We start from the raw sequence: 122769 nt of genomic DNA, 5'->3' as shown, positions 1-122769 counted from the left end.
ATGCGGCAGAGGAAACGAGGACTGGAGTTGAACTCGGGACGTCCACGTTGAGATTCGTGTACGGACCGCTAACGCTAACCGCGGTGGGGTTTTTTTTTTTAACATTTATTTCGTTTTTATAATTATTTATTTTTAAAAGATAATTTTGCTGCTTTTCCATTCATCAGTTTGACTCTCCTGGCTCATCTTTTGACTCGTTTTTGCGGTCCTGCATTGTTGAACGTAGTACAACCGCGTAACGCGCTGCTGTGAACTAAAAAAAAGTAACCCTCCGCCGGAGAGAGTCTTGGGTCAAAATAGGTAGTGCGATTGATGTGCATTGTGTGATATTAACGTAGCATTTTGTAGATGAATGGCATGCGTCAACGTTGGCAGCCCTAATTTCTAGAAAACATTCTTCACATGAAATCAAATAATCAAAATGGATAGATTAATTCTAACCTTCCTGACCTGAATATAGCTCCACTTGTTAAAGTTGGAACTGTTGGGTCTTGACCTCTGTTAATGACGCAGGATGTGCGGTATGTCTTGAGGAAAATATGCTCAGCAGTTCTCCTGAGAGTGGGTTTGAACCCGGTGTCAGACTGAAAAGCTGCATGTCAGACTTTACACGCCTCGGCACGTTAAAGGTCATAACCGCAGAGGTGAGGCGTGGTGGGGGAATTTGTCCAGAGAAAGTCGAGCTTAAGTCTACAAAATTGCATCTGAACAAGGCATGAACTCTAAAACACAAGATGCAATGCAACTTCTTCTTTTTTCTATATATAAAGAAGATTGTTACTTTGAAAACAAACATGTCAGCACAAGCATCTTTTAGCAACATGGTAGTGGAGGAGTGATGATTTGGGCACGTCGGGGTTTAATCATCACTCCCTCTGTAAACCAGGACTCCTCTGTACATCACGTTGCATCTGAATGTCCAAACATGGACCGAGTTGTGATAACTCACCGAAAGTTTTGACCTCAGCCTGACTGAAATGCTTGGGGGGGAAAAAACAGAAGTTGTTTTTGAAAGAATGCCATCAACGTCAAACTAATAAAGACGAGTGGGTCGAAATTCCTTCCCCGTGATCTCACAGGTGAGTTCACACCAGAGACTATTTGTGCTTTTAAGTTTCACAAGTAAATAAATCCCGTGGTGCGTTTAGCTTTTGACAATACAACAAGATGTATTGTTTTGTTTTGATAAAACTGAAATTCCTCATATTTTTTATTAAACTGAAACAGAATTTACCCTTTCAGGTGTAAAAGGTTTGAGTTGAACTGAGGTGCCTTGCCAAAGCATTGATGGTTTCTTTAAAACGGAACAAAACTTATTTTATTTACGGTGTCTTCAGCGCCTTTAAGTTATGATATTCCGATGTGAAACCCAATTCATCCGATTGACTTCAATCGGATGAATTGAAGTGAAATAGTAGACAGACTGCACCTGTTTGTAATTTAATGTGAGTAAATCTGTAAACTGCTGAATGTAGAATTTGACTTCCATGATTTCCAGTGCAGGAAAAGTATGGAAAATATTCTGATATCCAGACTTTGTTCCCCATCCCATCATTTGGAGTGTAGTCCTCTTTATTTCCCCCTCCTTTCATTTTCATTCTTGGTTTAGCTTCTTCTGTTGATAGGTATTTTTTCAAACCTACATAAGACGACGTTTATGAGTTTTCAACCAAGCTTCGGCAGAAGGAGAAGACACAGCAAACCACTTCTCCAAGGTGTTTGCCATGCTTTCTGACTCTCTGCAGCAGAGCCTGTCTTTTTATTAAGCAGGAGAAAAGAAGGGAGTCGAGAGTGAAATGTGGGAGAGTGATAAATCAAAGAACGGCTATTCTGAAACAAGGAAGAACTACATTCTACACACAAGCAGTTTAAGGAGTAACCCAAGATAAGCAGCTGCAGCTTCCAGGTTTAGGGAAAAAGCAAGTTTTGTCTTTCACATGGTTGAACAAATTCCTTCTCTCTGGGGTGTGAATACTAAACCTATGAATGAAAAGCAAACTGGTAACTACTTATGTAAGAATGATAAAACATAATTATTCTAACATCTGTCTTTGTCTTAATTATGTCCTTGCTTCTTTCTCCCTCCTTCCTGCTATCCTACCTGTCTTTCTTCACCTCTTTCCTCTCCCTCCGTTCATAGTTTTTTCTTTTTTGCAGGTTTCATACAATAAGATAGCATGCCTGCTGTTAAGTTATTAACATATCTGCCATCGAACTCATTAACTTTTGTATTTTACATTTTTCAGTAGATCCAAAGATCCAAGGGACTAAAAAAAAAAAATCACAACTGTAAACCTGCCGAGACCTGACCAACTGAACGGACAGGCTGGACAGGAAGTGCAACGGTCGGCAAAAAGCTCTAAAGGACCAGCAGACGCTCAGTCTGTTGAAAGAAGGAACTTTGGTCCGGTTGGACCAAAACTGAATGTTTTAGCCTAGTTTTGTACGTAGGTTGAGACTACATACACAGTTTTAGCCTCCCCACACACACACACGCCCACACACACACACACACACACAGCATTACAAAACTTTGTGTAACTGGAAACTATTAGTTTGGGGTTAACCTCAATGTTCACTACAGTGGAACATGGAGGCGGCAGCATCATGTCGTGGGGATACACCACACCAACTGCAACCAGGGAAGCTGGTTATAGTCGATGAATTGAACTAAATAATAAACTTTAGAATAAAATGGGCGAAAAATGCATAAGACTTGAGATTCCCAGAGCTACAATGCAATGGTTCAGATCAAAATAATTTTTTTGTTGTAACATTACTCATATTTTAATTAGTAATATTTATCATAACCTACAGGAAACCAGCTAGATTATCGGTATTTGGGTCTACTAAATATATTATTTCAATAACTAAGGTTGAAAATGTCAAATTTGCCCATTTGCTTTATTGAAAGAGCGCATTGACAGCTGCCGCTCTTAGTTATATAGGAATTCATAACCGCCAGGGGGCAGTACAGAGCTGCCCGCAGAGGAAAAAGGGAATTTCTCTGTCTGATTTCTCAGCACCTGATTGGTTTCATCACCAGTAAGCCTACAGTTACCACAGCAGCTCTGCAGAAACTGGTAAATCCCCTCACCTCAGGCAAACTGGTCTTATTGGGAGGGATTTCACACTTCCTACAAACATCCTCCTGAGCGAGGCAGTCGTGAGCTCAAAGATGACTCTGCTCATCTACAATAAACAAATCAAAATGAGCTCTACAGACCTTCACATGCTGCTCTAAGTCTTACTGAATCCCAACATTCTTAAGGAGCCATTCAGACCGATTACGTGCCGGCGGCAGAACCGGCGCCTCCGTGAGTGTCATCCGGGGGCAGAGATAATCACAATAACACTGAACTGTTTGTGCGTTTTCAGATTTCTGCCTCCAACTCTTCATCATGTCCTCCCCTCGTCTCTCTCTGCCTCTGTCGCAGCGACGTCCCTGGATGTGTCATCGCAGAACTGATGTTTTTGTTTGTGTCATGTAAGTGGATAATGCTTGGTTTCTTGGAGGTCACACAAGCAGCAGCACAGATTCACGTCGGAAGTGTGTGTGTGTGTGTGTGTGTGTTTCGTGTAGAAAGGCATGAGCGGCCTGGTATTTTTAGCTCATTCATCCTCTTTTCACCCAGCTTACTGTTCAGTTTGCTGAATGTCTCATATGATCTCACTCATGAAAACATCTTCTAACTTAATAAACTGGAGGTTTTGGGCCACTTAGATTCCTACAGGTTTGCACTTGAAAGTCTTTTAATTGCCAATTTTTAACAGTTTTGTGGTGTGAATCTGTATGACGGTTCTTGCCTAATAAGACATTCCAAAAAGTGAGGTTTATCAGTGAAACGTAAGTGTGTTTAATTGGATTGTATTTTGTGATTCAACGACACAAAGTAGCAGCCATTCATTGTATTCAAACAGCTTCTTTCAGTTTAATTTCAGTATAAATACAGCTGCTCTATGAATAGCTTCAGATGGACAACTCTCATGCACTCCAAAAGTTTATTCTTTCGGAAAGAGCGACAGAAAACTGGTTCGCCCTGATCACAGCGTACTCCTGGCAGCGGCAGCATCAGGCTGTGGGGATCTTATTGTTCACCGGGGTTGATGGAAAGGTGGGTGGAGCCGAATACATTGCAAGGAAGAAGGAAAGAAGGCTCGCCTTCGAGTGGATGATGACCGTAACGGTTGAGCTAAGATGGAGGGAAATAGCTTAAATCAGCGCATGTCCTAGAGTGGCTTAGTTAAAGTCCAGATCTAAATCCAACTGAGAATTGGTTGCGAGACTTGAAAACTGATGCTTACTTAGCTTGAGCTAAAGAGTAATGGACAAGCATTTTAATTTCTAGAAGTAACAAACATATAGAGATACTTCAAAAGACTCGCAGCCCTAATTTAGGCAAATCCTGGTTCAACAAAGTGAATCGTTATCCTTTGTCTTTAGAACTGTACGCTACTTTGTGCTATCTTCTCTTGGTGTTTGAGGTTTTAGCAAAATTCAGTGGCTAAGTTCTTTTTTTTTTTTTGCATTTATGTTGCATTAGGAGAACATAATATTGCTGGCAAATGAATTCGACAGCACAACGTCGCTTTTAGAACCGCAGGACGAAGGGATCGATGACGGGGGGGAAAATATGAGATGATGGCTAAAGAAATGGCATCCTTTGGAAATCCAAGACGGTTGGGAGATAAACTGAAGCATTCCATTGAAACAGCAGAATTAGATTCACCCCATGAGTTTATTTTTAACGTGGCCAGGATTTATCTGAGGTCAGCAGATGCTGGAACGAAGCAAGTGATTCTCAGCTTCCAGAAATATGAAAATGGATGCATCTTTCTGAGACGAACTTATTCTCAAACCACTCTCTGGTGCTGTTTTGGAGGCGTGTTCCTTCTTAACATGACTGCTTAAAGTTGACAGGGTCACTAATATAACACGACAAATCGTAGCTTGGTTTTCCATGTACCTGTAAACAAACAATCCACCACAGAACACATTGAGTGAAAAATGTTGCAACATCCACTTTTAGGTCTTAAAGTGGATAATATTCGTCTTTCTCGCCACACTTGAGCAAGTTTAGTTTCTACGGTCACTGTTAGGAAAAACACAGACGGAAAGTTGCCTCACAACTGCTAATCCTTTTCAGGAGCTGACATTTTTTTCTCTCTGGTAGTCAGTTGTAGCCCAACCAGAATGTGATTTAGGGATTTTCCTCTTTAGGGGTTGTTGACAAAGTAAAAGGAGCAAACAAACAGGCTCTTAAGTGTAGATAAAACTGGAACCGCTGATTGCAAGAATAATCCCATCTCAGGTTGGAATGCAGTTGTTTGCACTGCAGTCTTGGGTTTCATTTTATTTTTTAGTTTGCATTTTCTCCCTGTGCAAGTATGGATTCTCTCCATGTACTCCAGCTTCCTCCCACAGACCACAGATATGTATGTTTAGTTATTTGGACTCTAATTTGCTCTTAGGTATGTGTGCATTTTTCTTCAGATTGATGTCAGAGATTGTTAGACGCCTACAAGCATTGTCTTAGACGTTCAGGGTCTGAGACAATGCTTTCAGGGTTTGTTAGTTTGGTTAGTGTCCAGCCAAACAGTTTGCTTAGCAATAGAAACAGATTTTTTACTATAATGTACTTAATGGGTGAAGCGAGTGAAATTGTTAATTAATTTAACTCAATACTCCAGACTACGACTCCAATCCGTGAACGTCAACAAAGCGGTCATTTTAATTCAATTATTCGTAGATTGAAATAAAAATTAAGACATTTGAGTCCGCACCGTGTTTGTTTTGTCTAACTCACATTAATATTAATAATAATAATAAAAATAACAACATGAACTAAATCGAATCAATTCGCTCGTTGTTTTTTTTTTTCCACGGTAAAAAATAGACAGGCAAAGCGGGACCACACAGAGGACCATTGTCCTTCACCATTTCCTCCAACTTTATCAACAAAACCGTGCACGTACGCACGTCTTCCAACGTGACCCAAGCTCGCTCGCACCCCCGCCCCCCTCCCCCTGGCCGTCGGGAGCGAGCATGCGGCACACCCCCCTCTGACCGTCGGGAGCGAGCTTGTGGCACACACCCCTCTGCTGTGTCCTCTCTCAGGACGGAAGTGAGTCCATTTTTTCCCCTCAGTGAGATAAAAGCGGCCGGAGGAGCTGCAGCCGTGCAACACGCGCCCATGTGAGGGCATACGCTATGTTTTCCGAGTGTGTTTTCGCCTCGTTGCAAACAACAACAACAAGCGAGAAAACGAGGTAACTAGAGGGCCGTCGGAGCTAGCTACTCCGTTTCTCTCTCTCTCTCTCTCTCTGCTGTCTTGTTGAGGGGGGCGAAACCCTGCGCATTCCTCCACGCACAGTGCCAGACGGGGGGATACTCGCCGACGGACTGGACGGGAACGGAGAGCCGCATTCACGCAGCGGGGGCTCCGGGGGCTAGACGGCGCGACCTGCCTCATGCTTTTGGCCGTTCGGCAGAGCCGCCGTGGCTGTTCTTTGATATGACGGTGACCCGGTGCACGCTGCGACCTCCCTCCTTTGATGAATAATTCACGTGCTCCGTCTCCGAGGCTCGCGCTGAGAATAGCGAACGACGGTCGGCCGCGCGTGACGCCTTCTGGACGGACCTCTAATGGTGGAGGCCGGGCCAAGCTGGTTTAACTGGTTTTCCGTGCAGTGGGCAGCATGAAACACGGGAGCGGCGTGGGCTCTGTGGCTGTAGTCTAGGAGCTGCTGAGTGGCCCTGAAGTCATGTTGCCTGGTCGGTGGGGGAGGAGAGATTTAGCTTCCTGGACTTCAACACCCATCCAGTTTTAGGGTTAATTCAACAACGGGGACACTTTTCATGCACCAACATTGTCCTCGGCGTCGTGTCATCTTATTTTCATTGGAAAACTGGACTCTTAAAAATTTTGCTCATTCATATTTTTTTTTTCTGAGAGATGAGCTGAAGTTTTTTTTTTTTTAATAAATATTATCTAAAGAACTGTCTAATTGTGAAAGTTGATTGCCCCCCCTCCCCCTTTTTTTTTGCATCTAATTGAACTATTTAAAGCAAATTCAAAACTTGTTAATCAGCACAGTGGAACTGACTAAGTACCTCAAGAATCTACCTCAAATGCCACAGTTTCTTCAGTTTAACTGGCTGACTCGTCCTCTGATGAATACCTCAAACTCATTTTTCCCTGCATGTGTTGTGAGCTGAGCTGTGTTTCTGCTGCAGATGGCTTCTTTCCCCGATTCTGACCTGCAGACCTGTCCGCTCTGCAAGGAGCTGTGCGGCTCCTCCGCTCCCATCTCCTCCAGCTCTTCTACCTCGTCCTCCTCTTCGCACACCTCTGGCTCCTCTAACCACGCCACCAAGAGGCTCCACGTCCTACCCTGCCTGCACACCTTCTGCAGGCAGTGTTTGGAGGGACAGCGCAGCCCCAGCGACCCGCTGAAGCTGCGTTGCCCCACCTGCGACCACAAGGTCTCCATCTCTGAGGCCGGAGTGGACTCCCTGCCTTCCTCCAACTTCCTCTTCAGCAACCTGTTGGACGTGGTGGTGAGCTCGGAAGATCAGATCCAGAATAAGAACGGTCACCATCACCTCGGGGGCCTGATCGGGGGCTCGTCCGGGTTCCACCCGTCACACGGGGGCCTGCTGCACGCGCAGCACATGGGGGAGCCTCAGTGCAGCTCCTGCGACGAGGAGAACCCGGCCACGTCCCACTGCCTCGACTGCCAGGAGTACCTCTGTGACAACTGCGTGCGAGCTCACCAGCGGGTGCGGCTCACCAAAGACCACTTCATCGAGCGCCTGGGGGAGAGCCTCCACCTGAGTCGGGTCAACTCCAACAGCAGCGGCACGGGCCAGCCGGGGGTGTCCGTGTCCCTCGCCCAGTCCTTGCAGAACAACTTCGCGCTGCTGTCCCTGTTCCAGGACCGGATGAGCTTCTGCCAGCACCATGACGGCGAGGTGAGTGGTACCGGTTACTTCAGATGTGTAACAAGATGTGTATTATTGACATAAACGGACCTGTTGCAAACTTACTCGCCTTAGTCCCTTCTACGGTTCTGAGCGTGAGCAGCAAAGAACCCATACTGTGGGCCATATGGCCTTAGGTTCAACGGGAGCTGAGAGGCTCTTCACCTAGTCCCCTGGAGAGGAGCATGCACGTTTGTTGAGCTGGATATTGACACACGCACGCACACACACCCACACGCACACACACACTGCATCCATACAAACACTTCTAGGCGTAGACGCATCTAGAGTCTGGTTAATCTTTACCACACCATCCATTCTGGGCAGAGAGACGGAGAGAGAGAGGCTTCAGCAGTAGCTGCACAACACATATTTCTGAGATGTTTAAAGGTCCTGTCTTGGGTAAGGATATATATTTTTCTTATAATGAAAATAAGGACAAGTTGGGGGGGAAATCAAGGAGGGTTTTTTTTTGCGTCGTGTGTTCTGGGGTGAAGCAAACTACCATGTGTTTATGGGAGGAGGAAACCAGCTTGTTTTTATTTCTGTCATATGAAGAATAGCAAAACATTGCTAGAAGGGTTTGGGATTCTTGGCAATATGATGATCCTTTTATGCTAAGTGGCTCCTTTGCAGAATAAGAAAGTAGGTCATTTGATTCCTATTTTTTAAGGTCTATTTCTACTTAAAAATCTTGAGTTTCTGACTTCCTGATTGAAATAACTGCAACATTGTGTTGTGGTTTCTGAATTCCAACTTTGAGCTCTCCAAACAACCTGACGTTAAATGTCCAACATGGCTGCCAACAACAGGAGAGGCAGCCACAGTTGCAACTACGAACTATTAGCAGCATTGATAGTTTGCATCTGATTACGTTAGTGGCAGAAATACTGTTGTACAACTTGGACTTTTAGAGTGAGATTTTGGTGTTTGATATCATAAAATGGGGATCTGTATACAATGCTAACACACGTTGTGTTAGCATCACAACAATCTGAAAATTCCAACTGTTTTTCTACATCGTTATCCGACTCTCGTGGTACATTATATGCAGCTTAATTATAGAGAACGGTGCACAAAAACAGTATTTTCATACTTTTATCCTTATTTCATTGTCTAAATGTTATATCCATTCGTATCCACTGGTAAATCTTTCTTTTATTTATTCATCTATCCATCTGTGAGAGGGGATATGGATGTGCGTGGTTAATAAACTTTGTCGCTACGTTTAGCAACTTTTTAGACAAAAAAAATTCAATATCGCTCAAAATTGGAACCAGCAGGGTTCTTAAAAATCCGTGAACGGCCAGAATACTGCAATCGGTGCACCACTAGTTGTATCTCTCCTGATCAGTGATGGCATAGTTACTTTGAAAAAGTAACTTTAATCGGATTTATTTTGAAAAAATAACTTAGATTAACAATTACTTGATTTGGAAAGTAACTAAGTTACATTTAAAGTAACTTTTTAGTTACTTTGAGCAGCTGCTAACAACAACGCTGTGAAAATTACATTGATCTTTGCCAAAACTGTTGTTATTTTATAACAACAGTGTGTCTCCACTTATAAGGTTGAACTGAAGGGGAGATTGTTTAATGGCTACAACAGTACAAAACAACTTTAGTAATGCGTGTTTTTGTATGTTCCACTATTCTCCACTAAACTCTAAGAAGAATTTTAGAGTCTCCCCCCCCCCCCCCCCCCCCCGTGCCCCAGCCTCCAGGTTCTGCGTTACGGCCCTGCGTTTGCTGTCACAGCGCCGCTCCTGCGGCTCCACAACTCAGATGGCTCCTGCACAGATTTGTGACATTTATCTTAATATTAATAATTAATGGCGTTTAGTTGCACAACTTTACAGACTCGTTCAGTCATGGCTGTTTTCACGTTTATTGTGCTGTTCATCTTAGTCTCCATGTTTGCAGTTTGTTGTAGCGCAACGCGAAGCTCGACGTAATTCACAGGTAATATATTAACTTGACATTAACAAAGACGCAGCGGGACGGATCATCCGGGAAATGATGGACTAAAACTAACTGGATGTCTGACAAATTCTGGGGTTTATGTCTGTTTATTTCAAAATAAGCAACTTCACGTTCAAAAACAAGCCCAAAAGCGCAACCCGCGGCTCATTAAATCTGCTAGCGACTTTAGAAAAAAACAAACCCAAAGCTACTTATAATAATGGGGCTTGGCGACAGAAACTCAATAGTTCCTGTTTTTCCAGCAACAAAATGCGCATCTCCCTCCATTGTTTATGTTTCTGTCGCTGCTGATACTGTCGCATAGAAACGCCGATCGCTCCCCAAGACGCACGGAGGAAATGAAGTTAAATTGCAAAAGAAAACAGTAACGCACAGCAACGCAAAGTGGTTTCGATAAGTAACTGTAGTCTGACTACTGGATATGAAATGGCAACGCGTTACATTACTCGTTACTGAAAAAAGTGGTCTGACATCAGTAACGCGTTACTGACATCACTGCTCCTGATAGAACACCCATCCATACTTGTGTCCATCTTTCTTACAGTCTTTGCATTTTGCAGATTTTGCATTTATTTGCAGAAAAATCTTTTTGAAACTTCTAATTAAGTTTTTTTTGAATTTTCTTTATTCCATCTCGTTAAAAGACATCTGGTTGGGAAAAGTGGATGATCTTCACGTGAAAAATGTGTAGGACCCCTGATTTGATGGCATAGATTTATGATGTATGTGCACCCAATTAAGTCAGTCAATCTGATGGAAAAAGTCAACGCTGTGTTAACATTTTTTACATTGCCAATAACAGACTGTGGTTACAATCTATTAAGTTACGGAGGCATGTGTCTCTCACTGCCTGGGTCTGCAATTAAACACTGCCGACCCAGCAGGATGCCATTCATTGTTAACAGGAACTCACAAAATCTACTGGTGCAGCCCACCATGAAGTTACATGTGCTGTATGACTTGAGTAGGTTCAGGAAGGTTTGGCATCATGAAAACTTGCTCTATTGCCCCTTTCTCTTCCCCCCAGAAGCCTCATAAGAGCCCTAATAGGGAGGCAGCACTTTAGAGATTACATTGAACCATTGGGTCAGGGGAGGGCTAAAGCAGTTCTGATTGATGAAGTGTTTCCAACGTTTTCTGTCGAACTTTCTCTTTCATCTCTGGGTTGTCCTCTACTAGAGCTTGTAAATTTTGTCAATTTGAAACTGTATGGCAAAAATGATTGTTGTTTTTGTGACCTTCCCAAGCCCTATTAAAAGGAAGGACTCGACTTGTGGCAAAAAGGAGAAATAATTGAAACCGGACCAAGAAACTGTTTGATTTCATCAACGCACCGTGGAAGGTTTGGGTCACCTCCCGGGGTAGACATGAAAACGATGTCCGATCCAGAGTAATCTTAACATTGTTGGATCACACGGCTTTTGAAGTGCAGAAATGGTGCCTGTGTGAAGCCTGGGGTTCATTGTTGTATGCGCAATGACGAAACCTCCTTCTTAAACTGTAGCAGCAGAAAATAACGGCAAGTATCATTTGCATTTTAATTTTGTTTTGCTTTCTTTTAAATAGACAATATACAGTAGTTCATAATGGCCACCTATAATAATGAAGTTAGTTGCACTCTGTGGTGCAAATAACCCAAAATGGGTTTATTACATGCAAATGGAAGCCATGCCAATGTCTTATCAAGAACCTTTTTGCTAGACAGTTTATTCATTAATCAACCACTTAAGCTGACCATGTCACATGAATCCAGTGTCGAGGTACAGTCGGGTGACCCATTGCACCCGATGGCCAGTGCAGTTAGCTTCAATTGCACTGCCCACCTAATCTACTTGCCGTTTTGGCTCTGAATACATTCCTTTGCGGCTCAAAGTGAGTAACGGCGATGGGTTGGCGTCGTCCCTCTACATTCTGTCCTGAATCAGGCCAGGAACAGGTTTGAACAAATTCTGTGTTTATTTTGTCAGTATGAGGATTAATGATTCTGTTAAAACCTGCTGTTGTTTAGCGCTTCACGCTTGTGCAGTCCCAGCTGTGTCCTGTCGTCATTAAGTTTTCCTACATTTTGATTCTCAGGAAAATGTAAATGTTTGAAAAATAGTTTTGAATACCTCTTAGATGGTAAGAGGTTCCAGATCCATTCACACTTTGCCATTTTTTTGTCTCTTCTTAATTCTCACACCTCCGAATCAACGAGTTGTTAATGATCTATTTACCATTGCGTATCAGTTTTTCTCTGGTTCTCTGATCAAATTCTTCTGCCTGTTGATTGATAGCCTCATATCTTTACATCATAAGTGATAATTGGCTTTCAAAATGGATATGGATAATTCCCACAGTGGCTATGAATTTAAACGTGGTAGGTCCAGAATGTCCCATTGCAATCAACTCTGCCGTTTAGAAATGGTAAAGGGGTAAAGTGACCTGGTCTGAAAGTTATTTTGGATTTTCAGTTTGATGTTTTGGCTGTTGCCCCCTACTGGTAGGCATCCTGGGTCTACAGAATTTTTTTATTTTACACATTGTAAGAAATATTCCCAGTTAACTCGCCAATACGCACCAAATTTACACAGCTCCTACGTTTAATTTCTTTTGGGTGGATTCTATCAAGCCATATAAATACGGTGTAATATTTGACTAGTCTCCAAACTGTATTGAAAACGCAGCTTGGAAAAAAATACTAGTGTTTTTACAGATTTTTTTTTTTCTGCATCTTATTGACGTTTTCTAATACGCAGTTCATTGAGGTTAAAAATCTTTTAAAAGAGTTAGTGGATAAACTTGGAACTTCTTTTTGTACAACGATGAGTCAACTTGCAACAACAAAGAACAGTTTGGATTACCAGTTTACTAATTTGTTTTTGTTTTTTTTCCCTTACTGGCCTCTTTTTCTGTTCTTCCCCTCCCATTTACACCACCAGTCCATTGCCAGTAAATAGGTAGGTTCAGTTTTCCAGTAAGGGCCTCATTTCCCACTCACTCACTCACTCACTGTTCCTAGCCCTGGGGGAGGGAGTGACACAGGAGAGGGCTTGTCTTTCTCTACCTGTGCGCACTGAGAAAACAAGGCCATTGTCCGTCAACCATCTCCATGTCCATCATCGTCACATTCTCCAATTTATTTTGACCCTCTGATGGAAAGATCAGTTTTATGTTTGCACATTTCAGTTCTTCTTTAGGTGCTGATTAGAGGCAAGTTTGCCCTCTTTCTCATCAGTGTGCAGATGGGTTACTATTCTTTTTGTGAGGTTTCTCATTTTATTGAAGGCGTTGACTTGAAAAGGCATTTTAACCCCTGGTTTCAGGACAAGGATAAAACACAAACGCCTCTCTAATCTACCTCATGTTGCTCCTGAAATGATCAAATCGAGCCGACAGTTTGCTCATCTGTTTGATTTTTCTTAATGTGCTAAGTCTTGACAGATCCATACATTGATGGGCGCTACTCTGTTGAAAACTACTTTTAAGTTTTCACTCCAAGAATCACTGTGACATGTTAAATGGAACATTATTCAAATAACTTGTTTAAGTGAATAAATGTAATGTGCAGCTCTGTTGTTCTGGTTATTATCAAAACACTTGAACGTTGCAAGAAAGTTCTATAAGAACAAAAAGCGTTCTTCCGTTTATACTTACCAAATGTTATTTGGCAACATGTACTCTTACAAATGAGAATTTATTTTGTGAAATTTTTTTATTTATCATGACCATAATAAATTTCCATGAATGTAATCTGAAAACTCCCATAATGGAAAGTGCTGTCAGAATTGTTAATTTGACAAATTTCTCTCGGAAAACTAATAAAGGTAAATAAATTATTAAATATAATAAAATGCATTTAAAATGTGCAAAAAAAAGGCTTTTTCAAGATGCCGGTTTCCTAAAGAAAATTTATTTCTAAATGGGAGTACTTAATTAAATTTTTTGTAATCATCACCTTTATCGTTATCACAAAATATCACAATGAAATGTTATGTTTCTATCGGCCACACCTACCACCTACAAACAAGCAGGGGTCATACTTTACCTGGGGAAAAATAATGGGGCAAACTTCCAAATGAAAAATGGTAGCTAAAAGTTGATTGCATTATTGCAAAATAAGTGTTGTAGTAAACACCTACTACGACAACATAATATCCAACACACAGGCGGCTAATGTCACTACCATGCTATGTTTATGACAACATTGCACAATTTCATTAAAAGGCATAATTTGGCTCAATCTGAGATAATTTGAAGGATAGTTTGAAAAAAGATGCTTACAAGCAACAGAAACATGACGCAATGTTGTTTTCTTCATGCACTGCATCACAAGGCTGCCTAGACTGGAGGGTATTTTGACTGCATCGTGACATAAATGGTGAGACGCCTGCTTCATTTATCCGTGGCCCTAACCACTTCACACCTACACACCATCTCGGCTACAAACCTTCCATTCCATCTTGATGATTTCACACCTTAATCCAGAGTCTTTGTGTGAAGAAGGGAGGTGGACATGCTCAGCTGCTTTTATTTGGCGCGTGTGAATTACCAGATGAGAAGAGTGGAAGTTTCACAAGTTTTTGTTTCTATTTTTGATGAAGTAAATTGAATCAAGCCCAAGCCTTGTACTTTTCAACTTATTTCCCTCTGCTTTTGGAACAGTTTCAGTTCCAGTCATTGTCTGTGGAGGGAAATATAGTTCTGTTTTAGTCGCTTTTTAGCCATCTGTAGTCTCTTTAGTTCAAGTTTACTTAGTTTGTTCACAGAGGAAGGATTCTTAGGGTTTCTTGTGTCTCTTTTAAGGAAAATGCTTCTACACACAAATATGAATCCTAGGACAGAATTAAGTTAGTCTTTTGAAATACTCAAATTAAATGTTATTTGAAGCATGCATATGAACCTTGAGTTTTTAAAGTTAGCTAATCACAGACCAACACAAAGTAGTGCGTCATTGTGAAGAGGAAATAAATAAATAAAAGTTGGAGATATGTAGCGTGTGTCTCGACTCTGAAAGTAAAATCCAAGTAAAAGTAAAATCTGAAAGTAAACCAATACCCTCCATTGAGTAGTCCAGTTTCAGTAGCTGTTCTCTGAGGGCCTCAAGGGTTTGTTGGAGAACATTAAGCCCCTTCTCCACCAGTTCTTCCCTAGTCACCCCCGACCAGATTCGTCTTCATTTGCAGATCCTGTGCAATTCTTCCCTGTTTTTTGGATCCACTTTGGGGATGATACAAGCCGGACCTAGCTGGGTACTGCCGCAGACGGCATTCGTTGATTGGCCTGTAGCTTTACGGCACCAGGCGGTACTTGCAAACTCATTGAACAACAACATCTCAACCCCCATTTTCAAGCCACGACAAGACTCTGCTAGTTGGCGAGATGATGAGCTGCAAACTAACAACTCCATGATCAAACCTTGAGGTCCAAACCTTATCAACTGCGGCAGAAAAGCGCATGCAGCATCAACTGGACGGATCAAACCGCAATGAACAAATATACTGAGAAATATTGGAGAAAAAGTCCGCCCAAGGGTATATGCGCAAGTGAAATCATTTGTGTTGACCACAGCTCCGTGTACTCATGTTCCTACATTTCTGCCCATAGCCGTGTCCACATTATGAAAAACACAGTGCTACTGGAGATGCACCCAACTTGGCTAGTACCACACCAGACATTAACTGGCAAGAGAGACTTGATAATGGAGAAGGAGCTTTAGAGAACAAGAAACATAATGAAGACCAAAGAAGACAGCAGACATGTCTGGACTAAAGCTGTGAAACAGTTTTAAACTGGGCAAGGTTATAGAACAATATCCCAATCTGCCATCCAACATTAGAGTGTGGCACAATCACTTTAGACATTCTTGTTTGTAAAGGATGGTATTAAGCTCTTGTACAATGCACTGTTTGGAGTGTGAGGTGTATTATTGTCCAGTCATAGGCAAGAAATCTCCATTAGAGGATATTGCTTCATGTTGAAGATGGAACTTATTGGGCCCTTTTCCAGCGTAATAAAAAGCAAGGTATGTGGACACACAAGCTAATATAGCGGTCCACCAAAGCGACATAAATGCCACCTTTCGACCACCAGCCCTTTCCTCATATGGACTGCAAACAGGCAGAGCATCCCACGCTGGGTGAGAAGTTGAAATGGAAAATTGGATTACATCAAAGAGCGCCCTCTGCTTGCTGTGATGTCACGCTCCAGCATACAAAGCACACACTGGCTCCATCTGAGAGACACCTAATGATATGTTAATCCCACAAAATGTCACTCCGCGCTTTAGATTAAATCGTTCTCATCGTACTTGCGTGCATGGCTTCACACGTGCGCGGCTTCACAACCCGTCTTTATGGGATGGGGAGCCTGTTGCTGGGCAATGGCTGCCGAAAATGTGTAGCGCTTTTAAGGATTAGGTGAAGTTGAACTAATCAGTTTGATGGCCTTCTAATGCCTTTGTGTCTCATGAAGGGCCCAGTTTATGTAGCTTCAACTTAAGATGTCGGACTCTCCGGGGGAGGACCGAGAATGTTGACGTACGTTGCTCCACACTTCTGCTATTCTACTTTTTATTTGCGTGTTTTTTACTGCTCCAGTTATCTAGTTCTTTTGTCAAAGGGTATCGCTTGAAACATTTGCTTGCTCGGCCTCACTCCCCTTCTGCGGAGGTCACCGGTGGAGAATGTTTGTAAGGAAACCTAACCCAACACCGACGCTGATACAAGTCTAGAGGAATTCCTGTAACCTGAGTTTATACCTCCTGGGTTCTCTTTTCCCTTCTCCCTTTTTCTTTCTCTCACACACATGCTGGGTATTTCCTCTGTCCACTCCTGCCTTTCTCATCAGCCCGGCCTGTCTGTTTTCTGTCAAAGACAAAGGACATTATAGATACAGAAAACCTCCTCAACATGATTTAGCAGCTGTTGCAGTTAAAGGGGCTCGCTGTTGCACTTTGTCACTGCTGGAAGTATCTCGGGGAGTGTGTGGCGGCAGTTGCATCTCCCATCTGTAGGTAGTTATCCTCTGAAGAGGATTTTTTTTTTTTTTTTGCGTGTGTGGCAGCAGATTTCGATTATATGAAGTTGGACTTCCAGGGTTTTAATGTGCACCATGTGCCCAGTAATTAGAGAGCGTTCCTTGTTTCCTGTGTGTTTCATTTGGGCCCAATGGAAGCGTGCACAAGCGCGTCGAAGTCTTTGATGTCTATTCGAGGCCTTTTTTTTTTTGCCCATATAAATTTTATGGATACAAAGGAAGGCATTTATCACATTCTCTTTGACAACGAGATTTAGAAGTTGTTCAGAAGCCGGAACCTGCGCCACTTCCTACTCAGCGGTTGGGCCCAAATGGGATTTTAATTGGCCATTATTTGACCTCACTCAACAGAATTGTGCTGTTAACACTTTAAAACTTTTGACCCTGCATTGTGGTCACGGCACAGCTTCCAGGTACAGTCTACCTAACGCACATCTAGACCAGTTTCATCCATTTGTGTCAATGATGAAAAGCTAAAATGGGACTAGACTGAGAAGATCATTTTCATCATTCCAGGTGTGAAAAATGTTTCAGTTTGACAAGTATTTCCTTTCATTGCTGGTTTTGCTTTCAAATCAAATGTCTTTTGATTTTCACTCCCAACAATCACAAGATAAGACAATCAACAACACAGTTGGTTAAAAAATTATTTTGCCACATTTCATCTTCCCACCTCCCAGAAATATTGTAATAAATGCTTCGTTATAATCCTAACAATGACAAAGACCATATTGGTTGGGGAGACCAGAGCAGAGAGCAGCTGAAATGCTTTGTTAAAAAAAAAGCGCAAATCTCTAAATCTTAACAACATGAACATCTTTCTATACATTTAATCCACACTTTAACTGGAAACCCTCTGAAAACTTGTTGTTTTTCATCCGAGTAAATAAAGCGTAAAAGGATAAATGATTGATCTTCACCTTCAATTTGAAAAAAAAATCAACGGCAACAAAAAATACAACTGAAAACAATGAAATTCAGATTAACTTATAAACTGTCAAAAGTAGCTTTAATGGCGCTGATTACCATTTCATTTATTCAGAATGATTAAATATAGTGTATTTTGCTTTTGAAGGCTTAAAAATAAATTAAAATCTGGAATTTAGGGTGAAAAGTTAACAGAATTTTTTTTTTTTTATAAGGCTGTGGTTTAGTTTAGTCGTACTATTATAGTGATGATGGTGTGTGGTAATCCTATCAACACTGACGGGTTTGCTGGGCCTTCTGGAGCGGGTCGGGTTGTTTACGGTGTCAGGGAAATGCTCTGCGACTAAGAATAGCTTCATTGTGTTTGCACACGTGGGCATTTGTTACCTCTCAGCGCCTCCACTTTTCATTCACACAGCTCCTCCAATTTATCGATTCTTTCATGAATCAGGCTATTACCTTCCCAGGCTCCTCTCCCCTCACCACCTCCTCCTCCTTGTTGCTGAGGCCCCTTCCTTTTCCTTCATCCTCCCCCACCCCGCCCCGGTCCCCTCCACCCGGCCAGTAGCATGCTCTCTGCATGAGGAGGCCAGCTGACTCTGGTTTGTTTTCTTTCCCCGCTGCCGTCCGGCCCAATCAGAGCATCGGCTTACAGCCACCGCCCTTCTCACCCCACCCATCCCTGCCCCGGCCCCTCTCTCCCTCCCCCCGCGCCGTGGCTGGCCGAGTTTCAAAACATCGACAGGAGGAGGCCCGAGTGTTGTATTCGTGGCAATGGGCCAGCGGGGTTTGCCTCGGCAGGGGCGGAGCCACAAGGCCAAGACGGAGAAACGGCCCCAGAGAGAAGGGGAGTTAAATTGTGTCTGAAGAAGATATTTAAGTGGCTTTGTCCTGGTTCCAGTTCTGCTTGTGTTAAATAATTGACCCTTATTCTTTAGTAGGACTGCTTAGTTGGATTTTTAGTTAAAGTCTGTCCTAAAAATCTACAACTAGTTCATGTCTGAATGTGTCTGAAAGTAAGTAAGTATTTTATCCCAAATTAAATGTCCCATAATATCTGGAAAAAGGTTCCAGCTCATGACTGACTTTTGTTGTTGATGTTTTTCCTGCTTTTCACGTTGTTGGAATTTTACTTCTGCTTGCTTAAAGCAAAGTTTCTCTTTTTGTCAACTTGTTTGAGTGCAGCTGCCTGACATGCTCACAGCTGACATCGGCCCCCAGGAATGTCCTCTTTAGGTTTATTTAACTTTTCACATGTTTCTTGTTTCAGATGTTTCTGAGACCAAAGAAGCTGATTTCAAAGGGGCAACATTTCAAGATTCTGGCTTTATTTTTACTTAAATTGGTCTTGCACATTTAGAAGTGTGCTTATTTTTTAGGTTTTACTATTATTCTCGTGGTATTTAATTGTTTAATTCAAACTACGATATGGACGATATGTTGTGGTACTATTGTGATAATGATAAGTGACTGTTCACTACATCTTTTTTGAGGTAAAAATGAATACTGCTCTTGAATAGCATTCTCATTTTTAATACGTTTCTTTAGCGCACACGTCATTTACAACGGTATGTAAACGGTAACCGTATCTTCAAATGTATTATTTATTGATGCTTTTATTGAACAAACGCTGGCGACAATAGTAAAACTGAAAGTCCCGACAACAAGGAGAGTTTTAAGGGGTTCTTAAACATTACTAATTGGAATTTATTGTTACGACGACGACAAGTCAAAATTCCTATAAGAAAATTATCACAATTAACGATATGATAAAAGTAAAAATTTCTCCAAGGAAATTAAGCATGCATAAAAAAAAAAAATTGAGCGTATTGCAATTCTTGAAGAATTTTACAAGATAAATACGCCAGAGCATTATTACGGACAAAACGTTTAAAATGTTTGAAACCTGCTGCAGTCGCTGCAGCATTTGAAGTCGCTCGTGAACAGCAGGTTAAACCCTGCACACCCCCCTATGTTAAAGGGGCCGGTTTTACAGCAGCCATAAACATGTTTACAGTCTGGTAGGAATAATGGCTTTGGTCTCTCAGCGCTGCGTCCGCTGATAAGTGGATGCAGAGGTTGCTAGCCAAAGGAAAGGCTGACGTGTTTCTCGGTCACATCCCCGTCACTTGCACAGAGCCGAGACGGTGGGATGCAGCTGGAGATGAGGATACAAGCCGCTGGGGGATAGATTTTGGGGTTTTAGAGCTTAGATTTAAAAAAAATGTTGTGACTTATAGTCATTTTTATTGAATTTTTTTGCACTTTGTATTGCTTTTTATTTAAGCACGTTAAGACTCAGTGCAGACAGCCTAAAATAAGGCAGGAGGTGCAGTAAATGTTCAGATGACTTCATCAGACCTCGTCAGACTTGTTTTTTCTATTTATTGAAGGGCAAATTCACACTTTTTGCAGAGCCATTCTGGTTTTTCTGGCGCTGCAGTGTGACATTACACAGCCCCCCAGGCCTCGGAGCCCCTCCCCCGCCGCCGCTGCCGCCTGTGTCGGCTGTTCACGCAGCCAGCGCATGCAGCACGGGGCCGTTCTAATGGCTAGTGGAGCCGGTGCCCTCTCCCCCAGTTCTCAGTGCAGCTGAAGGGGAGGATGGGAATTAGAAACGGAGCTGATGCAACTGCTGTGCGAACACAAAGCCCGGCCGCTCGCAACCATCAAGATTTTACTCTCCAAATTCCACGTTTCAGTGCTGCAGCAGGTGGTGAAGGAACCACTTTTACTTAAAAAAATAAATAAATAAGGATAAAATAAATTGCAATTATAGGTGTAGTTTAATGATTAGTTTAAATCATTTCATTTGGGGCATAACTTAAAGCTCAAAACAAACAAAAAAGATTCAAACCATGCAGATTCAGCCCTACGTTAAGTTTTTAAAAATGTAAACATTTAACTATAAAAACACAAAAACAAAAACTTGTAAAAATGTTTCGCAGTGTTTATGCGAAACATTTCTAAAATGAGGGTGGACATTTATTGCATCATTTATTGTAATAAATTTCTCACAAGAATCCTGATTTATTGTTGCCACGATAAATCCCAATTATGGATGTTTAAACCCTCCCAAAACTGTCTGCGTTGTTAGATTTACTATTTCTTTACACTGTTGGTTCACATCAATGAACACCAATCAATGTAAGTTATCGTGTGCCATTTCGTGATATAAATCAAACAACCTTTTGCTACTTTCTCCTAAATAAGCGCTTTACGGATGGGAATGTATTTTAAGAGCAGTATTAGTTTGTAGGGTTATAATAGCCAGTCATACAATTGCGTAAAAAACATTAAATAAATGGTTCCTATTGTAACTTTTGTCGTTACGATTATCACAAGATATTGTGATAAAACAGAGTCCATATCGCCAACACCCCATATAAAATATCATTTCGGACAGTAGAAGAAGAACAGACACTCAAGAAGTTTACATTAATTAATTAATTAATTAATTCTGCTTACATGGAAACCGTGCATAAAGTTTAAGAAAAATGATTAAAATGTTTTTCAGAAATAAGTCTGGCATCATGACTTGATGAGGAAATTGTTTTTAAACACACCATTTGTTTCCAGTAATGAGTTGGTGAGAAAACACCAGAGTTTAACTCGCTGCAGTTCTGCCCCTCCCCACCTGTTGCTGCACATGGCCACTTAGAGAAAGCCACTACACTTTTCCCCACCCTTCCAAATAAAACATTTCATGTTGTGAGAACCGAATGAAATCGACTTTTTAAAGATGCCACCCAAATGAATCGAGGGAAGACGGAAGAAGCCTCCGGCACGCTAACCAAACGCTACAACCCGCTTCCCGTCTCCCAGCACTAAAAACGTCTGCGCAGGATTTGCGACTTCAGCTCCACATTGTTGATTGCTTCCCTGCTGCAATTGCTCTAAATGACTGGAGGAGCCATTTCTGCCTCAAAGCCTCGTTCGCAGGGTGGTTCCTGAGGAATTTACAGCTCGGCACCACGCCCACCTTGACTCTGGGTTTTTCTTTTCTTTTTTTTTTTTTGAAGGAGGGTGTGGGGGTGTTTTTCCATTTCTGAGTCACGTGCGCACTGTGACTTTCTGTGACACTTCCATCTCATCATTCAATAGCAAAGAAAAAGACATTTTTTTTTACTATTTTTTTAGATGCGAAGAGAAGAGGAAAAGGGGGGAAAAAAACAAAACCTTTCCATGAAGCCCTGCGAGAAGAGCCTGTATTCTGTGTGGATCGATAATATTGAGCTGTTTTCCAAGATGCCCGTGTATTATGTAATCTCCGGCGCCAAGACGGGAGCGCGTTTCACCTGGAGGAGGCTGCTGATGACACCCAGGCTGGACGCTGCATTGACGAGGGCCTGCAGCTGTTTGTAAAAGCAGAACTCCACTTCTCTCCATGGTCCTTCTGGTCTTTGTTGGGAAATTACTGTCATTAAGCCTGGTAGCAATATTTGGAGCTATAAAATAGGGTCGAAAATTTCAGATTTGTCTGTTTTCTAAATGTAAAAGTAGAAAAAATACTGAGGAAATGAGCAGAATAAATAAAAAGTAAAAATAGGGTTGGAATTTTCAGATTTGTCTAGTTTTCTAGATGTAAAACTGAAAAAACAAAAATAAATACTAATCAGGTAATGAATAGAGTAAATGCTTAATCCTGTCACAAAGAGCAATAAATCAATAAGCATTATAAAGCGCAATAATTTTCATTTGGGCAACAGCTGTTAAGGAGATGATCCCGTTTTAATATTGGCCTTTTTAATCCGGCGTTTTGAGGAACGCTGCACACATTTGACACCCAGTAGGAAATGGTTTGGATTTCTGCCTGTTTTCCCCAATGCAAGATTTTATAACCATATTAATATTGTTTTATTTTGGCCATATGAAATGTTTCCGGTTTCAGTGTTAAAACGTTCTTTAGAGAATGGCTTTTGTTCATCTTTGATTGGGCGTTAATAAACCATCGTTATTGGTGCAATACGGTCTCAAAACAACAATATTATTGATTATCACAATAATTTCTGGGACGATTTATCATCGTCGTTGCTGGTTGATCGTTTAATAACTGATTCGATCAGCATTTGTCCCCCTCATCCTCCATCCATCACCCTCTTCCTCCACCCCGACCCAGCAGCATTCCAACCTTTTGTGTGTGTGTGTGTGTGCGCGCGCGCCTCGTCTCCCTCTGGAATTCAGGAGATGTCAGCGGGGGAGGGACGGGACGAACCGGGCCGGGCCGGGCCGGGCCGGTCCTGGTCGGGAAAGCAGGAAGGCCGAGCCGAGTGACGGGGCGGCGCAGAAACTGTGGCGGAGGCCGGGGAGGCGGCAAGAAAAGGATCCAAAGAAGAGGTTAAGCTGAAGTCAGAGAGGAGGAGGAGGAGGAAGTGAAATAAAGGGGGAGGTGTGTCTCTGTGTGTGTGACTCATTAGATTAGACCGCTCCCCAAGGGAACCGCCAATATTGATGGATTGATTGCAGGCCCCTCTCCGTCCTCTCCGCTCTGCTGCTATTGGAGGCCATTGATGCCGAGTCTCTTTGGGACGTGACGCACGGTGCATATTTAATTAACTTCCTATTACAACCAATCGGCGTTCAGGCAGTGGGGGGTTTACAGCAAGGCTTAGTTTTTAACAGCAAAGGTTAAATCACGTTTGTTTCCTCTGGGAAATTTTGGTCAGCCTTTTGAAAGTGCTTTTTAAAAAATTTTTTTTATTTAGCTTACTCTGTAAAAACCCTGCATGGATTCTGACTTTTTGTTTTGTTTTTAAGCTGGGACCAATTAATTATAAAAGCTTTTCCGACTCTGAAATAGAATCTCTTCACAACATGGTTCTTAAAATGAATCGAATCGGCTTTTTTTCCTTGTAGAAAATTAAAAAGTAGAAAAAAAATTAGTTTTCTCCAGAATTTATTGGAATAATTTCTAAATACAAATCATAGTCGTTCATTTTGGTTTGATTTTCATCTAAATTCCAAAAAGTGAAACTTATTATGACAAAAAGCATTTAGTAACGTAATAAAAATAATGTAAATTATGACGTAAAAAATCTGCTGACGGTTTTTATTTTTATCGAAAGATGACGACTCAATGAAATTGTCACAAAAAATAAGCTTGGATCAAATTATGTCTGACTTGACATGAAGTAGGGCAGTGATTTTTATCAATCTACAAATTTTTAGATAAATTGAATATAGTTAAACGTTTTCTCTGAAAAGCTTTTTTAAATGACATTTGTTTAAAATAAATGTTCATGTTTTGCACGGTACGACACTATAACATCGGATTTCTGCTTTGAAGTGAAAAGTACGTAAATAGCGCCCACTCCAGATAAACAAAACAAACATGTTGTGCATGAATTTATAAATGGAAAAAACCTAATGAGAAATAAAAATTCAATTCTGAGTGTATCCCCCAGTGTAAACAATCTGCTCCTGCGAAACACTTTACTTGAGAGAGGAAAGCCAGAAATGTTTGTCTGATTGAAATCTGCTGCGTTTAGATGATTGCAACCAGCTGACGTAGAATTGATCCGGTCGGCTGCATAAACTCTGCCCATTAACACGCGCAGCCACAGAGATAATCAATCACTCATCCGTCCAAATGTTTCCACAAATACGCATTTAGCTGAAAATGAAGCAGACAATGTGTCTAATTTCAGAGTTCCTCCGCCATGTTTGCTTTGAAACGGTAGCTCTGACGATGTCAACAAGTGATTAGAGGCAGACATGGTTGATGTGTGTAGTTCTCACACACACACACACACACGCACACACACGCGCCTACACACACACACACACACAGGTACTGCTGGAGGGAATCGGTTGTAAGACGGTTTGTTGTTGGCTCAAGGCATAATGAATGATAAACCTCAGTCACCATTAAAAAGTTAATTGGAATATATTCAACATTTGTAAATTTCACATGGAAATGGTTTCAATATCAAACATGTACATTTATATATATTTTTATTATTTGGACTTGCCTGTAAAATTCAAATGGAGTCTCTTACGCCCTCATATGTTGGATATTGATCTGGCTTTGCCTGCCTTTGGCTCCCGTTTTCCTCCTCCGACTGTGTTTTGAATGAGAAACGATCTCCGGGGCGGCGGAGGACGCGAGGCTCCCTGGCAACGCATGCATATGGATGCCTTGTGTTAGCATTCATGGCCCTTCTCTTTTTAATTAGCTTTGTGTTTGTGGGGGGAAGTGGAAGGGGAGAGGACGACGCGTCACCAGGGTGTTTAGTTTGTCGTGGTGCCGGGTTCGTTTTGTGTCATTTAAACACCTGAGTTTTAAATAGAAGAGCATCTGTGTGGAAAACAAAAAAAAAAAAAAAAACGGCGTCAATTTAAACATTTTCACTGAGGAGTTCTCATAAAATTACTTCTGCATTCTAGTATTACAACTTTATTCTGGTTTTATCTTGACTTTATTGTTTTGCGACTTCTCATATTATGACACAAAGTAATACCTGATTGATGTCATAAAGTACGGCAGCTACTTTTATCGAGTGGATGCCCTAATAATATATTTTCATCTTTATTCTGTTAATAAATACCTTATTCCTGCATCATAGCCTTTCTGGTATTGGTTTGTCTTTGTCATACGACTTTATTCTCATAATTACTTTATTATGACTTCATCCTATTATTTTGACTTTATCATACATTATTCTTGTATTTTTACTTTATTATTTTACAAAGTGTTTTGATGCATTGCAACATTTTGTTGAGTATTATGATGCCTCAAATATTACGACTTCTTGTATGGACTTCATTCTCATATTACTTTCTCAGATTACAACCTTTTATTTTTCTGATGACTCTTTTTTTTCTTTTTTCCTTGTGTTCTTAATTTTTGTATCAAAACTAGTTCTTAGTCTGTCTTAATACTCTGTCACTTTAAATGTAGTTTCTCAGTACCTTTAGTTAGTTTTTTCTGTTAATCATAAAGGCAACTTGAGTGTAAAGAGTTCAACCAGACTCGACGGTAGCACGTAGTCTTTAAAATAAAACTAGCAGGTTCTTCCGCTGCATTAACATTTCCGATTGGGGCCCAAACGTTTCCCCACAGACCCGCGTTCGGCTCGCGCTTTCCCAAATGTGGAAACTAATTCCCCCTGCGACCGTTTTTTTGTGCAGGTGTTCCTGTTCTTCTGCGAAACCTGCTCGGTGCCGATCTGCAGGGAGTGCAGCGTGGGCCGTCACATGGGCCACACCTTCGTCTACCTGCAGGACGCCGTGCAGGACTGCAGGGCCATCACCATCCAGCTGCTGGCGGACGCTCAGCAGGGTCGACAGGCTGTCCAGGTGAGGGCGTGTTGGGTCGTCTCTCAACATGTTGCGGTTTCCTGACTGTCGGTGTTTAACGTTTATTGCTAGAATAGTTTGTATTTATTCATGTAAAACTGAAAACGAACGACATTTCCTCACCACTGTGGCTTGCCGTTTGGTCGCCCCAGAGGAAACTCCAAGACGACGTATCGGGTATTATTTCTCATGGTAAATTCCTCATCATGATAGGAATTTTGATTTATCGTTGTTTGATAAATTCTAAGTCATGATGTTTAAAAAAGAAACCAAACTGTTACGTTTTCTATTTTCCTCACTTTTTTTTTCCATCAGAAGTATAAAAAAACAAAACAATAGATTTTAAACTGTGATTAAATGCAGTTACTGTGTCCAGGTTAGTGATTTAAAAAATCCCACTTCTTTATGACATATTTTTATGAAGTGTGATTGTTGTCCTAAAGATACTTGGTACATGTTTTTTCAAGAGCAATATTTGTGTTTGTGGGGCTATGAATGCTGTGCCATTAAGTCATGTTACCTAAGAAAGAAGAAATAAATGGTGCTTATCACAACATCACATCACAACAAAATATTGTGATAAAACTTTTAGTCTATATAACCCAGACTTGTCAGGAAAGGTGAAATATTTTCTGTGAAAATTTTGATTTACATGGCTAGTTTAAAATGAACTAAAAATCCAAAAAACATGAACAGGGTGCAACACCAGACAGGAACGGCAGAGTTGCGCGCATTTATTTAGAACATAGTCAAATTAATAGCAGTAATGGCTTCACTAAAATCACTCCACTGTAATAAAATAGGCCAAACAGATTGCTAACAAAGGAGAGGTCTCCCATACAAGAGTAAAGCTCCCAGAGCTGCCCTCATCCATCTCCTCCAAGCACTAAGTAGGACCTGAGGGGAGCAGCTGTGCCTTTAAAAATCGCAGCAGCAGCTAGCAGCTAGCGCGCCCGGACATCAGAGCCGCTCAGCTTAGATATCTGAGAGAGTGACCAGTACCGGGCGGCCGGGGAGCCCCGGGGTTAGAGGTGTCCAGCTGGCCCTTAAATAGGGGGTGGGGTCGCATGAGTTGAATTCCGGCGGGGGCAGGGCTCGGGGTCAGAGGGGGAGGACGGGGAGGAGTCTCACAGGGGGAGCTGGGGGAGGGTAGGTGAGGTATTTAAAGGATTTCAGAGAAAGGAAAATACCCACTTCTTTTAAAGAAGTGGAACACTTGCCCTTCCCCTTTTCACTCCTTCACCCACCCACATCTCACTCCACCCAACTCTCTCACACATACGCGCATACTAATTAGGCCTCTTCATTTACATGATTATAGTTTAGGTTGCACCTTCTTGAACTTTCTTTACATTCCGGTTTTATCTGAACGTATGAGAAGGGGGTGGAGGGCGGTCATGTTTTTCCTTTTCACCCAAAAGCTGCAAATGGGTCGAGTCTGGTGCCAGCAGGCTAAACGTTTAGCATTTCATCATTAGTTGAAACAGAAGCATGAAATGTATATATGTGAAGCAGCTCTATTTAGAAGGGGAGCAGCATTTTCTTGTGTTTTTGTTCCTGAATATTTTTGGAACAGTTTCCAGTTTTAGGTGTTGAACTAAAACAGAAGGAGTCTCTATTGTCTCACTGCTCTTCACGCTGCTGACGGCTGCTGCAGTTTAAAGGCACCAGCCGTTTATCTCCAAGGGTTTGACTTCAACGTGATAACATGCTTTTTTTGTGTTTTTTTTTATCTGCGTCTGCTGACATTTACGTCATGACTTCAACTAGGAAATCAAAAAACTGTTGACGTCTGACATTTTTTAAAGACTATTAGAAAGTCAGGGAAAAGCATTGAAACCACAATCAATTATTTAAAGTGAACAGAAAATATTCCTTGGCATGTTTTTTTTTTTTTAGATTTCTGAATACAAATGTTTTTTTTTAATAATAATAAAATGCCTGTTTGTGAACATGTACATAAAATCTGTTTAGTAATCGCGCTTCACATTTAAAACATACAGCTAAAGTAATTGCAGTACCATCCTTTCTTCCACATATTTTAACAGCGTGCCTCATTGCTTAAACTAGGAATCAGTTTGACGTTTTTTGGAAATGCACAGTTAGACCAGGATGTGGCACCAAAGAAATTACGATTGTTTTCAACTATTGGCTGAATTCAAATAATATCTGAAACTTCCCCCGTTAGAGCACAACCTTTGGAAAGGTCCGTTCATTTTGTGCTCCCTTTGTCACAACAGCATTTTTAAAATATTGCAATAGAAATAATGTATATTAACTTAATTTGATCATTTGTATAAAAAAACTTTACAAATTCCTAAAATGTAACTTTTTTAAAATTCCAGTCTTGGTGTATAGCAGTTTTTTTTATGTACCAATATGTGAAAATAATAATAATATTTTCAGGGAGGAGTGCTCAGATCTGCCACTGACACGGATTCTTATCAAAGCTTTGTGCAAAATTGCTACATAGTGATAAAAAAACATTTTCTTAATATATCTCCCAAATTTAGAAATGTTCATATTTACAGTACATGTTAATATCTTTACCTAGAGGAAGAAAATGAAACATTGAATTTTTAAGTAATCCCAACACACGGGAATAGGAAAAAAGTGAGAATTTAAAATGAGATTACAATGGTAGGGTAGTCAGATTCTGTTTTCCCTGGAGACTAATCGATGTTTGTAACAACGCTTTTGAACATGCCTGGTAAGCCCTTCGATTTCCTGCATGGCTGTGATGGCGAGGTGTAGCATCTCCTTCACTGGAAAAACAAGTATTAATGGAGGCCATCTTAATGCAGACAGATGTTAAGATAAGACTTTGACGACCTTGACCGACCGCTTTTTGAGTTTCATCAGAGATTACCTCCAGAATTTGCACGGGGAGAGGAACGGTCTTCCTACATCACCCTTTCAAACTCTAACTATGACAAATTTGTCTCCATTTGTGGTTTCTGTCCTGTTCTTCCCTGTTCTTTGGAGCCTCCTCTGGAACCGGTCCTAGCAATTTAATTGGGAACAGACTGGATTTGTTGATTGGTCCATGAACAAGCTAAGCGAAGGCAGTACTTGTTCAAGTAAGAGCGCATACAGCGTCAACTGGAAGGTTCAACTGCCAACGAACAAATATACCGAGAGATTTCTAAGAGACTTGACGCCAAAGTCGGCTTGAGCTAATTGACTTTGGAGCGTCGATTACAGCTGCTGTACCCTCATGTTCCCGCCCACACGGTTAGCAACGCACTGCCAATGGAGACCCGCCCAACTTGGCCAGAGCCGAACCAAACACGAACCGGCTAGAGTGAGACTTGACAATGGAGAGTTGGCTTTAGCCTCAGCTTGAATGTGCTGCTGGAGCCAGATTGACCAGCACAACGAAATTAGAATTGTTACCTGAAAAATCGGAAGAGTTTCCATTCCCCCTTAAACAAAGGTTTGTTAAAAGAATAAAACGTAATGTTTGTTTTTGTTTCCTAAAACATTAACCGAGTAAGCTGGCTGACATGGACAGAAAGGATTTGTAAGGTTTCCAATGGGCAGAATCCACACATAAACAGAACATTGTCTGGTTCCTGTCACCAGTTTCTCTGGTTTTAAAAAAAATTCTTGATATAAATTTTCTGCATAACTTATCATTCAACTCTAAATAATTTTGATAGTGTACTCTTTGCAGATAGTGTTATTTATAGCATAATCTTTGTCCATAATGTAAAGTTTAAATCAACAATTTCTGCCAAGAGAGGCAAAGGAACGACTCAGAAAAGCAGCTTTGAAACCTGCAGAGTTATCAGGGGCAGGTCAGAAACGCGGCGGTTATCTAATTTGCCTGGAAGGTGGGGCAGAGTTGTGACCTTGGCAAATACTCGCCCCAAAACATGAAACACGAGCTTTTCCACTGAGGTCATATGACATTCAGACATGCATTATCTCCAGCACACGGAGCATGTGCCCCACCTATCCATTTTCTCAGCCTGACCCCTCGTCTGGTCGGGTCAAACTTCGTATCTTTCTGCCGGAGTGCTTATGTCACTGCGGGTGTTTGTTGGATTCTTTTGAAATGCCCAGATATCACAAAATGGCTGTTTCAGGCCACGTTGTAGGAAAATTCGCTTAACATTGAGGCTCCATTTGTAAAGAAAAATAAATGGTGACCACATCAGTGAGGTTGTGTTTGATAAAGCTACAGGATGTGAGCCAGGAGACGCACCACCCACCGTCCAGCAGCACCTTGAGCCGTTCGGCGTGTTTGTCCACTTCTATCCAGGTCACTGCAGGACTAAACGCTGACGCCAGATAATATGTAAACACAGGCATACGCTTCTGTCCCCTGAGGTAGGAAATTTCCGTCCACTCTACACCCATTATCTCCCCTGACCTCTGACCCGGGACTTGTGACCTCCTAGTTGGTCAAAACTCTCTGCTTCTGCTGTGTTTTTTTTTTTTTTTATTGGTTAGTTCGGCTGTCTTTGTACGCCAAGCTGTGCTCCTTTGGGAGCGTTGATGGCGACACAAAGGCTGGAAGGAGTATCGGATAAATGGAAGAGAGAAAAGGATGAAAATGCTGCAGGAAACGATGCGCGTCACACTTTTCAAATTTTATTCGTAAACAATTTTGAAAGCTTTCGTTGAACAGCTACGCTCTGTTTTACATACATTAAATCCTAATAACATACGCTAAGACGTATGTTTGTAGCGTTATAAAATGTGAAAAATAATGCTTTTGTAAAGGTTCTAGAATGACCGTTGGTGGAAAGACCTAGAGAAACAAACGGCGAGTTGCAGAGAGTTAAAAACTTTTCCTAAGGACTCCTGTCTCAAGCGATATTAGCTCCCCGTTAATTCCTTCCCTTCCTGCCTGATTTAGTTGTTCCTTTTGCCGGCCACATCGCGCGACACGGCCAGAGAAAAGAAAGCGCCCGCCGGGCCGCCTTTGTTCCTGCCGGGGTGCGATGGGGGTGGGCCGTATGCGTCTTAAGACAGGGATTGCGGATCACGACCTGTAGAGGTTTAGGTGACCTTTGATCTCAGTGGCAGATATGACAAAGGAAGCCTTATCCCACCTCCCCTTGGAGCCTGTGAGGTCCAGCTCACCTCGTGACCTCCCAGGAGATGCCAGAGGAAAAAGGCCCTGATAAAACACAGTGGGCAGAAGGAGACAAAGAGAATACTCCTCATTTAGGCCAAATTGTGTGTTGTAAAAGCTACGGCCCGGCTTTTTTCTTTTTCTTTTATTGCATCAGGTAGTAATAAAAGGGGCGCCTCTCTTTTAAAGTTTGATTATTTAATATTGGCCTGTAAAATAGGACCAAACAGTATCCAGGTTGGTGCAACAAAATCATTTCCTTTTTAAATTCCTGCCTCATTAAAAATATTCTGTAAGGTTTAAAATTATGTGTTCATTTTTGCAGTTGGAACAAAACAAACAATAGGTTTTTATTTCTAAAAGCTGCTGATTTTTAAATGACCTCTTTAAAAATCTGGTGAAATAGTATTTAATCACAGTAGAGAAAATCACATTTTCAGCTACTTTCTTTATTTGCTTTTCTCAGGCTTTCTAACGTCTCATCCTCTTCAAAAGTTCCTGAAACTTGTGAAAAATATTCCGCAGTCAGGATGTTGCCGTCTGGCGTTTTTAGGCAACTTTGTGGGCCTTTCGACTTATTCTTTCAGCTGCTTCTTTACCTCGACTCTTCTCCAACATGTCATTGAAATAGACTTGCAAATGAAAAGCACAGAAAAAAATGTCCATTTATAGAAAGATGAATTATTTACTTTGGAAAGAAAATCATCTTCAGTTCTTTTAAGAGAAGCAAAGAAATGTTTATTTTCCTTCTTAACACTTTGATAAAGTTTTAAACAAAGATTTGTTTTGTCTTTATAATTTTTGACATTTGCACTCATGTTCAGGATTTTTGTTTTGAACAGTTCATTTCTTACATGGAGGATAAATTCTCTGCGGTTCTCATTTAGTCTAATCCAGATTAGTTTGTCGCAGAGGCTAAAGCTAACAGCTAGCTTAAAGACAATTCTTTTTCTTGGCATCAAAAACTCATTTGGATTTTTAAAGCAGTGAATGTCTTTTATTATTTTTATTATTAATTCCTATTTTTCTGCTATTTGTTTTTGCTCTTTTCAATCTTGCGTGTTGGAACATTTGTATTTCTCGTTTGGATGTGTCCGTTAAGGTTTCGACATCATGTGGTGCGGCTCACGTTAAACAACACTGCCTCTATTAATTACGTTTTCTTGCGTTTCCATAATAAAATTCCTACTCTAGAAAGAGTGAAAATTTTCCCAAACAGCAGGATGTTAATCATTTTATGCATGAGTGAAGGACCTCCCCATTCCTAACCCATGCTTCCTTTTTCTCTGCCTCCAACCAGCGATTGTTATAAAGGAATGAAGCTAAAACAAAGAGCAGGTGTTCATCCATTCACTTGCCAGGAAAACGTTTTCTTTTTTTTTTTTTCCATTAATGTTTCCTGATGCTTTGTTTCCTGTTTGTGGGGGTCATCTATACTTTGTGTAAAATAACAGATAAGCCAATAAGCATTTCCTGTGTCTCGGTTTCAATTTATTGATTGTCTTTTTCATTTTCACGCACCTTCAAGTCTCTACCTTGTAATGGCATTTTTTTTTGTTTGTTTGTTTCATGGCTTTTTTTCAATTGTTTTTTTTTTTTTTTTTTAATTTCCAATTTTTCAGCTAAGCATGGAAAAAGTCCAAGCCATGGCGGAGCAGGTGGAGATCAAGGCCAAGGTGGTGCAGACCGAAGTGAAGGCTCTCGTTCTGAGACACAGGAAAGCCCTGGAGGAGAGGGAGTGTGAGCTCCTGTGGAAGGTGAGCCGCCGTTTGACTCTGGATCTGGGAATAAAACCTCGCCCACCTTAATCCTGTCCCAGTTTGACTTGGTAAAACCAGTGATTTAATCATTGTTTATGCCCAGTGAGCATTCTGAGCAGCTTAAGATAGAAAAAGACGCATTACTCGTTACTTTATATACATCTAAATGATGATAGAGGGCGGATACTACTAGTGAAACTCAAATACACAATGCTAACCATGCTGATCGTTCATCCACCTCAGGGTTAGAATAGCTTAGAGTTTTTTATTATAGTTTAGTTTGATTTTGCTGTGACTTTTTGTTTAATTCAGTTAGCTTTAATTAGATTTTAAATTCTGATTCCTGGTTTTTATTAGTTGAATATTGTTTTTAGTTTTTAATAGTTTTAGTAGTAGTTTTAGTTTTTTTTTAAATACTTTGGTTAATTGTTAGGTTCAGAATTCAAAAAGTGTCAAAATATTGTGTTGTGATTATGTCCGTTTTCATTTATTTCAGTAAAATGTTTTTGTTTTTTTTTCAGATTTTGTCAGTTTTTTACTAACTGAAAACCAGCTATCTGTCTGTTTCAGTAATAACTGTAGAAAAATATTTACTTTTACATTAACAGTGAAAATCATTTACCTTTAAAAAAAAAGAAGAAAGACTGAAAACCACAGAAACATTAAATCTTAAAGCGTGGAAAACTCCTGCATGAAATGTGTCGACACTAAAAGCTGTGAGGAAAAAGATTAAGCGATATAAATCTTTAATATTACAGGTTTAACATTTATTTATTGGCTCCATGTTTTTAAGAGGACCTCCTTTGTATCACCTCCTGAGTGAAAGTTGCATCGACTCCTCCTCACCTTAAATCTTCAGGATTTCTCGGCCTTTTCTCCAAATGGGCTGACGGAGAGCATGTGTGGTGGCGAAACAGGAAATGATCTCATTAAATGTATAAATTTCTTCCTGTTGGGGGGGGTGGTAGTTGGCTAAATGAGTCAGCTTTGTGTGTGAAATTTCATTGTTAGGGATGACCATATGGGTAGCTTCAGGAGGGGCTGCAGCTAATCGAATGTGACGGTGATGGAGACGGGGAGGGGGAGGTCTGGTCCGAGCTGCAGCGTCGGGAGGCTTCTTCCACACGGCAGGAGGGGATCTTATTGAAACAGTTCATAGCCTTCTGCCTCATGTCAGGAATAAGCCATATGTTCTCTGTTTTTCCTCTTTTGAAGTGGCTTTCTGGCTCCTTAGATTCCCCCAATCTGTCCAGTTTGCACAAAGAGGTGAACGTTCTTCTTCACGCTCCAAGTTAAATGCTTGTAGGCTTTTACAAACACACAAGATTGCTCCAAGTTTTTATTGAAGAGCTAAAAAACCGGGAGGGAGACTCCAGCTCGATTTTGCAATTTCGCACGTTAATGGTGGTTTAAAAAAAAAACAATGCGTGAGGCGTTCAGCTGAGCAGCGACCAGCCGGTCAGCAGGTCTGCTGAAAATTACAGATGTTTTTTTGTGGGTTGAATGATGCCATTGTTCAGGTTCGATTTGTCCAGAGTGACATTTGCTTAATTTTTAAAAAAAAATTTCAATTATTATTTGTGCATTTTTTATTTTTTATTCACTACGTTGCTGTGGTTCAAATGCAACATGCGATAAGATCAGTGTCGTTTTCACAGGTTGGAACTAAAAATGCATTCAACCTAACCTTCCTTATGTAACTTTTGCTTTTTCTCTCCCTCTGCTTCAGACTGTCGTTAGTTTTTCTTCTCTCCTGAGAGCAGCGCAGTGCACAGTAGTCAGCTTTTTAAAATAAATAAAAATTTAAAGTTATTTCAAGCTCTGATTTGCTTTACATTGTTTTAACATGTATATATAAAAAAAACTTCATTCTGAAGTCGTGGAAGCTCTTATTTTGCTGTAGCAGTGCGTCACGATCAGTTATATGTAGGGGAAGCTGTATTTTGTAAATTCACAATGTCAGCCATTACCAGGTTTTAACGAACGCTGTTTCAGTGTGAGAGTAGATCCTGATGAAGACGACTAGTGGTGGGAGGAAGGTGTCAAACTCTCAAGTCAACTTTAAAACTTGTAAGGAGCTTCTAGGAAGGACACAGTTTTCATTGGCTGTTACCAGGAGAAGTTACTCATAAGCACATAACCGGAACCAGAACATATACAGAAGTTTCTTTTTTATCATTTTTAGCTCCAGATTTGTTATGGAATATGTCGGCATTAGGGGGGAAAAAAAAAAACAAGAAATGTTGGCCGGTTTTAGGAAATGTCATTTGGGAAATGCACTATGCTAAGCATAGCATGCTAACTGCTAATATATGATGCTAAGACTGTATACAAGTAATTCTGTAATCACTTTTTTAGTTTTGAGATGATACATGACTTCTCTAACCCACACAGTGAGACGTCGCCTCTTGTTTTTTGTGTAGCTATCATGAAAGAACGAGGATCCAACAGTGCATTTTGATTTAGTTTAGAAGAGAAACTTTGTGATGTAGAACTTTTCTATAAAAATAAAAAAAAGTCAATGAGACTTTTTTCTTACACTGTTTTATATGGGCTGGATTTTCTTACATGCATTTTGCCTTTAACATGCAGGATTTTACTGGTAATTTTTGACCACCGCAGTAAAATAACATCAGATGATGTAACAAAAATTTATTTACTAAATTGTGATTGTGTCCATTTTTTATTTTTAAATGTAAGAAGTCATTCAAAAAAACCACATAAAAAATGGAATGATCACACTTTATTTTACATTACAAACCAGTATCGGCACATTTCCCATTTCTAAAGAAATTCATCTGAAGCTTTTAAATATATTGTTTAGGATGTAATTTGACTTAACAAGGCAGATTGTGTCATGATGACACAGACGGGATGCCCCCTCATGTTGTCAGCCTCTCCTTTTAGCGCTGTGTGATGACACAGAAGCCGTAGAGTCCAACGCTGCAGCGGCGGCGGCCATGTTTCCTCTGGGTTTCACACGGCCGCTTGTTCAGCTCTGACCGCTGCTCCTCCTGCTGGATCAGATGAAAAACGGGATCATATCCTCGTTCAGGCTCTGCCCCTCACAACAGCCCGCTGCAACAAAGATGCAACAGTTCCAAGTTAAACAAAAGGCCTAAAGGGAGCAGGCAGAATATGGGCCTGACCAACCCAGTAGTGTTGATCATGTTCATTGTTCAGAAGGATTGTTTTCTGCTCTTTCAATCACGAGTCTAATAAGCTGTTAATTCACCTTATTTTTCACATATGGACTACATGTTGTGACTGGAATTGTTTCTCTGAGTCGAAGTGTAATGGCACTCTTTCATCTACTGTAGCTGACTGGCAGTGCTCAGCAACTTGCAGGGGAGGTTTAGTATTCTTGCCTCATGCAGCTGGAAAAATCTGGTTATTCTGGGACTTTATTTGGTTTATGATTAGAACTACAAGCCTTAATGTCATAAAGGGAAATGTTGATCAGTTGTTCTTTGATTGTTTTAGGATGTTTGTAAATCTCTTCCTGTTGTGAATTTCAAATTTCCTCCACTGTGTCCAGCCAACTGTTTCAAGTGGGTTGGTATGACTACTAAAGAGATCTCACTGTAACGTTTAAGTTATGATAGAAAAAAATTATATTTCTTTAGTTTTTTTGTTACTTTTACAACCTCATGAAATATCAGTTCATAAAAACGCTCTGCCAACATGCATTTTTAAAATGATTTTTGTTAATATTAAAGGAACCAGAGTCATTTAGTTCTGAACTGTGACGTTGCATCGTCCATCAGAGAGAGCTGTGGGGGTGTCTCAGGGATAATTTTAAATGACCATGTTTCCTCTTTAATCCCACTTACCACACTATAAGATCAACCCACTCATCCATGACCAGGTAAAATCCTTACAATCCATTTTCCTACCAATATCACAATCTCCCATAGATTTCTGTCAGGCGTTTAATGGAACCAACAGTGGATTGATTTGGTGTTTAAACAGCCTTTGTGACAGAATTCAGCTGCAACTGAATGGACTTTTAACCATTATTTATTCACTGAGATTCTTGCAGAAGTAAAATCAAGTTTGCAGTATTATGGTTTAAACAAAAGCATATTTAATCTAGAAGGCTAACATTTATTTCTACTGTTTTAAAAATGAAAAAATCTCAACAGTTCTTGTGGTGTTGACATATTTTGGATTTTGTAACTGCTGAGAATAGCATCGTAATTGTACACTTAACTTATTTAGCAGCAGTTTTTTAAACATGTGGTGTAACATTTCTTTTATTTTTTTCTATTCTGCTCTTTCTGTGGTATATGCACAGTAACAAGCTCATATTAGTGATTGGTTGGAAGCGCGATGGGTGTTTTTCATGCCGGAAATATTTCCAAACGGCCAATTTCTGTTTTCTAGTAAGAATAGGCAAAGTGTTTCAGCCAGATGATAGGAAGTACGTAGCAGCAGGTTAGGGAGGGGCAATACATTTACTCAGAGTAGCTTGCAGCTTGAGAAAACCCTGGTGCTCTGGGTAACCTCTCAGTAAAGAGACCGTATACTGTACTCTTCCACCAGGGGTTTCCAAAGCGGACCTTTGGTTCTCCCCACAGGCGCGACTTTATCCACTTCTTTCCCCGTCATTTCCAGCCACGTTGGACTTTATTTGCAGATCCTGTGTGGTTCCTTTTTTGGAATCACCTCAACAACTGAACAACCTGAGTCGTACAAAACCTCGCAAATATGGTTGCTAATTTTAGCAGTTTCTGTGATTGTCATGCTTGGTGTCAAATTGACTGATATTTCTCTCTGTGGATGAGCATCAACACTAACTTGACATAAATTCATGGCTGTGAGGCTGCGAGCAGCAACTTTCCTATAGACAGAACTTAACATACTTTATGTGGCTGTGTTTTCATCTGGAAGTGTGTAGAAGAGTTGTTTGCTGACCTGGGAAGTTGTAACATTTAAGTGGTGCTTTAAAACATGGCAGAATATCAAGAGCTGCGTCTGGCTTTTCCGTCTGTGCTTTGTTTCTCTGAAACCAACACCAGCTCACTCTGCTCCTCCGTCTGCTCTTCAGCCCAGGAACTAAAACTAGCTGCGTATCTGTCACAAAGCCCAACTCCAGGCTTTGTCCTCACTATCTATAAAATGTAACTCTAGTCTCACAGATGCAAATTGATGTTTCAGATCTTTTGGCCTCCTTGGAAAGGGAGGGGACAGAAAGAAACAAAGAGCCAGTCAGTCTATTGTGTTGAACTTTTTTTTTTTTTTTTTGTCAGTTGCTGTTAAGTGAGAGGCCGGTCCGTGAGGCTCAGGTTCTACCAGCCTCCACCCTTTTTAAGGCCTTTATGCTCTGGCTTCCTAAAGAATCAGAAATGCAGCTTTTTTTCTTCCTTTCAATGAGGTGCTATGTAACATGTAAAAGTTTGTTTCCTGTTTTATTTTCTCACACAAATAATGCATAACAAAAAATCCCTATGAGAGCTTTTTAATAAAAAGTAGATTTTTATCTCAAAGGGCTTGTAAAATTGATCTGTAAGAATCACAAAAAGAAAGGATTTTAGTCTTGTGAATTGACAATATTTAAAAAGAAAACCTTTTTTCACTTAAAGTTCAACTGTAAGAAAAAAAAAGTCTAAAAATGTCTGATACTGGCACACAGTTGCACAATAACTGTGGGGACCAATATTTGCTTTTGCAAAAGCTTTGGGTTTTCTTCTTTACAAATGAAGTAAGATCTGCTCATTGCTGCCCCCTAGAGGCCAGCGCTGCTGGAAGCAGCTTGTAATGACAAAGCCATGTTTGTATTACTCTGCAGTTAATTTTACTTTTTAAAAGTTTATAGTAAAATGTATTGTTCACATGTTTAACAAGTTATTGGTGATTTCCTGTGGTGCAGCACAGATAGACCTTTAAATATAGCTGCTGTTTGATAAAATCTATGAAACTGCATTTCCTTTGTTATTGTTTCTCTTCATTCTGGGTTTGAATGTTACAACTGCATGTTTGGATTTTCATTGGGGCATTTTTATTTTGTCCAGGGAGTTGGTTGAATAAAAATAAGAGTGATAAATAAACTTCAATGTCATATTTGGCCTCTGAGTAATTTTTGTCTGTATATAAGCTTGTATATGAAGCTTTTCTTTTATGCTCCTTTAATCTGAAACAAAATTCCAGAAAACTGCAAAACAGCCGAAACAGAGTTCCTTTAAATCAGTGCCAAAAACCTAGCTGTTTAGAGTTAGCTTGATGATTTTGGTGGAATTTGACAAAATGTAACATTTACTTTTGCTTTATAATTGTTTACTTCTTTGTTTTTCATAGAAAGTACTTTGAACTGGTTTGTTGCTAAAATATGCTATGTAAATTAAGCTGATTTAATTTTCAATTTAAAAGTCTTAAACGTGCAGAAACAATTAATAAGGCAAAGCATCCTGTTTGATTCATAGGAAGCATCTAAAAGTCTCTTTAGTTTCTTGTGCTTCAAAGCTGCAATTCAAACTGGCTGCTTAGAGGGCGCTGTGGAGCAAAATGAAACTTTGCTCCATTTTGAAAAGGAAGATTTGTAGGAATCTGGTCTAAGAATGTCTTTGTTTACCACTTTGAGTCTCGAAATACCTTTACGCTGTATTGACTCTGACAGCACTCAGTGACAGCAGACGCTGAAATGTTCCTCCTGTTCTCTCATCTCTAACGCTGCCCTCTGTTCCCAGGTGGAGAAGATCCGTCAGGTGAAGGCCAAGTCTCTATACCTGCAGGTGGAGAAACTCCACCAGAGTCTGACCAAGCTGGATAGTACCATTGCTGCTGTGAGCCAGATACTGGATGAGGGCCACCACCTGGACGTGCTGCTGGCCAGGGAGAGAATGCTGACCCAGATCCATGAACTCAAGACTCTCAGGGGGCTGCTGCAGCCGCAAGAGGACGACCGCTTCATGTTCACGCCTCCAGACCAGGTTGGGACTGACACTAGATCTCTCACTCTGCAGCAATCACAAGCTTTATTAGTCTAGTTGAACACATGGCACTGTTTGCTTGCTTTTCATGTGTGAATTTGCTCAAACAGGCTCTGTACATCGCCATCCAGTCCATGGGCCTGATCAGCAGCAGCGCCTTTGCCCCCGTCACCAAAGCCCACGGCGAAGGTCTGAAAAACGTATTGCGCGGGAAGCCCGCGTCCTTCACCGTCATCGGATACGATCACGACGGCGAGCCGCGCTTGTCCGGCGGCGACCCGGTGTCGGCGATGGTGATGTCTGTCGCAGACGGCTCTCCGTCCGCGGTGGAGGTGACGGATCACCAGAACGGATCCTACACCGTCAGCTACCTGCCGAAAACGGAGGGGGAGCACCTGGTGTCTGTGTTGGTGTGCAACCAGCACATCCAGGGCAGCCCCTTCAAGGTGATAGTCAAGTCCGGACGGAGCTACGGGTCCCTCGGCTCCCAGGTGTCGTCTTTCGGATGTGAGGGGGAGGGAGACGGCCAGCTGTGTCGCCCCTGGGGCATCAGCGTGGACAAGGAAGGATATGTCGTGGTGGCGGATCGCAGCAACAACCGCATACAGGTAGAGCCGTCTGTTGGAATGTTCTCTTTATAGTTGCACTAAACATGTCAGGGCTACATTGACGTTTTTAAGCTTAGCAGCTTTGGTGTAGTGTTTAGATTTATGACCTGAGCCGGCTCGGGTTTCTGTAATGCGTTTTGTACACCTGCAATACTTACAGCACAAAGAAAGCCAAACGAGGATCCAAGATGTAAAGTTGTGTTAATCTACTTAGTCTAAATAGAGATCTACTGGGGAAAGACAAGTAAGGTGCAGAAGTTCTTCTGACCGTAACAAGCGCAGCGGCTTCGTCATCTCCAGTCAAACAGCAGCTGAGATCGGATCCCATCAATCACACATCCCAGAAGACTTGCCCTTCACTCACCCTGCGGTTACAACAAGATGGAGCTGAAAGACGTTAAACAAAAGCTAAAAACGGAAGAAGTAACACTGCTTACTTAAAAAAAAAAACGAAAGCAGTGAAGTCTCATTATGTCTGGTTTACTTTGGGCTCAGGCCTATAATTAAAGTCAATTAGTTGAGTTGGGTCAGGCTCAGACACAATACCTGCGCTCTGGAGTCAGGTTGGATTTTTAGGTCAGATCTAAACTCTAGTTCAGCATTGTTAAACATGAGATGCATTTTGTTGAGAAAGCTTCTATTTACTTTGGCTCTCCAGGGTCCAGCCAGGACGTAACTCTTGAACTTTCGAACTGTAACTTTCAGGTCAACTGGTTGTCTTTTAAAAATCCTAATTTCAGACTGTTGAAATCCAATCGGTAAAAAAAGAGTTTCTGTCAACAGATCTTCAAGCCTTGCGGTGCCTTCCACCATAAATTCGGCTCCTTGGGTTCTCGGCCTGGTCAGTTTGATCGTCCAGCCGGGGTTGCCTGTGACAGTCAGAGACGGATCATTGTGGCTGATAAGGACAATCACCGTGTGCAGGTATGTTGGCCGGGTTCGGCAAAATTGGCTTGAAAAACTTCTGTAACATTTTCTATTTCCATGCAGGACCAGAAATATTTGGACAGCCATTTTGTATCCCCTGAACCTTCTCATCTTTTCACTTTGTGTTGGTCTTTCACATCCCATCAAGTTTATGGCTGTACAGGGAACTGTAGTGTTTCCTCCTCTCTACATGTAAACCCACATAGATTTAATTCATGATCTCTGCCTGACAGGTGTTTACGTTTGAGGGCCAGTTCCTGCTGAAGTTTGGGGAAAAGGGCACCAAGAACGGGCAGTTCAACTATCCCTGGGATGTGGCCGTCAACTCTGAGGGTAAAATCTTGGTCTCGGACACCAGAAACCACCGCGTGCAGCTCTTTGCCCCCGACGGTTCCTTCCTCAACAAGTACGGCTTCGAAGGGGCTCTGTGGAAACACTTTGACTCCCCCAGAGGGGTCGCCTTTAACCACGAAGACCACCTCGTCGTGACCGACTTCAACAACCACCGGCTCCTGGTCATCCGGCCGGACTGCCAGTCGGCTCGCTTCTTGGGCTCGGAGGGCACGGGGAACGGGCAGTTTCTGCGCCCCCAGGGCGTCGCCGTGGACCAAGAGAACCGCATCATCGTGGCCGACTCCCGCAACCACAGGATCCAAGTGTTCGAGCCCAACGGAAACTTTTTATGCAAATTTGGCACTCAGGGGAGTGGCTACGGACAGATGGACCGCCCCTCCGGGGTGGCCGTGATGCCCGACGGAGTCATCGTGGTCGTTGACTTTGGAAACAACCGCATACTCAAGTTCTAAAAGAAAAAAAATCTTTTTTTTTTTTTTTTTGCATTCTCTCCCTCTGTTTGCTCTTTTTGCAGTAACTTTCCACAATGAAGGAAATGGAGAGGAGAGAATCAATCAACAGAAAGGCAGGGCTGTTCAGAGAGGACTGAGATTAGGCTAAAAGGACTTTTTTCACATTCACTACTACTCACCCAAACATACGTCTACTTTATACAATGGGGACCTATCCAAATGGACTCGTAGTTGCTCAGTCCTCTCTGTGCGCCCTCCTTTAAGATCCATCTCAGGGAATTCTTTCACTTCTTGAAATCTCGTACCTTCTGCTCCATACCTACCTCATTTAGCTCTTTATGAATGTACTCATACTCACTGAGCAGAGGTTTTAGTCCGTGAAGTTTTACAAAGAAGAAACGTCTACCTCTATACTTTATTTAAGAGACATAAAAGTAGATTCTTGGGTTGATATTTGCACAGGATTCATTGAATTCTCTCTGTGCATTTTCAGTATGAGTAAGCGTGAACCTCCTGAATGTTGTTGCTGAGACAATACTCAGACCGCTGTAGAGGTTGATTCTGGTTGATTCTCATCAGTAGGCTCGGCTCAGAGAAGAAGACGAGGGTCAAGTAGTGTCCTTCCCTGTTTTTAGACTATTTAGGTGTTTTTTTCCCCCTCCCCTCTTAGAGAAGTAGATTGACCCTTTTCTCTATTTAGCTCAGTGGAGTTTGTAATTTCACAAATGCCGAGCAAGACTGTGAGAAGCAATGCCAAACTCAATGGAATCAAAATTAGCTCAGGTCATCGTAAAAACTGGTCCGAACGATTGGTTCTTTTTTCAGGCTTTCCTAGCTTTACTGACTAATGCTGATTTAATAAATTTCCTTATGAGTAGAAGTAGGAAATAAATGTATGAAAATCAGCTCTAAAATGATCCCTGAAATGAGATATCTTTCGATCATGATCCCTAAACTTTTATCGCAAGACTGGGACGATGTCGCGTTTCCGGCGAAGAAAGAAAAACGAATATGCAAAGAAAGCATGGTCTTCTCCGAACGGGAAGACCCACAGAATGATTTAAGAGTTGAATCCGCAGAGATCTCAACGTGTTCCTTCGCATTATCGTAGAAATGTAATTATAGAAGTGAAAGCTACTTTTTAAATGAGGCATGCTGTTTGACAAAAAGCCTTCAGAAGTAGACGCCTGTTATGGCCGTCCTGAGGACATTAATGACAACAGATTACAGGCCTAATATAATATATCAATGTCTTGGATTTAGATTGTGGTTTAAAGCCACGGCCTTTGGCTCCGAGGGCCAAAGATCCAGAGCAGCCCAATGAGAGGGCATCATCACAAAGCCCTACCCTATTTATTTATCCTTAGATCTAAGTCAAACAAAAAGAACGCCTTCAGATTGAGCGTTAGTAGACGGATTCCTCTAAAGATGGAGGTCTACAGACCAACTACTAGAATCAACCAAAGTTAGAATCTCTGCACAAAGGCCAGCTATAGATGTGGCGTTTAACGGATCTTGAAATCCCCCTTAAAACTTTTCTTTAAATAACTCTTGTTTGAAAAGTCTAACGTTCTTACAACTCGTGGAGTTTAGTTCATCGCACTGTCTTACATTAGGCTTTGGAGAAACGGAATGCTTAGGTCCCAAGTTACCAAGTACTTCCTCTCCTGTAAGGCTCTGGCTGTGGGAGCAAATGTAGAAAGTTTCTGTCTTGCAGAGGTGCTCAAAACGGAGAATACCCCGCACCAAAGAAAAACCCTTACATTTATTGCCTAAGCTCATTCAGCAATGCCATAGTTTTATCACGATTAGACTCAGAGTACCATCTCAGATTAGTCTTTTTATTATCTAACCCCCGTCCCTACTGACTGATACAGTTTCTTTAAGGTGCAACCAATCCCTTCGCCTCTTGGTTTTTGCTTCCCTGGAAGCGCTCGACAATATCAGGTTCTGTAAGCTAGTTTCTCGTTGAAACAAACAAACAAAAAAACCCCACCTCAGACTGACTCTCGCTTCTGAATTGACGATTTGTTGATACAACTTGGGAGATTTAGTGTCGGATAACATTTACCTCAATGTTCTCACTTCGTTTCTCATATACCTCAACTTTCCAAATACCTCAAGTTTCGTTCCTCATGGTTACGGTGCATTTAAAGCTTTTGAATACCTCAATTTATTATTCCTTCTGAATACCTCAGTTTTTACTCTTTCTTGAAGGATTTTGTTTTACCTCACCAATACCTCCTTGTTTGACCGTTCAGCACAAGGACCAAAGATCATTGTACTGTTTAGCGTTGAAACAGAGTTTGTATAAAAACAGCTTTCGTGTCTGCCTGATCTACTGTAACCTGCCTGGTTAAATTATTGCCTTTTTTTCTTTTGTTTTTTTTATCAGCAACAAAACGAATCGTTCCGATGCGAGCATTGTGCCAAAAACGACCTGTGAGAGTTCTGTGCCAAAACAGGATTGGCATTTGGACTGCGATGTTGTAGAGGAAGTGTCACTGGACCATTATATCAAAAGGTTTAAAATCAGAACAACTGAGGATAAATCCTCCTCCTCTGGTTTGGATGCACTGGGTTAACCCTAACCCTAACCCGACCCCTTAGCCCCATTTACCTTTACCTCACACTGACGTTGAACATACAGGTTTCCATGTGGAAGATGTCTCTGTGCTGCCGAGGGACGCGGGGTTAGAGGAAAAAACTGGTCTTTCGTAAAGAATTAGCAGCTCAAAAGTGTCGGCCATTAAACGCACATGAATTACCTCAGATTTCAGCACAATTTACCAATCTTATCAGTGTGGATTTTTAGGATGCTTGATGTTGGTTGAAATGAGTCTGTAATCTCCAATTCATCTCGTCGGATTACGCCTAATGTGTGACAGCAGGCTGGCTCATCATTTAAAGGGATATTTCTGGTTTTATTCCAAAGATTACTAGTAGGCTAACTCCTTGAAGCTAACTGGGCGTTGAGGGAGTTGTGATGACTACTTACTAGTCATCACTAGGCATACTATGATTGTCTTCAGTACAAATGCCATGGTATTAAAATATTTACCCAAAATGAGAAGGAACATGTGCATAGCGTTAATTGTTTTTGTTGTTGTTTAAGCAGCAAAACACATTTATACATTTAAAAATCACTTTTATGTTACATTAACTTGGTAACACGACAAATGGCAGTGAGCAGTTTTAACTGGTGAGGCTATCCGCTCCGTTAGCTAGCCCACAGTCTGCTGCTTGACAGAAGTGCTGATCATGGTATAACAGAAAATATGAACCTCTATGTATTAACCTCAACAAGCCCACGCCTCGTCGCTACATTTTCACAGACATGTTGACGCTGAAGCGAAATATCCCTTTAAACCAGGCAGGAGGATGAGCCAGCTTGAGTCTGCAAAAGTATTGCTGCTTTGAACACAACGCCCATCATTAACCAATGAGATTTTTTTTTTCTTCTTTTTTTTTTTTTTTTGCTTTTCAGTATTACTCCGAGATGTTCACTCAATGGTGCATCAGGTTTTGTTTTCTTTTACACTTTTTTTTTTTTTTTTTAAATTAAGATTGCAGAATTCTATCTTTAAGATCCTTAGGTCTTCACTCTTAAAGAGGAAAAATGTATTTTAAACCTTTATTTGTATTTCGTTTCATTGCATGCTTTAAAAGTTCTTGTATTATACTGATGTCTCCCAGATAGGTGTTGAAAGGCTCAGATAGGGTGGGTAGCTGATTGTTGGGATGTTTTTTTTTTTTGTTTGTTTTTGTTTTTCCAAACAAAATGTATACCCAAAGATGTGTATATGTGTGTTTAAAAAGCTTGTTGGTTGGAATTAACTTTTGACCTTTGCGATTGTATTTCTTGTTGGTTTGAGGCTCTGCAGTGCGCAACCTGTTCAGCTAGCGACGCTTCTGTTCCCGAGAGGCTTGAGAGTTTTGATCCTTACATTATTTACATTAATTTGTGGTCAAACAGCCTAGAATTAATTTAAAAAGGCAGTAAACATTTGCGAAATGAATAAACATATCTCCCCTTTTTAATTCCAGCTGTGTCCCCAACAGAAACCAGCATTCATCTCCCCTTCGGAAACAAACGTGGTCAGTTGATTATTACATTACAGCTCCCTGCTGGAGCTGTAATGAATTGCGCTCAGTTTTGAATGTAAGGGCTGCAAATTTATGATTTAAAAATTTTTTTTTATTTCTCTCTGGCCTCTTAAAACTTCTCCAGGGAAAGAAGAATCGCAAAGCTGCACCAGACGAAACATGCAAGGTCATAGACCTCCCTTTTTGTTTTAAATGATTGTATAATCTAAAAAAAAAAAAAAAAAAAAAAAAAGAATGGGGGGAATAAATGGCTTAGGAAAAATTTAGACAGGAAAAAAAAAATTAAAACAAAACTCAGGTTGTTCCCAGCAGCCTCGTGCTGCAGGTGTCTCATTTAAAAAAAAAAAAAAAGTCCCGTAGTGATAATGTAGTGACTTCTTCCCTCTTATGAACTAATCTTGATTTTTTTTTTTTCTTTTTGCGTGTCCATTTAAATATTATGAAAGAAATTATTTCTCAATCTGCTCCAAAAAAAAAATTATTAGTTTGATTAGTTTCCTCTGATTATTGTGTTGTTTTTTTTTTCCTTGTCACCTTTCTTTTCTCTGACAAAAAGTACAAATGCTTCACACCACTCGACTCGTAGGCCCTTTTAGAATGTATCTTGTGAAGAAAAGGGATAAATGGGTTCTTGTTGACGCTCTCTGCCTGCGCCGGGCCCCTGGGAGAGCAACAGGACGCAGTGGAAGGGGCCGTCTGGTGTTGCGAAACAAATAAGTCGCGTTTGTTTCCAACACGACTATTTGTCGTCGTTCGACATCAGCCAAAATGCGCTGCCCAGACAGTTTGTTTTTCTTTTTATAATATTTTTTTTTCCCCCCCTTCATGTCCTGCTCTCCCAGAGCCTGCTTTGGTTGCGTAGTGAGCTCCGTGTTTGTGCGCTGCATCTGCAATATCTAAGCAGAAATCCACTGAATGTATCCTCTCTCAGTCCAAGAGGCAGGGCGAGCCGGCGTGGCCAGCTGAATTTAGACGACCAAGGCTGATGTTTGCTGACCCAAAGCCTGCTCTGTGTGTGTGTGTGTGTGTGTTCCAGTTTAACCTCTCACCACACACACACTCACACACACAGATTGGGACAGAAGCGCAAAAGCCAGGCCTTGAGTCTAGGTAACGCACAGGAGACTATATTATAATGGCCGCCTTACCGCTCTCTCTGTGGACTTTAAACATTTCCTATGCAGTTCTTTTGGTTATTTTCTCTTGTTTTTTTTTGTTTACGCCTAAATAAAGTTGCATTTCTTTGACTTTAAATCCGGTTTCTGTCTTTTCTCCTAAGCGGCTCGAGTTACGTTCGCCTGAGTTTCTCCTTTTCTCCCGTTTTCTTGAGTGGACAAAACAAAAACACAATGACTGACTGAACCTGCTTGAGGCAGGAAAAACACCGCCTGTGTTTGCTCAAACTGGTTTGGACAGTCCCTGGTTTCAGTGAGGGGGCGGAGGGAGGGTATAGTGCACACCTCCATCCTAATTTAGGGTAATAACATTGTTTGCTTTCCCCCCGACCTCCAGAAAAGTCGAAACTCACCACAAAGGTTAGTGGAGCAGTTAAAATGGGCTAACGCCCTGACCTTTGCTGAAGGTCGAAGGTTGACGATACGGAAATATCACAATCTACATTCAGTGCCTCCCAACAGTATTCACAACACTACAACTTCTTCATGTTATTTTTCAACCACAATACACAATGACTTACTATGTTTTGTCATGTGAAGTAAGAAAAAAAAAAAAATCCTATCTCCAAATACAAACTTGTGCCTCTGTATTAGATGGTGATGCCCTTAAATAGACCTTTAAATGTCCCTTAACTGGTAATTAGACCAAATGTATCATTTAAATCAAGTCAGTTTATTTGTATAGTGCCAATTCACAACATCATCTTGAGGCACTTAACAAATACTTCAATTCAATCACACATACATTCCACTTGGTGTTAGTTATCAGACAATATATAAACGTAATTATCCAAATTAAAAACTTTAAACCCATTAGATGTTATTGACATTGACTTCCAGCATTCAACTTGTATCAACAACTGCTTGAGTTGCGTCTTTAATTTCATGCCGAGCATGCGTGTAGGCGAGAGGCCGAAGTTAAATCTGGAGGAGCTGCAGAGATCCACGGGCTCGAGTGGAAAATCTGTGAATTTTTTTAGTGGAAACAAAGATCTAGCTTTCGCCTTCACCCTGAACACTCTGCTTTGTGCTGGTCTTCCAGATGAAATATCACACAGCTTGAGGTTTGTGGCTGTAGCGTGACTAAATGTGGAAAAGCTAAAGGTGCATCAAATCACTATATTGTCTAAAACAAAACCAGGCATCATTTCTCAAGAACTGCGTTTAGAAAAAATAAAACAGCTACAGCAGCAGGACAATCATCACAATGACATGTAAATACTGACGTGTTAGAGAAAACATCGTTTAATCTAAGTTTCCTTGCACTTCGGATCCCACTTCACATGTTAAAACCCCACGAGTGAATCTTGTGTCGTGCTGCTGTCTCCCCCTAGTGGAAGAAGCAAAATAAAGCATTTAGTGATTCTAATGTTGATCTACTTCATGGAGCTGCGATTGAATCAGGTGTTGGGATTTTAAAGAAATTAAAAACAACTAAGACAGTCTTCCAGAATTATTCTATACAATCATTTCGTCCTACAAGCGTGCTATTTATTAAAGTGTACACAAATACAAAACAGTACTTGTTTGATACACGTCAACCATATGAAAAATACTTTTCCTTAGCAGGCGTGAAATAGACATTTGCATTGCTACATTTCACCTTTATTAAAGAAATCATTATTTAAAGATATTCTGCCGTAGACAAACACTTGATGCTACAATATTAGTGGCACCTTGATTAAAATTCTTAAGTTAATGACAGGGTCTGTAATTAATCATATTTTAAGTATGTCAACAAACTAAGCCATATTTTTATTTCATAAACCTGTTGCACTGCTGAATTATTGAATAAATAGACAAGAATTCAACAACAGAGATTGTTTTTAAAGTTATTTAACCATCAAATTCAGACAAAGTGCTTCTTATTCTTCTATAGAATGTATTGGCAGTTTATAATCTTTGTGTATGGACTGAGGTGTAACCACACGTTTTACTCGCCCTATCTTCAATACCCTTATTTAATAAACATAAATAAATATATAAAATTCTCTCCTCTGTCCTTTAAATACTTTATAAACGCTTCAATTCCACGTTGTGATCGAGTCTTCCCTGAAACATTAACCATTGTAACTGAAATGCCCGTTGCCTTTCTTTCTCTTGCGTACTTTCAGCATTTTGATGCAAAGTGCTATTTACACAAATCGTGTCACAGGACGAACGAGGCCTGCTCCGACTGAGCACACCTGCTGCGTCCACTTATGTGTTGCTGTGGGTATAAAATGGAGGCTCTTCCTGCCTCTCCGTTGACCTCTGACACGGTCACGTTTTCAGCATCAGTTGTTGTTTGGTTGGTAATTACTGCTTCTCCTGCACAAAACCTGCACTTTGCTTTTTTTTTTTTTTTGCTTAATCCACGTTACTTGTGAATTGAGCAACATCTGCGTTGTGGAGTCTCCTGCTTTTGCTGGTGTGGAACGCCCATCGAAAATGCATTCTGGTTCAGATTTATAATTCTAACCAACAATGCACATGGAATATTTTCCAACAACTATTTGAAATCACTCCAAATAAAACAATTTTGTAGTTAGGACCGTCAGTTGCCAGACCCCCTACTTCAGTTGGTTGTACTTTTGCCACTTCACAACTTGATGTCAGCAGCGCTACACTTTGAACTCCGTCTGCAGCCTCCCGTCTGTGCTAACCTTTTTTTTTTATTTTCGTCATGGATTTGCTACTACAAAAAAAATAAAAAAATACAGTATGCATGTGGCGCGGTGATTTTAATCAGAGTGAACGACCCATGCTGTGAAATGTGCTGCATTTATAAATGTGATGGAGATCACCCGCTGTGGAAAAGCACTCCTTCAATCTTCATGCAGGAAGAACTTATCAGCGAGTTGGGGGCAATTAAAGAAGTGGATGTTCACACGGGGATGAACTGTGGGCTTTCGGGATCACAGCGACACCGACCGAACACAGCAGCACGTCGGTCCAACTTTAACCTCTAGGGTTTAGAGATGGGACAGCGGGAGCAGGAACGCCGGCACGTACGAGTCCCCGACAGATGGATGGGACGTCCTTTGTGTGAAGGTTTATGCAAAGATATCCTCATCCCGTACGTGTGTGCGTGACTGTAGGTGGATCTCGGAGGAACTAATTAGCTGTAGCCGGCTCAGAAGGAGCCGCGGAGATGCAGACGGTTTCACTTTGCTCTGCCAAAATCAACTGAGAGCACAGTTCCATTCACCCTGAGTCACCGTTTATTAAAAAAAAAACCATTTACTTCACTTATTTTTACTGTAAAGCTCTAAAAACTGCTGTATATAAGACGTAACACAAATGAACACGTTCAAATACCGAGAACATGAAGTGTCGCGATAGTTTTATAGCTAAAACCGCTGTGACTTTAAGCTAGCATTCGATTATCTGCGAAAAGCTTTCAAAAAGCTAAACACACAAATGTCAAAGTCATATCATTTAAAACTCGTTTTACAGTGAAAAAACTTTTTTTCTTTTAAAAACTACACATGATGGCTTTAAGCCATCTTTCAGGTAGGCAGCTAACTTGTGTTCGCAGCTTTCTGAAACGTTTTAAAACCGTCGATAATGACAGGCGGGTTCAGGTGGTGCGTTGTGTAGTGAAGCGCGCGCACGTCGGACATTAACCGTGTTTTTAAAGGTTATCCAACATGGCGTCCAAAGATTCCCGTGGGCAAGTCCAAACAAACACCGATTTAGGTGGCATTTTAAACCAACCATTTTGAGACGCCACCTACCTTATGAGTAGCTTACAATGACAGCAAGAGCTTAGACATAACAAAATGTTCAGGTTAAGGTTAATTTATAATCCCCATGGTATGAATTGAATACTTTCATGAATGCACTGTTGAAATAGTCATTTTAACCTGTTTTCTTTGTTTTGATGGTGACAGTTTGGGTCAAAGCTAAAAACTTCCTGACAGGGCAGCATTGAACAGGCTACATTATTCTTCCTGAAAAGCCTAATCTACAGTCCTGACCTCAGTCAAGTTGAAAATTCACTGATTTTGCCTCAGATCCTGACAGATTACAGAAAACAAACCAATTTATTTGAGTCGGACTATTTCTAATCAGCAGATTGGTCAAATATTAACATGGAAATAAACCACTGAACTCTGTGATTTTTTTGCAACTTAAAGAGAAATTTTTACATCTAAGCCTTGACTTTCAAACATAACTCTTTCCCGTATAATCATCTAACCCTTAAGAAAGCCTCAAATTTATCATTTAAAACCCAAGATGTGGATATGTAAATTGTGGCTAATTTCACTCAAGTCTTATGTCAGTTTTTCTTTTATAAACTGAAAATAAGAAGCTTGAGAAATAAAGATGCTGGTTACTACATGCTCATCCTGGTCTATTTATATAATGAAAAAAGATTTCCTCCCTTTTTAGTGTCCTGATTCAAAGTTTCTGGTGTTTTTTTTACAATTTAAGTTTATGCCGTTTTTCACCCAAATGTACTTCAACTACCTAAATTTAAAAAAAACGTACAAGAGCGTTAGGGATTATGATCCGATTCATCTTTATTTATGGCGTGTGCTGCTGTTTACATTTGGGAACTCAATATTTCCCCATCTGCACACGGATGAAAAACATCTAAAACTGTTTCTCTAACTTTTAACCTCGGATTTTGATGCGTGGGTAGATTTCAGCAACCCCGGATGCACGGATCAGAGCTGGCAGCTGATGTCAGCCTGGCTTGACGTCGACGTGATGGCGGTCATGACGTCAGCGGATGAAAATGAGCTCCAATAACAGCCGCCGTTGTGAAGATGCCTTCATGTCCAATTTAGCCCGGATGGTGGCGATGGGTCATTTCTCAAGAAGGTGTTGCGGAGGGGGGGGGAGAGAGAGAAAAGAGCAACTGGGGCAGAGGTTCAGAGGTTTTGGCAACAACATGTGAGGAGAGAGATAGAGGAGTTAAGGGAGGGGTTGCTTCAGAAACGGAGACAGATATTGATTTTGTCTTGTTTTTCAGTCTTTTCAAAGACTTTGCAAGCGAACCGTCTCCAACACAAAGCCTGGACTTTTTTTTTGAATGCTTCTCCCTCAACCAGAAAGCCCCTTTGCTTATTGGATAACAAATTTGTCAAAAGACGAACGTACCGAGATCCCCACAACTTTTTAACTTGATTTGAACAAAAACATTTAACGTCTAGATAGTCATTTTTATTCTGATTTCTCGCCCAGCTGCGCCGCTGGAAGAGAAACGCTGTTAATGCCCTCTGTTCATTTTCTGTTCTGTTCATGGCTGTTTTCACACCACAAACATATAAAGTGGTACTTCTGTATCAAGTTGGAATTCAAGTTCAAGTTGAATTAGCATACAATTTTTTGCTTAAAAAATTGTCATTAGAAACATGTAAAGTGAATTTGTTCCCACATCACGCCCTCATCCTTTCATGTCACACAAGTCGATCCGCTGAGATCATTGGTCACTTGCTGTACAACATGATGTAAAAGGTAAGGAGTCCAAAATACAAAAGATACATTTTTTTAAATTAATGTTATTCATTTTTATGTATTTCTCTGGTTGCAAACAGTTTATCATGTTCTGTTTTCAGGACAGGTTTCACACAGGAAGATTGTTGATGTGACACGGTCTTCTATCTGTTTCCTGTGTAAATGCTAATCACTTTCTGAGCTAACAACAACCCAATTCAACTGTGATTATTGTTTAAAGCATCTTAAAATAGAGATAAGAAATTGTCACTTGGGTCATTGTAATTTTCTTTTGGTCCTAAGCTGGTCGTAGCTTTAGCATCCAGGACAAGCTAACCTTGACGTATGCTACATGAAAATGCTGAGATTTATCCAATGGAGGTTGCTTATTACCTTATAACAGAACTTCCTTTTAAAAATATAATTTAAAAATATTGATCTATCCCTTTAATTTACCACAAACTACTGAAGTAGCAAAAATAATTTCTAATGGAGGCTAAACTTGGAGAACGATGTCTGCTTTTCAAGCGAAGCAGATTGAGCCGACATGTTTAGTCATTGTTTGTCTCATGTTCGCCAAGGTGACACTGATGAGTTATTTTGTTTTTTTTTTTCAGTGAAACCTTCTGATAAAGTTGGGCGAGATGAGCGTGGATGACACTGTGTCGACGTAGCAGCTGTGGGACACGTGGCCATCGTATCATAGGATGTCCTTGGATTCATTTCTTCCACAGAGAAATTGGATCATGACATCTTTGTCTCCGTCCCGTTCTGTCAGGGAGTCATGGCAACCTCGCTGTAGCGCAGCATCGTGGGAAAGATTGTGATTGAATGTGAATAATGTGAGGAGGGGAAAAGATACACACACACAAAAAAAAAATCAACCGATGACAGAAACAATACGGCCTTTTAACCTCAAGTTTTGTCTTGGCTGTCAGCTAACTCTGCCTAATCATAACGCATCAGAGAAGTTTTGGAGACACACACACATACAAATCTGAGCCAACTGTTACAGCAGACAGTGGACTGATAAGCATGCAAAGTGACAGATGTAAGATGGAACCATGGAGGAGCTCGTTGACCTCTGCTCTGTTCGGGGCACTGTGCTCACCAGCACAAATTACCCATCCGTCCATCCCGCGTTTCCTCCCAGCAAAACAGGACTGACTGCGGATCCTGGAAATCTCTGCACAAATGTAGTCTGCCGATGTTTAGAAATAGTTTTTCTTTCCCCGTTTACTGGGGGGGGGAAGAAAAGATCCAACTGGGTAAATTTGGAAAAAAATCTGAATGAAATAGCACAGAACAATAAATTGTAGATTTTAGATATGAAATTATACGCTCCAGCCAGAAAAAAAGTATTTACACCCTGCTTTCATAGTCCAGTGAAACTTTTAGGTTTTGCCTACCATCTTTGCACTTTAAAAATGTATCCCTCCCCTCCCCCCATCTATCTTTATAAAATAGCTAAGGTTACTTTGGATGGAGACCCTTTATGAATATCAATTTTCAACTCTGGCTTCATTTTCTGGACTTATTTCCAGACTTATACTAGGCCAGAGAAACACATGGATAGATTTTGCACTTACCCAATTTATTCTGGGGCATTTCTTAATTCCTGAAAGTACTGAGATAAGTATGGCAGATTGTCCATGCTTCAATCAATCAATCAAATTTTATTTGTATAGCACATTTCAGCAGCAAGACATTTCAAAGTGCTTTACATCATTACAAACACAGAATCACAATACACAATCAATCATTAAGTCAAGTTACATCAATAAATTTGTAATTGATTACATTTCAAATACAATTCTAAACAGGTGGGTTTTTAGTTGAGATTTAAAAGAAGTCAGTGTTTCAGCTGTTTAATAATAATGTTCAAGTATGAACATTATTATTGTTTTTATTTAATGCAGGGTCTGGTGTAGTTCTGGAGACATTTTGTATAGTAGCATTGATGATTTCCCACATAATGTGACTGAGATAACAAGAAAACTGACAGACTTTTCCAGAAAAAGGCATTGATGTGAAGTTTGATATGTTTTTAAAGGGACAGTATTGTGTAAAATCAACTTGTGTTAGCTTGACGTCATGTTATAATTTTATTCCCTCATAAAACATTCCTGGATTGTTGCTTTGACCCGTTCATGCATGTTTGAATGATCCTTTAATCTCCTCTTGCAGCCATTCATCTGTGCCTGGATTGACCTAATGCTGCCTCCCTCACAACTCCCCTTCTCAGCTCCTTTCGACTAGCCAGCAGCAATTAGCAAACATCTTTGCTGAGCTCATTATACAAGCATCTTCTCAGTACAACTCTAGTAAAAACTCCGTCAAAGGGTTAATAGAGGAGCGATGTTGTGATGACTTCCCAAAGGCCGAGTTTCAGAAAGAGCTGGAGTTTCTTAAAGAGATAGAGACCCAATTTCAAGGCGTTAAATCAGGAAGTGAAATTTCCTTTAAGTCATATTTGATAAATACAGCATTTTTATAACAACTGAAGGTAACATAGTTACTTGGTTGTGCTATAAAGTGGCACCATGTGCATTTTATAGTACTGGCCCTTTAAGATCTCTGTATTGTTTAATTTTATATTAGTGTTATTTTTCATTCACTCAGACGATTTGTTACATTCATCTGGATCATCAGCCTCGGTAGATTCATGAATCAACAGGTGTCCCACTCTCAAGACGAAAGTCTTATTACTTATTCATTCAGTTTGTCTCCTCATCTCCTCGTTCTGGTTTCCTCTCAGTGTGTTAGAAATGACCAGCCTGAGGGCGCCCGGCTTTATTAACCTTAAATTCACATTCCCTTTGTTGGTCAACAAATTGGTAAATGTAACTCATTTTGTAAGCCACAAATTTTATTTATGCAAGGCCTTCAAAATTGATGCAGACAAATAAAAATCTTAAACTGGACTTCAGCTCGGCCTTCAACGCCATCAGCTCAGACATTCTGCAACTAGCTCACAATGTCAACCTTCTTTGTCCCCACAAGCACCAATCACCGCCGGCATCCCCCAGGGTCATGTTCCCGCCACACTCATTTTCTCTCTATACAAATCAATCAATCAAATTTTATTTGTATAACACATTTCAGCAGCAAGGCATTTCAAAGTGCTTTACATCATATCAAACACAGAAACACAATGCAACATAGAATCAACAATCAAAACGCGACATTAAGTCAAGTTCCATCAATAAATTTGTAATTGATTACGTTTCAAATACAATCCTAACTCGCCGTTTTTCTTCCAAACAAATGACTGTTCACACATGGCAGCACTGTCGTTGGATGAGTCCGTACAAAGACAGGAAGTTTGATTGGCCGGTCCCTTGGTGAGGTCAGAACCATCTGGAGCATAACCCACTGTGGAGATGACAGTGGACTTCAGGAGAACACCCCAACTCTATCTCCCCTCACCATTCTCAACAACACTATGTCTACTGTGGATCACGTCTGTCCCGGTTCCTTTAGACCACCATTTTTTCAGAACTGAGATTATCCTCACACATATCCTCCTGTTCGGAAGGAGGCCCAGCAGAGACTGCACTTCCTGTGACACCTTACTTCACCTGGTCATTTTATACACTGCCAACGTTTAGTCACTCCTTTGTTCATCCATCCCTCTGTGATTTAGCTAAACCATAAAACAGACAGAGCCACTCTAACATAACACTAACTAGACAGGGTAGATTATGAGGATTGACTTTTTCTCCATCCAGGACTTGGTAAATGTCTAGGGTCACTGCTATCTCTGCATGCCCCCCACATTCTGGACACAAACTACTACTACAAACTAAGTGGCGTTGGTTGTAGGAGTTCGTCCTGCAATCACTGGGTCGCCTCCTGGTTCGATTCCCGTCTGCCCGCCACTGTTGTCTCCTTCACCCGTCTTGCTGCCTTGTGTGATGCCAGCTTTCTTATGTCAGCCTGCCCCAGGACAGCTGTGGCTACAGTCCAGTAGCTTGCCATCATCAGGTAAGAGTGTCTGAGCAAATGAGAATGCCTGATTTCATCGTAAAGCTTCTCTGAGAGTCCTGAAAAGCATCATTTCATTTTATTACTTAGACTTTTACCTTTGGGTCAGCCCTGCAAAGTGCTATTAGCAAAATGATCCACCACAGAGATAGTTTCTTCTACCAGACTGTCTCTCTGATGAACACTCACCAGTCAAAATTACTATTAGTCACCGATTATTCTGCTGGGTATCAGCAGTACGCATTTTGCACTAATTAAACCTTATCTTCTTTAATAACACTGTAAGTACCAAATTTACATTTAAAAAAATCCCCTTCTCCCCACCAAATGTATATATCTATTTTTAAAATATCTCTACATTGAGAGCAAAGTAAAACTGAAACAAATTTCTTGTTTGTGTGCACAAACTTGGCCAATAAAGAAGAAGAGGGCAGGAAAAACAAATCAATGAGGTCCAATACAGGAACCTACTGCAAGGCCTAAATATCATAGAAATAAAACAAACCGGCAAAAACACAATGAAGCCCTTCACAGCAGTCTATTATACAGTTTGCAACAAATACTTTTATGAGTTTTCCCCCTTTCTCTTCTGGCTTTCTGCTTGAAAGAGGAGATTTCTTTTCTCATCTTTGCCGAGAGCAAAAACCCAGTGGAGGTCCATCAAAGTTCGTTTCATGTTCAGACACAAACGCCCGGCTTTTCACTCTGAAGTTGGATTCTGACTGGATTCAGGGGAATTCATCTGGCGTTTATTAACAGATGGGGTTAATTTACATTAAAATGACTTCTATATATTAAAATATAGATACACATGATGAAAAAAATTCTCACATTTGCTTTTGGTTTTATTACTGTTGGTTTAAGTTGGGGCTTTCATACCGAGGTGAAGTGAAGCTATTTCTATTACCCAAACTGGAAAGTTTTGAAAAAGAATTGGCACCCCCCCAGATTTCACCAACCCCATGGCAAAACACGGCGGTGAGAGCATCATGCTGTGGGGATGTTTTTCATTAAGCATCCCCACACCTGAAAGCTGGTCAGACATGGAAGTGGATGGAACTAAATGCAGGGAACGTAAGGAAGGAAACAGGACGATGAGGCGAAATAAAATATTTTAGAAACAGGTTGGCTTCAAAGTGCCAGCCAACGTGCGTCTATGAGATGTCTGTGCCAAAAATTGAAATTGAATGTTCTTTATCCAATCTGACTGAGCTTGAGGTGTTTTTCAGTGTCTACACGTGTAAAGCTAGTAGAAAAAAAAAAGACTTGTTTTTAGAAAGGGATTTTGTGTTGAACAGTCACAAGATTTCAATGACGTGCGATCAAGTTTGTTGTTGTTATAAGACAAAATGTGGAAAAGATGATTTTTAAAAGGTCCTATATAGAAAAAATAATCTGAACAGGACTCATTAATGTATGACCAAATACAGCCAACCTGATTCTGAATCATTACAAATCATTACAAAAATAAAAAAAACTGTGACCAAATTCAATCCAATCTCAAATTGGAAATTTTAGATTTTATCAGAGCAACATTTGTAAATATGCGTAACTGTGGGTGTGGCTGCCATCAGTGGCAGTTATGCAGTTTAAGTTAATTTTATGGTTTTAAATTAGAATAAATAAGTTAAAGTAACATAAAATAGTTCATGTTTATTAAAATTTGATCGTAATAGACATATTGTTGTTTTAAAATGCACAGTTAAAGGTTGCGCAATTGTTTCCAGAGTGGAACCAATGTTCGACTTGTTCGGTTTAGATCAATATTTTCAGTTACACGCCACACTCGGTAGAGGGCAGCATACTTTATTTTCCCAGTTAATGAGAAAGAGTTGGAGAATCGTGCAACAAAGTTTTCCTGCAGGTTAGGTAAAAGATGTACACAGAGTCTTTGTACTTTCGTCTAAAGCGGCCAGTGACGTATGCAATTTGTATTTTACGTGTTTGGACGGAAATAGAATGATTATTTGTGAAGGATTTGTCGAGTTTCTGTTAGTCACGTGTGTTGTGACATAGAATACGTCGAAATTTTTTATAAGTCAAACCACATTTGTCAGTGTTTTTGCTGTTGAATATTATTGGTATATTCTCTAGGAGAATGTCTTTCTCAGTGTTGTATAGTAACGAAGTAAAAATACTTCACTACTTTACTTAAGTATATTTTGGAGTACTTCATACTTTCCTGGAGTATGAAAATTTTTGATGACTTTCACTTTTACTTCACTATATTTCCGAACTTAATTGCGTACTTTTACTCCGATACATTTTCAATGTGTGGTTTAGTTACTCGTTACAAAAAAGCGAGAGAGAGAAACGCAAGTGTTTTGACCCCACCTACTGATTAGCAAGTAGCAAGTAGCTACCGAACAAAGTCCGTAGCCTGCTTGCCTGGGCTTGTTCATCACCACCAATAGGATACTTCTTCTTCTTCTTCTTTTCTATTATGGCGGATCACAAGCAACTTTAAGGTGCATACCGCCACCTACTGTACATGAGTGGGTAGAAGCATTACTTCATATCTATTAAATTCTACTTTTTAATTTTGTATTCTTAAGATAAATAAACAATGCTTTCCTTAATTTGTGAATATCTGTTATGTTTCCTTCATTTCCTAATATACCTTTAAGATTCCATTCATGCCCCATATTTCTAACTATTCTCTTTAATTCTTCCCTTTCGAGTTCATTTGACTTACAGTTCATCAATATGTGTTCTACATTTTCTTTCTCTCCACATCTCTCACATTTATCATTATTTTTCCTCCCTATTTTATAAAGCATGTCATTTAAGTAGGTATGACCTACTCTTAATCTACTAATTATTATTTCTTCTCTTCTGTTTCGTTCATTAATGCTTCGAATTCAAACTGACTTTTGTACTTCATATAATCTTCTTCCTTTCTTATCTTCATTCCACATTTTTTGCCATTTCTTGATTTCTTTACTTTTAATTAGGATACACCTGTTTCGCTTCTCCCATTAAACACAAAGCAAGTCTCGCAATCAGTAGCAGTCACATGGAAATTCTATCTTACAAAAACTCCCCGTTCAACTTGAAGAAACACATCGAGGTAACGTCTTATGAAATGGTTATAATCCTCCTGTTTCAGTAACTATAGCTTGGTCACTAGGCACTATTGTGAAATCTTGACCATAAATGAACTTTGTTTGGCATTGTTTCAGTTCCACACGTGGTGTATTTAGCTTAGGCCTAATGTTGACTGTAGCAGGCTACCTAGACTCCTCTGTTCAAGGGGGGACAGAAGCCATAGCAATAGCAATTTAGACTAAATTTAACGAATATAGGAAAGGCATGCAAGTTCAAAACCAGGTTTACAGATGCCAATAAGCTGCATTTCCCTCCCAATTCTTTTTTTCTTTTGCATAATGACCAGTTGTGTGCACCACCTACTGACTGTAGCATTGACTGATTCACTGATTTGTGAAGTAGAGTAATCGTAACAGCTCTTTTTCTTCATGTTGGCCGCATTTTCTGTACTATTTATTTTTCTCATTTTCAGCACTGACCTTACTTGAAGGGAAAACTTAAGGCTTACAAAAACTTTGTATTTTCTGTCCTGGAGGGTATACTAAGAAGCTGGTTCAGTTGTAAAGCAGGTTAAGTTAACCTTGTGCTATAGGTAAAGCACCTAATTTTCTTAACTAAATGATGCCTGCAGGTATATCTATTAGCAGGTTTAATTTTGCCTGCACTTGGTTGGGTACATTATTTTAAGTGTATTTGACAAGTTTACCAAAATATAAAAAATGTCATTCAAACTGCATTTGCTTTGTTTTACTTTTTACTTGTACTTTTCATTACATTACTTGAGTACATCCATTTTTACAGTAATTTCCATACTTAAGTACAAGAAGTTTCAAATACTTTAAGACTTTTACTCAAGTAACATTTCAGTCAGTGACTTCGACTTTTACCAAAGTCATATTTTGGAGAGGTACTTGTACTTTTACTTGTGTAACCCACATTGCGTTCAAGGATTAACAAGATTTTAAATAATCCGAATTAAAATTTATCCAAACAGTTCTTAAAGTCTAGCTAGGTTCGGCTACTGGAGGAGATGGCAATTTGTAAAGCACAGAGACAGTAAGATGGTGCAAATTGGTGAGTTGTATTTAGTATTTACAATATATATACAATATATATACACATTAGTCCATAGTGTAAAGGAAAAACAAGTTAAAGTTCCTTATACCAAGGACGTCCACCAGTCTTTGTTGATGATGGAAAAAAACCAAAATAATCCACTTCCTTCAATGGGGACTTGAGCTGATCCTCCAATTAGGTCGGAAGAATGTTCCCAGATGATAAGTCTTGTGTTTCGGTATCCTGCTTATTTTAGCTCGCCAGTCGGGTCGGTGAAACCAGACAATCCTTGCTATTGTCAAGATCCCTCCAGCCACTCCTTGCGCGAGGGATCTGCAACGCACCTGGCCTGTATAAACAGACCTAATTAATCAGTTACATGTGCAGAAGTTTCATAAGTAAATATAACTTATGCAACCAATATTGTTACGCAACAAATCAATATACAATCACAACAGGCTGGAAGACTAGTGCTAGCATACTAGCTCCCTACCAACACTCACCAGTTCCCTCTTGACTAACCGTGATTCTTGCAACGTTTGGTTGAGTAATCACCCGGCTGCAAGTTAACAGACATACACGATTGAAAAACAGACAATAGAGATCTGAAAACCTCGTCGGGAACAGACCAGAAGCCTACCTGCACATCAGAGTCCCGCAGCGTTTCCTGCCTAAGCTGCGATTTGCAGCCATATAAACTGTGCTGTCAATTTAGGACGCTGATGTGCAGCTGTCACATGACGTCAGAGCCACGCGAGAACACTATTGTTCTCGCCTGGTTGGTGTTAAATAAATTAAGGGGAAGAGGAAAAAATGTTTAAGTAAACCTTTAAAAAAAATAAATATAACAAAATGGAAAATAAAATAAATAAACTAAATCTAATATAGAAAATGATCCTGGTTACACTTGACTCTGAGATTTCAGTACTTTATACAACACTGGTCTTTCTGTATCAAGATGTATTATTATATTTTTCGTGCAGTTCTCAGGGCATCGTTAGAGACCCCCGTGTCCAATTAAATGGCAGTAAATATCCAGAACGTGTTGTGTCCGTTACAGTAGGCATTGATGTAGTTTTTCTGGCTTACGTTAAAAACTGTCTAAAAGCAAAGAGTTCCTAAATCAAACTCGTGATAGGTTTACACTTACACCTGCACTTCCTGGTTTGGTGTGTTTGGATATTTAATAAAAAACAACAGAATTTATACATCTTCATTTAATTTCCAAACCTGAAACAAACTTCTCGATCGGATAAGTTTAGTTTTAAGTCTAAATCTGCCAGGGAATTAGTCATTTTCACCTTTTGAAGAATTTCCAGTCAAAAAAACAGGCATTGATTGTGTTATGACCATTGCCTGCATAGATCCACACCCAGTTTGTCAAGAGAGGAGCCTGTGTATCGCCAGTGTGAGGGAACGCTCACCAGAACTGCTTTTTTTTTTTGCTCACCAGAACTGCTGCGTTGGGACAAACGGCTCCTTTGACACATATTGGACCTGACCAGTGGATAGTTTAATCAGAGACATTGACAAATGCAAACAGGTTGAAATGTCTTGCTGGGTGCAAAACCTTAGAGCTTTGTCCACCAATCACACGCTGCCTCTGGGAGAATGTTTCATGGAAGTGGATAAAGGCATAATTTTAAAATCCTAACTGTGATGTGTGTTTGCAATTCAGCAACACAATGACAAAGAATATTTAATCTGTAGCAGATGATGTTAAATTCTGTCACCGTATGAAAACCTTTCGGTCTTATGGATAAGCGGAGGTCATACATTTGCTTAAATTGTCACATTTTACTTCATGCTACTTCTTGCATTCATGTTTTTAGATACACAGTAACATTAAATTACAAAGATTTGCACTTTATATCTGCTGTTCAGAGACTTTTTTGAGTCAGTATCAACCAGTTCACTTGACCTCTATGAGTATTTGCATTGAGGGGTAGCGTTAATGATCTACTGGGAACATGTGGGTAACGTTTCATTGACCAAGCAGACAAACAGCATACAGAGCTAAATAATGTATGCTCAAACATTTAAATGTCGTGTGATTGCTAGATAAAGGGTTTGAACGGCTTCACTGTCTCATTGCAGATAACGATTCTGTCGATATCAATAGACTACAGCAAACACGGCTCTGTTGGCACAACAGATCACTGATCGATTAAGTGGCCACCACCAGTTACTCATTTGCAATCGCTGGTTTTGTTTGAACAAATCAATAGAAACGCTACAGCTGCATCAATAATTAGTCGTTTGAAAGCACTTCTTTTTTTTTTATTGGCAATTTCAATCGGTTTTTGGAACGTTGTAAATGTTTCAGCAGGAACCCCACAGCGCCTCACTTTGGGTAGAAACCAGAACGTCATCGTTGGAAATAACAATTCTTATCAATCGTGCTGAATGTTAAGCGTTCTCTGGCTGCTTAGTGTGTAAATAAGACACTGTTAAGGTTTAATGCCAGTGCTGATGCTGGGATTAAAGCTTTATGATTCCCCCTTAGCAAGCTTTTGATTAGTAACCCTGTTTTGTCATTTAATCTCACAGCTGCGTCAGTGTTGCTGCCTATATTCTATATTCTTTCAGAGAAGGAAAAAAAAAAAGCATTATAATTTTCTGAATCTTGGATTGAAACATCAAAGCTTAGAGATTTTTAAAGTTCACATTTGACAGTTGATGGTGCAATATCTGTGAAGCCTCTTTTGCTCATCAAATATTGAAGAGATGGGCATTAAAAATGCACAAGGTTAACAACATTGTGTTATTTCTCTGATCCCGCTCTTGGTAATCATCGTTAACAGGCTCGGACAAGGAGCTGCTCAGAGGACAAGCCAGAGACGGACCTCCGTCAGCAGGTTTTAGTCATTGTATTAATCCAGAAAAACTCTTAACAGTGGAAAAGGAAAACAAGCAGGGAATCATGCTGCAGACTACAGACACGTAGCTGATGACAATCGGTTTTAGTTGTCAACATAATGCGCTGAATCTTAAATGTACGCGTGATATATAAAATAAAAAGGGACGAAGTGCTAAGCTGCTAATTGTCAACACTTCAACAACTAGACAAGGCCAGGAAAGAGTTTTAATACAAAAAAATATCAAGGGAGAGGGGAGTAGGTTAGCTATGCTAGCTTGACTTTCACAAGCTTAACATGTAGATGTGCTGCAGAATTTGCTGTGTTTCGGTTCAGTCCATAAAAAAGCAACTCACACACCAACTCTGACAGATTATCAGCAGCAGGTGTTTAAATTAGCTAATTAACCACTGCTGTGTTCAGATGATTTCTTATTAATAAACGCAAAATAAACATTAAGCCTGAAAACGTAACACTGAATGTTCTGTTATTTGTGTGGGAAATGTTGGAGTGTTTTTGATGCTTAATCCTGATGCACTAGTTGAGCTGTTGTCAGTCAGTTCCCGTGGCAACAGGTCTGTGGTCTGCTGTGGGGCATTTCATTATATTATTAAAACCTACATCTCCATGTTTCATTTTGTTGACAGAATTGTTCTACCATGGCAGCGCGGCTATGGACGGAAGGTAAAAGAATCGTCTTTTTGCTCTCAAGCATTCTCCGGGTGTGAACAACAGCATGCATCGTGTCTATACACTTTTTTCGTTTTCATGTTAAGAACCAAAACAAACTTCCAAACATAAAATAGCTCCATGTCTAACACCAAACGACAATGATCAATCAGAACATGGATAAATAATACACACAGTAAAAAAAAATTCCGTAAAAAAACAGGAAAATGTCCTGGTAATTTTCTGCCAGCACATTTTCTGTTTTTTTTACGGAAATTCTGGTCATAAGTTTTCCGTAATTTAACAGCATTTTTTTATGTTAAATTTACCAGCACTTCTGTTAATCCATAATTGAAATTTTCCGTATTTTTACAGTACATGTCCTGTATATTCACAAACACTTCTGTAAATAATGAATTGAAATTTTCCGTTTTTTTACAATATGTATTAAAACATTCCGTAAAAAAACAGGAAAACATCCTGGTAATTTTCAGCCAGTACATTTTCTGTTTTCTTACGGTATTTTCACAGTTTTTCAATGTTAATTAACTTGCATTTCTGTTAATCCCTAACTAAAATTTTCCGTATTTTTCCAGTAAATCTGTAGTATATTCACAAGCATTTCTGTTACTTAAAAACTTGTATTTTTGACATTCAAACCATTCAAGTCTGTGTTAGACATTGACTAAGTAATAAATATAAAGCACTACATTTTAAATAAACATAAATTTAAGCAAAACTCAACTTCTTATTCAAAAGGACATTTAGACCATGAAATTTAGTGTTAAAATAGCTCATGCAGATGGGTTAACAATGAAACCATAAACAATCCATTTGCAAATTTTATTTTGCAGTTCATGGTTTTTCAATACCATATCAACACATCATTACAATATAATTACAAATTGCATTCTCAATTATATATTCAGTCAAACATATTTTTAAAGTTGTTAAGGTCAATGTAAAGTTCATTCTTGAGTCCAGACTTTGAAGTCAATTTAATAATTTTGTTAAGTTTAATTTAATTAACACAATCCAACACTAACATTAAAAAAATACAATTTTAATCTTGCAATTTGCATTACAAGATTAAAATCACAGGTGTAAACAAGGACCAACATCCAACTACTATTTTCTGAACTGCTGTCAACATAACAGAGAACATTATGAAGCATCACCTTTTACAAGAATCAAATTTTCCATGGACTGTCAAAGTCATACAGTTCATTTACAAACTTGAGCAGTCGGGGTGGAATGTGATGATGCTTCTTCCCCTTCATTTCAGCCTTTGACCCTCGTTTGGGGTTTAAGCCCAGAAAGACTCTAAAAAAAAAGGGAATGGATACTTGAGTTTAACATACAGACAGATGCGTCCAAATTACATTATCACTAGGACTACCAAAGATTCCCAAAATGGGAATCTTCGTCCAGGTACCAGAGAGGGGCCAGTTTGGCCCTGTCCCTAGAGCTACCAGAGAGGGGCCAGTTTGGCCCTCCAAGAGAGGGTGTGAAGAGGCGCCTTTGTTATGTAAATAAGGCCATTACTATCCTGTTCCAAGGACAATCAGCGTGAAAGTTGATGTAGTGAGTTTGGCTCTCCTCCCCCCTGCTCATCTACAGGGATGCTAATTAGACCATTCAGAGTCGTCAGTTTGGCCACATTTGGATGCTAATAACCCAGTTTGGCCCTCTCTCAGTAGCTCTAGGAAGATACCCAATCTGGCCCCTCTTGGTAGAGATAGGAATTTCTCAAAATCCTGGTAGTCCTAGTGTTAAAAGACAAATAAATTTTTCATATCATTGAAAAATGTAAAGGTTCTTGAAGGGCATATCAATGGGGGTTTTTCTGTAATGTGACTTCTTACTCTATTGAGGTTGGTAGGACACATTAGCTATATACATTGTCAGAGAGCATTTTCGTACTGGATTAACTTTATGCTTACAAACAACACCAATTGCTAGCTTAGTGATCTGGCTGTTTTATCCATGCATGAGATATGTCAGTGTCTTGTCCTAATTTCTCAGCTCTGGGTTTTTCCCTTAAATAGTTTTATAATCCAATTGGAATCCCAATCAAAGCAAAAAGTCAACAAAGTTAATTGGACTTCCCTACATCCGTCTACATGCACTGAAATCCTTAATGTTTCTCACATAGATGACCCTCGCAGCAAACATGCTGTGTCTTAAAATACTAATACATTTTCAAAAATCTGCACAGAATTCATGTTGTAACACCTGGCTACACGTTTTCCTTCAGGATTCCTTTTCTTTTTTTCAAAAATTGTGCAGCTGAGTGTGTCTTTAGGCTGAATACTAATGCCTCTCAAAACAAATCAATTTTTCAAACAATTGACACCCTAGAGATAGCCATAGAAAGTTGACTTACATCACTCACACTGAGCTTCTAAGCCAAATTAATGTCCATAACATAGCAGAGCAAAGCTCAGTTTAGCCTTTTAAAGAAGAAAACTGTTAATTCCACTGCTAAATGGCTTTTCTCAAGGGTTGGGTCAAACAAGCTTTTCAGCCACAGGAGGTTCTTCATTCTGAGTCATGCTGTTCTTGCTGCAAGGTGAAGACGTAGAACGATGAAAGAAATCAGAACATAAAGGGTATAAGTTGAATATTAATGGAAAGGATTTGAAACCCTCTCTGATTTAACATCTGCAGCTACCTGGTAAACTGCAGCATGAAATTGCACATTCAGAGCAGTTTGTCAATGGAGCTTTCAGCAGATAAAGCAAATGAAATGCAGAGTGGAGGAAACATATTGGACTTCTACACAACCTGATGTTTCTTTGAATATAGCGTTCCTCACAATAACAGCGACGGCTGGTAAAGATGTGCAAAAAGGCATAAAATTCATCTTTATCACAGCTGTATTAGCTCACAGTAAAAATTAAAAAGGAATCACGTCTACAAAAATGTCTCGGATATTGGCATCCCTAATGGTAAAATAAATCAATGCAACCGTTCTTGTAATTAATCATTTAGTTATTTCCTGAAATATAGCTATGACCCTCAGTACAATGTCCCTCATCCACTTTTCAAAATGAGAAAAACAAGAAAATACAACCTTCAAGTAAAGCAAATGCTCTTCATAAGTCAATAAATAACTTATGAAAGATATTTGCCTAAACTCGCCCGACAAACAGTCAGAAAAGCTGAAACGTTTTAAACATCGGGAACTGTAGCAAGGATTGGTGTTATGAGGGTCACCAAGATTCTGTAAAGATCATTAAACACTTTAAAAATACCAACCAAGAGTAAATTTGGGGGAAACAGCCACAACAACCAAGGTTTGCTGAGTATTCTGGTATAATAAATAAAGGTGCATAATTATAAATTAATTTATAATCAAATTAATTTGATTGTTTCTATGAATAAATTGGCAACTATAAGGGCGCATAGCCAATGCAGTGTACTCAGTGTACTATAACCCTGGCGGGCCACCATGCTTTACTTGCCCCCCACCAGGCTAAACATTGTTTCCTTATTGTAAATAAAGTTTTTTTATGCACCAGTAACAATGACTGTAAAGAGGAATTAAGCTAGGTTTATAGTTTGTAGTTGAAGCGTTGTACTGGGCACGACGGGGTGCGCACCAATTGCTCCGTCCTTAAACCTGCCTGTTGGCTTCAAACACCATTTCCAAATTATGATGCCTGCTTGTTCACCTCCGAATTTTTTTTACATCTAAATTTTTTTTAATACAAAAACAAGGTGTGTCGCTGGTAGACTTCTCTAGCAAATAGATTCTTTTGATGCATCAAAGAGTGATGTCATCACTGCTGATGTCATTGTTACCAATGGAACTGAACATTCTAATAGTTCATTCACATCAAACACGTTTTGAGCGTCAGGCGAGTCTGGTTTACATTCAAAGTCTATGTGGAGTGTTGGACGCCATGGACTCTCTTGACGCGTCAAACGGCCACATCGGCCCTCAACGCGCCTCCACATAGACGTTGAATGTAAATCAGATGCGCCTGACTCTCAAAACGTGTTTGGTGTGAACGCACCATTATATGTCCTGTGTCATATTAGTTCCATCATATTAGGACCAAAGCCTGGTCCTAATATGATGGACTCATTGCTTTGAGTCAGGGGTAACATTTAGAGGTAAAATGTGAATTAAGTTTTAGATAGGGTTAGGATTAGGGAAAATGTCTGTGTTAAGCAAAATCACAGCAACTAAAATGAAGGGAAATGAATGCAAAGTTCTAATATGGGTCGAAATAGTTTTGATAAATCTGTATAGCATTTTGTTTTCTAAATCATTCTATAAATAATGATGATATAATGTTAGGTTGTATTTCTGCCAATTGCATAGCTGCAGTACATTAGTAGCCTAATGTGTTGAATGTGCTGAGACACATTCAACGCATTAGAAACCAATCAGAACCAAAAGTTTGTCTTTTGGTTCTGATTGGTTGTTTCTGGACAGCAGCAGAGTCAGAGGAATTTTCAGATTCTCAGTTTCATATTTTACTGTCAGACACTTTTAACAAATATTCATCTAACACACTTATCCTTGCGCACACACATTCACACTTAGGACAATTTAGAGAGACCAATTGTTTTTTTTAGAAATTGTACCTGCTGCAGTTTTTATATATATAGGAAAGTTTTAATAATGTTTATTTTGGTGTTTTTAACTCTGAAATTGATCTTGTGTTTTATCCATTGGCTTTGGAGTTAGGAATATTATTTGCCTGTGTCTGTTTTGATTTCCTAAATTTGTGTAAAGGATATAAATACACTGCTGTTTAAACAAAACAGCGGTGTATTCATTTGGCACTTGTGCATATCAGCCCAACAAGGCCATACTGGATATTTTGGAGACGAACACATTTATCCTTGCGCACACACATTCACACCTTAGGACAGTGTTTCTCAATTCCAGTCCTCACGCCCTCCCTGCCTGCATGTTTTAGGTGTTTCCCTTCTGCCACACGCCTGGATTGAATAATGGGTGATTAACAGGCTTCTGCAGTACTTGATGGTCACGCAATCATTTGAATCAGCTGTTCTGGTATAGAGGCACATCTAAAACATGCAGAGCAGGGGGGCCTGAGGACTGGAATTGAGAAGCGCTGCCTTAGGACAATTTAAAGAGACCAATTAATTTTTTAGAAATTCTACCAGCTGCAGTTTTTATAGATAGGAAAGTTTTAATAATGGTTATTTTGGTGTTTTTAACTCTGAAATTGACCTTGTGTTTTCTCCATTGACTTTGGAGTTAGGATTATTATTTGCCCGTGTCTGTTTTGATTTCCTAAATTTGTGTAAAACATTGAATTTTCATAATGCCCAGTGTTGGCAAAACCTGGGTTTGGATTGTTATCCAGGTTAGTACCACCTGGGTGTGGGTCGGCGTAAAGGCCGAGCTGGGCTTAGACTGGCCTTCAGGCCAACGCCAACACGAAGCCCCTCCATGCAACCAGTGGAGGTTGGTCGCATGGACCTCGATGTTTGATTGGAGGTCCATCTTTCCTCAGACCTCCCTGTTGTATTGGAGGTCCATCTTTCCTCGGACCTCCCTGGTTGATTGGAGGTCCGTCTTTCCTCGGACCTCCCCGTTTGATTGGAGGTCCATTTTTCCTCGGACCTCCCCGTTTGATTGGAGGTCCATCTTTCCTCGGACCTCCCCGTTTGATTGGAGGTCCATCTTTCCTCGGATCTCCCCGGTTGATTGGAGGTCTGCTTCTCCTCGGACCTCCCTGGTTGATTGGAGGTCCATCTTTCCTCGGACCTCCCTGATGGATTGGAGGTCCATCTTTCCTCGGACCTCCCCAGTTGATTGGAGGTCTGCTTCTCCTCGGACCTCCCCAGTTGATTGGAGGTCTGCTTCTCCTCGGACCTCCCTGGTTGATTGGAGGTCCGTCTTTCCTCTGACCTCCCTGGTTGATTGGAGGTCCATCTTTCCTCGGACCTCCCCGTTTGATTGGAGGTCCATCTTTCCTCGGATCTCCCCGGTTGATTGGAGGTCTGCTTCTCCTCGGACCTCCCTGGTTGATTGGAGGTCCATCTTTCCTCGGACCTCCCTGATGGATTGGAGGTCCATCTTTCCTCGGACCTCCCCAGTTGATTGGAGGTCTGCTTCTCCTCGGACCTCCCCAGTTGATTGGAGGTCTGCTTCTCCTCGGACCTCCCTGGTTGATTGGAGGTCCGTCTTTCCTCTGACCTCCCTGGTTGATTGGAGGTCCATCTTTCCTCGGACCTCCCCGTTTGATTGGAGGTCCATCTTTCCTCGGACCTCCCCGTTTGATTGGAGGTCCATCTTACCTCGGACCTCCCCGTTTGATTGGAGGTCCATCTTTCCTCGGACCTCCCCGGTTGATTGGAGGTCTGCTTCTCCTCGGACCTCCCTGGTTGATTGGAGGTCCATCTTTCCTCCGACCTCCCTGATGGATTGGAGGTCCGTCTTTCCTCCGACCTCCCCAGTTGATAGGAGGTCTGCTTCTCCTCGAACCTCCCCGGTTGATTGGAGGTCTGCTTCTCCTCGGACCTCCCTGGTTGATTGGAGGTCCGTCTTTCCTCGGACCTCCCTGATGGATTGGAGGTCTGTCTTTCCTCGGACCTCCCTGATGGATTGGAGGTCCATCTTTCCTCGGACCTCCCTGATGGATTGGAGGTCTGTCTTTCCTTGGTCTCTTCTGTTTGCAGGGAGTCTTCTTTTTGCAGGGGGACCTCTGGTTGGGTGGAGACTCTCGGATGGTTGTTTTCCAGAGCAAGTTTCAACTTTATCTTCAGGTCTGCAACCTGACCCTGCAATGATTTCACTTTTTCCTCCTCTTCTTTGATTTTGGAAGCTTGCTCAGTGTGAGTTTTGATCTGTTCCTCAAATTTAAGTCTCTCTTTGTATCCTTCAATCATTACTTCAATCAGACCTTTATTGCGGGATTCATATTTTTCTGCCTCCCTCTTGAAGTGATCCAGCTGTTGAAGAATGCTCTTTGATTCACCTTCACGTTTGACTTGCAGATGACGTTCTCTTTCCAACATTTTTTGCAGCTTATGAATCTCCTCCTGCTGTGATTTCACTTCAGCCTGACATGCAATCCTTTTGTCTCTTTCCTCACGGAGTTCAAAAATCTTACTCTGCAGTTCTTCTTTAAGATCGTCTACCTGCTTTGTGAGATTGATGACGTGTTGGCTAGACTCTTCCTCGTCTTCCACTAAGGGGGTGATCTCGAAGCCAGCAGAAGGAGTTGTTTTCTGCTCGACTTCCAATGATCTTGGGCTCTCAAAGTCGCCGGAAGGACTTGGTTCACCCTGGATCTCCGATGATTCTTCTTCCGGCTCGCTGTCATCGTCAAAAACAAGGATTTCGTCGTAGTCGACTTGGATGTTTTGCTCCATCATTTCAATCCATGAAAGCTCAGCTGGAAAAGCTTCATGTTCACAAGTATTCTGTTGTTGCTTCATATCTATATTCTGGTAAATTATTTCTTCTCTGAAAGGATTAATTTCGAACGTGCTCTAAAGAGTGATCTGTCGCGATAGAACTGTGGAACAGGTCTGAGAAAACACTGTCTGTGAGCTACAGTCAAGAGAGAGATTCCTTTGTGATATCATAGTTATGACATCACTGCGGATGTCATTGTTACCAATGGAACTGAATATTCTAATGATGCATTAATATCAAACTCCTATAGAGGGTCAGGTGAGTCCAGTTTACATTCAAAGTCTATGTGGAGTGTTGGATGCCATGGACTCGTTTGATGTCAAATGCTCCCAACGGCCGCTAGGCGCTCCAAACGCGCCTCCACATAGATGTTGAATGTAAATCAGATGCGCCTGACTCTCAAAACGTGTTTGGTGTGAACGCACCATTATATGTCCTGTGTCATATTGGTTCTACCATATTAGGACCAAAGCCTGGTCCTAATATGATGGACTCATTGCTTTGAGTCAGGGGTAACATTTAGAGGTAAAATGTGAATTAAGTTTTAGATAGGGTTAGGGAAAATGTCTGTGTTAAGCAAAATCACAGCAACTAAAATGAAGGGAAATGAATGCAAAGTTCTAATATGGGTCGAAATAGTTTTGACAAATCTGTATAGCATTTTGTTTTCTAAATCATTCTATAAATAATGATGATATAATGTTAGGTTGTATTTCTGCCAATTGCATGGCTGCAGTACATTAGTAGTCTAATGTGTTGAATGTGCTGAGACACATTCAACGCATTAGAAACCAATCAGAACCAAAGTTTGTCTTTTGGTTCTGATTGGTTGTTTCTGGACAGCAGCAGAGTCAGAGGAATTTTCACAGATCCTCTGTTTCATATTTTACTGTCAGACACTTTTAACAAATATTCATCCATCATCATCTAACACATTTATCCTTGCGCACACACATTCACACTTAGGACAATTTAGAGAGACCAATTGTTTTTTTAGAAATTGTACCTGCTGCAGTTTTTATATATATAGGAAAGTTTTAATAATGTTTATTTTGGTGTTTTTAACTCTGAAATTGATCTTGTGTTTTATCCATTGGCTTTGGAGTTAGGAATATTATTTGCCTGTGTCTGTTTTGATTTCCTAAATTTGTGTAAAGGATATAAATACACTGCTGTTTAAACAAAACAGCGGTGTATTCATTTGGCACTTGTGCATATCAGCCCAACAAGGCCATACTGGATATTTTGGAGACGAATACTTGTGCCGTTATGCCATTTTTGGTCGGAAGGTTGCTGGGAACACTTTGAAACACACCATTTTAAATCAAGATCTTTTGAACTATGCAAGAAAAGAATGATAGTGATTCAAAATAAAGTCAACATTCCTCCTATTGAACACCTGAGCTGAAGAGAGGACAGAATGAGAGATGACACAAGAGTCTAGACAGTCTATAAAGAATAGGCAAGGTCTCAATCTGAATGTGATCGAGAAAGATTTTCACCAATCCACTACAGAGCAACAAATGACAAACAAGAGGAACCTTTATAAACGTCCACTTAAAGTTTAAAGTAGTTTACAACCTCTAGTTAACTAAACATTGCTCCACCAATGCATAGAAATTATGCAAGGTCCAGACTGAAGAGCTCCAACCAGGAATTGATCACAGTACCTTGTTGCTGCAGAACCATCCATTTGACATTAAATGTACTCAATTCAATGTTGTGCAACTGTGCTACAGTTATGAGAGGTTAATTTATTTTAAACCTACCAGAGCTTAAAATATTGTCAATATAAGCCATTGTCAAATCTGCTCTTTCAGTAATTGCAGAGGCCAATGCGTATTTGCTAAATGTATGTAAAGCCCATTTTCATGTTCACTGATTTGAAATGCAGATTTCTCCATGTAATTGTAACTCCTTTGGGACTTTCACTGTCATACAGCGGCTTTCTGGATCTGCCAGGCAATCCAATTAGTGCAGCTGATCACCAGTCCAGTTGCAGTCATGCAACTGGACTGTCTCAACAGTTGCAAATAACTCCTTGACAATCCTCAACTATGACTAATTTGAATGAACAATCACTGAAACAACAAAATTGTTGGTACACTTCTTTTAATGAAGGCAAACCCGTAACAATCACTGAAGTTACTTGAAACTGATAAAATTGTAAAAAAAAGGGGAAAAAAAGATTGACTGAAAATTAAACAATGAAAATAAGACAATGCTTCTGAACTGTGTTTCAAAAGCACAGAATTAATCAATTATTATTGCTCAGACCAAATAATTCAAAATATCAACAAAAATATACCAACCTTTGTATAAATTCCAGTGTCAGGGACATGTCTTTTGGATATTTTATGTTCAAGACATAAAACATGGAGAAGGCGTAGCTTAGGGCAGCGATGGGTGACTTGATGTGGTCATTCACAATCATTTGGTCAACAGCAACTTTAAAAAGCTGTTCACCTAAAGAAACAAATCATTAATACAAGAGTTTAAGATCCACCACAGGTGACCAGAACATGTCCATAATATGTTCTAAATACGCGCAGTAATTATATAGAAAATGTTTTATTATATTAATTTTCATATGACTTTTTTTTCACGTACCTGTCAACATATTTTTCTCTGTCCTTACATTTATTCAAAATACTGTATAATCCATGGGTGTCCAAAGTCGGTCCTCAAGGGCCGGCATCCTGCATGTTTTAGTTCTCCCTGGTTTAACGCACGTGGATCAAATGATGGCTCATTAGAGGCCTAAGAGGAACATTGACTTGCTGAAAGGTTGTTACTACCACCAGGGAGAGAATAAAACATGCAGGATGTCGGGCCTCCAGGACCGACTTTGGGGACCACTGGTATTCAGTTCCAACAATGTGTATGATATTGCATCAAAATGTATATTAGCAAACTTTAACATTATTTGAAGGTTATTCTAGAAAACATAGTACATATAGAATTTTGAATCAAAAGTTTAACAGACTGAGGAAAGCAAAATAATAATAATTGCACACCCATTATAAAGATGCATGGGGTGCTTGGCAGGTCAAGATCAGGACTCTCTGGATGCAGCAGCTAAGGAGAGAAAAGAAAATATACACAAAATAGAGAAATGTAAACACCAAAGCATGTAAATCTTCTAATAATGGACGGAACTAAACAGCTAATGTTTACAAAAAATAATTGTTAATATTTTTGGACAAAAAGAAATGTTTACAGTGTAAATTTACCTCATTTTGACAAAATAGTTGGGCTGGTTTCTCCTTGAAGAATTTTGCGATTCCACTAATCACCTGGACAGCATCACTTCCTGGAATATCCACCCCTCTGGACCCAAGGAAGTCCTTTATTGTCTTTTCTTTCTTTGACAATTCCTCTGCCAGTCTGGTTTGTACTGGGAAGCCAAGAAGGGTGGTTGTGTGATCAAACAGGTGGATTGCTTCAAAGAGAAAAGGCCAGTCTTCTAATAACTTGCTGATGGAGTTTCCTCTGTTGATTGCTGCTCGCTGGATGCTATAGGTTTCAGCCATCATTCTTCGAACATCAGACTCTGGAAAATGATTTGTTTGGAAGGCAGTTTTCAGTTGTTCCTGTGTGAATTTTAGGTTTGTCACATTCTCAGGAGTTGGCTGCCACTGCACACAACCATAGCGATTTGAAGGCAAAGACTTTTTCTGTGATGCCATTTCATCTTCGCATTGTCTCTTTGTTGAACCAAAGCTCAATGGTCTCATAACATTTTCAACTCTGTTTTCAAGCTGTATAAACAGAGAATCATATCCTGTTCCAACAACTTTTAATCCATTGACCTCTCTGTCTTGGAAAGAGCAGGGATATTGCTCTATGATCTGCTGTGCAATGTTCCTCAACTTAGCTCTTCCAGGCCTTTTTTGGTCCTTCCCAAGAACATCATCAATGATGATGCGAACAAGTTCCCTTCTGTCTTTAGGTTTTGGTCTTTTCTTTTCTTCAACAGCAATCAAAAGTTGGGGTGGCATTTTGTGCCATGGCACAGGATATGCCTCACAGGAACCGGAAGTCACAGGTGATAGTTGCAGCTGGTGGCTATTCAGCTGCAAAGGTTCAGTAGTGGGGGCAGAATCAGCTTGCAATTCTAAATAGAATCAATAGAACAAAAACAAACAAACAAAAAACATGTTAATTATATTTATATGAACACAAGATTAAACCTAAATGTATATATATATATATATATATATATATATATATATATATATAACAAAGCTGGAGTCTGGACGTAAAAACTATCCTGTCAAAGTAAGAAAAAAAAAACCCCCACCTGCGTCTCACACCCAGGTTATCAAATTGTGCTTAACAATTAAAATAACTACAGCCTGACATTTAAGAATAAGCACAAGCAGTATGACGCCATGAACTGCTAACTTTCACGCGCCATTTATCAACAGTTTGGATATTGAAAAGAAAAAAACGCATAACACCAAAGGCTAAATCAAGAAAACTCACAGCAGACGACGACTGTCATATATATCAATAATTTGGGGGGCTATGTGAGACACATTCTTATTAAGATGGTCGAAAAAATCAAGCTAGCAAGTTTCTCAAGAGATAAATGCAAAAATGGGCGCCGTACTTGGAGTGTGGGAAAAAAAAGAGAAAAGCGGTCACCGTTATAAATAACCTCGTCTTACTTTTACATTTCAGAACCAAAAACGGTATTTAAAAAATATGAGTAAAAACATTTTTAGTAAAACGAATGCAAAATTATACCGTATTTACAAGAAGATAGCGGTTCGCCAGTCTGAAATATTATCTATACTAATACTATGTTTTGTTTTTTTAATTTAAAAAATGTTTATTGATTTACTTTACATTACCCCAGAGGTGCCAAAAACCGATTACTCCAACTTCTAAGTCCAACCTGGGTCCAGGATACACATTCAGTGTCGGAGAGAGAGCTTTGAATGGCTACAGAACAAGATTTTGCGCTTCGTGCAGGTTCTTGTTCCCATGATGCAATGCGCCAAATTGAAAATACGGGAAAAATACCTGTAAAATGTAAAAACGGAAAATTCCTTCAAATTTCTACTGTACATTTTACCGTTTTTTTTACAGTTTTTTTTTACAGTGCAGGTGTTCTAGCAAGGCTGGTTTCACTACATTGCTAATATGTCCTTAGAGCCCCTGTGGCTGTTTTAGCCACCAAAGAACATCCAGTATGTATCTGCTGTGTTTTGGACATTTTAACTGTTTTATTATTGCCCAGGAAAGGCTTTTGAAGATTTTTTTTGTTCTCACTACATGTAGCAGTGAAACACAAGTGCTGCCCTCCCACTTCCACCAGGCACTGGTTAGCTAACATTTAACTAGATGTGGCCTTCAGAAAGGTCCAGTTTTTCTGCCTAACTTGCAACCAGCTTGTCAGTTCCCATTTCCTACCTACCATGTGAGAGTGTGTGCGTTTGTGAGTGTGGGTACTCGTGTACCTACCACGTTGTCTGTTTCCATTTCCTAGCCATTGTATGGGTGTGTGTGTGTGTGTGCTGAATGGAGGACCTAAATACAGGAAGACTAATAGGCATGAAGGATCCAAACCAAGTTAAATAACAAAAAAGAAAGTTACTCAAAAAGGCAAAATAAAAAGTTAAAACCAGCAGTAGGAAGATGCAGCAGTAGGATATTGCAACTGACTCAATCTTGAAGAACAGGAGAGAGTGATTAGTGAGTTGAGTAACAGCAGGTGGATCTAATTAACTAAATAGAGAAAGCTGATGTCTGAGGGAATCTAAACAGGAACTGTTTTTCCATTGACTGAATAATTTTGTAAAATGAAATTGCAAAAATAAATTCACTTTATGGAAACAGCAATTAAAAAAAAAACACAAAAAGAGGTGTTTTTTGGGGCGTGCCGTGGTGGCGGAGGGGTTAGCGCGACCCACATTCAGGCAAAACGTAGCCTCGACGCGGCTGTCGCGGGTTCGACTCCTGGAGCCGACGACGTTTACCGCATGTCTTTTCCCCCTCTCCTTCCCCCTTTCCTGTCAGCCTACTTTGAAAAAAAGGGACACTAGAGCCCACAAAAAGACCCCTTGCGGGGCGATTAAAAAAAAACAACCATAAAAAAATAAATAAATTAAAAAATGAGGTGTTTTTTGGGGGGTTGCATATCAAAATTAGTGTATTCCGCAGAACCGCGATGGAAACACTATTTTCGCATCACTCAAGTCGTGATCAACAATCGGACGTTACTACTGGCAGAAAAGACGAAGAAGACGACAGGAAGTGGTAGGAGGATGACAGCATGGCATGTTATTTTTGAATGACTTATCACGCGAACAACTTATTCACATCTGCATTTGCTTTTTCGACATTAGTGGAATGTTGATAAGGTTTTGCTCACATTTGTAATGAAAACACAGCTATTGGCACACCCACAGAGTTGTGTGTGGGAGAGTCTCTCTTTTCTTCTTTCATTTCTGGATGAGACCAGCAGGTGTGGTTTCCCCATGCTGATGTCTTAGCATCCCTATCAGTTAACACAGACACACACTTTCTTTAAAGGACGTTGTGTTCTAATGAGATAAACTGAGTTGCCCGATTTCCCGTTCACTGGTATTAAAAAATGAGGATCATTAAATGCTAGCTTTGGACAAAACCTTTGGATCCTTCCTCTTTTCCTTTTGCCCGGGATCGAGCGGTGTTCTCCATGAGCGACCCGCAACCGCGTGCTGTTAAAACGAAACAACAACAAAACGTGTTGACGTCACAGATCACGGAGTTTAATCTCATACAAAGCAATCGACAACAAAGCTGCAGAGGTACAGAGATATACATTTTATACAGACAAGAGAACAGACAACACGAAACACAAAAGACAGACAAAGGCGCCCAAAATGTGGAGGAAAAGATGGAAAAAACCTCTCTCTCTGGCTTGCTGACCTGTACTTTTAATGAAAGAGGTGTTTCCCTATTTAATATATGCAGTCAAGGCGTTCCGTTCTTTGACCAATTAGAAACTTAGAAACTCCCGGAAACTCCCCTTCTTTACAGCTCCAATGTCTGGTTTTTATCTAACCACTTCGTGCCCATCTCCGTCCGACCTGGCCGAGAGGCGCCAAGAAGTCTGTTCTGCTCTCTCGGAATTGTAAATTTTATTGCTGTGTCTGTCAAAAGGGGGAGGAAAAAAGGCCCTGCTTTGTCTGCTGAATTCCCAACTGCTCAACAGAAACTATTCCAAATTAAAGTGTTGGCTATACCTTTACACATGTCGTGGATTAGCTATATTAAGCACCAAACAATAATTATTTTCTTTACAGTTCCCCCTTTTGAGGTCTTCAAAAAGACCTCAATAAAAATTGATTAAGCCTTCTAATACAGAGCCAAAAACTATGTATTAAAAAAATAAAACAAAACAAAAAATAGAAAACAAAAGGTTGACGTAGCCTAATTATATACAGTTCCCCCTTTTCAAACAAAACCCAAGGGTAAAAACGACTCATCCTTACAGAAATATAAAATCATAAAACAAAAACACAGGACAAACAAAACCCAAAGTATAAAATGAAAAAACAAAACAGAAACATACATAGAAAAATTAGTAAGAAATGTCTGCAACTTAAAGGACAACATTCACCACAAAATTACAATCTGCCAAAATGAGAAACACACAAAGTTACAATCTGCTGCTCGTCTTTTTCTGTTTTTTTTTTTTTTTTTTTTTTTTTTTTTTTTAAATGTCCATCGACAGTCTCTTAAAAAATATGAAGTCTTCGTCAGGAAATGTTCAAAAAATGCGCGCAAAAAACAAAACGACAGTCCTTTCCAGAGTTCACAACGAACGAAAAACACGCAATAAAAGTTTATGATGATCCTCTTGCAGCTTGATCTTCTTCGACTGGAAACCTCAAGAAACGACCTGTCACAGGTCATTACACAGACATTTTGTGTTCAACATGAATTTCATTAGCATCAGAAACACAATTACCACATTCTTTAATATCATCTTCATTACAGTCAGCATAATCAAACGATGGTTTCACCTAAAAATAAATTTGTTTTGTTATTTTCCATCCAGGGAAATTATTTTAATCCTTTTTATCAAAGAACGCAGACTTTGAAGGAGACCACATCCGCAGGGCACCAGGAAACCAGCTGCAAAACTATAATGACAAGACAGAGATCAGATTTATCCAAAGGCATCATTCATTTGTGTAATTCAACACAAACATCTTCAATTCACTTTGTGTTCAAGTGAATCCTCCAACGCTCGTGGCTCTGTGGCTGTTGTCTTCGAAATAAGTGTGAAGCCGCTTCTCCAAGGAGCCCCACCCCCGCCTCGCATGACACAGCTTGTATGACAGAGTCCAGAGTCCTGGAGCACCGAGCTCCAGGGCAGTCTGTGTGTAAAACCATGAGCAACACATCACGTGAAACCTTATCTCCTACTCTGTCCAGTTCTGTTCATCAAATGGTGGATGTGATCCCTTCAATTTACGTTTCTATTATAATATACTATAGCTCCTAACCGATGGAAAACACCAAAACCCTGTAATCATTTGCTTCAAAAGACATGTTTCCAAAGTAACGTGTTCCCAGAATGTTAAACATATGCAGATCTTTTCTTAAACCAATCTTGTAAAAATAGGATTAAACAAACGAAACAAAACAATCACAAAAACTTAAAAATGTAGTTGTAAAGCTTACATGTACCACCAAAAAATGAATAACAATGTGAGTTAAACAGTCCAGTTTAAATTACCTTCATAGAAGAAACTAGATCTTACTGGTTATTTGTCTAAATCATTTTACATACGTTCCTGAAACAAAATTCAAAAGAGTTAGACCTGGAGAAATTATAATGAAACAAATCCAGACATTTTCAAAATATACCGACATTACCTAGGCTTTTACTTGTCGTCGAATTTAAAGTTTTATCCAAATTCGTTGTAAATGAATGTAAATCAAAAAATCAAAATCAAGTTTACAAAAATCATTATAATCCCGCCTATGTACTTTTACTGATTAGTGATAACTTTAATCAAGAACAGATTCTTCAAAACATTTCTTAAAACATTCATGCTCCATTAAATTAATGCTCTGAACATGGCTGACACAATAATATTTTAATTTCTATAATTATTTTCCCAAGTTAATTAACCAAAATATGCTTCATTATCACTATAAATTTATCTATTTTCTCAAAATATGTTAGCCCATTGTCAGAAAATCTTTTAATGGAGAACAACTCAAACCTATCTAAAATAAGCACATATATTACCAGAAAATATTTTCCTTTCACTTTTATGTGTAGCACAGATCAGACATGTTCTTCAAAAATTTGTTTAAGTATTATAAAAGATGAACCCATGCATCTTCTCCCCCTTTGATACATTACTGGCTAATGTATCACTATTTCTAGTATGTGAAATAACGATGTTGATGAAACAGGGTTATTATTCAAGCTAAGAAAAATCCCACCGATATGCAACGTTGCCCTCGTCTAAAAAGTAAACCTTTCAAAAACAAACAGAACAATTTATTGTAGCATGCTTTAAACCTTCAAGATTATTATGTTCAAAAAACATTTCACATTACAGTTTCAAAACTCAGTATTCAATTTAACTCTCATGATTATCAAATAATTCGTTGTAGAAACTTCTCAAAAATTTTCAGCAGTGTTTGACAAAACGTGTTTACCAATTAAAAACTCAGTGAAGGTTATGCATAAACCAGGCAGAGAGACGTTGAAAGAGAAAAAAAATATAGTCTTAGTCAAGAAAATCTAAAAATGATAAATTTCGAAAAATACTGGTCAGAATATAACCAAATCTACAAATGAAAGAAATTAAACTAAAGACCAAAGTTCCCTATCCCCTGGTGAAGGGTCCAGAGGAAACTGATAACTCAAAAAAAAAATAATTCGTTATATTTAACAAAATAAACAAAGAACTGACACAAATAGCCAAATAAAAAATCAGACTAATGTAAAGAAATGTAAAGAGTAAAATCCTAAATTACTCACTACTTAATATATAAAGTAATATGAAAGGAAAACAGAAAATCATTACCAAGAGTGTCTGTGTGTGACAGGCGACTCAGTGTTTCGATGCTACAAACTTATATTTTACATTTTCCAGGAGGTAGTTTAAACGATGGGAGAGAAAATTATTTGCCTTACAGTTGTTTGTTCTTTTCTGCTGAGCTGCTGTGAGCAGAGGTTGCTTTGTACTTAAAATTAGTGATATGCAAAAAGGTTTCACATGTTAATTAGTTGACTCTAGTGGGGGTAGAAATTACAGCACAGCTGTAGCTTGTTCTCCCGTGCTGAACTTCTGTGAATGGGGGTTGAAACTCCTCCCTGAGCTCCATTATTCTCATATCTTAAATAAACATACTTGTCGCTTCTTCTTGTTTTGTTCTATGTATTTATTTTACTTAATTTTCTTATTTTATTTTATTCGAAGCCCTCTCGTCTGTCTATAGGCAGTATTGAATCATCTCGTATTACAGTTTAATATTGATTCTCTACAATAGTTCCATATAATCTTTTTTATTTATTAACCAATAAGTTATTTCAAACTTAATGTTATCCTTCAACAACAAATCTTGTAAATTTTAGCAAACTTTTCTATATTTAACCAATTTCTATTTAACAAGAGAGTGACTTCTAATTTATCCTGTCTAATTATCCGTAAGTCCTGTAGATTTAACAATCTTTTATCTATCTTAAAGTTTTGGTCTGTTTGAAAAAGACTGATTGTGAAAATATCTAGAGTCAGTTGTATATTGCAGTTTGTTGTTATCTGAACAATTACCTCTTACAGTTAGAGCCTGTTTCTCTAAAAATCTTCGTTTTTTTTTTTTTTCTTATCCTCAACTCATGAAAAAATCCTATTTTACTCATTGTATGTTATTCCATTTTCCTACTACCTTCACAGCCTTAGAAGGAATAATTAACATTATATCCACTATTCAGTTCTCAAGTCTATATAAATTTTTATTTAATTTATTTCATAGCTGTACCTAATCAGTTATGTATTTATCTATTTATCCATTCAGCATATTTATGTATTTAACTATTAATTTGCCAAGACAGCATTTCTAGAATCCTCTGTGACCTAATTTTCTTGGCTTATTCTTTCTTTCGTTATTTATTTATTCATTTATTTAACCGTAGAACCCATATTGTAATTTCAATTTGTTCAGATAATGTATTTTATCAAGATTCTATCCTTTAATCACCTTCCAAACTGTACACTGCAGGTCACAGTTACTGCTGTTATTGTTTAATTTTAAGAAGTTAGTTCAATTTAACACAGAGGATGTTTGTAAAAACTAGAAATTTTGCACCATCAAACAGCACTGAGAAAAATTCAGTAGTTATATGACATAAAATACCAAATGGTATTTTATCTCCAATCACACACTCTGTCAAACCAACATGAATTATAACACAAACAAAAACAAAATCACACAACACATTACAGAAAACACAAAACACACACATCTGGCCAGGTTTTATAGTCAGTCAAAATTTCATCAGTCCCCAAGTGTCAGTCTGTGGTCATTATTCTATCAAATTTTACTGTAATTTATATCAATTTTACTAAAATTTATATGAAATTTACTGAAGCTTCAGAAATTGTCCAATGTTGTCATGTGTCAATTTAATTAATTTTAAAATCCAATCGTCAGGAACCTTTTAATTCCCCGTGCACGTTTAAAAAGAGACATCTCAAAGTTATGTTAAAATCAAACCACAACCAATAATTTTGTTTTCTGGTACCAGTGTTATGTACTGAACTCCTATTTATTTTATTTAGTTATTTATGTTTTAAACTAAACGACCACGTTTTCGCCATCGTTCTACTTTCCCCGTTAAGACGAACCCCGACCATAAAATAGCGTACAGCACGTGTCGCAACTCAGTGTCCATAATAACTTCACAATAAAACGCAGCAAAATCAATGCAAATTCACACACACAGCGCTATCCAAACAACTTAACACTCTGCTGAAACACACAGCCAGCCCGAACTCGTGCACGCGCACACACACGGCCACACAGACACACACGCAGACACACATACGCACACACACATACACACATACACACACCCAGAGCTCTGGAGCAGACAGCCACGTGTCGCGGCAACAAGCACAGATCGCGACACACAGAGAAACATAAACACGTTTTCAGACAAACGTAACAGACAGACGGGGAAAAATAAAATGCCGGCCAAAAAATAAAAAATGCACCATATCAAAGCCTACCGCAGGCCGTTTATAAAGTCTACCGCAGACTATTTGTCAAAGCTTCCCGCAAGCTATTTTTAAAGTGTGCCAAACACTAATACTTGATTCCTGAACAGTCTACCTCAGACTATTGTCAAAGCTTCCCGCAAGCCATTTTTTTAAAGTGTCCCACACACTGAATAAACCTACCCCAGGTTATTTCAAAATACACAATTCCTAAATTTCTTTCTTTAAGGAGCACAGCCATGGGTCTCCAGGGAAAAAGACATAAACTTAAGAAAACCCAGCTTTTACAACTGAGGGAGCGCAAAATCCTCAGTCTGAACCCGCTACGGTCCGCTGTACATGCGTATTTCCATACAGTGTACCACACACTGAAAGCCTACCGCAGGCTATCGTTAAATTCCAATTATAACTAACAACAGACTATTTTAAGAGCAAAACTATCCACCCTTGCAGCTCCGAAACTCCGCGTGGCTGCGCACAACAAAAGAGTAATTAAAAAACGTCTTACCGCACCAGCCGGACGGATCGATCGGGGAGAGACCGCCACCCGCCAAGATTCCAGAACCGGACGAAGCCCCCAAATATTAAAAAATGAGGATCATTAAATGCTAGCTTTGGACAAAACCTTTGGATCCTTCCTCTTTTCCTTTTGCCCGGGATCGAGCGGCGTTCTCCATGAGCGACCCGCAACCGCGTGCTGTTAAAACGAAACAACAACAAAACGTGTTGACGTCACAGATCACGGAGTTTAATCTCATACAAAGCAATCGACAACAAAGCTGCAGAGGTACAGAGATATACATTTTATACAGACAAGAGAACAGACAACACGAAACACAAAAGACAGACAAAGGCGCCCAAAATGTGGAGGAAAAGATGGAAAAAAACCTCTCTCTCTGGCTTGCTGACCTGTACTTTTTAATGAAAGAGGTGTTTCCCTATTTAATATATGCAGTCAAGGCGTTCCGTTCTTTGACCAATTAGAAACTTAGAAACTCCCGGAAACTCCCCTTCTTTACAGCTCCGATGTCTGGTTTTTATCTAACCACTTCGTGCCCATCTCCGTCCGACCTGGCCGAGAGGCGCCAAGAAGTCTGTTCTGCTCTCTCGGAATTGTAAATTTTATTGCTGTGTCTGTCAAAAGGGGGAGGAAAAAAGGCCCTGCTTTGTCTGCTGAATTCCCAACTGCTCAACAGAAACTATTCCAAATTAAAGTGTTGGCTATACCTTTACACATGTCGTGGATTAGCTATATTAAGCACCAAACAATAATTATTTTCTTTACACTGGTCATGAGGTTATGTCTGACTGGTGTATGTGTTTGAAATTGTTCCTTTTTTCTCGCACTTTCAGCTGCATTCTCAAAGCAGCTGCCGTCGTGATCGTCTCTCTTTGCTCCTCAGGTCAAGCTGCACTAGTAATTATACATCTGTACATTTAGACATTTCATCTCATTACGTTTGCCCATACGTTCCTGGCTCCCTCTGCTAATTGTGCCTACCCTTTAACGCAGTTTAACGCCCGTACTTTCTTGCTCTATATACCAATTTAAGAAGGATGGAAGAAACTCATTTTGAAGTGCAAATGTGCTCTCGCTTCTAATTTCTGTCTTATCTCGGCCGTCTTTTTTTTTTTCTCTCGCTAAAAAGTACCTCTTCTTTCTCTTTTCTTCTTTTGTCCTCGCTCTCTGTGCAACAAAGGTTGTGAGTAAAAACTCTAATGAAGACCTGGGAGATTTCCTTCCTTCTGCGTCACCATAAAGGTCTTGGGGCATGAATAAAAAAAAAAAAAGACAAAGTGACGTGAAAGAAACTCCAGCTCAGAACAAGCATCGTTAGTGTGATGGTTAATCAACATGACAACCCTTCCATTGCTGCAAACACATTCCATCCTATTACATGTGAAATAACAAGCAGAAGTATCCAGATTCAGGATATCATATCTTCTAAAGCTTCGATATGCTTATTATAACCTTCAGAAGCTGCAACTGTTTCACTGTCTTCAAGTCGAAGCACTTCGTTTAAGTTTTCCTGAACCTTCTGCACATTGTCATGACGTCTAAAGATGGTATTGGGGGGAAAAAATCTATTTTATTTCAGTCCACAGTAGAGGTTTTAATCCATTAAAAGTGACGGAATATGTGTAAAAAATTAAAACCATGAAGTAAATTATTACTATCATTACTAATTACAAATTTAAATGCATTTTTGAGGGTTTTACGTGAAGGTAATTGTAACTTGGAAGAAAAAGCGATACGTAGTTGTCTGGGTTTTTTTTCTGTTTTGTTTTTTTTAGATTGAAAATCTTTAGATGAAAGAAAAAACACCAGTCTCTTAATTGTGGATCATTTCGTTCTTTGCACGTTTCGCATGTGACAAAAAAGTTATTTTCTGTTTTTGTTTTGGTGTGAACTAACTAACTTGACTCGGTAATTACACCGGGTCAGGATTGAGTGAAGGCAGCCGTTTCTGAGATGTTATCGTCCCTCGTTTCTAATTAACAGGCCTTCGGACAGAAAACAGCAGATCGAGTTCAGTTTCCTTTAGCTTGTTTTACACAGACTGATAATCAGCAAACACGTTCACTAAAACGACAGATCAAGACACGTCTTTCTACCAAAACACCTCGGATTTAAAGTTACAAATCCTTCAGCGGGGCCCCAATGCTTCATTGATATAACTACTGAGAGCATTCCCAGAATATTCTCCATGAATTAATTACACACTGTATTTTATTACACATGTCTCAATTCCAAGAGTTTCATTCATTTTGATCACCAAATATTTGTATGAAATGTGAAGAACTGAATTGCAATCATTGAAGTACTTTACTTATAGCAAGAGCAATAAATAAATAACACATAGTCAGTCAAAAACCAAATAATAAAAATGATTTTCTGAAATGATAGAACAAGGATTTAATCTCCCCATTTACGTCACTAGCAAAGCTAAAGGCAATTTCAACAATTGAGGTGAAAGGTCAAGGCTGCACAATCAACACATGAGGTGCAAGAGGAATGATTAGCAACAAACTAAACTGCTTCTGTTTTACGTTTGCTAAAATAAAAAAAATGTAGAGCCATCCATCAAAATGCTGAAGAGTAAAAAAAACAAACATCTTTAGCATATAAATAAAACGAGATTGAATGTCTTCGTAGCATCACTCTCAATGGAAATACAATGAAATACATAGGACCAAGAGTACAGCCCTGTGGTACACCCTACGGCAAAGAGGCCACAGAGGATAAATCGGACCCCCAACGTCACGCTGAAACTCCTGGTGGAGAAAATATCCAATGATTCCCAGACATGATCCACAGAGTCAAACACAGCGGTCAGATCCAACAGAACAAAGAAAATGTCATTCTTAACCTGTCGGTGGCGTTACGTTTATGCCATGTGGATGACGGTGAAGATTTGTGAACAGGTATGATTGGAGTCTGGAATTTGATCCGTCGGGTTGTTTCTGAACCACCGGGTCATTTTATGGAGGAGGTGGCGATGAACAGAAGAATACACCATACACGAATGTCTCTGTAATTTATCACATATAGGAAAAACAGAGATGCCCCAAGACAGTTCTGAATTATCAGTCTCCATGTTTCAGTCTCCTGCATCATCTCAGAAAAAGCAGAAAGAAAAAGAGTCCTCTCTCACTTTAGCCTCTGGGATTCTTAGATTTGTGTCCAGTACACAAACAGTTATCAAGCCGTAGCTCTTCTTCTTCACCTGAACTCTAAAGATCGAGTACCTTAAGATACCCACAGCTTTAGCTCTTCTCTACGGGGATTTGTTGGAGTTTTTTTTACTCAGAATGTCCCGCATTTTTACTTTGGAGCACAACTGCTAACCACCTGTAATAGCCTGAGGAAGAAATGGCCCCACTAGATTGGCAATGTTTTCTGGAGTCAGCCTGGAAGAAAAGAAAAGTGATCCCTGCCTCTGGGGTCATGTGAGGGTAGACGTCCATGGAGGGAGTTCTTCACTGGAGTACAATCTAAAATCACGCAAATTCGCAAAACTGTCAAAGTTGCTTCTAGTAACTTGGTGTCAGACGCGGTCCGCTACTTTCACCTTACCAGAATCCAAGAACTGTTGCAAAACTGCAATAGAAACAATAGAAATGCAATAGAAATAGAAACACTTTCTTCCGCATCACACGAGTCACATGATCAACAATGGGATGTTGCCACTGACGGAAACCATGAAGAAGAAGACAGGAAGTAGATGGAGGATGACGGCACGGCTTGCTTTTTAATGACTTATCGCGTAAACAAACATATACACGTTTGTTCTTAGATAATTCTGCAATTGTGAAATTTTTTCGACATTGGTGAAATATTGGATTAAAGTTTTGTGCACATTTGTAACGGAAACACAGTTTGTGATTGGATCATTGCAAAATATTCATTGTTTTCTTTTTCATTCAGTTTATTTCAGATTTCCAGCTTTACGGTTCTCCTGTTGACGACCCAGCATTTGGCCAAGCTTCAGCTTTCTGGAGTCCCATCCAAGACTCCAAGACTTAGTGGTGGTACGTAACTCACTGGCTGCAGAGTGACTACCGTAGTTTGCCTGTTTGCATCAACAGGTTCTTCTTTGTGGTCACTGCTGAGGTTTTCCATCTTTGAAGCTAAAACTGCTAAAACTCATACTATTATAGAGGCGGAGAAACATTTTGATGATCAGTTTATAACTTTGTGGCTTTTAATATCTTTCTCAATTCATGAGGGAGGTGTACTTAACATTTCCAATAGCTCTAAAGGTTTTTTTTTTCTTACATTGACAGTAAGTTCTAGTTTTATCTTTGTCAAAGATGAATTTACCTTCTTTCTGCCAGGTTAAAACCTAAGCTTTCATTTTGTCTCCTGGCTTATTCTCGATTTAGGATCTCTTGGTGTGACACTACCAGAAACAAACGATCCTTAAGTCAGAAGATTACTAAGACGTCCTCGAGAAGACCTGTGCGATCACGTGAAATCGAATCAAAACAAGACTTTCCTTAAGCTCAGGAACAAAACAGAGATAGAAGACAGCACTTTCGTTCTCAGTTGACCAGAGTTTGACCAAATCTAATTGCTGTTTGCTCTCACAGACTTGGCCATAATGACTTATAAAGAGATTTTCTAACAGCTACAGAAACACCATTAGTTCTTCATGCAATTTGAAGCATACACCCCCCTGATTGCTTGAGATAGAGCCATCTGGGAGATGGGCGGCTTGGCTCCTCTGCGATCGTCTGTCGAGCTTTAGTGCTGCCTCTCGCGTTCGGCTTCATCTCTGCGGGATTCTCTGTGGATTCAGGTTGCTTTTCTCTTTATGTTTTCTTTTATTTCTTTCTGGCAGCCAGTGTGCCGCAAAGCTGACTAATGGATCGATGGTTGTGTGGATAATGGTGACTTTGCACAAGTTTATGTCTCACTTAGCATCCCTTGGTGTCCTGTGTGCAGGAATAAAGAAACAGAAGCTCTGGAAGAGTTTCTGAAACAAACATAAAAATAAACAGCTAGTGGCTGACATCTTGGAATATACCGAGATGTGCTGGTTTTACTTGATTCGATATCCCTGAGAAGTCGTGCCATTTAAGATTTTTATAACACAAACGGATATGAGTTTACTTATCAACCCAAGTGATCGACTGTGTTCATGTTTTTCATTGAAAAGTAACTGAAGCTCAGGATGTTTCATAGAGAGGATCTGTGAAAGTACATTTTTACTTTCTACTACATATTATCAAGTTGATTTTGGTCTGGACTTTGACTGGACCGTTCTAAGACATGTATGATGTAAATCTCACTCTTTTAGGGCTCCTGTTCTGCAACTTTTAGATGTTTGACGTCTTCTAAAAACGGTTCAACCAAGGACTGTGTTTGCAAATTAGCCTGTGACTAGAAAAAAAAAATTTGTTCAAAACAATGGTTGCTTTGTTTTTATCATGTGACATCGTTTACTGTACTTAGTGAGATAAACTTGAAATGAATTGAATGTGTGAACCAAATGGATGAATTATGGCTGGGTCTGACTGATCCGTTTGACTCTATATCTGCGATTCCATTACAAATATGCGCCAAACCTTGTCAATATTCTGCTAATGTTGAAAAAAATAAAAAAAATTTGCAATATTTCCGTCAAAAGAGAAATCCATTCAAAAACATGTGAATAAGTTTAACACGATAAGTCATTAAAACCTTGTCGCGCCAGGATCCTCCGACTACTTCCTGTCGTCGTCTTCTTCGTGGTTTGCGCCAGTGGTAACATCCGGTTGTTGATCATGTGACTCGTGTGATTAAAAAAAAAGTGTTTCTATTGCAGTTTTGCGAAATGAAACCAATTTTGATACGAAATTGGTGTGTTTCCATTGAGCAAATTTATTTTCAAACGTCAAATTGCTCAATTTCATGGTAATTGAAAACGCAGCTTGTGTTGCCCTGTGATGGATTGCCTTCCATGTACCCTGAGGTTGGAGGGGGTATGAATACTTTTGAGATGAGCTGCATGTCAAGCTTGTCTGGTTTCTCTTTTTTTGTCTTTTTTATGCCCGGTATTTATCTTCGACAAAAAACTCCCCCAAAAAGACGTCCTCGTTACCAAGAACAGCATCCCCACTTGAGACGGAAATGACATGAAACGCGGTGGAAATTGGGAAGTAATTGCGCAGCTGGTCTCATGTTTTCAGACCAAACTAATCAGGCCATACCTCGGCAAGTGAGTACATTGCATGTTATTTTCAATAACAACAACAAAAAAAGAAGAGGAGGAGGAGGAGGAGGAGTAAGAGACATGGACAAAGTGGAAAGAAAGAGAGAGGGACCAGACTTCCTCAAGTGCTGATTGGTGAACGGGGTCCAGGTGTACTGGAGATGAGGGGAAGAGGGACCATCTGCTTACCCAGACAGCGCACGACAAATACGACATGTTCATTATGATTCAGAGGCACACAGGAATGCTTCCTGTACTTCAGTTTGGCCTGGAGCGACGTACATCCATATGCAGCGAGCTGACCGTTGGCTGCTGCAGTCGGTTTGTGTGTGTGTGTGTGGGGGTGTGCGCGTGTGTGTGTGTGTGTGTAACGGGCTCTCGTGGCATGTTTGCCCACACAGCTGACTGCATCTCACCATGGCTGCCAGGGATGTGACTAATCCTTTCTTTCCTGTTCTGGTTGGCATCGTTTAAAATCACTTGCAGCTTTCCGACACCTTTTTATTGTATTACATTGTTTATTTATTTATTTATTTTTTTTCCCGAACTCAAATTTTCCGATTCAAATTGAGTCTGGTTAAGATTAACTGTAAGATTATTTCAGCAACAAGGCAGTTCAAAGTGCTTTACCTGAATTAGAAGGAAATACAAACAAAACAACAAAACCAAAAGACAAACATGTAAAAGTATAGAGCTACATATTAGATCCCCATGTTTAACAAGAATAAGTAGTCTGTAATTTATAAACTAATAAGGGTTTCTATGGATTCTTAATCTGATAAAATGAACGGAGTATTTTCTCTAAATGAACTAATAGGACTTTCTTTGGATTCTAAGTTTGTTCTAATTTCTGCTCTGGGTTGAGTGAAGAATGTAAACTAAATGTTCAAGAGTAATCATTATAAAATATTTCAATTAAAAAGTACAATAAATCAGTGTATCAGTATTAACTAAAGGCAGCTTTGATCAAACGGGTTTTTAATCTGGATTTAAATTTATAGGGCATCAAAAGAAAACCTGACTATGAATTTATGGCATCTGTTCCTACTGTGGAAACATTTTAAGTATGACAGCAGCAAAAAGGAGGGAAATGAAGGATGTATACAATGTGAAAATATATAAAAGCTGCCTTTTGACACCATATGTGTGATGAGTCTATCCATAATAGATGAATTTGACTTTCTGAGATGACTTTAAGCTCTAGATATTAAATTTTTTTTTACATTTACTGATGTATCCAGGAAGTTGCTTCAGTGAAATTTCTCCCTTCTCCAGACTCGGTGGGATCCGACTCTTCAGTAGAGCTGTGCTAATGCAGAAATGACAGAATGTCGAATTATTCTACCACCCGTTTGAAATCTGCCTGAACTGTCCAGACGTAATGTTCACGTTTATATATGTGTGACAAAGAAATCATTTTCTTTAATGATTTTCCGGGAGAGATTTAAAACCCGCTCACTGTTCAAAAATTAACGTGCGTAACTTAGAAAAAGACACAGCTGAGCAATATTGCGATATGAACCTGCTGGAAAGTGGGGGGAAAAAAAGGGATTATTCTTGATGAACAGCTGTAATATTCTCACATGTGGAGCTTATTAGGGTTTAACTGTATTCTGACGTACCTGATGTTACCTGTAACCTGCCACCAGGCCGTATGCTGTTTTCTATCAACTTCTCTTTATTACAGTTTGGCAAATCGACTCTGCTCTGTGCTTCCTATTTCATTACACCAAACTGTTTTCATCTGAAAGTTTACAGGGATGTTGATCCTGATCACATCTCATTTCTTTGGCCCTTCACACAGTGAATACGATATAAACAACATGCCAGGTACTTTTTAAGCCTCAGGGACCCTCAAGCACAGCAGCAAGTCTTGTAATTATTTTTTTTTTAATAAGGGATTAAAATCCCCTGCAGCAGATAAAGCTTTTACAATTTAAACTAATTGATTCTAAAATTTATCTTGTAATTTTAAGGAAGTCATTTGTTACCAGCCAAGTTTATCTGATGGTATCATATGCGTTTAATTTGGTGCCAAATAACAACAATTATCTTGATTTGTTTTTGAGGAGGACTATTAATAAAACATCTGATCTGGTCATGTGATTATTTTTTTATAATGCTCCACATAACTGTGTGAATTAGGAATAAATACCAGATATTACAATCCTGTTGTATCTGTCTCCATCATTCAGCTCTAGTACTGGAACCACAGCTGCAATTTGTGGAACCATTAAAAAAAAAAAAAAAAAAACGCAAGACATTTTTGATTTAATGGATCTTGTCATAACCTTTTCAATCGCAGTATTTGCTTTTTCTGCCCTTCATTTGCAATAACGTTCTGAGTGAAAACAGATTGGGTCACAGCGCCCCCTGTCTGTCTGTCTTCCTCTGCCCGCCGGGTCAGAAAGCGGCTGAAACGTTGCCGTTACATGTTCTGACGTTCAGAGCAACGTTGCTGAGTTTGTAAAGCAGCAGAGCAACTTCTTCTGTAAGTTTTAGCTGCACTTGGAAAACATAACAAGCTGAATTATCAACGAGTCATATCAAAGCAAGAAATAAACACACACCAACAAATTGATTTCATGACTCGACTTTTAAAGAACAGAGTTTATAACTCGACTACTGGTGTATAAAACACAGAGTTGCTTGTTAAATGTGAACCATGTCAACCTCTCCTTTAAATGTGGAGTGAAAACTTTTACTTTGGAGCAGCTTTTGATCAGAGACGCAACGTTTTCATGCTTCTGCTTTTACTTTTCCCATAAAGCCCCTTTGGATTGCTTTGTGTGTGAATGGTGCGGTATCAACATACTCAGTACTGCCTAGTATTTCCCCGACACTTTAGCGAATTGATTCTCATCTTTAGCCAGAACAACACACAACTGTACCGAAGCCTCCGGCTGAATGTGTTGAGTCAGATAAATGTTGGACTTGCAGAAACTTCTGCTGCCTTGAAGAAAAACTGCCACTGCGTCCTCCAGAAAGTCACGTCGGAATGCAAACATTGAGCATGCATCACTGATGAAATCTAGGCTGTGTTTTCACGCAGCATGGATTTCTAGAGAAGTATCTGGGACGCAGTGTGGTATATTCTTTATTTAATCGGGTCGGCATCAGGTGGAAAAATCTTGATTACATAATACATGTTTTTCTTTTCGTATTTTCTCTTACAGCAGAAGGAAGATGTAACAACAACAAGATTTAACACGCAGTGTGTTCAGACACCAAATGCACAACTCACTGCTTGAAGCAAACTGCTCAGTTCTACTCAGTTTCTTTCCTTCTTCTTGAGCTAATATCTCTTTTGAAGTTTTTAATCTGTCAGTCATTGCTCACCTCCATGCTGTGTAGCTCACACCCACCCTGCCTGACTCTATTGGACACCTTTGCGGGCAATAATGAATTGGTTCTATCTGTCAGCGCTATTTTTGTAGGTGAATATATCTGCTCAGCCTTTTTTTTTCTTCCTGCCTTTTCTTTTTATTCTCCAATTTAAGACTGGTCAAATAATGATTTGATATGGTAAAGCTGCTATTACTTTCATAACATGTATATTAAAAACATGAGTCCAAACAAAAGCAAAAGAAGGGGATTATATCATGTGTATGGAGCTAAATTAGGGCCATATAGTTTGCTCAATTTGTTTTGAAACTGAGCAAAATGTAAAACTGAAAAACGATTTGAGACTGAAAAAACTTTCCCACTGAAAAATGTTAACTTCATAGTGTTATGCTAGATCAAATCCCCCTTTGTTTCTTCAAAATTCAAGTATCGTCTAGTGATGCCCTCAAGTTATCAGAAAGTTGAACAAACGTCCCTTTCATTCTCAGTTTCAAGCATCCGGCATGCTGAGGTGAGTGAATCTACACAGTATAGCATAAGATTACACAATGTTTTCATTGGGTCGTTGTCATCGCCTGGCCATCGCTTTCCTTCACAGTTTCGCCTGATTCTCATCTCCCTTCAGTTCTCCGTCTGAAATTTGTCCCATTGAGCTCGATTTCTCAGGATGCATTTCATCAGTCGGCGAACAGAAGGAAGAGTTGTGAACGATGGCATTGAGTTTCCTCTGCAATTTTGAACTGTGGTATGCCTGTGGTTTGTGGTTTGGCAACGGCAGCTGAGAAAGTGAACAGGAACCTTTCAGTCCACCTCTAAATATTTAGCAATTAAAAACGGAATGCTTACGGCATTTTATTGCTGGCAAAGACAACAAGGCTATACACCCCACCGGTTGTTTACGGTGCAAGCAGTTTCCAGTAAGCTTACTAGCGTCGCTTCCTTCATGACCAAGCTAGCGTATTTCATACGTCACGGCCAAAACGTTAGGTTTTGGGTAAAATCAGAACCAACCGTTTAAAACTTTGACTTAGTCCACGCCTCCAGGAAGCAATCGCTTCAAAACAGCTGAGGGTTCAGACCTTCTTTACCAAGCAAAGCGTAGAACAAGAGGCTGTTTTTTTTGTTGTTTTTTACCAACCTGTTGTGGTAATGAAGCATTTTTGTAGCAGTCATCCACATGTGTGTGGTATGAAGTGGTTATTAAATGATGTTTGTCCCAACGTCCAATGGGTAGTAAGATGATAATGGAGTACTATTTTACTTGGCTGTCCTCTCTTTTTGTGCCATTGAAATGAAAGACACATTTACAATAATGTGATTGGGTGATACAATTTAAACGAAGCACTTCTGTAGAATTCGTACCTTGTATCCATTGGAAGCATGTAGAAAACCTTCAAATGGAGTGAAGGATGATAAACAAGCACTGAACTTCATCTTTGACGAAGTAACTCGGTGACGGCTTGATGTGCTAATTGTTGGTTTCCAATCCTGACTTCCTCAACACCACCGTTTAACACCTCACCACAGCTCACCTTCCCTCTGTGGATATTACTTGTACCCACCAACCCCCCGACACACACCCCCACACACCCCCCCCCACACACACACACACCTCCCTTTGGAATCTGCCTGGACACATTTCTTTGGATAATTGCCAAATTCGTGTCACATAGCCGCTCTGAACTTTCAGAGCTGTCGCTGCCAAACTCCGCTTAGCGTCTAATAAATTATACATCATGTGGGAGGGAGAGAGCGAGGACGAGAGGCAGGACTGTGTGTTTGTAGATCATTAAATCCTCCGATGTCTCGGGCGTTCAACAAGTCTTTAGAAATGGGTGACAAGCCAAGAAAGCAATATGAAACGAGAGGAGGAAGAGCATTTGCATGGTATGGCGAGTTGGAATTAAATGACACTAATTTCTTGTGTAATGTGGGGTGTGAGACAGGCGAAAAACTTGTTAGAATCCTCTGCCTATCGACTCCGTGTCTGTCATTCATTCAAATTCATCGCGGCTGACAGGGAAGGCAGCGTGACACAGAGCATCTGTGACACAAACGCAGCATCCACTGGCTGCAGGCTGCTGCATTAATACTTTTTCACTCCAGTGAAAACCTGAGAACAATTTTAGCCGTTTCTCTGCTGGGCTTTCTGGATGTTGCACAACCAAGTTTAAGATTCAATAAGATGAATTGGTGTTCTCATAACGGGTTAATAGTGCTAACAGGGAGCAGAAAGGACTAGCTAACAGACCGGTTGCTGGTGAACTGCTTTATAGCTGATATAAATGATAAATAAAGCAGCAGTTATTTATTATTTGAAGGTTTTCTGATGAATGGTGACGACTTGATTAAAGACGCTGTGAGGCACAAGCTGTTGCTACCTTCAGACCGGCTTACATATGGAGCAACTTGTTCCTTCATATTTGCTTCCATGTGATGTTAGCCCAGCTGTTGCATTTGGATTTTATTTGAAAACAAACCTAGCAATAAAGATCGCTTTGGTTCAGTAGGTGGTTTAGTTAGAAAAGGTTTCATATTTCTCCTATACCACTGCAGTACACGTAAAGGAAAACCTCTACAGGTATTTGTTTAGTTTTCTGATGAACAAATATGAACGCTGAACATGGAGTGACGTAATCCCATCAGACCGTTTACAGTTTTCACCACGGCCTCAAGGGCGGCGACAGTGCGGTTTGTTCGGTCAGCCAGGAGCTCCTCTGGGTCTTTGTGGTTCCTGAGATATAATTTAACAAATGGGAATAACAACTGACCTCCAAACATTTCATTCCTTGAAAAAGAAATGTTGTAGCTTTTGTTCTTCTGCACTTCTTCTGACCGGCGCCATCTTTTGAAAAAAGCATGGTGAACCTAGTCAGGCGGTACCTAGTTATATTTTACTTTCTTTTTTTTTTTTTAAGTTTTTTTTTTTACTTGTAGGACTTTCCTGTCAGGCAAAAGTTTTAGTTGCACTCAAATATCTTCATTGACTCGTTTTGTGACTTGTGGTGGTTGAGTCTACCGGCATAAACTGCTAGCAGGACTAGCTAGCTTTTTTTTTTTTTTTTGCTATGTTTGCTCGTAATGCAGCAAGTTCCCACAACCATCTAATATGTCTATGGTTTTTTTTTTTAATCTTACATTTTATTCATGGTGGCATTAAAAAGGTTTAATAATGTCTTAAATGTAACTTGCTGAATCTAGCAGATGCCCAGTGCCACCTCCACTGGTCTTTTCAGTTTTCTGCTCCATCTTCTTGGAACCAGTTACAGAAATACATGAACCTAAAGGTGCTGGGTTTTTTTTACTGATTTTGAGAAGGAATAATCTGTTTGTAAATGTTTTAACTGTTGAATCGGCTAACTAATTTATTTATGTTAACTTTCTGTCTTGCTGTCAATGTTCCATAATCGCTGTGTGTTTCTGCTAATCTTACCCAGGATTCTCTTGTAAAGAGATTTGTAATCTCGATGAGATTTTCCTGGTGGAATAATGGTTAGTATGTGAAAAAGTAATGATTAGAAAAGAGCAAATAAAAATAAATTTAAGTAGAATCTGACAATGTGTAGTAAACTAAAAGGTCTCGAGGAGAATTTGTCATATTTTGAGGCAAATGTCTGACGGGTGGGTTTCTACCTGTGACGCCGGGCAGAAATCCAGGAGAAGGAAGGAAAGTTTAACAAGTGTCCTAAACACAAAGTTTCTGGTCCAGGGTGGTGCTTTAAGTCTGGCCGGAGGGCTGCTGCGAGGACGAGGAGAGACGAGGAATGTAGCTTGACTGGCAAATGTCAAATTCCTCCCATTACCAAGAAACCAGGTGATGTGGAGGAATGAGTCCAGGAAGTGTCCAGGTAAGATGACTTCCTCTTGGGGTAAACGGGAAGCATGAGAGAACTTTCTAGAAGGTGTGCACCTGTGTTTGGATGATTAAATATTAATTACATTTTTTTTCCCCCCACCGTCACAACTTTGCTACCTCATTTTCCTAAATACTGTGACTTTCAGTGGTGATAACCCGACTTATTGATGGTCGTAATACCGTTACATCATTTATGTGCTTTCCTGAGCAAATGAAAACATGATATCATTAGTAGAAACGAGTGTTGGGTTATTTTCCGACTCTGTTTGATAGTTACATCTGCAGAGATCAATACAGATTTCTATCAGCCTCATTAATTCCCAGCTTTTTATTGCCAAACTCCTTCCTGTGTTGCATGCAAGAGAGAAAAAAAAGTGTTTTATTGTGTGTAACAGGACGTCCAACACCCCCCCAAGCGCGGAGAGATGTTCTGAAACTGACTGACGATTGATCCGTTATTTTATCCAACAAATTTCAGCCTAGATACAGGTTACTGAGAAAACCACCCGAGGAGCAAAGATATGATAAAACCCACATTAGAGAACATAAACGTGAGGAAATAAGTCAACGTGTTCCAGTGTGTCACACGCAGGTCAGTGAGAATTCAGTCTTTGTTTTGGTTCTGACCAAAAATGGGGAAAGTTACAAATTTTTTCCCATTTCCTCGCTAACAGAAATTGGCAAGCTTAGCTTAGCTAATGTCTTTTAACTGATGTTTTATAATATAATTTTACATATTTATATTTACATCAACATCAAGTTGACATAGATGCAAGTATGATGCACATTTTTTCTTAATTGTTTACATAAATGTACTGGTGTAGACAGGCCAAAGGCTCTTGTCCTAAATAAATCATAGTTCCATCATTTCCCAACAGTTTGCGACACTCAGACTTATAACTCCAATGAATTTATCTACTGTTCCTTGTTCACTGTCACCATTGCCCCACTTTCAGCTGTGATGCGTTTGAGGGTTTCCTTGGATCTACGTCTCGTTTCAAGTCGCCCCACAGCCTCTCAATAAGATCAAGGTCCAGGCTTTGAGTCCGATGTAGCACTTTTCATTTCTTAGTTCTCAGCTGCTCCTCGGTGGATTTACTGTCGTGTTTTGGGTCACTGTCACGCCGCAGGGTCCAGTTCTGCTTCGGATCACATTCTTCTCACATGGCCTCATGTTTTCTTTATGTACCATTGTCCAATTTTTGGTCAACTCTGCGATTCTGTGGGCTGCCCACGTCTTCCTGGATCAAAGAATCACGACGCCAAGACACGTCCACATGTACTCTGACAGCTGGGATGCGGTTGGTTCTTTGACTTAATGCAAGATGTATTTTCTCTTCTCCTTTCCAAATAATTCAGCTTTAGACTCATCGGATTCGGTTCCTGTAGCTCCAGTCTTTGTCTATGTTCTCATTTGGGAAACTTCAGTCCGGTTCACTCTGTAAGTTTTAAAAATTGTCAGCCGACTTTCAAAATCTGAGACACCACACACGACGATTACATTTTTTTTTTGGCTTCAACAGGTTTGGATGTACACAAGCCGATTCCACTCAACATTTAAATGTCAGACTGGAAATCAAACATGGCCGACAGGGAGGAAGCAACGATGAAAGTTTGTGAACGATATTTAATCCACTGGACTTTGTGGTGCGCCACGGCCGTTGTTTAGTCTTCTGTGAATTTTGGATTTCCCTCCGTATTTCCGTCACCTCTGTTTCTGATTGGCTGCTTTTGTCTGTCATTGCTGAATACTCCAACGCTGTAATATTGGGCCAAGACAATCTAACGTGTTGAATATCCCTGATTTTAGATCGCAGAGATCAGATCAGATCCACATCGCTCTGGCAAGAATATCTCTAAAGATTATCTCAAGAGTCATCCCGATAATCGGGGCGGGGCCTTAAAATAGTTGGAAATCGGGACAAAACTCTGTATAAAAATCTGTCCATGTGAACTAGACATTAATTTATGACTCCTTTCAGTTCCTTAGAAAACTGCTACAAATTTGTATCCTACGTTTTTTTACATTAAGATTTGGATGAGTGTATTTTTTAAATTTTTTTTAGATGGCAACAGTAAATCTGCATTTCAGCCTGTTATCCATCAGGATTCGTGACGAGAAGACAGGCGCCGCAGCTGCAAACGCCACCTGTGAGTTCCGCCTCGTTTTTGCCTCGAGCTGAAAAAAACAATATATATGTTTTTTTTATTTTGTGGTTCTGTGTAAGAGATTTCTCTAAAGTGTGAAGCTTAAGCACTACTGAGCAATCAGAGAACTGGTAATGGATCACGGTGGGAGAAAGGTAAAATTGCAAAACGTTTATGGCATGATTGAGACGCCGTAGAGCTTCGCTGGCCGACAAGTCACGTACCGAGGCTGTTAAGCTCTGCTTTTGTCAATGTGAGGCAAATCCCAGAGGAAAATCTGAGAGATCGGGAAACTCTTAAAAACTACACTACCGACCGGATGGACTAAGCTAATAGCTGTTTGTGTCTTGTAGTGTGGAAGCAACACATTTGAACCTCCTCTGACGCCTCAAATGGAAGTTCAACGTGGCAAAAAAAAAAAAAAAAGGCAAGACGTACGCGCCATCTGGACCTGAAGCATGGCTTTGATGTTTCACATTGAAGCAAGGATCACCAGGTGTCAGATTTGACAGGTTTATTTCCTTTTTCCACCAATTAATTGCCCACAGTTTGACTTCAACATAAGGGTTAGATAAAGAAACTCATATTGCTTTTTATTTCTTCTTTTTTTTTGGGAGAAAAAGATTATAACATGATGCAACTCTTGGTTATTATGGGAGAGACACAGCGTCATAACGGATATCTTTTCATTCTGTGATGCCTCTGTTTTCTCAGTGGGAGTAACCTATATGCACTCTTCCTCCCCAGCGACACGCCACAGGATCATTAATAATTCAGTGCACAGCCATCAGCAGTTTAACAATAACCAGCCTCTCTTTCTGAACACAAGGCTTTTCTCACCAAGCGCGGAGTAGCTGGGCAGAGTTGAGTGCACACAGCAAACAAATGACCAAAACACGAGTTTGGTAAGCTAACGCAGTACAAAAACAGCACTTCCACTGTGAAACATGGAGGTGGCAGCATCATGGTGCGGGGTTGCTTTTCTTCCTCATGCACAGGGAAGCCAATCACAGTCGGAGTTGAGTTTAGGTTCATGGCCCGACTCGAAATAATTGCTTCTGTGATTGTTGAGTTCAAGCCTTCAATACACACAGCACAGAGAAAAGCAAACAAACGCATGATGCAAAGTTGTGTTAGTTACTTATTACAGCATAAACAGTGGAGCTGGTAGTTTGACCTGTTGAGGAAATATTCAAAGCAATTCCTCAACAGAAAGTTAATCAGGCCATAACAAGCGCAGCGCACTCGAACGCAACTCCCATTTGAGCAGCGGCGGATCGGATCCTGTCAGTCACTGATCCGGTTTGCACCTGACTCACCACCCGGGTTACAACAAGAGACAAAATGGAGCTGGAAGACGTTGAACAAAAGCAAAAACGGGAGAAGTTGCACTGCTTACTTAAATGGTGGTCTAAAAACAAAAGCAGTAAAATCTTAATTAAAATGTCAGGTTTTACTTCAGGCCGACTGTAATTAAAGTTAACTAGTCGAATCGGGTCTTTTAGGATTACTTTAGGTCCGATATAAACTCGAGGTTGGAGAATGTTTCCTCATCAGCTGAGATCAAAACTAAACTTTGGCAAGAATAACAGTCTCTACCTGCATCTAGCCGACTTTCTTGCACATCTTTTCGGGTAACAGATTCCAGCAGTGAAGTGTGGTGGTGGTAGCATCATGCTGTGGGGATGCTTTAGTCAATAAGGACAGGAAATCTTTTAAAGGCTTATATAGGAAGATCACAGAGCTAAAACCCCAACTATTCTGGAGGAATAAAATGTTAGCAGTTCGATGTTGGTAGAGACAAACGCACAGCGATTTCCCACCATAACTGCTGCTTTCCATTCCTGCACAGGCACCAAGTCGGGACTAAGAAATGACGGTTTTAATCGCCGCACAGCCACCTGAAGACCAGGTTCTCCTCACCAAAGCTTTTACTTATTTTTGACTTCAGCTGTCCTTCTCTCAAAAAGCTTTTTAATTGCCTCAAGTTAAGAAACGTGGTTGCCCTTAATGAGCACTCATCAACTTAATTGGATGCAAAATATCTGCGCAGAGTTAACGTAGCAGCTGACTGCACGGATACGGATGAGCACTGAGGAGGACACGCCGTTCCAGTCAAACGCTAATTTTCGCAACAAGCTTGCCTGCTGAATCATGTTTTTTTTTTGAGGGAAGTTTGGTAGAGTTACTCTGGAAGTAAAGTCACGCTGAGTGATAAGCAGCTGTGGCCGTTTTTTTCTTTTTTTTTTTACTGCTTTGCGGTGGGAAGCCACAGAGAAAGATGCTCACTTGGTGAACCTGTTTAAATAAAATGAGACTCGTTTTTATTCGGGCATTCTGTTGGGAACAGACAAGCTCATGTCCCCGGACGTGAAAATCGATGCTGCTATGCAACAAGTGAAGAGAAGTCGCTGGAGATGGCGACACACGGCGGCGGTTTGCATGGCTGTGGCCCCGGGGGCAAGAAAGGCAGCAAAACATCAAAATGAAATCCAGCAACGGTTCCTGGATCCAGAATCTTTTATCTCATTTAACTTTTATGAAATGTGAAGCTAGTCCTTTAGCAAAACCTAACGGCTTTAATGACGAACTGGAAAGTTTTTGCAAAGAAACCGCATCGAGTTTATCTGGCGGGAATGTTCCTTTACAGAAAGAAAACAAAATTCAATAAACGGGCCTGTATGTACGCACAGTTATCAATTTATTTCAGGAACTTTATCACTAAATGAAATACATTGTATAGATTTATTTCACTTAGATGGATGCTATTTTTATTAATCATTACAGCTAATATAAGCATGACATTTAGTATTTGAATATTATAAAAATTCAAATAAAAAATTTAATACAGAAATGTAGCCTTAATGAGAAGTATGTTCAATTCCGGCTTAAAGATATTTTTAATCTGACAAATGAGCTTCACTGGGTATTCAATAGAATATTTTCTATTGAATATTAGAAAATGTTCAATACTTTTTCTAACGTAATAGATATGACTGTAAAAACTGAAAATTGTATCTATCATTATGTAACTCATTACTACCATTAAGAGATGAACTAATTTTGGGCTTTACAAAACAAGCAAAAACACATAAAGATGACCCCACTGTATCATAAAGGTTTTGGGGATTTTAAAGTAGCACAAATTCTTTTAAAAAATTGCATAAAATAAATAAACACAAAACCTTAATTTGATTTGGACTTTGAAGCTGTGAGCAGATTCCAGCTTCCTAAGCATCATAAGCCATATTTTTATATTTTCCTGTTTCTCTACTTTAACATGTCCAGTCCATCAAGAGGCAACAAAAGATCCACTGAGTTTTATTCATATTCATAAAAATCCGAAAACATCAACGCAACTCGCCTGGTATACACTTACAAGTTTTATATAAGGTACAATATTTGTGAAACATGGATTCATCAAAAAAAAAAAAATTAAACAAAAAAAAATCTTAGGATCCTTCAAAACATTGTGGCCCTGGGCTACTGCCCTGGTACGCCTTTTCCAAAGTCTGGCAACAACTTGGACTGTAACTGGAACCAGACACTTTAGTCAGATAAGACAAGCAGTGAGGATTTTTTGGCTGGTTTGGCAGGAAGCAAAAGATAAACACTCTGTTAACTGTTAAACATGGAGAAAGACCTGTGATGCTGTGGGTCTGATTATTTTCCAAAAACTCCGGAAGCCAAATTAAAGTTCATGGTAACTTGAACCCTTTGAAGATTTGAAATAAATACTCAGTAGACTAATAAAGTATTATTACTTTGTTTTGGTAGAGCATATATACCATAACACATTAAAATACCTGCTTAAAATAAATTATTTAGCCTTTGAGTAACTATATTTTTTATTCAAAGACGAATTGCAGACCAAATGTTGGATCTCGAGGGTAAAAAGTTACGAAATAGCTATAGACGGACGTTCTCAAACTGGCTTCAGCATCAATGTCAAAGTTGTCCAAAACGTGAAGTTTCCAAGCAAAAATGTCCAAAGTTGCTTCAATACTGGGGAAAGAAAAACCCTCAGCTGCTTTAGATCAAAATAAACAGTGACTGGAAAACCAAACAGACACCCACATGGCCACATGGATTAACGGAGCCTCCTCTAGACTAACACTGCAGGTCTGCCGGTCCAACTCAAACATCCCTGATTCTGTATCCACAAACACAGAGGAGCTGTGTGTCTAGGAGAACATCACTGTTTATTCTTCAAACCGGGCCTGTAAAAAAGAAATAAAAAAATGGAGCCACGTTCACGTGGCATCAAAGGCTTCAGTACGGGACGGCTTACTTATTAACAGAGCAATAGTCCCTAAAATTACTTCTAGATCGTTAATTAGACGGTTTGAATTGCCTGTAATGGCTTCTTAAAATAAATGGCTCCAACAACAGCATCATCTGAAAGTGCTGAAAAAGTCGAAAAGCTGCAGAGCGGCTTGCGAGGCCGATGTACGCCTGAGGTGGACCGGTCTGAGGAAAATGTTGGGGGGGGGGGAAACTGTTTAATGTCTAGTACCATTTCCCTGTGGAGACCTCAGCAGATATCAAAGTCCTATTTAAAGTAAATTTGACTGAAATGCAAACAGTTTTCCGTAGCATAACAGAAATGGCAACAAGGAAGTAAAATCTTTGAAGTAGTTTTAGCTTTGTAGAATTTGCCATTTTAAGAGGAAAAATGATCCTGATTGGCGTTCACTAATTGTTTATCCCTTTGTACGATTGTTCAATAGTTAGCCAGTTCAATCGGTTCTGTTGGTACAAAAGGCTGGGCGGAGTCTGATCTGGACTTTGTAGTTCACTAGTGGAGCAAGTGAACTTCTTTCAGGGCATCACTTCCTTAAACATGTATTTCTGCTTCTGTCTGTTTTTCTTTGCTATGGCAAGCCGTTTGAGACAAACGTCTCTCTTTCTTGATTCTGGTTTTTCTCAGGCAGTTTTTGTTTTTGCTGCCTGCTTGGGACCAGGGATTTACCTTCTGCAAAGATTCCTAGCAGATCTCCTGGACAACTTTGAACTAATTTGTATTTTGTAGCGTTCCATACAATAAAACATCCTGCTAAGTTTGACTTGCGGGGGACTGTAGTTCATAGAAACGTCTTGCAATCTCAAAGTTGTGGGTTCAGTTCCAGCTTCCTCCTGCTCCTGTGTCTGTACTGGTGTATCACTGTGAGTGTGACTGGGTGAATATGGCTCCAGTGGGAAACACAGAGTGGGCGGCATCACTAGAAAAGCGCCATATAGATCTTGTCTATTTTATTTGAAGCCAGTTAAATCCAAGGGGACCACCTTGTAACATGAACCAACTTTTGACCTTTGACCTTACATCTCCAAAGACTTTCTGTTCTTCTGCGCTCGCTTCAGCTGAGCAGCTCGTGTTTATTATCTAACTCAGTCTAGGCCAAAATAATAAATCCACCGTCTCAACATTTATGATCTTCCAGGTTATTTTTGTCTTTGTTTTTAGATGGACTCTGTTATTTAACGAGAATAAGGCATAATTATTCATTGCGAGATTTAACAGTTAATGTTTATGTCAAAACAATAGGTGTGAATCTGATTCTTACCCGCAGAACGATTGCATGTTTTAAAATACCTTCAGTCTGCAAAACAACTCTTGACAATATTCTTACTAATAGAATATTATATTTCTGTTAGTAAACTCTTAGATGTTTTACATCTTTTTCATTTAAAAAAATACAAAAAAAACCCCATCAAATGATAACTTCCGTCTTCTTTTTTTCAGGTGCAACTTAAATCTCACCAGAGGTTAAAAATGTCTCTTCAGATGAAATTATTTCTGAACAGACTTGTTGAACAGAGGAGAATGAAGTCTTTAAGGTGGTTGGTAGTTGCTCTATGGATGATAGTTTCTGCAGTTCCTTTGAAGTGTTTTTTGGAGGGAGCTTAGATGTTGCAGAGTGTGGTGGCACTTCCAGCTGTGTCTGTCTAAACAGTTTCCAGCCACAGTGACTAGTTAGAGTTTGTGATATCCACAGATGGATCCGGCCTTGGGGCTGTAGGAGACTCTGAAGACTTCATTAAAAGATGGAAGTTGGAAGCCACTGATCTTTTGTCATGTAGTCGGTGATGATGGTTCTCCTTTAGAAATCAAACATCCACTGTTATCTGTCTTCATTAAGGCTCTCAAGTCCATCCTTGTGTTGCTTGGTGACCAGTATAGGCCTTTGCTGACGTGGACACCAATGAACTCACTGTGTCGTAGACAAATTTCACAAATTGCCACAATTAGGCAGGAGGCAAATGTTCCTCCTGCCTACGTTTGGACAAATTAGCTTATTGGTTCGCTTTGGGTTGCAGAAAGTATGTTGTTACCGTCTCCTGTTCTTTAAGTTCTAGCTGGCTCAAAATGGTTCGATATCTGCCCTGTTACAGTGGTGTCATCATCTGCAATCTAAATTATGATTTAGAAATTATATACAAGTCTGCAATCTCGTGTGACAAAAAAAAAAGCAAGAGTGGGCTAAACACACAACCCTGCGGCGCTCCATTACACCACCACAAAGAAGTATGGCAAAGTCCAATTTCTCATGCTTAAACTGGAATACTAGGATAATGTCCCAGTTGCAAGTGTCTTTTTTTCCACATTCCACATGCCAAAGGCAAGCCCTGCCATGATTATCTCAATATTACGTCCATGACTGGTTTCACTGGTCATGGACAGTGATTCTGAGTCCATCATCAAAGGGTACAGGCCTGTGGGTCTGCTGCTTCATCCAATCACTGCACTGAAGCACACTGATGAGGATGGGCCTTGTTGCCTTTTTGCTTGTTGCTTTTGGAGAAAAGACACAAAATGACGCGATGAACATACAACAACGAATTGGGCGTTTTTAAAATGTTATAATCAAAAACAGGTGGATATACCTTAAGATGCCACATATTTATTCTCAAGCAATGCATTGTATTGTTTGAAGGAGGTTTGAGGCTATGGATACAAATTATATATTAATGCAGGAAAAACATAGAAATAACGAAACTTTATCTTATTTATACATGAAGGTCAGAGCGATGAAGGGTTGGAATAAAAGGTTCCAGCTGACGATTCAACAACAAGTTTGGTTGGAGTAACTTTTTAAAGCCAACTAAATGGCAAGCGCTATGCCGCTAGATTACATGACAGAAAATTACGAACTGCTCGACTTCTAATCCTTCAAACGGCACCATGTGATTTTGATCTGACAATCCAAAAAGTTGCTGCCAGCTGGTAGTTTGGCCCTTGTCCTGCATGCCTGTCACCAGCAATGGGAGGAAACCTTCAGAGCAAAGAAATTTTTAACTATTTGCACATCATAATACGTGTGACCGTCGCCGTCATAATGGCTCAATTGCTGCGTGGAGCTGAAATCGGGCTTATCAGCCTGAGTGCCAGGATAATTGATGGGGAGCACAGAGTGTAATAGGTCTTCCTGTCCTTTCTGTACTGGTGCTTGATCTCCTGAGAGATTCATTCACGCGACAGGGATGTCAGCCCCGTGGGGGGGAGGAGAAGAGAGGGAGCCTTCGTGTGTGGAAATGAATCCTACACATCAACCCAACGGAAGGAGAGGAAAAGGTGATTCGAAAAGATTGTTGTAACAAATCAATATTCATTGGACTTTTTCTGCCTATTGCCTATACAACTCCATCACAGAGGCAACGGAGGATGAGAATCAGACGTCTGTTGGGGCAGAAATCACACGGACGGCACAGTTTTAAAATTTTATTGCAAGCCGTCACTAGTCGTGAGATCGCTGACTCGACGCTTTTAAGTCAGAGATTTTTATTTCATCGCAAAAAGTTTTAATTAGGATGACAGATTGTGAACCCAAATTAATCCGAATAAATGTTCAACATGGCCTTCCTGATATTATGTTACTATTACCGTACATGGTTTAGTCTCCAGCTAATCCAGCTAACGTGTCAGTTCTGGATTTTTTATACAGGACAAAATAATTTTGCGCACTTACAGCTTAGAAATGATAATTAAGCATCACAGCAATGATTTAATATTAAATTACTGCGTTTACTGACTTGGCTCACATCTGCTTGCTAAATACTTGAAGTGACTCCAACTTAAGGCGACATGACCTACTTTCTTATTAATTCTAATAATCACGTCACACTTGAGGGTCCTGAACTTTTATTTCTAAAGTAATAATTAAGTGTGGAGAAAAATTGGGTTGGTTATATTATGACAAAAGTAGCATACGACTTCCTTTTACACTCTTTATCCCAGTATACATGCAATATGCAAAGCAGGAGTGGACTGGACACAAAATGTGGAAAGAATTTCAAAAAAAAAAAAGAAAAGAAAGAAAGCAAACACATGTTAAAAGGAACTGAGATTTGTAAAAAAAAAAAAATAAAAATTAAATTCCACAAATATGCATTTCAATTAAAGGTGTCAGTTTATCTGGACAGTGAGGTAAAATTATTTAAATCTCTTTCTGCGTTTAAAAGAAATGTGAAAATCACAATGAAGCGGAATGGCATTGAATAAATAAGCTGATGTTTCATTGTCCATTTTTTGTTTCGTTTTCATGCATTTGAAATATAATCTGAGCTGAATCGCTCATTTTGAATAGGTGGCAGAATGTTACAAGTTTAACCCTCTTTCTGCTGCTTTTCATTCACATTTTTAAAAATTTGTTACACATTATAGAGCGAATGAAATAAAAAAAATTAAATGGAGTGAAACGAACAGGACTTGACGCTCCATAAAATGTGTTTCCATATTAACATTCAGACCCATATAAAACATGCTTCTGATACAATTACTAGGGCTAAACGTGGCTGGATGTTTCTCTTCAAAGTGTTGGATGGCCCACAAAGTGCCATTTAGTTAGTGCTTTAAGCCAGGCTACACTGTATTTTTATGAGATACGATGGTGAGTGCTTTGATCTTGACACTCCATATCTGTGTTTGAAGTAAGACGGGAAATGGCTCTTGGCTCATTAAACCGGTTGACCACAGTGGGTTGCGTTGCTGTTTGCCCTGCATGTCACTGTGTTGCCCTGTGATGGAGTGTTGACCTGTCCAGGATGTACTCCCCCTCACCCAGTGAGACACCAGCTCCCCTCCACCCTGTAAACTCATTTTTATTTTGGCCTGTATCAAGACCTTGAATGTTTTCAAGGGCCAGTTGTGCGAGTATGTATTGATAAAAAAAACTGTTAAAATATTAACAACTAACTTTGATAAGTACTTCTTACAATTAAATAAAATCGAACATCTTTTCACGTTGATCCGTCCCTGCAGGACTTCATGATTGTTTTTGTGATTTTTAAAAAAAATTCAAAATCACTGATTCCATGGAGCCATTAGAAATAGTTGCAAGGTATTTTGAAATATTTGTGCTAACATATGACAGTAAATGTGACTTTTTGTTACTCGCCGTATCGATTACAACTTGATATCAAGTAAGACTGAGGGAAAGGTGTAAAATGAAATGCATAGTGCCGCCTGCAGGTGGGAAAAACTGATTGACGTGAGTTGTTGTCTGGAGTTTAGAGGGCCACATAAAAAACTACGGGGGGCCAGATTTGGCCCCTAGTCCTTCTCTTTGACATGCGTCAAACAAGCTAGTTTAGAGAACAGGACGAAAAGAATACTGAGCTAACCGTTAGCTGCTAACAATGCTAAATTTATCATCTAAAATGTTTCAACTGATCAAAAATGAGTCTGATAATTCAGCGCTGAGTACATATTCTTTCAATGAACACAATTCAAGACTTGTAAAAAAAATTTTGTATGTTTTTAAAAGCAAATAAATAGTTTTAAAGTCGTTTTAGCATAAAACGGCATTAGCATTAAGTCTGTTTAAAGAGAAAATAAGCTAATCCACCGACAAAAATATGAGTGAATAATTGCAGTATGCTTATGTTTGGTCACGAGTGATTTTAAAAGAAACCGTATTTACAGTCAGGCAGCGAAAAAGCAGTTCAAAAGACCAATAAGTAAAACTGAAACTCCCGACCGCTCACTTGTCCTCTTCCTCTGCTCTTGCTCACTGCGGCTCTCTCACACGTCTCTTCCTAATAACACCATCATGAAACATTTTCATCACAGCTCCATTGGGGTTTTTTTTATGACAACTCAGACTGTGTTTGATTGCACCGAAGACACTCTACCACTCAGGGCGCTGAAGTAGAACTGGACGTCTCATTCGTCTTAACTCGTTTCAGCTGAGCTGACCATCACAGCACACAATGGATCCGTTTGGATTCTGGAGGAGAATCAATAAGAGCTGGACTTCTGTTAGGGGAAGTAGTGCTCTTGTATGCCATTCCTGCAATAACCAGATCAAAAATGACTAAATACACCAAAATTATTTAGACCAGCTATTTAAAACACTGGTACTTCAGCTGCTGAGTATTTATTTATTATTAAAAAAAAATTTTTTTTTACTTACTTAGATCCTACTAACTCATGTAAATGATTCAAAACGTTCATGAAATGTTGTATTTTCTTAAATGTATTTCTTGCACACCTCAATGTGCGAGGCTCATCATGTGTGAGAACGAAGGCCTTCATCTTTAATATTAATGTTTAATGTGACATTATTGATACGCACAAAACAGGAATAGTTCAGACAACGTGGACACTCTGATGTTCTACGAGAAATTCAGACTCAAGATTCCTGATCTTGAAATTAAAGCAAAGTAATTAAAGTGTTTTACAGAGTTTGGTTTCTGACTGATTTTTTAAAAAAGTGCTGATATTACTCTTTTTTACAAAATACTTCTACATGTAGTCTCATTTTTTCAACCATTGGCTGACTTGCCTTTGTCACAGTGACGTCGGTCGGTTGTAATTTTATTGTTTTCGTATGTAGTTTGATCTTTTGATAGCTGAGCTCCTCTGTTAGATTTAATTTTTATAAATTAAGATTGCAGTCTTTTAAAATCTGCCACCGTTAACTTTGCAGTTTACTGAAGGATGAAGCAACGATAAAAAAATGTGGCAAGCGCTGAGATTAAACACGTGAAAGTTAAAACATAAAGTGCGATCAAATTAAGACACATTACCTTCCTGGGCAATCTTTCTAGGCGGCTAGCTTGTTTTTGTGGAAGAATAATTTACTGCCCTTTTCTGTTTCTACTTTATTTACCAATCTAAACACAGATAACCAGGCCAGAAATCAGCTCTAGAAAACTGTTTTGGTAGTTGGGCAATACTTTCAATATTACCCTGAACCTTATGGGCTGAGCTTTGAGGAAAAAGGGTGCAAATCAATATTAATTAGTACATTTTAAATTTAATTTTTGCTGGTTGTTTGTCTTCTATGTCTCTCTGCTGTCCTGGAATTTATGCAAACAAAACAGGTGACAAAAAAAAAAAAGACTGAGGAAATTATGTGTTCCTGGTAATAAAGTTTATTAACGCCTGTAGCGTTGACTCGCCTGGAGAAGCTCCGATTTGAGTGCATGACTTAAACTGAGCGGGACGCATTAATAGAGCCATTTAGCGTTTGCTGTCTGTAAACTGAAGCTGCAGTAAATTGTCTTCTGTTAGCCTCTTAGCCATTTATAATCTCATTTGTCCGTGTAATTTCTTTTACACGCTGTCAAAAATGAAGCACTTTAACCGGAATTGACTCAAAATCTCTGGCTGGAGTCGTGCAGCTTGAAATACCTGAAGAGGTTGGGGGGGAAACTTTGCTCGCCTGAGAAGGGATGATGTTCAACAGGTCGCCCGGGGCCTGCTGGCAAAGCATGAACAGACAAAAACACCGAAAGGTAAAGAAAGTCCTCAAACGACGTAAGGTAACACGTCTCCCACCCCACACGGTCAATTAATTCTAATTTGAACGCCAGTGGCCTCACCTCCTACACTCATTGTCTTGTGATTGTGCCTTGAGAAAATAAAGCAGTTTCCTCCGTGTGCAGATGAAATGAAAGCGAGACGGAAAATTACATATATGGGGGGGGAGGGAGGGGGGGAAATAGGAAGAAAGTTGAGTCATAAGATTGAGCATATCTTTTCCATAGCAGGTTTTTAATCAGAGCCTCCTGGGATCTCTATGACATGCTGAGGTCTCTTAGCATTTATCTGATTCACCAACCAATGCAGCGCTGTACCCTGAGAGCAAAGTCTCTGACGTCATTCTTAAGTATTTTCTTATTATTTAACATCAGTTTAATAAAGCATGCGTGAAGATAGAGCTCCATTGGTTTCATAGTGCCCTCCATTTTGTACCTGTAAACAAACCACTTCATACCTGTGTCCTTTATCCACTGTATGCCGGTTTATTTCTCCATGAATTATGGGGATAAATGGTCATAGAAATGCAAAAATTCATGTGTATTTTAAATTAACTGTATTATACATAAGCATAAAGTGAGATTCTGTAGACTGTATTTCTTTAGGGTGACTGTCAGAAGGTTGAAGGTTCAATTCCAGCCTCCTCCTCTCTAATGGGTGAAGTTGCCTACTCATCTGCAGATCAGTGTACTTTCTGCGTGGCTGTGAACCTGAATGGATGAATGTGTCTCCAGTGGAAACGATGCTCTACAAAAGCACTAAATCTTACCAAGTATTGTTGATCTCGCTTCTTGTGCAAATATCTTGGTACACTTCAAATAAGACAAAACTAACATCCAAGTAAGTAAGATCTAGGAGTTTGTTTTAAGTAAGTAGAGCACTTCTGGATAGATGCAAACTACATCTCGTTGCTTGTACTTGTGACAGTGCAATGACAATAAAGTTGAATTCTATTCTATTCTATTCTATTGTTGAAAAGGTTTTATAGTTCCACTGGCATATCGTCTTACTTATAGGAAAACTGCCTTGTTTTAAGTCATTTCCTGCTTCTTTGTTAGCTCTGGGTTTATAATTTGTATTATTTGAGTTTCTGTATACTTCTAGGTGTTTACCTCTGCCGTTGTTTACCTCTTATAGCGTCTATGTTCCCAGATCTACCCAGTAGCTTCCCCAAGTGTCTCAGCAGGTTGCACTCTCCCCACCTATATCTCATCACTCGTCTGTCTAGCATTCCAAAAAACAAGCTGCCTAGTATAAATATTACTTTCTTTACGTCAGATTTTGTTATTTCCATCAAGCCTGTTTCAATTTCACTTCAGCATCCAGCATGTGACTGACTCTTCATTGGTGCAGACAGAGCTTTTGCACGGTATTGCATGATGCTAAGTAATGTTGCTATCGTGTCATACCTCTACAATGTTTAGCGCCCATATGTTCAGTATACACTGGCTGCGTTTCCATTAGAAATATGCCCAAAACTTTGTCGATATTTTGCTAATGTCAAAAAAAAGAAAAGAAAAACATTTCGCACACGTGCAAAACTTTGTTCATGCGGTGACTCATTAAAAAAACATTCCTTGCCATCATCCTCACCATTAGTACGGTTGAAAAACCACCTCGATCAAAACATTTTAGCAAAAAATTTGTTGTTTTTTTTAATTGCCACATTTTTGCAAATTTATTCCCGAAATGCCGGTTAATGGAGACACAACTACTGGCTGCTGACACTTAATAGTATGGTTGGGGTGTCATTCTACTTAAATTATGAACAAAGTTTAGATAAAATTCAAAACACTGTTCATCCATGGTAATTCTTTTTTTTTTAATTTTAACTAATTAATTTTGATTCTTATATTTCCTTTAGACGGACCTCTACTCTTGAGAAAAACTCTTTGGATCAGACAGCTGGGGGCTTCGTTAAGCCGCCAGTTTAAAAAATATATATAATTAGAGTAGACAGGACAGGTCATATCATCTGCTGGTGTAGGTAGAGACGTGACTTATTGGGTAAACTGATAGACATTGACTTAATGAAGGAGAAAAGCCGTGTTTCAATACACACACAAAGCAATTAAAGAATGTGACAGGTGTTTGAATATTAACGCGTAGAGTTTTTGAGGTTCACAGATGAGTTTTTGAGAGAAATGAACTCCAAATTCATATTTCACTGAACACCAGCACACATTCTATCAAGAGCTGATTACTGTGAACGCATGCGAGCGTCCGCTTCTGATCTGCCAATCATCTTTCTCTCCTCATTAGAGCAGCAGAGTGAACAGGGTGTCCGTATCCCTCTATGAGTTCGCCGCCCATCTTAACTTCAGTTGCAAGCCTCGACCTCCTTTGTTTCAGCAGCAAGTGAAACATCAACCCAACCGTGCATCAGCGGACCTTCAACCCTACTAATAAAAAACATTAAGTCGGAACATTTGATCGATAGCCATCGACTCAGACCCACTGATTTGCCACCCGGCCTTGATCGATGAACCGGGTTAATCCCTGGTGATTAAAGCAGGGGTGGGGTGAGTGGAGCACCCGTCCTCCAACGTCTCACTCCCACCTGCTCCAGGAAATGAGCAGCTCTCTTTGGTGCCTCTCACTTTTTCAGCATCTATGCGTGGGCGCGTGTGCATACACCTACTCCGCCATTCCCCCCCCTGATCCCAGCTGTATTACACATTCACAAAAGCACTTTATCTGTAAAACTACCCACTAAAAACCCCTCGACTTTTTAAACATTTCAACAGCACTTCACGGTTTTTCTTTAGTCAGGCAGTTTGTTGCCAACCCACAACAAACATGCATCTCCAGATCTACTAGTTTATGACATGCAAACAGGCAGTAAAAGAGAAGCATGCTGTCGTATCACCAAGGCTTCGTTTGCATCAGCCTCACGAACATGGTACACACACTGACACACACACACACACACACCAACTGAGAGGGGCTGAGCGAGGAGTATAAAAGGGGGCATCCTTCCCACTCACCAGAGAAGTGCTCTGTTCTTGCACACTTCTTGAATACGGCAAGCCTGTTTTCTCAAGGTAAGGCTGATTTTATTTCGGTCCCGAAGTGTTTTATGACATTACGTTGAATATTTTTAGTGTTAATTAATACATTTACAGTGCCGGTGGTCTTCCCTTGTGGTTGTTGTTTTTAAAAATCGAAATGTCATTTTATTGTGACGTGAGGCATATTCTTTTAGATTCCATCAAAACGAATATTTTTCTTCTCAAAAGATAAAATTCCTTGATTTTTTTGGGAGGAAGTTTTCCCCATTCAGTCTTTATCTCTCTATCTGACCATGTTAAATTGAATTTATGAATAAAACTGAAATTCTTTACGGATTTAATTCATAGAGATCAGTCTTGGGAGATTTTGCCTGATGACAAAATCGACCAAGAGTTTTTTTTAAAAATTATTATTTATTTATACATTTTTTTTTTTTAGGTCAGTTTGACCTGCTATTCAGGTTCCCCAGGTCCGTCTCACCTGCTGCGATAGAAGCTGTTATATTGTGGATGACTGTGTGAATATTCTAACTCTTTGTCCTGTGGAAGAGCGGCTGCCTGGCAGACGGTCCGAGCCGTCTCATCGTGGGAGAAGAGTACACCTAAAAGAATAAGCCGCAAGCCGCTCTCCTCTCTGTGTTTCAGATGACTGTCGGACTGTGTGTGTGCGCTGTGCTGGCGGTCCTGTGTTCGAGCTGCTTCGGGCTGCCCTTCTCCCCAAAGCCCGCAGACGAGGACCAGCGCTACTTCTCAGTTCCCTCTGAAGGTACTCGAGCGCGTTCCGGCAAATCCAGGTTTTTAGATCAGAGTGCGTGACCTCATGTGTGTGTGTGTTTGTGTGTCGGTTCCGTAGGCGTCTTCGAGGCTGACGCCCCCACCCTGGGGGAGACCCACCTCCGACACAGCCGCTCGAGCCCCCAGCTGAAGCCTTTCTCTCAGACTGAGGAGGACGCAGATTCCCGCGCGAACCTCAGCGAACTGCTGGCAAGGCTCATCTCCTCCAGGAAAGGTGTGTGTTGGCGTGTGTGTGAGAGAGAGAGGGGGGGTTGATATTAGGGGTTTGCTGTGTGTGGACAAACATAACGAAACGTCTTGTTGCACTTGCAACAATGTTGATTTTCATACACAAGTGCTTTCCCCCCCCCCCCCCCAGCCATTCGTCTCCCCTGGGTCATGGCTAATTACTGGAATTAGTGCAAAGGCAGCTTTGTAAAATGAATTAGTGGCTCTGGAAAGCTTTTGTGGCTTGAAAAAGGGTCTTCCAGGGTGAGCAGCCTTCCGGTTGATCCTCTCATACGATTTAAGTCCGAATCTGGCTTCTAATCACTTGACTTTCCTTTTTTTTGTCTCCATCTTTCCTATTGTCAGTATTTTTTTTTATCTCCAGCGCTCTGATCTCTTTGGTAGAAGGGATGCACACATCAGGATCTCAAATTTCCTGACTCTCTCTCTCTCTTTCTCTGTGTGCATCAGAGCTTGGTGTAGAACAATTTCACCAAAGTGAACTGTGGGAAATTTGATCGAAAAGATTCTCCTCGAAGCTTAAAATCAGCTTCAATGACGAATTTTTATTTTTTATTTGTCTAAGCAGAAATATTGATGGAACTCACTCGTTTCAATTTAATAAAAAATATCTAAAAGTTTGAAGAGCTGCAGGGTTTAGGTTATAATCATGTTTTTTTTTCTTTTGAATCTGTGTGAAAGGAGCGAGTGGCCAACTTATTGGTCAAAACTAAGGAATGAAAATATAAAAAGTGCCTTTATTTTCCATGGCTATTTGAGTAGTGCCACTAAGCCAGTCTTTTACTTTTGTTTTATTTGATTTATTTAATGATTTATCTTAATTAATGAATTAACTAAATAACCTATGTTGTCATTTTTTTGTGTGTCCCTCCTGTCATCAGCTGCTAGTCAAAACATTGTGAGAGAAAACCTTAAAGTAACTCATTCATTAATCAATGACTTAATTACTAAAAATAATAATCTAACTCAAAAAGGGGGAAAAAAATGAAATAAACATTATTTTTACATGTCAGACATTAAGATGTTTTTTTTTGCTTTAACCACAATGAAGCAGCTAAAGTTTCTCCCTGACTCTTGCATAATACGCATAATCATTAACAAACCAAAAAAAAAAAGAAATAAAGAATTAATTTGGAAGCTGTTAAGTCAGACGCCGAGGCGCCGAAGCAGCCAAAAGGGCAACTGAAATTCAAATGTAACGCCGTATGAGGCTGAGCGCGCCTCTCTGTTCGCTGGGTGTCAGTGGGTGTGTGTTGCTCGCGTTCTCGCTGTTCACTTGCATGTTTCGGTGTGGGAGGTGTCGTTGTCGAGCCTTCTGCGGCCGGTCTCCTCAGCTTAGCAGGAAGCTGAGGAAGATATCTGTGTGTGTAGGGGTGTGTGTGTGTTTGTGTGTGTGTGAGAGAGAGAAAGATGCGTGGGAGGATGTGGGTGGAGTGAAAAGTGCATCTCTGCGAGAGCGGGATTGATTACCGAACAGATAGCGGCTCTGCTTCCCCTTCACTTGGAATCGAATGAGTTGAAAACTGGGAATTCGGGAGATCAGAGACAAGAGAGGCTGCTCAAGGCGTTGGGGTGTCAAAGGGCGCGAGAGCAGGTTGACGTAGGTATTCGGAGAAACAGGAGGCTCACATTTGTCCACATTCATGTGCGGTCATGTGGATGCACAGGATAATGAGGAGCTTGTCAGGCTGTAATCCAGCCGCTGCTGCTGTGGTTTCCTTTTCTTTTAGCCAAATTGCACGTGTGAATGTGGTTTCTATTTGCGTCTGGGTTTTCACAGAGCAAATAAGTTTAAGATGCAGATCTAGAAAGGAGTGTAGAACAAATCCAAGCATCTTTAGATCCCAGAAGCTTGTTGGAAGGCGTAAACTCTTAAGTTGAGTTAAACATTTGTGATTTGTTTGCCGGTTCAGCTTTCTGCTAAATTCTGTTTGAAGGCAGCGAATTTGACTTTTCGATGTTTGTCATCCTGAAAGCCTCATCTCACCCAAACCAGTGAACGTATCTTTTGAATAATTCAGCTTGAGAGGGTAAACATCTCTAGTGTCTTGCTTCTTAGCTGTGTTCAGAGTCAGATCTGTCAGAGGTTCTCGGTGAAATAAAAGTTCTACTCCAAGAAGATCTCTCTGCTCTCAGGAATACTTACTTGACTTTTGTTCTTCTCTTCCGCCCACGATCTTTCCCCTGCCCCCATCTCTGCCTCCAGGTTCTGTGCGTAGAAACTCCATGGCCCAGAAAAAAGGTGGTCTGGACACCAAGCATCGGATAGCGGACAGGGACTATATTGGATGGATGGATTTTGGCCGGCGCAGTGCAGAAGAGTTTGAGTACGCCTCATAAGAGGAAGCAGCTTCTCCTCCATGGAAAGGGGGGAAAAGAAAGAAACACACCAAGCTGGCTCCCCACTGTCACCCAAAAAGAGCCTATTTATGACGTATTTGTTGTACATTTGTTTGTAAAACTGTAATAACGCAATATTCATACTGTATGCCAAATTTTTTGCAGAGAGCTCTTTCTGTTTGTCTTCTTGTTCATCTGGTTTCTTTATCATTTGGGGTGAAAAGATTTGGGCCTGTTGAGACTAACTGGGCTGAATAAAGATTATAAATACTCATTTGCAGATGATTTCTTCAGAAATACATAGTAATACAACAACAAGTATTCCAAGTAATTAGTATCATTAGAACTAATACTTACAATGATTTGTAAGTATTAGTTACTACAAACCAGATCAGACTACATCTGGTGCTCAAATGGTACACATGGTGGTCAGTTTATCCATTACTATGGAAAACTTCTTGACTACACAAGTCTAATCACAAAACATTTAACTTTTCTGCATAATGTCTGTGGAATTCAGCAATTCAAAGCTGATTGTTGAAAGCTTTATCTTCCAACCAGTCTGTCTACAGTTAGTTTAGCAGGGACAGTTACTTTGTATCCAAAAGATGAATGGTGTTAGACAATGTTCAAACATGCAACAAAAAATGTCTACGAGTTGTACAACAGTGCTTTGGGAAAGTATTCAAACCTATTGCATTCACTCCCTCTTCATTTGTGACTACAGTACATCTTGAGATTTCACCCATGAGCATCGTGAAGAGAACCAGGTTAGAAGGGGCATCTTTGACGTCATCCGACACATACTGAACATAACCCATTCGGACTCCACATCCCCACTATCCTCTGGTATATGAGAGTAACTCTCTCCTTGAAAACCTTGGCCACATGTTCTCTGTTCATTCTCACCACAATCCAACTCAAACCAGGCGGTGATCAGTTTAAATTTCTAGACTTTTCTTCTTCACCCAAATCTTGATTTGATTATAGAATCGATAATGAACCTTTGGCCCAAGGTTGTGTGGTATAAAGTACATTTGGGAATTACCTTGTATGTGACTGTGAAGTTTGTTCTAGCCCTCTAATGCCTAGCGTAGATCTCCAATAACAAGTCACTTTCTGGATTCAGATCTAGGAGAATGTTCCTCCCAATAACCCCCCTAAACATACCTCCTCACTGCCCACATGGGCACTACGTCCCCCAGGTGCACAAGGGAATCCCCTTCCAGGGCAGCGACCAGAGACTCCAAGACTGAGGAGTACTCTGAAAAGTTGCTTGGTGGTTAAGAACAGAAAACATCAAGATGCTTTGCTTAGGGGCTTGAAAATATCCCCACACTCAACTAGTGTCTCTCCCTGGGCAACACAGGAGTAGGAGATAGACCAGTCTCTGGGATTCCAGAGAGCAAACGGTACGCAAAGGGAATACCAACTATATCAATCTAGTACTGCTCAACTTCACACCCCAGCTCGGAGCTGAACGACATACCCTGTCCCTGGAGTCCAATTATGATTATTAGTACTTCAGGGTAATCACTCTCATCTGTTTCCAGGCTTCCACTGCACCTGACCGCAATATCCCTAGCCTAGTCTCGACCATCAACCACTCCCCAGTGAGTTCTACCTCCCCTCCCTGACTCTGGGGGGGGGGGGGGGGGGGGGGGGGGGGGGGGGGACATCATATATAGTCTACCATTCATTAAAGTCTTAAATCATTACTCACTTGGTCCTTCCCCTGAGGCCAATTTACCATGGGAGGAGGCCTTACCAGCGGCTAAGGCCCTGAATAGCCACACCCAAGGATGATATTTGTACAGAAGGGGGTAGATTTCTCACAAATGACCAGTGTGAAATACATTTGTATTCATCCCCATTTATTTTATTTATTTTTTACCAGCTGCCTTCAGAAGCCACCTAATTAGTATGTAGAGTCCACATATGTGCAATTTATCTCAATGTATACACATCTAAAGTAAACTGAGTCTGTGGTAAGACTTAAAAAGTTACTAAGCCAAAGGAAATGCAGCTGTCATGTTTCTGGAGTGTCAGTGTGTTTGGGTGTGTTTTAATAACTATTGAACTACAGGTTTCCATCAGGTTGACTGGAATCTTCTCATGAATGCTGCTGGAAATAAAGCGGACTGTTGGACCATAATTCTTCACCTTCATGATTGACCCTTGTAATGTCGTCAAGCCTCTATTTGTATTTGCTTCAAGCCATATGAACGCCACACATTCTAAAATCTTTGGACTTCGTTGAACTGAATACCTACCACAGTCATTTTCTGCAGCGTCAGTTTCCACAATTGCTACCTACGTTTGTTTGGAAACCACTGGAGAAATCTCAATTGACTACCATTACTGGAAGTAACTTCCAGCATCAGCAGAGCTTCCCTCAGTGTGTCATCTGTGTTGCCCTGTGATGGACTGGCAACCTGTCCAGAGTGTACACTGCCTCTCCCCCAATAACTGCCCGGCAGTCAACCCTGCACAAGAATAAGCTGGTATAGATGATTGATGAACATTGTACTGAACCCAGATCCTGAAATACTTTTGGCACTTGTATATCAGTCCCAGGAGCAACGGATTTAAATCTTTAGAATTAATTTCTTATCTTGCAATGATCCAAAAATCAAAGCAAACTCCAGCCTGTAGTTGGAATTAGTAAGGGGAAGAGTGCAGATTCGAAGCGGTGCTGAATTGTAATGAACAGCGCATATTACGTTTCTTCCCAGCGTGTGTGTTAAGTGAAAGATGTGTCTGCGTGAGGGAGACGTGAAGAGGGGGATCGATGAACAAAGCAAGCGGGCTGAATTATTCAGAGAGGTGATTTGAAGGTGCCCCAGGGGAAGAAGACGGTCTACCATGTTTTTGTGTGTGTCAGGCATTAAAGTTGTTGGCTTGGAGGGAGGACAGATTTGAAGAAAAAACAGAGAGGAGATTAATAGAGATCCATGGGCATTGACCCAAACTTTGTGTTTAAAGATCTGAGAAGCAAAAAAGTGTAAAAGGCTGACCAAAGATTTAAAAGGCTTCAGTTGGACCGTTGGTAAATGTCTCCATTGTTTGTGTGAGAGTTTCTGCAAAGATATTGACTTCAAAAGGTCACAAACACAAACGTGCAAGAATACTTCAGCATTGATATAGAGTGATAAAGCCCCTCCATGTATAAATGCTCCAGTTTTGTTGCTAATGTGTAAAAGCACACATTCCCGAAATGAAAAAAAGATGAGCTCTAAGCGTGGTCACTGTGCTGAAAATCCACTACCGCTGACGGACAGATGGTCCAAATGATTCTCAAATCTGGCTGAACATTCTGCACGCAATTCTGTTCCCCCATAAAGGTCCTTTTAAAAAATTAGATCAATCAAATTTACCAAGCGTCTATAGCCAAAATACTTCAGAGTCAAATGTGAGTTCCAAGCTGCAGAGAGGCAGAGACAGCAGGGACTGTGATGAAGGCCGTGCAGTTATTTTTAGTAAAACGTTGCTTATCTGCTTTTTGCCTAAATTTAAAGATACTATTGCCAGTTAGTTCAAGCCACTTTGAATATATAAAATATTATTGCATCACAGTAATGTAATCCTTTCCATATGTTTTCCAACAAAGTGCATTCATCTCTGGGACACACGACACTCAAGGAAGCAGTGTATTTTAAGTTGTCACCCAGATGTGCCTCTAATTTAGTTAAGTGCTGATGATTAACCTACCAGAGGCTTGCAAAACTATGAAATCATTATCTGGGCTTTCCAAAATTATTTAAAGGCATAGTGACATAGACATTGGAGATTTGGGCCAAATTAAGACTATTGCACCTAGCGGCAGCTACTTCCTTGTCGCAAGAGGCCATGTCTATTCTGAAGTCAGCAAATGATGTGATTAATGGGACCAATATCAGAGAGGTCAGCGCTGGCAAATGAGAAAGAGACTACTCACTTGCGTTAGCATTGGTTAGGCTAGAGATTAGCATGCCAAGGCTGGTCACCCATTGGATTGCCTTCTTCCTCTACTGTCCATAAGCAAAGAAAGACTAGCATTAGCATTGGGGAGGCTAATGACTAGCATGTCTGGGATCAACGTTAGACACAGACTTTTTTCTTTAAAGAAAACCTTATCAAGAAAAATGCTTGGCCTAAATATCATACGTCACTGGCATGTTTTCTTTTGATACATTTTACTGTAATCCAACATTACACCAAGTGTTGGCTACTAATTGCAGTTAAAGTTTCAGGAAATGCCTTAAGGGCAATTCCACCTAATTTTTCACTACCTTAACCG

At 40.0% G+C, this 122769-nt stretch overlaps 3 protein-coding genes and 2 long non-coding RNA genes across 8 annotated transcripts; 3 read left to right on the top strand and 2 right to left on the bottom strand.

Moving 5' to 3' along the window:
- The first annotated feature begins 6082 nt into the window (after positions 1-6082).
- On the top strand, positions 6083-47686 carry trim71 (tripartite motif containing 71, E3 ubiquitin protein ligase). Its single transcript, XM_032581570.1, has 8 exons — positions 6083-6270; positions 7238-7975; positions 26042-26209; positions 32918-33052; positions 39742-39984; positions 40095-40592; positions 41376-41516; positions 41753-47686. The coding sequence occupies exons 2-8, from the start codon at positions 7238-7240 to the stop codon at positions 42323-42325; spliced, it is 2496 nt and encodes an 831-aa protein (XP_032437461.1). The 5' UTR covers positions 6083-6270; the 3' UTR covers positions 42326-47686.
- Positions 47687-61129: 13443 nt separating this feature from the next.
- Positions 61130-61958, bottom strand: LOC116730653 (uncharacterized). Of its 2 annotated transcripts, XR_004341383.1 has the most exons (3): positions 61766-61958; positions 61629-61684; positions 61130-61474 (listed from the first exon to the last, which is right to left on the bottom strand). It is a non-coding gene; the product is annotated as an uncharacterized LOC116730653 (long non-coding RNA). The 2 variants fall into 2 exon arrangements; XR_004341382.1 differs by having other exon boundaries at positions 61629-61958.
- A 3523-nt stretch (positions 61959-65481) lies between these two features.
- On the bottom strand, positions 65482-77161 carry LOC116730611 (uncharacterized). Of its 3 annotated transcripts, XM_032579956.1 has the most exons (5): positions 76923-77161; positions 75297-75616; positions 75081-75141; positions 74376-74529; positions 65482-65975 (listed from the first exon to the last, which is right to left on the bottom strand). In XM_032579956.1, the coding sequence occupies exons 2-5, from the start codon at positions 75597-75599 to the stop codon at positions 65843-65845; spliced, it is 651 nt and encodes a 216-aa protein (XP_032435847.1). In that variant the 5' UTR covers positions 75600-75616; positions 76923-77161; the 3' UTR covers positions 65482-65842. The 3 variants fall into 3 exon arrangements, with proteins under 3 accessions (XP_032435847.1, XP_032435846.1, XP_032435848.1); XM_032579955.1 differs by lacking the exon at positions 76923-77161 and having other exon boundaries at positions 75297-75628; XM_032579957.1 differs by lacking the exon at positions 76923-77161 and having other exon boundaries at positions 75360-75628.
- On the top strand, positions 75564-98641 carry LOC116730613 (uncharacterized). Its single transcript, XR_004341364.1, has 3 exons — positions 75564-75660; positions 86752-86757; positions 98630-98641. It is a non-coding gene; the product is annotated as an uncharacterized LOC116730613 (long non-coding RNA).
- Positions 98642-115028: 16387 nt separating this feature from the next.
- On the top strand, positions 115029-118764 carry LOC116731954 (cholecystokinin). The gene is made up of 4 exons (XM_032581862.1): positions 115029-115160; positions 115773-115893; positions 115981-116136; positions 118357-118764. The coding sequence occupies exons 2-4, from the start codon at positions 115773-115775 to the stop codon at positions 118488-118490; spliced, it is 411 nt and encodes a 136-aa protein (XP_032437753.1). The 5' UTR covers positions 115029-115160; the 3' UTR covers positions 118491-118764.
- The last annotated feature ends 4005 nt before the right edge of the window (positions 118765-122769 follow it).

The sequence above is a fragment of the Xiphophorus hellerii genome, chromosome 13 (assembly GCF_003331165.1).
Source record: "Xiphophorus hellerii strain 12219 chromosome 13, Xiphophorus_hellerii-4.1, whole genome shotgun sequence".
In the NCBI taxonomy this organism is placed as follows: Eukaryota; Metazoa; Chordata; class Actinopteri; order Cyprinodontiformes; family Poeciliidae; genus Xiphophorus; species Xiphophorus hellerii.
Note: the sequence above shows the minus strand (reverse complement) of the source record. Positions and strands in the feature narration are given on the sequence as shown.

Excerpts from the sequence above, each read along its gene's own strand:
- trim71 (XM_032581570.1), top strand. The coding sequence starts at position 7,238 with ATGGCTTCTTTCCCCGATTCTGACCTGCAGACCTGTCCGCTCTGCAAG. Across the intron at positions 39,985-40,094 it reads TGTTCACGCCTCCAGACCAG|GCTCTGTACATCGCCATCCA; the intron begins GTTGGGACTGAC and ends TTGCTCAAACAG. Across the intron at positions 41,517-41,752 it reads AGGACAATCACCGTGTGCAG|GTGTTTACGTTTGAGGGCCA; the intron begins GTATGTTGGCCG and ends TCTGCCTGACAG.
- LOC116730611 (XM_032579956.1), bottom strand. The coding sequence starts at position 75,599 with ATGATGGCTGAAACCTATAGCATCCAGCGAGCAGCAATCAACAGAGGA. Across the intron at positions 74,530-75,080 it reads CCCATGCATCTTTATAATGG|GTGAACAGCTTTTTAAAGTT; the intron begins GTGTGCAATTAT and ends TTGTTTCTTTAG. Across the intron at positions 65,976-74,375 it reads ACACTGGAATTTATACAAAG|AGTCTTTCTGGGCTTAAACC; the intron begins GTTGGTATATTT and ends CTTTTTTTTTAG.
- LOC116731954 (XM_032581862.1), top strand. The coding sequence starts at position 115,773 with ATGACTGTCGGACTGTGTGTGTGCGCTGTGCTGGCGGTCCTGTGTTCG. Across the intron at positions 115,894-115,980 it reads CTTCTCAGTTCCCTCTGAAG|GCGTCTTCGAGGCTGACGCC; the intron begins GTACTCGAGCGC and ends TCGGTTCCGTAG. Across the intron at positions 116,137-118,356 it reads GCTCATCTCCTCCAGGAAAG|GTTCTGTGCGTAGAAACTCC; the intron begins GTGTGTGTTGGC and ends CTCTGCCTCCAG.